The 126,124-nt window shown below is 43.5% G+C and overlaps 1 protein-coding gene across 7 annotated transcripts; it reads left to right on the top strand.

Annotated features, from left to right (window-relative positions):
- The first annotated feature begins 18,536 nt into the window (after positions 1 to 18,536).
- LOC311150826 (uncharacterized protein) lies at positions 18,537 to 51,106 on the top strand. 7 transcript variants are annotated; one of them, XR_014615142.1, is made up of 12 exons: positions 18,556 to 18,729; positions 30,761 to 30,916; positions 31,686 to 31,730; positions 34,734 to 34,802; positions 42,109 to 42,186; positions 44,059 to 44,127; positions 44,315 to 45,421; positions 45,980 to 46,081; positions 46,219 to 46,257; positions 46,442 to 46,483; positions 47,363 to 47,899; positions 49,875 to 51,106. XR_014615142.1 is itself a non-coding variant. In XM_084188370.1 (11 exons), the coding sequence occupies exons 1-11, from the start codon at positions 18,690 to 18,692 to the stop codon at positions 47,368 to 47,370; spliced, it is 1,746 nt and encodes a 581-aa protein (XP_084044496.1). In that variant the 5' UTR covers positions 18,556 to 18,689; the 3' UTR covers positions 47,371 to 51,106. The 7 variants fall into 7 exon arrangements, 5 of the variants coding, with proteins under 5 accessions (XP_084044497.1, XP_084044496.1, XP_084044495.1 ...); XR_014615143.1 differs by having other exon boundaries at positions 49,870 to 51,106; XM_084188370.1 differs by having other exon boundaries at positions 44,068 to 44,127; positions 47,363 to 51,106.
- The last annotated feature ends 75,018 nt before the right edge of the window (positions 51,107 to 126,124 follow it).

Below are 126,124 nucleotides of genomic sequence, written 5' to 3'. Positions count from 1 at the left end.
GCCTGTTGGTGGAATTTGCATTTCTCCCCCTTCACCAACAGGCTGTGTTCCCGGAAGCGGAGTAGGACAGCTCTGACGTCCCTGATGTGCTCCTCGAACGTAGCCGAGTAGATCAGGATATCGTCGATGTACACCCCCACCTGTCTACTCAGCATGTCTCGGAACACGTAATTGAAGAAGGACTGGAACACAGAAGGTGCGTTGGCGAGGCCGTAGGGCATGACGCAGTATTCATAGTGGCCTGAGGTAGTGCTGAATGCCGTCTTCCACTCGTCTCCTTCCCGGATTCGGATCAGGTTGTAGGAACTCCTCAGGTCCAACTTGATAAAGTACCGGGCCCCTCGTAGCTGCTCGATGGCCGACGGAACCAGAGGGAGGTGGTGCTGGTACTTGGTGGTGACTGCGTTCAGCCCCCTGTAGTCAATGCACGGCCTCAGTCCTCCGTCTTTATTGGCCACGAAGAAGAAGCTGGCGGAGGCAGGAGAGGTATAGCATCTGATGAACCCCTGTGTCAGGGTCTGCGCCACATACTTCTCCATGGCCTCAGTCTCCGCCATGGAAAGGGGGTAAATGCGACTCTTCGGGGGGTGTTGCCCCTCCAGCAGGTCAATGGCGTAGTCCCAGGGCCTTTGATGAAGAGAAGACATTGGAGAGATCTGCGTACTCACGTGGAATGTTGGGCTGGAGGGCCGACTCCGGACTCTCCACTGACGTGGAACAACAAACCACCGGCAGGCAGGTCTTCCGGCATGAGGTGGACCAGGCTGTGATCCTCTTGGTGATCCAATTGATGGTGGGGTTGTGTAGTCTGAGCCAGGGCAATCCCAAGACGATCCGGTGAAGGGGTGATGTGACGATGTGGAATGACAGCTCCTCGTGGTGCTCCGGTAGTGTGGGAATGGTGATGGTGATGGGGAGAGTGATGTGCGTAATGGTAGCGGAGAAGGCAGTGGCACGGTGGGCAACCCCCCATCCAGAATCTATCATTGCAGTGGAAATGGAAGAGAAGGAATAACCAGTCACCGTTATGGGAACTAAAGACAATGATAGGAGATGACGTAACACTCACGGAGCGGCTACGGGAGTCATACCGCCTAGATTGGGAGCCGCCAGGAGATCAGTGGTCCGTGGTGGTGTAGGGGGTGCTGTCCACCTCCATGGGTGAGGACTCGGCGGCAGGGCGGCTTCCATAGCTCAGATGGGGTGAGCATCGAAGCTCCAGGAGGTGTTGGGAACGCCGTCTGTCTCTCAACATGTCGTCAAGACGGATAGACGTGGCGATAAGGGTATCAAGATCCATCTCGTCGTCCCGAAATGCGAGTTCCGTCTTGATGTCCTCCCGTAAGCCTCTCCTGAAGGCCGTGCGCAGAGCACGCTCATTCCAGCCGGAAGACGCCGCCACCATGCGAAAGCTCAGAGCGTATTCGGACGCAGGCCCCTCTCCTTGTTGTAGCTGGAGGAGACGCTCACCCCCGTCCTTTCCCTCCATGGGATGATCAAACACCGACCTGAACCGAGCGAGGAAGGTGGAGTTGGGTAGCGCCACGGCCTCACCTCCTTCCCAGACTGCCGTGGCCCAATCCAGCACCTTTCCTTTAAGTAGCAAAATCACCAGCGCTATCCTGGCTTGGTCAGATGGATATGCCCCAGGCTGACACGCCAGATAAAGTGAAACTGGTAGCAGGAAGCCTCTACATTTAGTAGTTTTACCGTCATAGTGCTCCGGTAGGGAGCCCACTTCCCTCAGAAGTGGGTGATAGCACGGAAACAGGTGGATTGGGTGCACTCACCGCTCCCTGAGGTGGAACCGGAGCGCTGGGCAGATTATGTTTGGAGCACTTCCTGCATGGCGGCGTTCAACTGGGCAAGATGCTGCAGAGAGTAGCAGCAGTGTAAAAACAAAACGGGGGGGGTCAATGTAAATAGTCTAGGTGGTCATTTGATTAATTGTTCAGCAGTCTTATGGCTTGGGGATAGAAGCTGTTAAGGAGCCTTTTGGACCTAGACTTGCCACTCCGGTACCACTTCCCGTGCGGTAACAGAGAGAACAGTCTATGACTTGGGTGACTGGAGTTTTTGACAATTTTTTGGACCTTCCTCTGACCCCGCCTAGTATATAGGTTATGGATGGCAGGAAGCTTGGCCCCAGTGATGTACTGGGCCGTACGCACTACCCTTTGTAGCGCCTTATGGTCGGATGCTGAGCAGTTGCCATACCAGGCGGTGATGCAACCGGTCAGGATGCTCTCGATGGTGCAACTGTATAACCTTTTGAGGATCTGGATGACCCATGCCAAATCTTTTCAGTCTCCTGAGGGGGAAAAGGTGTTGTCGTGCCCTCTTCACGACTGTCTTGGTGTGTTTGGACCATAATAGTTTGTTGGTGATGTGGACACCAAGGAACTTGAAACTCTCGACCCACTCCACTGCAGCCCCATCGATGTTAATGGGGGCCTGTTCGGCCCTCCTTTTCCTGTAGTCCACGATCAGCTCCTTTGTCTTGGTTGTTATCCTGGGACCACACTGCCAGATCTCTGACCTCCTCCCTATAGGCTGTCTCATCGTTGTCGGTGATCAGACCTACCACTGTTGTGTCGTCAGCAAACTTAATGATGGTGTTGGAGTCATGCTTGGCCACGCAGTCGTGGGTGAACAGGGAGTACAGGAGGGGACTAAGCACGCACCCCTGAGGGGCCCCAGTGTTGAGGATCAGCATGGCAGATGTGTTGTTGCCTACCCTTACCACCTGGGGGCGGCCCGTCAAGAAGTCCAGGATCCAGTTGCAGAGGGAGGTGTTTAGTCCCAGGGTCCTTAGCTTGGTGATGAGCTTTGAGGGCACTATGGTGTTGAACGCTGAGCTGTAGTCAATGAACAGCATTCTCACATAGGTGTTCCTTTTGTCCAGGTGGGAAAGGGCAGTGTGGAGTGCGATTGAGATTGCATCATCTGTGGATCTGTTGGGGCGGTATGTGAATTGGAGTGGGTCTAGAGTTTCCGGGATGATGGTGTTGATGTGAGCCATGAACAGCCTTTCAAAGCACTTCATGGCTACCGATGTGAGTGCTACGGGGCGGTAGTCATTTAGGCAGGTTATCTTCGTTTTCTTGGGCACAGGGACTATGGTGGTCTGCTTGAAACATGTAGGTATTACAGACTAGGTCAGGGAGAGGTTGAAAATGTCAGTGGAGACACTTGCCAGTTGGTCCACGCATGCTCTGAGTACATGTCCTGGTAATCCGTCTGGCCCCGCAGACTTGTGAATGTTAACCTGATTTAAAGGTCTTGCTCACATCGGCTACGGAGAGCATGATCACACAGTCGTCCGGAACAGCTGGTGCTCTCATGCATGCTTCAGTGTTGCTTGCCTCAAAGCGAGCATAAAAGGCATTTAGCTCGTCTGGTAGGCTTGCGTCACTGGGTATCTCGCGGCTGGGTTTCCCTTTGTAGTCCGTAAAAGTTTTCAAGCCCTGCCACATCCGACGAGTGTCAGAGCCGGTGTAGTTGGATTCAATCTTAGTCCTGTATTGACGCTTTGCCTGTTTGATGGTTCATCTGAGGCCATTGCGGGATTTATTATAAGCGTCCGGATTAGTGTCCAGCTCCTTGAAAGCAGCAGCTCTAGCCTTCAGCTCGGTGCGAATGTTGACTGTAGTCCATGGCTTCTGGTTGGGATATGTACGTACGGTAACTGTGGGGACAACGTCGATGCACTTATTGATGAAGCCAGTGACTGAGGTGGTATACTCCTCAATGCCATTGGATGAATCCCGGAACATATTCCAGTCTGTACTAGCAAAACAGTCCTGTAGTGTAGCATCCGTGTCATCTGACCACTTCCGTATTGAGCGAGTCACTGGTACTTCCGGCTTTAGTTTTTGCTTGTAAGCAGGAATAAGGAGAATAGAATTATGGTCAGATTTGCCAAATGGAGGGCGAGGGAGAGCTTTGTATGTGCCTCTGTGTGTGGAGTAAAGGTGGTCTAGAGGTTTTTTCCTCTGGTTGCACATGTGACATGCTGGTAGAAATTAGGTAAAACGGATTTAAGTTTGCCTGCATTAAAGTCCCCTGTCACTAGGAGCGCCGCTTCTGGATGGGCATTTTTCTTGTTTACTTATGGCCTTATACAGCTCGTTGAGTGCGGTCTTAGTGCCAGCATCGGTTTGTGATGGTAAATAGACAGCTGTGAATGATATAGATGAAAACTCTCTTGGTAGATAGTGTGGTCTACAGCTTATCATGAGGTACTCTACCTCAGGCGAGCAATACCTCAAGCCTTCTTTAATATTAGACATCGCGCACCAGCTGTTATTGACAAATAGACACACACCCCCACCCCTCGTCTTACCAGACGTAGCTGCTCTGTCCTGCCGATGCACGGAAAACCCAGCCAGCTCAATATTCTCTGTGTCGCCGTTCAGTCACGACTCGGTGAAACATAAGATATTTCAGTTTTTAATGTCCCGTTGGTAGGATAGTCTCGATCGTAGATCATTAGTTTATTTTCCAGTGATTGCACGTTGGCCAATAGAACGGATGGTAAAGGCGGTTTACCCACTCGCCGACAAATTCTCACAAGGTACCCCGACCTCCGCCCCCTGTATTTCCATCTTTTCTTCACGTGAATGACATGGATTTGGGCCTGGTCTCGGGGAAGTGGTATATCCTTCACGTCGGACTCATTAAAGAAAAAAATCTTTGTCCAGTTCGAGGTGAGTAATCACTGTTCTGATGTCCAGATGCTCTTTTCAGTCATAACAAATGGTAGCAGCAACATTATGTACAAAACAAGTTACAAACTGCGAAAAAACTAACTAAATAGCACAGTTGGTTAGGAGCCCGTAAAACAGCAGCCATCCCCTCCGGCAGCCATCCCCTCCAGCGGCATTATAAAGATATGATGACGTAGTGCACATAAAAAACACTTTTGACCTAAAGTTCTCATGTGTCAAATAAAAAACATAAATTCAATGTATTTGCATTGCATTTTCCACTATATGCAAACTGTTGTGAAAAATGCCAAACTTGTCCAATCTGGTTTTCGCTCATGCTCTCTAGACAACAGTTTGCTGATAAGGTGGATGGGTGTCAGGGGAACTCAAATACTATTTGAGAAGGTCCGGTCACACAAATTTCCTAGGTCCGGATGGATAATGTAATTTATCGGCGTAGTAACAAACCCCCACCTCACAACCCATGCGACCCCAAACTGTTCATACCCCTCTTGTTGGCGGAGAGATAATGTTGCTGTTTTAAAGCTAATTTCTTGTAATTCTACACATTTCTTCCATGTCTTATGTGTGTTTATATGATACCAGTGGTCGAAGCCCGACCAAAAAAAAGAAAAAAATTATATACAGTGGGGGAAAAAAGTATTTAGTCAGCCACCAATTGTGCAAATTCTCCCACTTAAAAAGATGAGAGAGGCCTGTAATTTTCATCATAGGTACACGTCAACTATGACAGACAAATCGAGATTTTTTTTCCCAGAAAATCACATTGTAGGATTTTTTATGAATTTATTTGCAAATTATGGTGGAAAATAAGTAATTGGTCACCTACAAACAAGCAAGATTTCTGGCTCTCACAGACCTGTAACTTCTTATTTAAGAGGCTCCTCTGTCCTCCACTCGTTACCTGTATTAATGGCACCTGTTTGAACTTGTTATCAGTATAAAAGACACCTGTCCACAACCTCAAACAGTCACACTCCAAACTCCACTATGGCCAAGACCAAAGAGCTGTCAAAGGACACCAGAAACAAAATTGTAGACCTGCACCAGGCTGGGAAGACTGAATCTGCATTAGGTAAGCAGCTTGGTTTGAAGAAATCAACTGTGGGAGCAATTATTAGGAAATGAAAGACATACAAGACCACTGATAATCTCCCTCGATCTGGGGCTCCACCCAAGATCTCACCCCGTGGGGTCAAAATGATCACAAGAACGGTGAGCAAAAATCCCAGAACCACACGGGGGGACCTAGTGAATGACCTGCAGAGAGCTGGGACCAAAGTAACAAAGCCTACCATCAGTAACACACTACGCCGCCAGGGACTCAAATCCTGCAGTGCCAGACGTGTCCCGCTGCTTAAGCCAGTACAAGTCCAGGCCCGTCTGAAGTTTGCTAGAGTGCATTTGGATGATCCAGAAGAGGATTGGGAGAATGTCATATGGTCAGATGAAACCAAAATAGAACTTTTTGGTAAAAACTCAACTCGTCGTGTTTGGAGGACAAAGAATGCTGAGTTGCATCCAAAGAACACCATACCTACTGTGAAGCATGGGGGTGGAAACATCATGCTTTGGGGCTGTTTTTCTGCAAAGGGACCAGGACGACTGATCCGTGTGAAGGAAAGAATGAATGGGGCCATGTATCGTGAGATTTTGAGTGAAAACCTCCTTCCATCAGCAAGGGCATTGAAGATGAAACGTGGCTGGGTCTTTCAGCATGACAATGATCCCAAACACACCGCCCGGGCAACGAAGGAGTGGCTTCGTAAGAAGCATTTCAAGGTCCTGGAGTGGCCTAGCCAGTCTCCAGATCTCAACCCCATAGAAAATCTTTGGAGGGAGTTGAAAGTCTGTGTTGCCCAGCGACAGCCCCAAAACATCACTGCTCTAGAGGAGATCTGCATGGAGGAATGGGCCAAAATACCAGCAACAGTGTGTGAAAACCTTGTGAAGACTTACAGAAAACGTTTGACCTGTGTCATTGCCAACAAATGGTATATAACAAAGTATTGAGAAACTTTTGTTATTGACCAAATACTTATTTTCCACCATAATTTGCAAATAAATTCATAAAAAATCCTACAATGTGATTTTCTGGATATTTTGACGTGTACCTATGATGAAAATTACAGGCCTCTCTCATCTTTTTAAGTGGGAGAACTTGCACAATTGGTGGCTGACTAAATACTTTTTTTCCCCACTGTATATATATATATATTTATTTATTTCTGGACTCGCGGTCGGTATTGACCCCGTTCTGGGTCCGGATCCAGTACGCAGTCCGCCAGTTGAGCATGGGGTTATGTTACAGTGCCTTCGGAAAGTATTCAGACCCCTTGACTTTTTCCACATTTTGTTACTTTAATTGATTAAATGTTTTTTTCCCCCTCATCAATCTACACACAATACCCCATAATGACAAAGCAAAAACAGGTTTTTAGATATTTTTGCTAATTTATAATAAATACAAAACTGGAATATCACATTTACATAAGTATTCAGACCCTTTACTCAGTACTTTGTTGAAGCACCTTTGGCAGCGATTACAGCATCGAGTCTTCTTGGGTATGACGCTGTATTTGTGAAGTTTCTCCCATTCTTCTCTGCAGATCCTCTCAAGCTCTGTCAGGTTGGATGGGGAGCGATGCTGCACAGCTATTTTCAGGTCTCTCCAGAGATGTTGAATCGGGTTCAAGTCCGGGCTCTGGCTGGGCCACTCAAGGACATTCAGAGACTTGTCCCGAAGCCACTCCTGCGTTGTCTTGGCTGTGTGCTTAGGGTCGTTGTCCTGTTGGAAGGTTAACCTTTTTCCCAGCCTGAGGTCCTGACTGCTCTGGAGCAGGTTTTCATCAAGGATCTCTCTGTACTTTGCTCTGTTCATCTTTCCCTTGATCCTGACTAGTCTCCCAGTCCCTGCCGTTGAAAAACATCCCCACAGCATGATGCTGCATCCACCATGCTTCACCGTAGGGATGGTGCCAGGTTTCCTCCAGACGTGACGCTTGGCATTCAGGCCAAATAGTTACATCTTGGTTTCATCAGACCAGATAATGTTGTTTCTCATGGTCTGAGAGTCCTTTAGGTGCCTTTTGGCAAACTCCAAGCGGGCTGTCAAGTGCCTTTTACGTAGGAGTGGCTTTCGTCTGGCTACTCTACCATAAAGGCCTGATTGGTGGAGTGCTGCAGAGATGGTTGTCCTTCTGGAAGGTTCTCCCATCTCCACAGAGGAACTCTGGAGCTCTGTTAGAGTGACCATCGGGATCTTGGTCACCTCCCTGACCAAGGCCCTTCTCCCCCGATTGCTCAGTTTGGCCGGGCGGCCAGCTCTAGGAAGAGTCTTGGTGGTTCCAAACTTCTTCCATTTAAGAATGATGGAGGCCACTGTGTTCTTGGGGACCTTCAATGCTGCAGACATTTTTGGTACCCTTCCCCAGATCTGTGCCTCAACTCAATCCTGTCTCGGAGCTCTATGGACAATTCCTTCGACCTCATGGCTTGGTTTTTGCTCTGACATGCACTGTCAACTGTGGGACATTATATAGACAGGTGTGTGCCTTTCCAAATCATGTCCAATCAATTGAATTTACCACAGGTTGTAGAAACATCTCAAGGATGATCAATGGAAACAGGATGCACCTGAGTTCAATTTCGAGTCTCATACCAAAGGGTTTGAATACTTATGTAAATAAGGTATTTCTGTTTTTTATTTTTAATACATTTGCAAAATTAGCTAAAAACCTGTTTTCACTTTGTCATTATGGGGTATTGTGTGTAGATTGATGAGGAACATGTTTTACTTAATCCATTTTAGAATAAGGCTGTAACGTAACAAAATGTGGAAAAAGTCAAGGGGTCTGAATACTTTCCGAAATACATGATTACATTGACTGAACTGTGGGTCTACTGAAACCATTATCAATTGTGTTGATATCTATCAAATAAAAATAGCATTCACTATATTTATTGCATGTGGACATTGTCATTTATTACATTTCTCATCTGCCGAGTTGAAATGTCTGATATTGCACTATATTTCAAAAGTCTATTTTCTCTGTTGACATACTGTATCTCAAATCTTTGAGTTAACTTGGAATTGTCATATATACATAGGAATATCAAAATCCTGCAGGTCCTGCAGGATTCCTGCAGGAATGTACTTGGTCCTGCAGGTATTGCCATATCCTGTACGAATATCAAAATCCTAAAGTTTTCAGTCCTGCATGATTTGACCTGGAATTTACTTGGTCCTGCAGGAATTGTCATATCCTACAGGAATATCAAAATCCTGCAGGGTTCTGTCCTGCAGGATTCCTGCAGGAATTGATATGTTTGTGCAGGATTCCTGTAGGACTTTTTTGTAAGGGCAGAGAAGCATTTCGTAGGACCTTTTTTCTTATCTTTTTAACCACAGATCATGGAAACATGCTGTTTTCACATATAGTGCCTTCAGAAAGTATTCATACCCCTTGACTTATTCCACATTTTGTTGTGATATAGCCTGAATTCAAAATGAATTAATTATGTTTTTTCTCACTCATCTACACACAATACCCCATTATAACAAAGTGAAAACATGTTTTCATAAATTTTGGATAATTTATTGAAAATTAAATACAGAAATATCTAATTTACGTAAGTCTTCACACCCCTGAGTCAATCAATACTTTGTAGAATAACCTTTGGCAGTGATTACAGCTGTGAGTCTTTCTGGGTAAGTCTCTAAGAGATTTCCACACCTGGATTGTGCAACATTTCCCCATGATTCATAATTCTTCAAGTTCTGTCAAATTGGTTGTTGATAATTATTAGACAACCATTTTCAGGTCTTGCCATAGATTGTCAAGTAAATTTAAGTCAAAACTATAACTCGGCCACTTACGAACATTCACTGTCTTCTTGGTAAGCAAATCCAGTGTATATTTGGCCATGTGATTTAGGTTATTTTCCTGCTTAAAGGTGAATTCATCTCCCAGAGTCTGGTGGAAAGCAGACTGAACCAGGTTTTCCTCTAGCATTTTGCCTGTGCTTAGCTCCATTACGTTTATTTCTTATCCTGAAAAACTCCACAGCATACCCATAACATGATGCAGCCACCACTATGCTTGTAAATAGGGAGAGTGGTACTCAGTAATGTGTTGTATTGGATTTGCCCCAAACATAACACGTTGTATTCTGGACAAAAAGTTAATTGCTTTGCCACATTTCTTGCAGTATTACTTTAGTGCCTTGTTGCAAACAGGATGCATGTTTTTGACTATTTTTATTCTGTACAGGCTTCCTTCTTCTCACTCTGTCAATTAGGTTAGTATTGTGGAGTTACTACAATGTTGTTGATCCATCCTCAGTTTTCTCCTAGCACAGCCATTAAACTGTAACTGTTTTAAAGTCACCATTGGCCTCATGGTGAAGTCCCTGAGCGGTATCCTTCCTCTCCGGCAATTGAGTTAGGAAGGACGCCCGTATCTTTGTAGTGACTGGGTGTATTGATACACCATCCAAAGTGTAATGAATAACGTCACCATGCTCAAAGGCGTATTCGATGTCTACCAATAGGTGCCCTTCTTTGCAAGGCATTGGAAATCCTCCCTGGTCTTTGTGGTTGAATCTGTGTTTGAAATCCACTGCTTGACTGAGGGACCTTACAGATAATTGTATGTGAGGGGTACAGAAATGCAATTTATCATGTGACTTGTTAAGCACATTTTTACTCCTGAAATTATTTAGGCTTGCCATAACAAAGGGGTTGAGTACTTATTGACTCAAGACATTTCAGCTTTTCATTTTTAATTAATTTGTAAACATTTCCAAAAACCTAATTCTACTTTGACATTATGGGGTATTGTCTGTAGGCCAGTGACAAAAAACAAACATTTTAAATTTAGTCTGTAACACAGCAATGTGGAAAAGGTAAAGGGGTGTGAATACTTTCTAAAGGCACTGTACAGCATGTAGACACTGGCTTGGTGCTGGAGATAATGAATAAGAGGATGAAAAGTGGCGGAATTGCTTGAATATCCTTTGTCCAGTGTTAAGTAGCAAACTCAGAGGACATTGATTACATTATTTGCTGTTTCGTCTCTTTCTCATGCAGGGTTATGAAAGAGAGTCGAGACGTAAAGCATATGTCCCCAGAAACGTTCACATTGTAGCAAAATTAGAGAGATACATTTTTGGGGGAATGTTTTCATCTCTATCTCAAATGAGAAAATAAGTGCAAAATAGAACTGTGTACGTTGTTACAGAAGCTCTAGACAATTCCCTATCTTTATGTGAAATTGTCCAAAGGTCTAAAAGCCGTCTAGAGGGTCAATGTGCAGGGTGTTGAGCTTGGTTGGGTTCTCTCACAACAGTGTTTTGAGCCTGGCTGGACTCTTTCACAGTCTGTTGTGTTGAGTTTGGCTGGGTTCTCTCCCCTTCTTGACTTTCGGCCCTTTTCTAACTTGTCAGTAAACACTGGCAGGTCGACATGCACATTTTGGCCTTTGCCTGCATAGCATAAGCCCTCTGTCAATGTTTGAGGAGATAATTTGTTTTATTTTTGTCTGTTTGTTTGGAGTTTGGGAGCAAGATAAGAGCAAAATTATTTTTGATGAAGTGCCTCTTGTGTTTTTCTATTGATGTTCTACTTGAGGTTTGTTGGAACACACTGCTTGCTACACCTCTATGACTAATAACATTACATTGAGGAAATGTGAACATACCAGTAATTCAAAGGAACTTTTGTAAGCTTTGTGTCATTCAGTGGTTCCTGATAGAGTCATCTTGCCTCCTCGTATGGCAAAGGTTTATTGTACCTACTATTATTAGCTATTGGAATAGTACTGTAATTAAACAACTTATTCACTCATTTGAAAGTTTACTAAACCCCTGTAATTTGACTGTATAAAGTGAATATTTAAATTTTTTTAAATATCAAATTAATATTATTACCCTCATTGTCTTGACGTTTGTAATTTTTCTTGTTCTTACCAATTATATTTTAACTTCCAGGTTTTCTGAATTTCAGTCTATGCCTTATGCTCCAATAAATAGAAATGCATAGAAGTAGGGAAAAAAGCAACAGGAGTCTATCAACAATGTATTTAACTAGTTATTTTATGAAAATGGCCCTGTAGAGGGAAGTGTAACCCTTTTTACGCCTATGGAATTCCTTTTCCTTCCAAGGTAAAAGAATGTGGATATGGAATAACTTTTATAGTGGAAAAGACAATAGTGTCCACAGACAAGTGGGTCTGTGACTGTTCAATTATGTTTTCCATGACATTTCATAAAATGACTAGGCTGAAAAGCATAGAAGCGCCGAAGTTACAGATTTTGTTTTTACTGCATATTTAACGGGTCAAGTGTTGCCATCTAGTGGGGAAAATAGGAGTCCAAACCTGTATGAGTTAGTATTTTTTTTAAATCCCATTGTCCCTCATCCATATCCTGCATTTATTCTTTACTGTGCCATAAAATTATTATGACTATCAATTGTCATTGTCAAAGGATTCTTAGGTCTACTATTAGACATGACCCCATGAGCTGTACGGACCTCCATAAACCTACTATCAAGATAATATCATCTTTATTGAATGTAATATTTTACAGACAGAAATTATTATTTAAATTACTATTTCAAACCTCTGGGGGATAAAGATGAATATGTCTTGTTCTTGACATGGAGGCCCAGACCGACAGCCAGACTGACATGGAGAGACAGACAGGTTCACATATGTTTACATACGTATAAGAACACGTTACCTAGTAGTCAGTAGGGACCTGTCAATGGAAATACTATGTTTCACTTGATGTACACCTTCATATATGCACAATGTACACCGCCTCTATGTCAAGGCTAGATATAGGCTACTGCATATGGGAACACTCCATATGCTCTATGTATCAGCGAGTGACTCAGTGTGAGTTGAAGTCCTAACTTCCATTATGAAGTCATACAATATTGGCAGCACAGATGACATGATGTGATTTTAGACATTTACTTAGGTATCACAAAGTTGATCATCCCATTTCACAATACCTGGAGTTACCTGTTTGAAGGTTCTGGGATTTCTTTATTGATAAACCTGTTTAAATATGTTTCTTTGGTGGCAGCTGTCTCCAGTCAGTCTAGGTCAGTGTTTCAGATAAGAAATAAAGCATTAAGATTATCCCTTTGGTTCTGTAAAATCAAATTAAATAAACCATTGATGCAATGATGAGCATTGTGTGCCAGTAATTCTAGTAAAGACAGCATTGGACACCTATTCCAGTGCATACAGTCAATTGGACATTGAAGTTGAACGCTTCTAATGCTTAGAATGTAAATCTGCCATGTGCATTTTCAGTGTAGAGCAGCATCTGTAAACCATTGATAGATTTCCTCCACATTTTGATACTGTATACTCATTTACAGCTCAAAACCCCTAGTTCATATACAATAGACATAGACTTGGCCTATTTGTACAGTATTTAGCCAGGGGTGTTGGAGATAGGTCTACAAAAATCAGGTGGGGAGTGCCAAAGATACCCCCACTATAGTCCACTATCACCCCCATCCTCCAACATTCCATCCAGGTGATTAGATCATCCCTCTCTCACCTTCATCAACACCCTGTCCCCACCCTGACAAAAGACAAAAGTGGGTGAGGTGATCAGGTCATATCAAAGCCTTTTGTCCTTCCTGTTGTCGCTCAGTCATTCATACAGTATGTGAGAAACCCACAACCACTACCAAATCAAACCCCCATCCAGACCCCTCCCCCCACACCGTACCTCACCCCTGACCCCTCCCCTGTACTCCGCACCCGACCCCACTCCACCCAGACCGCTGCCTGGGGCAGCGTTATCTGTGAATCTGGGGGCTGTTTGGATAAGCAGACAAGCAAATGGAATCTCACTACTGGGTCTACTGTTGGGCTAGTTAGGGGTCTTTATGAAAACTGACATGGAGGTGCCAAAAGGCATTACATTCAACTAGCTTCATTCACACCAGGGCTTGGTTTACATTGAGAACAGAATCTAAATCATGACACAAACACAACTGACTGAATATTTACTCACTGATTACACTTGAGGATCCCATCTTCTGCAATAGTTATATAAATTATAATTTGAAGATTGAAAAGATGATAAGACTGCAACTCCTTCTTTTTCCTCCTTGCTTCTTTTGACCTCACCCTTCCCCAGTCCCCTCCCATTCACAAGGCAGGCAATATGCTTGACCCCATCTTTACTAGAGGCTGTTCGCCTACTAATCTCATTGCAACCCCCCTCCAGGTCTCTGATCACTACTCAGCCCGTACCCAGATGGTCATGCGTCGTCACACTCTTCGCTCTCTCTCTCCCACTACTCACTCCTCTTCTATCCTATCATCTCTCCCTTCTGCTAAATTCTTCTCCCTCCTGTCTCCTGATTCTGCCTCTTTGGCCCTACTCTCCTCCCTTTCTGCATCCTATGACTCGCAATGTCTCCCCCGCTCCGTGGCTGAGTGACTCATTGCGAGCTTACAGACAGGGCTGCGGGCAGCTGAGCAAAAAAGGAGGAAAACTAAACTTCCGGAGGACCTATCGTCTTTTCACTCCCTCCTCTCTACAGTCTCTTCCTCTGTATCCGCTTCTACAGCCACTTTCTATCACTCTAAATTTCAAGCTTCTGCCTCTAACCGTAGGAAACTATTTTCCACCTTCTCCTCCCTCCTTAATCCTCCACCCCCTCCCTCTCCTCTGACAACATTGTCAGCCACTTTGAAAAGAAGGTCAGCAACATCTGCTCCTCATTCACTCAGCCTATTGAGTCCAGCTGGTCCCACTCACACAGAACTACCCTATGCCTTGACCTCTTTCTCCCCTCTCTCCAGATGAAATCCTGCAACTAGTGAGGTCCGGCTGCCCAGCAACCTGCCCGCTCGACCCCCATCCCCTCCTCCCTTCTCCAGACCATCTCTGGAGACCTTCTCCGATTCCTCACTCCCCTTATCAACTCATCCCATCCACTCTGACTTCAAAATGGCCCGAGTCGCTCCCTTCCTCAAGAAACCAACGTCCTCTGACGTCAAAAACTACAGACCAGTATCTCTTCTTTCTTTTCTTTCCAAAACACTTGAGCGTGCTGTCTCTGATCAACTCTCTCACTATCGCTCTCAGAATATTCTTGACCCTAACCAGTCAGGCTTCAAGATGGGTCACTCAACCGAGATTGCTCTTCTCTGTGTCACGGAGGCTCTCTGCACTGGCCGCTCCAAGACCTCTCCATCACGGTTGCCAACTCCACGGTGTCCCCCTCCCAGAGTGCAAAGAACCTTGGCATGACCCTGGACAACATCATGTCGTTCTCTGCAAACATCAAAGCAGTAACTCGCTCCTGCAGATTCATGTGCTATAACATCTGTAGAGTATGACCCTACCTCCCCGCTTGTGCCATCAAACCCCTGCAGCTTATCCAGAACGCTGCAGCCCGCCTGGTGTTCAACCTTGCCAAGTTCTTCCATGTCACCCCGCTCTTCAGGACAATCCACTGGCTTACAGTCGAAGCTCACATCCACTACAAGACCATGGTACTTGCCTTCGGAGCAGCAAGAGGAACTGCCCCTCCTTACCTTGAGACTATGCTCAAACCCTACACCCCAACCATAGCACCCCCTTAGTAGCTCTGACTGCTGATAGCTACTTTATTGAGGCAAAATGTACTTACTATGACTGTGAAATGTGGTTGTCGCACCTAGCTATCTTAAGATGAATTAACTAACTGTAAGTCACTCTGGATAAGAGCGTCTTCTAAATGACTAAAATGTCAAATATAAAAGTTAAAGAAAACATTCACTGAAAATCATTCTAACATCGGTAATGCACCAAATAATTAGACATACACTACCAGTCAAAAGTTTGGACACACCTACTCATTCAAGGGTTTCTCTTTATTTTTACTATTTTTTACATTGTAGAATAATAGTGAAGACATCAAAACTATGAAATAACACATATGGAATCACATAGTAACCAAACAAGTGTTAAACAAATCAAAATATGTTTTATATTTGAGATTCTTCAAATAGCCACCCTTTGCCTTGATGACAGCTTTGCACACACTTGGCATTCTCTCAACCAGCTTCATGAGGTAGTCACCTGGAATGGATTTCAATTAACAGGTGTGCATTCTTAAAAGTTTATTTGTGGAATTTCTTTCCTTCTTAATGTGTTTGAGCCAATCAGTTGTGTTGTGACAAGGTAGGGGGGGGGGGTATACAGAAGAAAGCCCTGTTTGGTAAAAGACCAAGTCCATACTATGGCAAGAACAGTTCAAATAAGCAAAGAGAAACGACAGTCCATCATTACTTTAAGACATGAAGGTCAATCAATACGGAACATTTCAAGAACTTTGAAAGTTTCTTTAAGTGCAGTCGCAAAAACCATCAAGCGCTATGATGAAACCGGCTCTCATGAGGACCACCACAGGAATGAAAGACCCAGAGTTACCTCTGCTGCAGAGGATAAGTTAATTAGAGTTCCCAGCCTCAGAAATTGCAGCCCAAATAAATGCTTCACAGAGTTCAAGTCACAGACACATCTCAACATCAACTGTTCAGAGGAGACTGTGTGAATCAGGCTGCAAAGAAACCACTACTAAAGGACACCAATAAGAAGAAGAGACCTGCTTGGGCCAAGAAACACGAGCAATGGACATTAGACCGGTGGAAATATGTCCTTTGGTCTGGCGTCCAAATTTGAGATTTTTGGTTCCAACCGTTGTGTCTTTGTGAGATGCGTGTTGGTGAACGGATTATCTCCGCATGTGTATTTCCCACCGTAAAGCATGGAGGAGGAGGTGTTATGGTGTGGGGATGCTTTGCTGGTGACACTGTCAGTGATTTATTTAGAATTCAAGGCACACTTAACCAGCATGGCTACCACAACATTCTGCAGCGATACGCCATCCCATCTGGTTTGGGCTTAGTGGGACTATCATTTGTTTTTCAACAGGACAATGACTTATACCTCCAGGCTGTGTAAGGGCTATTTTACCAAGAAGGAGAGTGATGGAGTGCTGCATCAGATGACCTGGCCAACCCAATTGAGATGGTTTGGGATGAGTCGGACAGCAGAGTGAAGGAAAAGCAGCCAACAAGTGCTAAGCATATGTGGGAACTCCTTCAAGACTGTTGGAAAAGCATTCCAGGTGAAGCAGGTTGAGAGAATGCCAAGAGTGTGCAAAGCTGTCATTTACATTTAAGTCATTTAGCAGACACTCTTGTCCAGAGCGACTTACAGTTAGTGAGTGCATACACATTTTTTCCTTTTTTTTCCTTCTTTATACTGGCCCCTCGTGGGAATCGAACCCACAACCCTGGCGTTGCAAGCGCCATGCTCTACCAACTGAGCTACACAGGGTAATCAAGGCAAAGGGTGGCTATTTGAAGAATCTCAAATATAAAATATATTTTGATTTGTTTAACACTTTTTTGGTTGCTACATGATTCTATATGTGTTATTTCATAATGTTGATGTCTTCACTATTATTCAACAATGTAGAAAATAGTAGATAATAAAGAAAAACCCTTGAATGAGTAGGTGTGTCCAAACTTTTGACTAGTACTGTACATAAGATATTATTATAAATCTAAATATCCTCAGTTCAATCAACAATTGTGTATACTTATGTGTAGTTTTATACAGGCAAAGTGTGTCTAGGATTCTCACACTGCCTGGTATGGACCCATCTGTACTGTATTTGATGGCGTGAACAACTGAATGAATGGAGGAGGGGCACAATGTATGGAACATCAACCTATAGACACACAAGTGTAGTAGGCTAGCACGTGTAGGCTACATCAGAATGTAATATACAACTGGAAAGTACTGATTTTTATTTAGTAAACTGTCGATGGAATATTCGCAAATTATAAAGGTGGTACTCTACTTTGATAATAATATATGTTGGTTTCTGATTAATAAGAGTAGAATCACCACCGCTGTCACTGGATTTAAGTGCGCAAGCGCTCCTGAGCTCATGGAAGCTAGGCTACTGTATGTGATTAATTCTCTGCAAGGTCTCTCATCTTTGTGATGCTGACGGTGGTCATTCTCTGAACGGTCTCATCTTTGTGATACTGAAAGTGAGAGTTTTCTATCAAATGCACATATAACATGCATCAATCACATTCCACAACAAGGCTACGTGGTTTTAAGCGACCTATTTGTTAAAAACGGGTTACAACTGCACAAAGGCTCAGAGATTACATAGGTTATGTAATAACGAGCTAATACAGTACTGTGAAAAACAGTCCGTTCTCGCGATGGGTGTATCTTCCATCTTGCCACGTTCGAGCGCTAACGGAAAACGGTAATGTCTAGATGGGATACAGCTTTTGTCAAATTGATGTAAAAAAAAAAAAATGTTTTACATTTTAGCTAACCCTAACCCTTTTCCTAACCGTAACCTAATTATCCTAAACTGCTACGTTAATTATCCTAACCTGCTGTGTAAGTTCTCCTAAAAAAAACTTGAAAAAGAGAAGGAGAGCCGCACACTCTAGGAGCTCAGATGTAATAATTTAATAACATAATAACCAACGTTTCGACAGACAAGCTGTCTTCATCAGGGTAGTTCTCCTAACCTACGAAAAGTCCATTTTGACAAAAGCTGTATCTCTTCTAGACAGAACCACATAAAAGGGGGATAAACGAGGCGGTTCTAACCTGCGGGGGTATCCCAATGAATGTATCCACACGATTGAATAAGACAACCACCTCTGAAAGCGAATTGGACGAGATTTCCCTTTCTCCGCCCACCTTGTCTTCGTAAAGCTCGCACTGGCTGACGGCGCAGTCACTAGAAAGTGGACGAGGTTGCTATGGGCTTCGGGTTATGAGGGCAGATATTTGATTTCCACTGGGCCACCTTTAGTGCAAGAAATTGAGAGTGAAGCTCGTTAATTTTGAATTTCCACATTTCTACTTGAATTCAAGCAACTTCGAATAGCCATGGCCCTGAAGAAAAACGCACGAGGACACAAAATGAAAGGTTCGTAATTTTAGTAGTGGCAGTGGTGCGTGGAACCAACCTTGACTTAGCTGCAGAAGGCCTTTAAAAGTTAATCGGGGGGGCAGTATTGATATTTTCATTTAAGCAATGCAAGTTAGCCTACAACAATACGATAAGCCTATATAACTGGACAAGATGTAGTATAATGTCCACAATATACCAACAAAGTAACCCAGCAATTGTGCCCCTTTTTACGGAGCCATCAAATGTACATTACATTGTGTCGAGTTATAGTAAACAGCACAAGCAGTGTCTCTTTCTATCCAGATTTCAGACGCATTCCCTATTTACGATACATTGCGTAACGGCGGATTTGTTCGATGAAATATTTTTCGTGCAATTCGTCAGGTTGCAAAGAATAGCATAGATTGGCTATAGTATCCTAGACTAGTTAGGACCTGTGTCATATTGTGTTCACTTATGACAATCTGTGTCATTTTACGCAGCGAGACCAATTACATATCCACCTCGTAGACTTCAGCGGAAACGGCATCGGTAGCGTCTATTGTCCCCCCGCCTTTTACTTTTCGTTAATTTCTCCAAGTGCTCACGTGTCAATAATGGGAGAACGTGGGAGGGGTTACACGTGGCTTCTACCGTCACGGTTGCAAACCAGGACCCCTATGGAGACCTTTTAATTATATGGACCCCCTTTTTTCTCATCGCGGACCGCTCCCCAAGTTATCGAGATAATGAATTACATTGGCATGGGTTGAGCTCCCTACTTGAAACTTTAAAAACTAATGGTTGCAGGGAAGACTGCAAAAGGGGGGCGGGGTGCGCTTCACATGTACAAGTCATGCTAAATATTGGGCCCCTTTTCAAAACTCCAGTTGCATTGTGACACGTGGCCTTAGAGCAGTTTACCCGAAGTTCTTGGAGACTTATATCACCTTAGAATGTGTTGCACATAGGTAAGAAGATTGCCACAATCTTCTGTTAATATCAGTGTTTCAGTGCCCCTCATTTTTAGGCTACTTCTATAACTATTTTTGATTCATTAATCTTCTACATAACGTTGCATTTACACCATGTTTTGTTACACTTTCAATAAGATGATAATTATCAGGCATATCGATCATATCAGTGTGAATATTATGCTTCCATCTTTTGAGCTGCAATAAGGGAAAGTTGAGAAGTCATCAAGTAAGCAATTGCAAACTTTCTATCAACTTCAAGTGGTTGCAAATGAGTTGAAGGCACACACTTTGTATGTTACACATGATCAAACAGTGGTTGTAAGAATACAAAGTAATTTGGAACATTATGCACTGTTCTTATCGGAGTATTTCACAACTCAAGGCCCCTCCCCTTACATGTATGTTGAAGTTGTACAGGGGCATATTCATTAGGTGAACTGTTCAGGAAGTTGCAGATAGAAATGTAATGTGTAGAACTGACACTTCACTATTCTACAAGACAGACGCACATTTCTGGTAGTTAACATTGGTTATGTTGCACCCCCCGAACAGGCCTCATACTCACTGCCCAACTTCTAATGACTATGAACTGCCTGCCTATAGCTATAGGGACTCATTGATGCCTCAACGTGAAAGCTATTTTCCAGTTGCGCTTTCAAGATGCTGCATTTATGTAATAAGACGGAAAAAGTATGTGGAAGTCAATTACTGTACTATATGGGCAAAATATAAAAACAGCTGTTCTTTTTGAATCTGCATTCTTTCAACATATTGTTTGTTCATAGGTTTGATTGTCATTGATATTCTACAAAGTTTTTCTATGGACTTGCCATATTTTATTATGTCTTATCATATTATTATTCATAAACAATGCATTTGCTCCCTCCAGCCTCTTCTCACAGCGTCATGGTTTAATTTGACGAAGGCCACAGAACTGGTAAAGGCAACAACTGCTTGCCCTGATGTGTGACCACGTGTGTTTTCTTTGCAGTGTACCCCCCCCCCCCCCCCCCAAACTAAATACTGTTCTTAGTTGGGGAATAATCTTGCATGTGTGGTGTGAGCTTGTTTGTAGGGGATGCTGTTTAGCTTGCCTGTCCTTTGGATTTTGCACTGAGTTGTACAAGAGTTGTAGGACTGGAAATGTTGAATAACTAATGAATGAGGGTTGTGAACATTTCACACATTCTCGTCAGCTATGCTGAATTTGTTTTGTTTTTGCTCTCACTGATCCTTGAGTTCATTTTACTGAATTGATGGCACCGAAGTATATCAATATTTTAATAAGTCAATTGGCCCATTTTATTACTAGAGTCCTTTGTACAGTATAGTATGTGGGCCTGCTGCATCTCAGAGACAGGACCCTGTTTGTTCAGTTTGCACTATGGTTCCGAATGTCTTTGTTCTAAAGACATTAAAGGAGACGAGCATGTCTTTATGGAGAGTCAGTAATGTGGTTTAGAAATTATTTAGGCTAATTGCTTTTAAATTGTGTCTGGCGCTACATTTTACATTTGAGTCATTTAGCAGACGCTCTTATCCAGAGCGACTTACAGTTAGTGAATGCATACATTTTTCATACTGGCCCCCCGTGGGAAACAAACCTTCATTTTAGATTTCAACGGAGCATCATTGTTAATGTCCTGATGTTCCCACATAGTCCATACAATGCTGTTATGTTACTGGTAATGTGAGCAGTATCTCTAAAGGACACTTTGGTTATGAATGGAGGCTGGTGTGCTTGGAGGGAGTATTTAGCAGAATGTTAACCCTGTATCTGGTCTGGAGTCTCTTCAACTCTGCTATCTTTGGACTTGGTGACTTGAGACTGGCCCTTTTAACCAAACCATGACAGTGTATAAAGTAACCAAGTGGTATTAGCTGGGAAACAAAACAGATCATGATTAAATCAAACTGGCCTCGCACCTGCGAAAGGATGACATGCAAAATCCGTAAACACCTGCACAAATGGCTTAGGGGCTTTAAAATGTAGCTCTGTTAGATTAGGGCAGCAACCTTTTTCAGGACTGTCAGTACCCATGTTCCAACGAGGTATGCAAACAGTTTAGACAGTTTGTTGGCATTTATTTTTAGACCCACTTGGTACGCTATTTTCAGTCTCTTGTAATCTTGTGAAAGCTAAGTGTTTGAAAATGTAAGCCTACGGCGAGTAGCAAATACCTTATACAAGACAGAGGCAAATAGTTTTGTTATTGAAAACGAATAGTCAAAAATACAGTGTGTAAGATTCTGGTTTAAAGGGAAGATTGCAGAATTAGGTTGCTGTTAAACATTATGATTTGGTTTCATCCTCGCAACGACACTTTCTGAACAGTTTATTAGGTACACCCATCTAGTACTGGGTCGGACCCCCCTTTGCCTCCAGAACAACCTGAATTCTTCGAGGCATTCTACAAGGTGTCGGAAACATTCCCAAGGGATGTTGGTCCTTGCTGGCGTGATGGCATCATGCAGTTGCTGCAGATTTGACGGCAGTACATACATTCTGCGAACAGCCCATTCCATCTCATCCCAAAGATGCTCTATTAGTTGGAGGTCTGGGGACTGTGCAGGCCATTCAAGTAAACTGAACTCGCTGTCATGTTCCAGACAATGTTTTTCCACTCCTCAATTGTGCAGTGTAGGCGATTGAGTGCCCACTGGAGCCGCTTCTTGTTTTTAGCTGATAGGAGTGGAACCCGGTGTGGTGGTCTGCTGCAATAGCCCATCCGTGACAAGGTTTGATGAGTTGTGCATTCCGAGATGCCGTTCTGCATACCACTGTTGTACTGCGCTGTTATTTGCCTGTTTGAGGCCCGCCTGTTAGCTTGCACAATTCTTGCCATTATCCTTTGACCTCTCTCGTCAACAAGCTACAGTGGGGAGAACAAGTATTTGATACACTGCCGATTTTGCAGGTTTTCCTACTTACAAAGCATGTAGAGGTCTATACTTTTTATCATAGGTACACTTCAACTGTGAGAGACGGAATCTAAAACAAAAATCCAGAAAATTACATTGTATGATTTTTAAGTAATTAATTTGCATTTTATTGCATGACATAAGTATTTGATACATCAGAAAAGCAGAACTTAATATTTGGTACAGAAACCTTTGTTTGCAATTACAGAGATCATACGTTTCCTGTAGGTCTTGACCAGGTTTGCACACACTGCAGCAGGGATTTTGGCCCACTCCTCCATACAGACCTTCTCCAGATCCTTCAGGTTTCGGGGCTGTCGCTGGGCAATACGGACTTTCAGCTCCCTCCAAAGATTTTCTATTGGGTTCAGGTCTGGAGACTGGCTATTTTTGTCTCATCAGACCACATGACCTTCTCCCATTCCTCCTCTGGATCATCCAGATGGTCATTGGCAAACTTCAGACGGGACATGCGCTGGCTTGAGCAGGGGGACCTTGCGTGCGCTGCAGGATTTTAATCCATGACGGCGTAGTGTGTTACTAATGGTTTTCTTTGAGACTGTGGTCCCAGCTCTCTTCAGGTCATTGACCAGATCCTGCTGTGTAATTATGGGCTGATCCCTCACCTTCTTCATGATCATTGATGCCCCACGAGGTGAGATATTGCATGGAGCCCCAGACCGAGGGTGATTGACCGTCATCTTGAACTTCTTCAATTTTCTAATAATTGCGCCAACAGTTGTTGCCTTCTCACCAAGCTGCTTGCCTATTGTCCTGTAACCCATCCCAGCCTTGTGTAGGTCTACAATTTTATCCCTGATGTCCTTACACAGCTCTCTGGTCTTGGCCATTGTGGAGAGGTTGGAGTCTGTTTGATTGAGTGTGTGGACAGGTGTCTTTTATACAGGTAATGAGTTCAAACAGGTGCAGTTAATACAGGTAATGAGTGGAGAACAGGAGGGCTTCGTAAAGAAAAACGAACAGGTCTGTGAGAGCCGGAATTCTTACTGGTTGGTAGTTGATCAAATACTTGTCATGCAATAAAATGCAAATTAATTACTTAAAAATCATACAATGTGATTTTCTGGATTTTTGTGTTAGATTCCGTCTCTCACAGTTGAAGTGTGCCTATGATAAAAATTACAGACCTCTACATGCTTTGTAAGTAGGAAAACCTGCAAAATTGGCAGTGTATCAAATACTTGTTCTCCCCACTGTATTTTCGCCCACAGGACTGCCGCTGACTGGATGTTTTTAGTATGTCGCAACAGTCTCGGTAAACCCTATACACTGTTGTGCATGAAAAGCCCAGACGGCAGCTGTTTCTGAGATACTGGATCTGGCGTGCCTGGCACTGACGATCATACCACGCTCAAAGTCGCTTAGGTCACTTGTTTTGCCCATTCTAACGTTCAATATAACAGTAACTGAATGCCTCGACGTCTGTCTGCCTGCTTTATATAGCAAGCAACAGCCACGTGACTCACTGTCTGTAGGAGCGATCCATTTTCGTGAACGGGGTGGTGTACCTAAGAAACAGGCCGGTGAGTGTAAAAGTCACAATACGACATATCACTGTACATTTGTATTTTGGGCGACATTTAGATTGTATCAGAATTTGACCGAAGTCATGTCAGAAAATTGTTTGGGAAAGTGACATCAAGAGAGGAACCCACAAGTGAATACACAGCAGAAGTGAAGCCACTGTCCATATTTGTTTTAGAAAAAATATTTTGGCACTGAATAAAGCCAACTTATCATCTGCCAATATCCTGTTATTTCTTTATTCTGTATCAGAAAAAAATATTTATCACTTATACAGTACGCAGGCTTTTAGCATGGCCCCTTTTACACTAGGGCTGGGAGATTTATATAGAATCAGTTCGAATTTATGTTTTTGCACAATATTCCAAATGCCTTGTTTTGCAAGAATAAGGTTTTTCTTTCTCTGTTTTTTATGAGCATTTGTCTGCTTGTTCTCATGTTGTCTTTTTGCTGTTCACCTTCCCATTTACACCAGAGATCTGTATGTAATGAGGAGATGCTAGGGCTTGGCGGTATACTATTTTTTACGATATTCAGTGCCTTTGGAAAGTATTCAGACCCCACATTTTGTTACGTTACAGCCTTATTTTAAAATAGATTAAATTGTTTTTTTCGCTCATCAATCTACACACAATACCCCATAATGACAAAGCAAAAACAGGTTTTTAGAAATGTTTGCAAATGTATAAAATAAACGGAAATATGACATTTACATAAGTATTCAGACCCCTTACTCCGTACTTTGTTGAAGCACCTTTGGCAGCGATTAAAGCCTCAAGTCTTCTTGGGTATGACGGCATACCTGTATTTGGGGAGTTTCTCCCATTCTTCTCTGTAGATCCTCTCAAGCTCTGTCAGGATGGATAGGGAACGTCGCTGCACAGCTATTTTCAGGTCTCTCCAGAGATGTTCGATCCGGTTCAAGTCCGGGCTTTGGCTGGGCCACTCAAGGACATTCAGAGACTTGTCCCAAGGCCACTCCTTACACAGCCTGGAGGTGTGTTGGGTCATTGTCCCGTTGAAAAACAAATGATAGTCCCACTAAGCCCAAACCAGATGGGATGGTGTATCGCTGCAGAATGCTGTGGTAGCCATGCTGGTTAAGTGTGCCTTGAATTCTAAATGATTCACTGACAGTGTCACCAGCAAAGCACCCCCACACCATAACACCTCCTCCTCCATGCTTTACAGTGGGAAATACACATGCAGAGATCATCCGTTCACCAACATCGCTTCTCACAAAGACACGGCGGTTGGAACCAAAAATCTCAAATTTGGACTCAAGACCAAAGGACACATTTCCACCGGTCTAATGTCCATTGCTCGTGTTTCTTGGCCCAAGCAAGTCTCTTCTTCTTATTGGTGTCCTTTAGTAGTGGTTTCTTTGCAGAAATTCAACCATGAAGGCCTGATTCACGCAGTCTCTTCTGAACAGTTGATGTTAAGATGTGTCTGTGACTTGAACTCTGAAGCATTTATTTGGGCTGCAATTTCTGAGGCTGGTAACTCTAATGAATTTATCCTCTGCAGCAGAGGTAACTCTGGGTCTTCCATTTCAGTGGCGGTCCTCATGAGAGCCAGTTTAATAATAGCGCTTGATGGTTTTTGCGACTGCACTTTAAGAAACTTTCAAAGTTCTTGAAATGTTCCGTATTGATTGACCTTCATGTCTTAAAGTAATGATGGACTGTCGTTTCTCTTTGCTTATTTGAGCTGTTCTTGCCATAATATGGACTTGGTCTTTTACCAAATAGGGCTTTCTTCTGTATACCACCCTTACCTTGTCACCACACAACTGATTGGCTCAAACGCATTAAGGAAAGAAATTCCACAAATTCACTTTTAAGAAGGCACACCTGTTAATTGAAATGCATTCCAGGTGACTACCTCATGAAGCTGGTTGAGAGAATGCCAAGAGTGTGCAAAGCTGTCATCAAGGCAAAGGGTGGCTATTTGAAGAATCTCAAATATAAAATATATTTTGATTTGTTTAACACTTTTTTGGTTACTTTATGATTCCATATGTGTTATTTCATAGTTTTGATGTCTTCACTATTATTCTACAATGTAAAAAATAGTAGAAAAAAAAGAAGAAGAAAAAACATGAATTAGGTGTGTCAACTTATTGCTGAATGGGCCTCCCGAGTGGCGCAGAGGCGTCAACACAGACCAGGGTTCGTTCCCAGGCTGTGTCACAACCGGCCGTGATTGGGAGTCACATAGGGCGGCGCACAATTGGCACAGCGCATTCCGGGTTTGGCTCATCGCATTCTAGCGACTCCTTGTGGGGAGCCGGGCGCCTGCAGGCTGACCTCTGTCGTCAGTTGAACGGTGTTTCCTCCGACACATTGGTGCGGCTGGCTTCCGGGTTAAGCGGGCGGGTGTTAAGAAGCGCGGTTTGGCGGGTCATGTTTTGGAGGACGCATGACTCGACCTTCCCCTCCCAAGCCCGTTGGGTAGTTTCGATGAGACAAAATCGAAATTGGGGAGAGAAAGGGGGTAAAATACCAACAAAAAAAGATTATTGCTGACTGTTTAAAGTACCTTTTTAATTGTACAACAAAGCTTATTTAGAGAAAATGAAGATATACAGTGGGGAGAACAAGTATTTGATACACTGCCGATTTTTGCAGGTTTTCCTACTTACAAAGCATGTAGAGGTCTGTAATTTTTATCATAGGTACACTTAAACTGTGAGAGACGGAATCTAACACAAAAATCCAGAAAATCACATTGTATGATTTTTAAATAATTAATTTGCATTTTATTGCATGACATAAGTATTTGATCAACTACCAACCAGTAAAAATTCCGGCTCTCACAGACCTGTTAGTTTTTCTTTAAGAAGCCCTCCTGTTCTCCACTCATTACCTGTATTAACTGCACCTGTTTGAACTTGTTACCTGTATAAAAGACACCTGTCCACACACTCAATCAAACAGACTCCAACCTCTCCACAATGGCCAAGACCAGAGAGCTGTGTAAGGACATCAGGGATAAAATTGTAGACCTGCACAAGGCTGGGATGGGCTACAGGACAATAGGCAAGCAGCTTGGTGAGAAGGCAACAACTGTTGGCGCAATTATTAGAAAATTGAAGAAGTTCAAGATGACGGTCAATCACCCTCGGTCTGGGGCTCCATGCAATATCTCACCTCGTGGGGCATCAATGATCATGAGGAAGGTGAGGGATCAGCCCATAATTACACGGCAGGACCTGGTCAATGACCTGAAGAGAGCTGGGACCACAGTCTCAAAGAAAACCATTAGTAACACACTACGCCGTCATGGATTAAAATCCTGCAGCGCACGCAAGATCCCCCTGCTCAAGCCAGCGCATGTCCAGGCCCGTCTGAAGTTTGCCAATGACCATCTGGATGATCCAGAGGAGGAATGGGAGAAGGTCATGTGGTCTGATGAGACAAAAATATAGCTTTTTGGTCTAAACTCCACTCGCCGTGTTTGGAGGAAGAAGAAGGATGAGTACAATCCCAAGAACACCATCCCAACCGTGAAGCATGGAGGTGGAAACATCATTCTTTGGGGATGCTTTTCTGCAAAGGGGACAGGACGACTGCACCGTATTGAGGGGAGGATGGGATGGGGCCATGTATTGCGAGATCTTGGCCAACAACCTCCTTCCCTCAGTAAGAGCATTGAAGATGGGTCGTGGCTGGGTCTTCCAGCATGACAACGACCCGAAACACACAGCCAGGGCAACTAAGGAGTGAGTAAGAAGCATCTCAAGGTCCTGGAGTGGCCTAGCCAGTCTCCGGACCCGAACCCAATAGAAAATCTTTGGAGGGAGCTGAAAGTCCGTATTGCCCAGCGACAGCCCCGAAACCTGAAGGATCTGGAGAAGGTTTGTATGGAGGAGTGGGCCAAATCCCTGCTGCAGTGTGTGCAAACCTGGTCAAGACCTACAGGAAACGTATGATCTCTGTAATTGCAAACAAAGGTTTCTGTACCAAATATTACGTTCTGCTTTTCTGATGTATCAAATACTTATGTCATGCAATAAAATGCAAATTAATTACTTAAAAATCATACAATGTGATTTTCTGGATTTTTGTTTTAGATTCCATCTCTCACAGTTAAATTGTACCTATGATAAAAATTACAGACCTCTACATGCTTTGTAAGTAGGAAAACCTGCAAAATCGGCAGTGTATCAAATACTTGTTCTCCCCACTGTATATATATAACATTTATTTTACCCCCTTTTTCTCCCACATTATTGTGATATCCAATTGGTAGTTAAAATCTTGTCTCATCGCTGCAACTCCCCTACGGACTCGGTAGAGGCGAAGGTCGAGAGCCATGCGTCCTCCGAAACACGACCCTGCCAAGCTGCACTGCTTCTTGACACACTGCTCGCACCAGTGTGTCAGAGGAAACACCGTCCAACTGACGACTGATGTCAGCTTGCAGGGGCCCGGCCCGCCACAAGGAGTCGCTAGAGCACGATGAGACAAGGAAATCCTGGCCGGCAAAACCTTCCCCCTAATCCGGACGACGCTGGGCCAATTGTGCGCTGCCCCATTGGTCTCCCGGGCACGGCCGGCTGTGACACAGCCTGGGATCAAACCCGAGGCTGTAGTGGCGCCTTAGACCGCTGCGTCACTCGGGAGGCCTGAATGAGCAACATTTAACACATTGGCAATAACCCAACTCCTTCCCCAAAACTCACACTTCTTTGCAGCAGATTGTCCTTTACCTATGTCAGACAGGTGATGTACGTTTGTGAATGACGTCCCTCAATCCTGAGTGTGCAGAGTAGTTTTGAAATGCCTCTACTCTCTCTGAGAGCCTGCTTAAACCGCCCATGTAGGGCTAATGAGTATCCCCCTGGCAGCCAAGCAAAGTCACTGAAAGTCTGCCAGGATTTGCATGGGCTGTGGCCTGTAGCCTTTAAATCCCTCTCCCTCAGCCCGCTCCACCACACGGTAGTGTGTGAATGAGTGTCAGCCAGTTCACTTAGTAAAGATCTCAACTTCTCTGCCTGCTGCTGTTCTATTGTTACTGCGATGGAAGGTAATAACAACAGCCATTTTTTATGACCCTTTGAGTCCCTGGGGTTCTGTCCCGAGGGATGCTGGGTAATGTCACGTTGGTATGGCATTAACACCGCCTCTCCATATGAATGCCTGAATGTCTTTAGAGCGGACAGCTCTAAAAATAGCCCTATTTGCTGATTCAGGTCCCGTATCGGGTTCCGGCTGAGTTTGCCTGGAACTAAAAGAGGAGGGCAGCTGTTGCAAAGGGGTTTGGGGAAAGGATAAGGGAGATGAGACTCACTGAAGCTTTTCCCATTCGGACGGGTCAGGGACGGACTGTACAGATGGAAGTGCCGATAGTCGAGCCTATCCCGGTGTTGGAACCCGCGGTGGTAGTCGAACCGACAGAAGGTAGATGGAACGATGTCGCCAGATAACAACCTTCTCCGGAATGAGGGATTACTTCTATAGACGTTGATTCGACCCGTGAAATGTTCCTTTTTTGGTGATGGTGGAGAAACCATTGTTATTATGAGGGGGTGCACATCTGGGGTTGATACTTTGCCTTTTGTTGTACTCAACTGAGGGACGATGTAGAGAAGGACACAGCTCTGTGGATAAGGTCATAGGGTTGGGCCTAGTGTTTGGGTTGGTTTTGGTGCAGATGTGGAACCACTTTATTGAACTTTTTAGAAAGAAACCTCAAACTGTAGTGTGTAGATGGGTTTGCATGAAAGTGAAGTTGAATGTCCAATTGGTGCCATCAGTCAGTCAATCAATGCAATTGGAAATTTGTTCAGGGCTATACATATGCACTCACTAACTGTAAGTCGCTCTGGATAAGAGCGTCTGCTAAATGACGTAAATGTAAAAAAATATATATAACTGTCATTGACATAAGCAGGTGCTTTGTGTGTATATGGTGTCCAGTAAGCATTTCACTGTTAGCCTACACCTGTTTACGAAGCATGTGATGAATAACATTTGATTTGATCTGTATGTGTGAATGGTTTGACCAAGCTTGAGGGTAGCGGACTCTGCACCTGTTCATTCTTCCACTGCCATCTCTTCGAATATACTGTTATTTTTACCCATATAGTGCTCTGTGTTCAGTGTCAACAGCAACCAGAATAATTACTCCACTGCTTTTGTATTTTTACCTCTGAGGACAATACTGAATTATAATTCAGTTACTTGAAAGGCCTATTTTCAGGCCTCTTGAGGTTTGAAATGTGGCATTCTTAGGTTTTCATGCTATTTCTAGGCAACATTTTATCTACCTTTTTTTTGTTTTGTAAGTGGCAAAAATGTGGTCAGTGGCTTATGAGATTTCTCCATTCTTACCCATTTAACTTCCCATTTTATATCTCTGACTGCAAGAAAAAAAAAAATGCTTAAGTCATGAGTATTATGGCAAGATATATCTTTGCCGTCAGCTTCTTTTAACCACAAAAGCTTTCTGATTTCTGGAACATTTAGGCCTAGGCCTGTATTTTGACACTCTTACAACTCAAATGGAACACACTGCATTTGTGTGTAGCTTATGTATACACATGCCTTTATCCTGTACAATATTTGTTTTAGGTCTGACTCTCTGACTTCTCTCTCTCCCACCCACCATTACAGAAGCCAAAGCACAGCTGGCCAGTAAGAATGGCAAGAAGCCTGAGGGAGCAGGGGGAAGCTCCTTCTTCACCTGGTTCATGGTGCTGGCCCTCCTGGGTGTCTGGACCTCTGTGGCCGTCGTCTACTTCGACCTGGTCGACTACCAAGGCGTCATCGGTAAGTGACACCTTAAATACACACACACACACACACACACACACTGAGGTTGTAATAATATTGTGACAATGATAATGCGCTTTTAGTGTAAGAGCTGTTTGAAAAGACTGGCAGAATATTTTTGGGACATCACCAGGCGGTATGAGTTAATAGACCAATAACAAAGAGTTTGCCCACCTCTGCAAATAACAGCTAGTTTTCAGGTTACATATCCCTCCCAATTAGGCTCTCCCAATAAGGCCCCTCCCTCAGGCCACTCCCTCAGGCCACTCCCAGACAGTACTAGCAAAAGTCTTGCTTGAGAAATTGCTTTTTGACCATTTTAATTGAAAGCAATCACAGTAAGGTACTTAATTCTAACCCAGAAATGATTTGATATTGAGATAAAAACAGCTGCATTGGACCTTTTAACAGGAAACACAACTGCTACTGCAGCAAGGCTACATGTCTTGCTAGCTACAGCATTCTGTCACAGTCAGTTGATAAAACCTTCAGCCTTCGCCACAATCATGAATACCATTGAGGAATAACCCAAAGTGATACTGAGTGCTTTGATGCATTTTATCATTGAACTTTCAACTTCTCAACCTTGACGTAGTTTTATCTTTGGTGCATGTGTGCCATTGCTCAGTGAGGGGATCTGAATATGCCTGTTCACTAATTATGTTTTGGATCTCAAATTGATGCTTAATTAATAATTTATTAATCTTGTAAATATTGTAATTTCTCCAATGTTAATTTTTTTGTCTGGTCTTAATCTTGCATGCAGCCAAGGCAAAGGACTTGCACATTAACCTCTCTGAGACACTGCAAGGTATGATATTTGCGCCCATGATCATGCCCCCAAATAATAATGTGTCAACCATGAGACTCACCAACCCTCCTGTCCAAATTGAAATAATCAATTTATTTCCCATACACTTTCCTTATTTCCTAATCACTTGCTTTCGACTAAATTCTTATTGCATGTAGAGATAACATTTAAAAGTTGCATTAGTATTTTATGACCCCGTCATAGAAGAGATTTTTTTTAATAGTCACACTGTATTTTTGAATAATTAATACCAATCAAATAAGTTTGATATAATGCAATGTAAATGAACAAATGTTGGCAAAATAATATTTTGAATCATCCCTTCCTTGCTCATATTTATTAAAATAAGACATAGTTAATAACGTTATTTTACGTTCCGGGCATTTTTTTTACGTCCCACCAACGCGCCTGTGCCAAAGCCCTCACTCTGTCACTCTAACTTATTCCAGTGTCTGCCTGCCAGCTGAAAATCTTTGCATGTGCAACTTGCCCCTCCCCCTCTGAAGCTTAGGCTACTGTAACCTACTGACGTTACAAGCGTGATTCAGAAATTGGGGAGATTTTTAATTAGAGAAGAATGGATTAACTTTTTCAGTGCTAGTTATGGATACTATAGAATCACATTTCACGTTGGATTTATTAACTACTAAAAGTTAAGAATTGTTTTTAATTCTGCACTAACAAGCTTGTTAGCTAACTAGCTCTGGTCCAACTCTCAGAATTTCAAAGACATTAAAAGTTCCTCCATAGAAGCCGTTCCTCTGTAGGTATAATTCAGTGGGCCTAATTCCGATAATGCATGTCATAAGATGCCCAGCGCTTCAAGCAAAGCCTCCTCCTCCACCCACTCTCGCTCTCTCCCCGCAAAATTTCAGTCGCATCTCGCGCCCTACACTTGGTTGTCTATTGCGCATTGTAAACAACTATTGCCTAGGCAGCCTATAGCGTCCAGGCTACAACGACTAGGCCTATAGCTTGCACGCTCCATAGCAAACTCCTGTATCCACATTGATTAGTGAAGTAACTTATTAAAAATAAAAAATAAATGTAAAAATGTAATTTAATGTCAAGCTAATGTAAATTTTTGTTCAGGACTTTATTTTTTTATTTTGCCAGTCGGAACAGTTGAACGGAACAAACAAAATAATGGTTAGTTTCAGAATGAAACGATTGAAAAATAATTTTGGTTCCAACCCCTGGTTGTTATTTGTACCTCATCATTAAAACATTTTAAATATTGAAATGCTAACATGTTACTATAAGGCTAATCTCTCATGTGCAGATTCTGCGCGTAGACTCAAGGTATTCTCGGATCCCGAAATTGAGATCTGAACCGACTTGGATCCGTGAAATTCCTATCCAACACTGACAGGAACCAGTTATTTTCTTTTGAAAGTCCGTATCCGATTCGGAGCCGAGGTAGACCAGATCCTATCCAAAATATGTCAGATGAATCGGATCCAAATTGGGTCGGGTCTGTATCGTACCCCAATGGATCTGAAATATAAAAAATGCTGCTTTATTGCTGCGCAAGCCTTGTCTGGCGTTAAGGTTTCACATGCATTTCCTGTTGAAGGCCTATTTAAAATAATTGAGTAGTGGTCTACACTACAGCTTATAATTTTGATAAATGACATCCCTAATTTAGAATGTTGACACGAAGAAGGGAAGCGTGTGTTTGGTGAAGGCTCACTAGTAGGCACATCTCTCTTCAGAATGCGCTCTGTCTCCCGCTAATTCGTGCGCATTCATTGTTTAATTTTGTCAATTCTTGGCCCTATGTTAATGTTTGTAATTTTTTTGCTTGAGCACGCATAGAAACGCCTGGCCTGTATACCAATTACCCCACTGAAGACATTCTTTAAAAAAGTATACTCTGCCATAAGACTTTATATGGGCAAATAAAACTCAGAATAAAAAGGAACGTTTTAAATCTCCCTAAATCTGAGGGTGGTTTTAATTGTACCCAAGGCTTTTACTTTTGACATATTGTTAAATGCACTAAATAGGAATTATTGAAGATGCGCATGCTCACCCCCAGAATCCAGTGTCTATTTTCAAAGAACATTAACAACTTCATAGTTAAGAAACACTATAAAAATATGGAAGAAAATGAAACAGATTCTACAAGAACCAATATCACTCCCAAAAAACACAACCCTATGGAACAATCCTTGGAAACTGTAAATTACTTGGTAATGGGAAATAAGTTCATTTCCATGACACAATTAAAAAGTAATTTTGGACTGGCCAATGTAGATATTTTCAAATACATGCAACTTAAAAGTTTAATATCACAATTTCGATTTGTAATATTTTGGACATCAGAGCAATCTTGAGGGAATCCTATTAGTCAGAAAATGATATTCATATGATAGGGAAGATACAAAACCTTGCAGAGTCTATCCAACTGACAACCTCTTAGAATTTTTTTTAAACTATTGGAACCAAGACTTAAAAATAACTGATATTGGCACAAGATGCAAAGAATGTTGGGGGGGGGGGGGCAGCAGAGTTTCCTTTTGCGAGGGTGGAGACTTCGTTTTTGCCGGAGCTCTCAATTTCTAACACATATAGAGCCAGAAGTTAATCACGCAGCTGACCAAATTATGCAAGATTTTATGTCTGGTTAACCAAGATTTTATGTTTTATTAGTTTCAAAAACAAAAAAAGGGGGGGGGGGGGGGGGGTTACTATAATGCTAATGTGATTTACCAGAAACGCTAATATGATCATTAAAAAAAAATACTAAACGGTAATATTGCTTATCATAGAAATTAAGAGCAATACTTCTGGAAATGCAGAAATTAACAGTAATGATTATCCTAAATCATCATCCAAGAACGATAGCAATTAACATATTGTTTTGTTATTATAACCTAAATGCTAGTAACCCCCATCCTAAGCAATTCCATTGCGTAGGGTATACCCACCCACATTTCACCGTACATACCCAACCCCCATTGACCCGTGGCTAAAGACTAACTCCGGTTACTTTACTAGGTAAACTTTCGTCCTATGATGCCGATGGAGATGGTGACTTCGATGTGGAGGATGCTAAAGTACTGCTAGGCAAGTTCATCGATTTGAACTGGATTGTTATTTATTGACGTGTGTTTGTGTGATTACATAACTGATTTGGGTTTCTTTTGCATGACTGACTTTGGTTTAACTGATCTCTGCCACAAGAGACTATTTTAGTCAATTCTACCAAACTGGACAATTAATCAACAAGGTCTGCATGTGCATGGTGTGAAAAGGTGTTTAGGGTTCGATTCCATACTGACTATTGCGTTTCAGGCCCACACCACTGACATGGCATGCAGTTATCACAAGTCCTGGTAGACATGCACCACAATTGGCACAGGGCCAAACTGCTGCATACTTTAAGAATTACTCAGTCATAACAAGGACTTCTGTGTTCTCTCATCTCTAAGTCGCTTGTTAAATGATTTTAAAGTTGCTAATTTCTTTCTAATCAAAAGGGAAGAACCGACTTCAGGAGTGTTTGCTCCAATGAGTTGGTTCCATGTTCTGGTACTCGGTCTACTCTGCTGCTGTCTGCCATAAAGACTACTGCTCTGCTTTGTCACCCAGACCACTGCCTGTCTGGCACAGCTGTGGTCCCCCTGCTGCTAGTGATAGATTTTATAGAGGCCCTCTGCATGCCCACCCCCCTCTAGGCTATGCTATTGCTTTTCTCTCCTCTCTTTAGTCTCTAACTCTGCTTCATGCTACCTTAGACCTGCATAGTTTCCCTCGCTGCCTGACCTCGCTTAAAACTTTCCTCCCTTTTTCCCTGCTCCACCTTTTTCTCTTTCTTTTTCTTCCTCCCTCCCTATCTCTCTTTCCTTGTTTTCCCCTCTGTTTGCGTAGGCCTGACCAAAGATGGCAGTCAGGAAAGCTCGGACTCCCTCGAGGAGGTCCTGGATATGTTAGCAGAGGAGGGCTCCGATTGGTTTCAAGGCTTCTTCACCTTCCTCTATGGCCTCATAAACCCGTTTGAGGATGAGGAGGAAGCGGCGGAGGAGGAAAGTGCTGGCACTTCTCAGACTGACGGGGTTCAGGGAAAGAGTTGTGTGATCTTAGGCCTCCACAACCAGTAACCAGTAGCCATATCCCCCATGGCATGTGGTCCCAAGTCGACTTATTGCTCCTTTAGACTTGTTTCCCATTGCTTGAGGAGCGTTTGCTGAAAAACCCTCTGTAAAATCACCATTCTCTGGCAGAATACTTTGAAGGGTTAAGTCATGTAGAAGTTGACCCCTCAAGTCTTTTTTGAAGATCTCCTATGGTGGGATGAAGACTATGCCTTCAGGATTTTTGGAGCACTTTTAAATGCCAGGCTGAAAAATGCTTTTCTATGATATGTGCATTTCCACTTAACAGACTGCTTGCAATACCCAGCAGACTAGCAACTTATGCAATGAACAGCTGCACTTGGACAACAGATTGGTTCTCTTTTTTACAACCACAGTACTTCATACCCTAGGGTCCTAACCAGCACATATAGGGTGAATGCACCAATTTGTAAGTCGCTCTGGATAAGAGCGTCTGCTAAATGACGTAAATGTAAATATATTCATCCACTTAGCAGGAATTATATTTGTACTTTTTTACTTGAGTTTCTCCTTTCGTCTAAGTAGTTACTTTCTTGAAAGTATTGTTGAAGATTTTTTTTTTTACTTTATCAGTGAAGCATTCCCTCATTAACTTATTTATTTTTCTGTTGTCCATATTAGGATTACTATTAATGTTCTGTGTTTGTTGGTTTTTGAACGTATTCAGGTCAGCTATTTGTCCCCATCTTTCCATAATTTTTGTCTTCGTCATCCATTCGTTAAACACAATAAAAACGTGTTTTCCAGATTATTTATTGGTTAAGGCTTATGTGTTTTTTGTGAATATTCTTTTTTTCCTTGCATGGTAAAGCGTCGATTTTTCACCCCAAAAAAAAGACTGCACATAAGCTTAGAAATATTTAGAGACCGGCTTGCTGGAGGACTTATTGCACAGGTGTTAATCATTTCTCGTTAGCTGTCCACTTTTGTTAAAGCCAACCCCTTGAGAAACTAGCTTTCGACTGTTCCTTAAACCAACTTTCTAGATGTCCTAGGACAGGGTAATGAAATATGATGTTGCATACTTAGCCCGAGGTGGCTTTGGAAAAACGTGCTCCCTGATATGGAGGATTCCATGTATTTTGAGTCTGACTATATGAGTTCAAGTACTTTTACCGAATTCCACACTCCATGGTAAGCTAGAGGAAGGCCCTCAAAATTGTCAAAGACTCCAGCCACCCTAGTCATAGACTGTTCTCTCTGCTACCGCACGGCAAGCGGTACCGGAGTGCCAAGTCTAGGTCCAAAAGACTTCTCAACAGCTTCTACCCCCAAGCCATAAGACTCCTGAACAGCTAATCATGGCTACCCTAACTATTTGCACTGCCCCCCACCCCATCTTTTTACGCTGCTGCTACTCTGTTAATTATTTTTGCATAGTCACTTTAACTCTACCCACATGTACATATTACTTCAACTACCTCAACTAGCCGGTGCCCCCGCACATTGACTCTGCACCGGTACCCCACTGTATATATAGCCTCCCTACTGTTATTTTATTTTACTTCTGCTCTTTTTTTCCCAACACTTTTTTGTTGTTGTTTTATTTTACTTTTTTTATTAAAAATGTCTGCACCTGTTGTATTCGGCGCATGTGGCCAATACATTTTGATTTGATTTGAACACCAGATATCTGAAATGGGTCAGTGCTGACTCCCACTCGCCCTAAAGAGACTTACCCAGCTAGTTTAGATTTCAAACTCTAAACATTGTGGTCTATAGATGGAACTCAATAATTGGAAAGCAGTGTCAGTGAAGTTCCAGTAATTTCTAATAGTATGTATGGTCAAAAATGTGTCATCTATGACAACATTGAAAGCAAACGAAGACAGGTTTCTAGTAAGTACTAGCAAACACATGTCTGTCACAAAAGGTATAAGGAATGGCACTATCAAAGATACAATAAACCTGCTGTCCATTCAGATTTCGTAGTGTCTTTCACTCATTTAGAGGCTTGACTTAGTACTCATGTACAATGACCAAGCAATGACCGTATAGCTACAAACAGGTTGAACTGGTGAGACCCATGGGGCGGCGCACAATTGGCCCAGCGTCGTCCAGAGTAGGGGAGGGAATGGCCGGCAGGGGATGTAGCTCAGTTGGTAGAGCATGGTGTTTGCAACGCCAGGGTTGTGGGTTTGACTAAAATGACTAAAATGGAAAATGTGTGAAAAGAAGTCATAGTGGTTGTAGTAGTTTGAATATGTCACTTCATCTCAAGCGACTCATGTAATACTTATCTGCCCATTTAAAAATAGAACTAGCCAAATGACCCAATTAGGGTTTTGATGGTGGACTACTGTGAAATGTATTTCCAGGTGAACAGAAGAAGTGCAGTCGCAGATAAAGTCAATCATAAATCAATTCGGTTTAATACAAGTTGCAACAGGGAGATAACAACACTAGCCCAAGAGGCTTGTAGGAAGGAAAGAACAAAAGGCAGTGACTTTGTCAGCTGCTACAGATTCAGTGTTTCACAGAATACAATAATAATCAGTGTCCTAAGTCATTGTACCTCCAATCACTATCAACAGATATGAGTTTAATCCATAACACGTGACCAACCAGAGTGTTAAAAACAGAACACTGGAAATCATGTGTATTACAGAAAGGGAAAATATATATAAATATGCTAAACATTTTGTTAATCACTCTAAACTGAATATTAACTTTATTAATCTTAAATATTCCCATTACAACTACCATCTATTGTTTTAGTTGATTGGTCTTTGGCACCATTGACAAATATGAATCTAAATGTATTGATTAAGTGTAAAATTAGTTATACAGTCATGTCACACTCGCATGGTCATCATTTCCAAGTCATACTCTTACAAGTAATGTAATAAAACCATCAGAATAGGAGGTGTGGGTAAGCACTATGCAATCGTGAATGTGTGGCAGGGCTCCACAGTGCGGCCATTTTACTTGCATATGCACCTAAATATTTTGCTGTGTGACCTGGAATTTATATTTTGGTGCGCCTAGACAAATTTAAGGATTCTAACTTTTATTACCTCCAAATATTTTTTATTTGTGCTCCTACATTTTTCAACTTAGACGCACACGTGCTCCTTGTAAAACAAGGTCAGTGTAGAGCCCTGAATGGTAGCATCTGTCCGCCTTTGTGGTTTGGCATGTGCATGTTTAGAGTTGTCAAATTTTGTTCTGATAATTTTTGGATATGAGTTTTGCCTGTTGTTCATTAGTAATGGTCACTGGATTGTTAGATTCTAATGCCATGTTCCTTTTGAAAAATATCAGATGAACCTCGACGCGATCGGAAAAGAGCGAGACACAGAGGTACTTAACCTGCTCCCTTTTTTATTCTCTGCTGAGAGTAAAACTTGAAGAAGCTCTGAGTAGCCGACTACACCATATGTCTATTTTCAGATGCGTGAATGCATGGCATTCCATTCATGGAAAGCAGGTCTGCTAGTTAAAGAAACCTGTATATTCGGCTAAAGTTTTGAAGTCTTAACATTGCTAAATTGGTGTTGATTTTTCGTTGGTCATTTATTTAATTTTTTTCTTAGCCGACTTAATCGAACCAGAATCTCCAAAAACAAAGGTCAAGAAAAAAGAGGCGGCTACTGAGACAGAAGGTACTTTGTTGTGGATGAGTGTCCAGATTGCTTTGTAGTTTGTCTAGTCCATGCTCTCAAAATACGTTGTAGCATTTTGTCTGCTTTTCCATGTTATCAACATGCACATTTTAGTTTTTTGGGGGGACCTGTAACTTAGTCTGTTTTTAAGGTCTGGCTGGTTTTTAGTTGTATTAATTCGTACTGAATTTGCCCCTGACTTTGTGACTTCACCCACCGCTGCTATTTGGCAATGCCAGATGAGGGGTGGCCCAAGTAGATTCTGTGTGCATTTTTACTACCAATACTCCGAAAGCTGTATGTCAAAGGCTTTACTATTAGATTGTGAGAGAAAATCTTAGCCCTACTGGATAATAAATATTTGCCTATGGGTAAGCTTGCCAATGGTGTCAATGAAAGCTGAGTGAGGTACAAGACTTCTCTCCACCTGTTATTGGTTGAGCTTGGTTTTGTTCTGTTGTAATGGTTGCTCTCCCCTACCATAGGTAAGCTGTGATTCGGCTATTCCTATTGGTGGTTGAGCACCAAGCAGATACACCAGTCTTGCTGAGACTATATCCGTATTTTAACTTTTTGTTTTCTTAAACCTCAGATGAAAATCCAGGACGTGTTTCCAAGAGAGAAGCCAAAAAAGGTATTGCATGAGGAACAGTGTGGGTTCCAGTGTGCAGTAGAGTTTGAGCTATAAAGGTCTTGCTTACCCTAATAACTATATTGTGATCTTTTGAATTTAAGTGTACTAGTAGAATTAAATTTGAATTTCTGAAAAAATATTACTGCTTCTTGGCATACAATCATGAATTGGTTTCTAGCCACATGCTGTATTTGACTACCCCTTTTGTAGTTATAGGGTATTTTGTATGAAATAATTTAAATCCACCATGTCTGCGTGGTGTGCTGACTGTAATATTGGACAACATCATATAACTGTTGGACCAACTGAATCCCATCCGTGTAGTAAAACGTGTTTGACCACAGACGTTGTCTTTGTTGTCAGATCATGCCCCTATACACCTTTAAATATTGACAGGGTGAATTCTAGCGAAACCTTTCCAAAGTGCAGAAAGATGCTACTTATCCTAACATTCCCAGTCAGCAAATCCAATTACCCATGGTGCTTTGCAACCTACTAAACGCTTGAAGTGTGGTCAGCAATATGCTTGCGTTGTGACCCTAGCAGCCTGGCAGTGAAAAAACGGTGAAAGCCGCTAAACGGTATTCTCGTGTCCCAGAAAACCCTCTGACCAAAGACGTGGGCTGGAAGCTGAGGGAGGCCCTGAAACAGCAGCTGGCCATCATCCATGATCGAGTGGAGGCCAAAAAGATTGCCAAGATGGCTCTGGCCGAGGTGAGGAACATCCTGGCCAGGGAGAAGGAGAAGGTCCCAGGGGTGACGAGGGACGAGGCAGCAAAGAAGGCTAAGGTGGCGATGGCAGCTAGGATGGAGGACAAGATGGAGAAGGAGGAGTTTGAGAAGGGCAAGATTAGGAGAGACAAAGAGCAGAAAGAGAAGGAGGGAGAAAATAAGGACGAGAAGGGCAAGAAAGCTAAGAAGAATGTGACAAAGCCAGACAAGAAGTCAGGGAAAGAGGTGGAGGGTAAGAAGGTGGAGGCCCCCAAAAACGCCAAAAGTAAAAAGTCCCCCAAAGCTGCTGCTAAAAAGCTCAAGGTGTCTGATAAGGGGGTCCGGAAATGATGCTAAACTCTTCACACCTGCACTGATGTTGGTGATCATTCACTCCCTCTGGTGACACGGGATGTTAAAAGATTCAGGAGAATTGTGAGAGATCTCCAGTGACAGACCCCTGCGAATGGGAGTATGAAACCCCCTACTGTGCAGGACAGCCATTTCCGCAATGTATAGTGCATAGAGTTTTAGCCACTCCCTACTTGTGAAAAAATCATAATGTTGTCCTCTATAGAAGTATGAACTTGACAAGGAAAGGTGCCAAGTGGACAGCAAGGTGCTATAAGCTTAGAATCAGATGTGGTTTAGTTATGTGTTAATTTACATCAGAAAATATAGCTTTATAGAGTCGCTAGACAGGAAATGTGTAGAAATAGGACATAATGATTTATTTTGCAGTTGGTGAAGATGGAACTCCGAAGTGGATTTGAAAGGATCAGCTATGTGGGTGTTCTTTGTTAATAAAGTTGCTGGATTCTTGAAGGTTTCCTGTTATCAAGTGCACTTGTCTCACACTTTTCAATAAGATACTTTGGTGTTACATAAATGGCCAATGGTATGCATACACGTAGGCATTCCCTCCCAGTCGTTTCTATTGGAATACTCTTTCCTTTTTTTTTCTTCTTTGCTCCCCTGTCTTGCTCTCTCTTAGCACTGCAGACCTCACCTTTTCACAGCATATCGGAACACAATACCAATTCAGTGTTTAAGTGCAAAAGTAAACCCAAATCAGTCTTTAAAAGTTATATTTTTGTTTTTAATTATGTTAATTTCTAAACGTTTATGCATATGACCTAGACCTAAATCTCTATGTAAATTACTATATTGTTACTAGCCATATACATGAATATTACTATGCCAAATACAGTATACATTATATAGAGTTGTAGTAAAGGCACTTCTCCTGAACAAGAGTTGTTGCCATGTCGTCCTTAAACCACCTACGTCACTTGTAAAACCCTCAGGACTGAAAGAGAAGGCTACCGTCATCATTACCAGAGATGCAGCACCAGAGGAGGCCCCTGCAGCACCTGTGGAAGAAGGTACAACTCCTGCTGGTCTACACGTACACACACACACACACACACACACACACACAACCTGTATTAACTGTAGTGATGGTAAATCTCATGAGAGGAAGTGTGTGTGTAATGACACGCACTCTATACCCACACCCACAGGAGAAGGCCCCAGTAGCACCGGTGGTGTGCATGTCCCTTGAGTCGATACAGATGCAACAAACGCATCTACTACACTGTTCTCTTCTGTACATTAAGAATGTGACCAGTGGTCATTTTTTTCATACTCAAACATAGCCTACTACTTAATTTCATCATTACAATTTCATACAACCTCCCCTTGTCAGACGTTTATGCAGTATCCTAATTGCTTAAACATGCAAGTTATTAATCACTATTCTCATTTAATTTGAACTGTGGGCTTGACTAGACAAAATGGCATCCAACTAGAACGTCACAAGCTCTTAAGGCCTTCCTACACTGTATGTCTGATTCCGTCTTTAATGATTATTAGATGTCACACTGTGCGACGTTAGCAAATTTAAAAATCTTGATATCAACCTGGCCACATTGTACGATTTGCTTCAGTTCTGTCATCACATTCTGCGATAGGCTTGCGAGGCTGTCAGCCGATGTAGGCTACGTCAACTGCAGTAGTGTATTTGATCTGCGCATGTGCCAGCAGCGCAAGCCTCCCTCTATGCTTATGCGTGAGTGAAGTTAGAAATGGTTTTCACATACAAACTTGTCTGAACTCGGAATCAAATAGACTTCCCAAAAATAACATGGTCGCTGTGGTAGAACGTTTATTTTGATTGCCGATTTTGTGCCTTTATCAAAATCCCATCAGGTAGCCTGATTTCAGATGTCATTTAAAAAAGTTTATTACGGAAATTGTTCTTCTTGCAAAGCATGTCAATGTTTAAATCAAACTATTATATTAATATGACTATCCACAATCATATTATTGTGTGCATACTCTGTGTCGGCCGTGTTCCTACTGGCCAGTCACCAGAATCGGATCGTAACACCAGCCACACACACTACACGATAAAGGCAAAACAATTCGGACCTACAACCGCACATGGTGGTACTTAAATCAGCAGACCTAGACCCTGTCACCCTGAACGAGCCAAGACGTCCAACAATTTGCCCATAACGTGGACATTTTCTGGGACAGCAGAATCGTGGCGTAAGATGGCTAAAATCATAGTCTGTGTGGGCCTTAAAGGGTCTTTATGAAACCTTTACCCTCAGTAGAACTGGGTCCTCCACCAGACACCCACACGACGCTGCTACGGCTATCTAAGTCACGAGCTAACCATTAAACTCATTGTACATGTAAACTATTGATTCCATGTCTGCCACCTGTAGAGATTATACATTTTCTCCAGAGGAGCTGTCATTGGTTGGGGGAGCATGAGCCATTCTCTACCCTTTTAACCATTGGCTCTGATAAGCTGGTCTTGCCACATACCTGGCACTGTTGTGTAAACCCCACGACATGTACACGACATGCTTGCACCTACTGTTGACTAGACACCAATACCAGTTGTCACATTATACAAACTAATGTTCCATACATATATCTACCATGGTTTAAGCCAGCAGTTTCTATTCTGTAGGTCTACGGGTTAATTAATTTAAAATAATATATTGACGGAGCAGACACTTTTTTCATTATTGACACACCATGGAAAATCACCTCGTAAAATTAGAGCACTTTCTTAAATGTGCCTTTTTAAGGAATACTTTTTGGAACGTTCTGTGCAAGAGGAAAATGATGAAGTATGCCAGATAATGCCTTAGTTGAAGTAAAAGGATCAACTGCAATCAGGATGGTCTTAACTGTTCCCCTCTACCCCTTATCTCTTTCCCCACTTCCCCTTGCTTCAGCCGCACCAGAACCCATTGAAGAAGTGATCGAGGCCATAGAAGCAGAGGAAGCTGCTGCTCCCCCACCAGGTGTGTAAGCTTGAAGACAACATTGAAATTGTGGATTTTAAAAGGGAAAAAGTCAACCAATATTATAGACCTTTATCACCCAGTGTCATTTTCTAACGAAATATTACTTTTGGGAAATGCTTTTGTTGGTTTTGGCAGGAAATCCACGTTATCAGCTAAGTTGCTTAACGCTATCTCTTCCTTACAGAGCTTGAGCCCGAGGTTGTGGAAGAACCTGAGGTGGTTGAAGAGGAAGAAGAGCCTGAGGTGGATGAGCCTGAAATCATTGAGGAAGAGCCTGAGATTCTGGAGGAGGAAGAGGAGGCTGTCGAGGAGGAGCCTGCTCCGTTCGAGGAGGTTGTTGAGGCAGCATCAGTTGAGGAAGAGGCTGCCCCTGTGGAGGAGGAAGCTGCCCCTGTAGAAGAGGCCATTGAGGAGGAGCCTGCTCCTTTCGAGGAGGTTGTTGAGGCAGCACCAGTTGAGGAAGAGGCTGCCCCTGTGGAGGAGGAAGCTGCCCCTGTAGAAGAGGCCATTGAGGAGGAGCCTGCTCAGTTCGAGGAGGTTGTTGAGGCAGCATCAGTTGAGGAAGAGGCTGCCCCTGTGGAGGAGGAAGCTGCCCCTGTAGAAGAGGCCATTGAGGAGGAGGCTGCTCCTTTCGAGGAGGTTGTTGAGGCAGCACCAGTTGAGGAAGAGGCTGCCCCTGTGGAGGAGGAAGCTGCCCCTGTAGAAGAGACCATTGAGGAGGAGGCTGCCCCAGTCGAGGAGGAGGTTGCATCCGTAGAAGAGGAGGCTGCCCCCATTGAGGAAGAGGTAGAGGAAGCCGCCCAAGTCGAAGAGGAAGTCGCCGCCATTGAGGAGGAAGCTGCACCAGTCGAGGAGGAGGTTGCTGAAGAGGCTGCCCCAGTTGAAGAAGAGGCTGCTCCCACAGAAGAAGCTATTGAGGAGGAGGCCACATCCGTTGAGGAGGAAGTTGCTGCAGAGGAGGAGGAAGTGGATGCCGTAGAAGAGGCTGTTGAGGAAGAGGCTTCCCCCGCAGAAGAAGAGGCTTCCCCCGCAGAAGAAGAGGCTTCCCCCGCAGAAGAAGAGGCTTCCCCCGCAGAAGAAGAGGCTTCCCCCGCAGAAGAAGAGGCTTCCCCCGCAGAAGAAGAGGCTGCCCCCTCAGAAGAAGAGGCTGCCCCCGCAGAAGAAGAGGCTGCCCCCGCAGAAGAAGAGGCTGCACCAGTTGAGGAGGAGGCCGTGGAGGAGGCGGAGGAGGCAGAGGAGGAACCAGCAGCAGAGGAGGCAGTGGAAGAGGAGGCAGCACCAGCAGAGGAGGGTAAGGAAAAATTATCCAGAACAGAACAAAAGGTTTTTAGTCCAGGGGTAGGCTTAATCTGGGTCCAGAAAGTATTGAACCGAAAATCCTCTCAAGGCCTCGGTTTTTGCTGATGAGGCGTTTCTCTTCACACAGTTTAGAACGAGCACAGTTGAACAACAGGTGCTGCATTGCAGAAGTGTATGCACACATTATCTTATCTGATAAGAGTAGCTACATGTATGTAGAGAGGTGGGGCAGTGGCCCCTTTCACATCTAATCTCGGGGTAGTGGATATGGTACTCACTTTTCTGTCTCTCCTATACATTTTTTGCATTGCTTATGTCACCTCATTTTTTATTATTTCTTATTGTTGTTGCATTGTTGAGAAGGAACCTGCAAGTAAGCATGTCGTTGGATGATGTATACCATGCATATCCCGTACATACAACTAATAACACTTTAAACTTAAAATCTCTGCTCATTAGTGGATGAACTCGTCAATTCCCAATGTGAGGGTGTAATTCATTGTCTTTTGAAAAACAGTGTTCTAATATTCCTTGTTCCTTTGTTCCACAGAAGAGGTGGTAGAAGAAGCAGCAGCAGAAGATTCAGAACAAACAGAGGAAGCAGAATCAGAAGAAACTCAACAGGAGGAAGCTCTTCAGGAAGAGTTTGCAGGTACGTGTTGAGTGTGATTTTATGTACGTATTACCTCCACTCAGTTGAGGGCAAGAATATTCTGATGTTAAAACTGTACGTTTCATTCTTCAGTGCCTCCTCTCTCTCTCTCTCTCTCTCTCTCTCTTCTGTTGCAGAGGAAGAAGCTGAAGTAGATGAGCTAGAGGAGGTGATAGGTTGGTGATAAGATTATTTTAACTCAGTTCAATGTTATTACTATGAACAACTCTTCTGTATAAGCTTTCATAGTGGTCATTGACCCTGTTCTCTGAAAGCATGGCCAGTAGTACTGCTCTGTAGAGTGTTGAAGCATGTTTTTCAATTCTAACTTTGGTTTGTTTCGTTTTGTTTCAACAAAAGAGCTTTCCCAGGCAGAAGCACAGATGGAAGATGAGCCAACAGGTAAACTTTCATTTAAAAACTTGTCATAACGCAATTGTTCGCATCTTCTCATTAGTTTTTACTCTATTGTTTGATTGTACAGCAACAAGTTTAGAATCAGACATTCAACAAGTTCAGAATCATCATTTCATAGAATCAACATTTCACAGCTGAATGCAGGCCTACTGTACTTAGTCCATAATCATTGTTTAATAGATAGTTTGCCCTTTGGCTATTTAACTAGCAGTACAGTATCATACAGTATGGTTTTATGCTATCTAGGAAAGTGTGTCACTAGAAGCCCAGCTTTCCCAGTGAGGCTGACCTTTGGGAATGTTTCCACAGCAGACAAAAATAGCCAGTCTTTGTATGTTGTACAACAAGATATTCCCAACTTTGAAGGCCATGCCAGTGAGGACACGTGATCAGTAGGTAGCGTGTGCTCTAACATGTGTAGGCCACATGTAGTCAGTGGATTAATCCTATCAAGGTAGGTAGACTTAACTCTCCCTTGTGGTGCGTAATGAAGGCCAGTGCAGCTATTTGTAGTGTAGGCTATAGCTCCCCCTTGAGGCTGGTTTATGAAACATACCTTATAAAATGGCTCTCGCAGAAGTCTACTAACGAGTCTACTAGTCATTCCATGCATTTTACATATCTTGATATTGTTTTTGAGGATTTTTGTTAAATGACTTGTGATTGAATAGAGGGCCTCAACCCTGTTTTTGTCTGTTAGATTGTACTGTGATTTCTTTATTATATGATGTAGTAATTGTGTAAAGTGTTATGTTGTCAATATTTTCTCTACAAGATGAAATTGTATTATGAATGAAATTGAATGATAACTGCTTTTTTATTCCATCACTGTCAGTTAGTGAGGTCAGTATCTTCTTTCCATAGAAACGTAGAGCCTGCGGTCTGACTGATTGAGGACCAGCCCACATCGCATCCCACTGAGCGCGTGCAGCCACGCTTCCCCACCTCCAGAGAATGAAAAGCGTTGTCACGGCATTCTTCACTGTCTCCCATTTCTCACACACAATCAGAATCTTGTTTTTCTTTCTTTAGTGTAAAATCTTCCAGAACTTGTTAGTACTTTTTCTCTTACCCTATATATATTTTTTTTTCTATGATTTTTTTTTTTACATTTGTTATAATGGCAAGTATCAATGAATTTATCTTACAGATGTAGGTAGATAATGTGAGGGTAGCTTTTTGCTAATGGAATGTAGGTTGTTTTCCCTTTCCTGTGTATAACAAGCAGAGGTACAAGAACTTCACGTCTGAGCCGAGTTCATCAGCATGGATGTCCAGTTTTTTGTTCAATGTGAAGATTCAAAGCTGCAGTTTTGTATTACGAGAGTCTACACGTCAAGATGTTGCATATCTAAGGCGAAGTTATGCTGGCAGGTGAACAGACTAGTCCGGTGATGTTTGGTGAGTGTGTGTGAGCTTCCATACGTGTATGATTGAGAATGTGTATAGATGTACACAACATGACCAAAAGTATGTGGACACCTGCTCATCGAACGTATCATTCCAAAATCATGGGCATTGATATGGAGTTGGTCCCCCCTTTGCTGCTATAACAGCCTCTACTCCGATGGGAAGTCTTTCCACTAGATGTTGGAACATTGCTGTGTGGTCTTGCTTCCATTCAGCCACGAGCATTTGTGAGGTTGGGCACTGCTGTTTGGCGATTAGACCTGGCTCGCAGTCGGCTTTCCAATTCATCCCAAAAGTGTTCGATGGGGTTGAGGTCAGGGCTCTGTACAGGCCAGTCAAGTTCTTCCACACCGATCTCGACAAACCATTTCTATATGGACCTTGCTTTGTGCACGGGGGCATTGTCATGCTGAAACAGGAAAGGGCCTTCCCCAAACTGTTGCTACAAAGTTAAAGCACAGAATCTGATAGAATGTCATTCATTGTATGCTGTAGCATTAAGATTTCCCTTCACTGGAACTAAGGGGCCTAGTCCGAAACAACATGTCATTGTCATTTATCAGACGCTCTTATCTAGAGCGACTTACAGTTAGTGAGTGCATACATTTTTCATACTGGAGCACCAAACTTTACAGTTGGCACTATGCATTGGGGCAGGTAGCATTCTCCTGGCATCCACCAAACCCAGATTTGTCCGTCGGACTGCCAGATGGTGAAGCGTGATTATCACTCCAGAGAACGCGTTTCCACTGCTCTAAAGTCCAATGGCGGCGCGCTTTACACCACTCCAGCCAAAGCTTGGCATTGCGCATGGTGATCTTAGGCTTGTGTGAGGCTGCTCGGCTATGGAAACCCATTTCATGAAGCTCCAGACAAACAGTTATTGTGCTGACAGCACTTACAGTTGACTGGGGCAGCTCTAGCAGGGCAGAAATCTGAAGAATTGACTTGTTGGAAAGGTGGCATCCTATGACGGTGCCACGTTGAAAAAGTCACTGAGCTCTTCAGTAAGGCCATTCTACTGCCAATGTTTGAGATTGCATGGCTGTGCGCTCGATTTTATACACCTGTCAGCAACACGTGTGGCTGAAATAGCCGAATCCACTAATTTGAAGGGGTATCCACATACTTTTGTGTATATATAGTGTATGTTTCTGTGTGTGCATTTTATAGACTGTCTATAAAACAATCCTATGAGCCGTAGTTCTCATTTAAGATGCGTTTGAGACTCGTCCTCATTTCGTTTAAATTGTAGTTTTGTTTGTTCCAACTCCTAGTACCTCGCTCTCTCTGTTACTTCTTTAATACTGAAAGTGTTTTTGACTTACTCATACCTCTAGCCAGAACGGTGAACATATTTTGTATATCTTAGGATCTATCAGAACACAATGAGTTATACCCAAGCCAGGCTTGTGCCCATTTTTTAACAATTTTATTTTTTTACTGTATTTGGGTTTGAAGTAAACTCCAAATGGGAGAAACTGATAACTGCATTTTTACCTGGAGACGGGAAGGGCATGGTCTCAGAGAATGGTAGTAACCCTTAGGTGCAGCTCAGTGTGGGTGTAGCTGCTCTGGGGTAATGGTCTGACCCAACCAAGTCTCCTGGTAAAATGAGCGCTCCTGACTTCTGTGCAGTGTGTGTCCCAGGTCCTCCAATAGATCTGCTCCACACACACACACACACACACACACACACACACACACGTGGTCCAACAGGAACATGATTATTCAAAATTCATCATTCAAAAAAATTATTATAATAATTCTGCGTCAGTAATATTCATAAACTTTTGTTCCCTTTCTCTCTAAATGTATAGTTCCACTTTCGCTTGAATATTAACTGGCTCAAGCCCAGGCTAAGTGCTTATTTTGGAGCAAAGGTTTTTGAATGTCTATGATTGTTGCTGATTTAGCAGACACCCGGACCACCTCTTATTGTCCCTCTGCATGTGTTTCAGTGCAGCCCCCCATCCCTCAATTGAAGTGACGCTCCCCCCAAACCAACTGTTCAAAGAGAAATGCTGTAGTACATCTAGAAGGAACGTGACAGTGTAACCTGCTCACGCTGTCCTAGCGACAGCTAACTCGACTTTTGCTAGTATTTAATATTGATGTTATTGTCGTTAATGATGTTGTCATGGTTTGTTTTTACTACAAGGATGATGCTAGCTCGTGCTTTGGACTTTAGGCTGTATGGTGACGAAAAAGAAAAATGATTTAATTTTTTCAAGGAAACTCAGTCGTGTGTTTAGTCTGTGTTCCTCCAAAGCTGTAATGTTTCTGTGAATTCAGATGAGTGTGTTTGTTGAATTTGTTTCTCCATTGTAGCAGTTTTCTATACATTGTGGTAATAAGGGGCCTGTCAGATGATATAATGCTGATAATGTGATGGACTGTAGGAAATGCTGCAATACTAATCTTCTCTGAGGAAACCAAATAATGGTTTGTTTTGACAGACCAGAAAACAAGTGGTTGCAATCTAGTCTTTTTTCTATAACACTAGTGGGTATTTTTCTATTCCTTAACACTTTTGAAGTCAATGTGAATTTTTAACGTGGTGTTAATTTTACATTATACAAAACTTTGCAAGATTTATCTGTTCTAGATTTTTAAATAAAAATACACTTTTTAGGATCAAACCTTTTTAATTATGAAAATTTTAAAGAAAGTGTTAAACTTTTTTCAAAGCCATATGTGACAGTTGGGGTTCTGCTGCTCAGAACGGACTGTACTCCAAGGGAAAGACATTCCACAACCAGCAGTAACCGAAAACATCACTACAATCTCAGTGTTTATTTTTTATTGCAGTTCACATGTGAACGGGGTTTACACTCAAAAACATGTTTTACGTAGAGGTATACATAGTATCCTGCTGTAAAGGCTAACAACAGGTTTTTAAATTATTGTGAAAATGCATTCTGTGTGCAGGGTTGGACAGCTGTCACAGTTTCTGTAAATCAGGGGTGTCGAACTCATTCCATGGAGGGCCTAATGTCTGCGGGGTTTTGTTTTTTCCTTTCAATTAAGACCTAGACACCCAAGAGAGGGGAGTTCTTTACTAATTAGTGACCTTAATTCATCAATCAAGTACAAGGGAGGAGGGAAAACCCGCAAACACACAGCCCTCTGTGGAATGAGTTTGACACGTGCTGTAAGTGTTCTGTTCGAGGGCTGCAATAAAGGTTTGGGACAACACCATGGTGTCATCTATTATTGTGTGACTGGTTATTGGAATACCTTGACATGGGCACAGTAGTCCACCATACCATGCATGGTAACACTTCACCAAGGTACCCTTTAAAGGCACATTGTGTGATTTGCTTGTGATTTTATATATATTTTACATGTTTAGTCATTTAGCAGAAGCTCTTATCCAGAGTGACTTACAGTCAGTGAGTGCATACATATTTTTTATTTTTTCATACTGGCCCCCCATGGGAAACGAACCCACAACCCTGGCGTTGCAAGTGCCATGCTCTACCAACTGAGCTACACGGGGCTATATACACCTTATATACCAAACATTAGGAATACCTTCCTAATATTGAGTTGCACGCCCCTCTTTTGCCCTCAGAACAGCCTCGATTTGTTGGGGCATGGACTCTACAAGGTGTCAAAAGCGTCCCACAGTGATGCTGGCACATGTTGACGCCAATGCTTCCCACAGTTGTCAAATTGGCTGGATGTCCTTTGGGTGGTGACCATTCTTGATACACACGGAAAACTGTTGAGCGTGGGAAAACCTGTCTCCCCCCCTTCATCTACACTGATTTGAAGTGGATTAAGTGACATCAATAAGGGATCATAGCTTTCACCTGGTCAGTCTGTCATGGAAAGAGTGGGCGTTTAATGTTTTGTATACTCAGTGTATTTCCACACTATGGGGTTGGAATAATACTGTGAATTATGAAAATGATAATGCCCTTTTAGTGTAAGAGCTGTTTGAAAAGACCGCCTGAAATTTCAGCCTGTTTTGGAGGGATGGAGTTTTGCCCTGCCTGCGGACATCACTAAGAAAGAGTTCCAAACCTCTGCCAATAACAGCTAGTTTTTAGTTCTCTCTCCAGTCAGACCACTCCCAGACACAGCTACCAAAATTCTTGCTTGAGAAATTGCTCTTTGTTGAGAAGCAATTTTTGTTTATTTTTGACAATTTTAATTGAAAACAATCACAGTACTTGAGCAGTAGTTCTTATTAAGATGTGTTTGAGAAACACATTTTTTTTTATCTAGAGATAAAATGGCTACATTGGACCTTTAAAGGGCAACTACGCCACTTAACATTTGGGTTGTTATTATGACTTATTTAGAGATGTCCTACACAGTTTTAGTGTAGTTTTATGATTTCATGTTTATTGACTGTTTAGTCATGAGCCAACCGGAAATTGCTTCTCTCTGTGACGTTTTCAAGTATGATCCCTGAGATAACTAATAAAATTAATTATGGACAGCCATTTTCAGCTATTTATATAACCGGTCTATAGATTTCTGATCATATTGGAACTCCCTGCTATATGTTGCTCTGGTTGTCTTCAAATAACATCTTTAAATATTTTAAATAGATGCTCAAAAACCTACAGTATGATATTTATAGTTGGCTTGCTACAATATTTTTCTGTTGTTCAAGGCTCAAATTCCCATGATTCCATTCGGCAAAACCACTTCCACCATCACGGTCTAAATTGCAGCCATTGCATTCCGCCCTTTCCAATTAGAGAAAAATGGTAATGGTGTATTTATTGTAGGTACTAACTCTGCCATGGTTCGTTGGACAAAGCCTATGGATAAACGCTGAAAATAAGGTCTGTGGTGAACACAGGTTTAGGAGATCTTAAATGTTGTGTTTTATGTGATAATCTTCATCAGCTAATTTATGTAATAATAAAAAACAAATAATATAAAGGCTTCATAATTCATAAAGGTAATGTTAATTGACTGCTATCATCTCATAGAACAAAACCTATATTAAAAAAGCCTGTGTTAACCTCAGAATTTATTTTCGGCGTTTATTCCAAAATTCAATTCTTTCCCCATGAACGAACCAGAGGTAATTTATTTCCGGGTTTTAGGACTACAGGCTGGCGAACTCTATAGCATATATTTTCGTTGTGAATGACATGTAAAATTCATATTTTTTATTAGTTCCAATAGGCCTACAGTGTTGTTGGATGGTTGCTTGGACAGTAGCCAAGGCTGTATTTGGTTGATATTTTTTTTGAAAACACTTTATTTCGGATGCAACAGGGTTAGCTACTTAGCTAGCATTGCTAATGTTAGCACCAAAGATACAGCAGTCTTCAATCATGAGACTATGATTCCGTAGTGATTTGCCTGTACATTTAATAATAAATGTGTTCTAACAGGCCTACATGTTGTTTGGACTGTTGTTTAAGACAGTCACTAAGACTAAACTCGGGTGTTGTTGTAATCTATTATTTCGGAGGTAGCAGTCGGGCTAGCTAGCATGCTAGCTAACCAGCGTCAGACACAAATTTATGGTTAGCATCTAATTTCGAATTATTTTTTTGTGTGCCGTACCAAAGATGTTTATATTTTTGATAACTGTTCTGTGGCCGTACTACTATGGCTCACTGTAAAATAACAAATTTCACTGCAGCTATCCGGTGTATCCGACAGTAGAACATATTTGTATACTCCAGCATTATATTCATGCAAGCATTATAATATGATTACAACCCAAAAGTAATGTGAAATGCACTCATAATCTATGACATAAATGTAATCTTGGTTTGAGTGCCAGCTATACCGGTGGGGAGTCGACTCCAAAATAATCGATTCCATGCCCGTCGACTCCCATTTCTGGGTGTCATGCTTCGATTCCGAAAGGAATCGACTCCGTATTTTTCAAAGGAGGAAACTATTGTAAAGACCCTGGGTTTATAAACGCGGATATCACCTCTGCCACGGAAGCATGCTGACTGCGGGCTAGAAGGTTGAGGGTTCGAGATCTGCTCCCTACGTGTTTCATTACACTATTCTCCGTAGTCTAGTTCGAGAACAAACTCTCGCATCTTTCACAGCAAATAAAGAGCGAGGGAGGGAGAGAGAAATGGAGGGTCATAGGTAGGCATGTCGGCCACCAGGCAGCACGTCAGAACAGTGCATCGGTAATCAGAAGATGTAGGCTATGGGCTATCGCAATGCTGTATTTCGCAATTTCTTGGCTTGCAATGTCTCGCTCCAGTTCACTAAAGTAGGGTCTACCAATGAGTAGGCTGAGCTATTTTACACGCAACAGACTGAAGACAAAACACTAGCTTTATTCCTAGCGAATAGAAAGAGAGCAGGCAATGGAGAGAGAGGATGAAAACCGTGCACATAGGCTATATCTTGGTAATCTGTATCTAGCAATGCTTCGTAAATTCACCAACAGTGTATTCAAGTGTGTATATATATATATATATATATATCAGTGAGTATGGCTAAACTATTTTTCATAGTGCCAGTAAATTGAAGTTGAACGTCGCCAAATGCATCAGTTTAATTAAATGTGCAATAAAAAGTATGGCCTATAGTTTATTTAATGAAACCCTGGCTGGCTGTTGATGTCCTAGGTCAGGGCTCTCCAACCCTGTTCCTGGAGAGCTACAGTCCTGTAGGTTTTCGCTCCAACCCCAGTTGTAACTAACCTGATTCAGTTTATCAACCAGCAAATTATTGAATCAGATGCGCTCGATTAGGGTTGGAGTGAAAACCTACAGAATGGTAGCTCTCCACGAACAGGGTTGGAGAGCCCTGTCCTAGGCAATAGATCGCAAAGCAGCATCCCCGCTAAACTTTTTGGAAATGGGAAATGGCAAGTTCATTTTCTCATCCGGTTCAGCAGCTCACATCAGCGGGATGTAGTGCATTGTTATTAGGAAGGACGTATAATAATAATACATGGATGGATAGCTAAAATAATGATTATGATCACACTTAATCAATTTAAATATTATGGGGAGACCTATACATTTAGCAGCCAAGCACGAGTTGTCAGTGTGTAGCCTAATATCGTCTAGACATGACATTGAAATATCTTCACGCCTACAATATAGTCCGTCATAAGAGTCAATTCAATCAGATTTTTTTTTTACAGGGGGCAGTTTGAAAAAACGAATCCTGTGTGAATCGTCCTCTGGAATAACGCACATGCTTGTATAATAATTACAGAATCAACGTCTCTAGTAATACCCGTCCGAATAGGGCTATAGCCTAACATGGCAAATAATAGGTTTATCAGCGTAGAGTGCGCCACATCATCCCATGGTATCCGTCAAGGCTGCACACAGCAGAAATATAACTGAAATATTGTAGTTCCTACACATCACCTTCTATATTCAAACAAAATAGGCCTTTTATAAGCAAATGGGCAGCATCATGCTCATGTCAGTTATCTAGAACGCACATTTAGTCTTCCTAGTACGATTGCAATAATGAGGTGATGTGTCGGTTTGTGCGCATCCGTTTCAGCGTGTTTTGGGAGTCGAGCAAGAGTCGACTCAGACTCCTTTGATTGGAGTCGACTCTTGCTCCCAAAATCCTGGAATCGTGCACCACTATTTTTTTTCGGTTACTGGCACAACGCTCTTAACCACTATGCTACCAGCTAAACTAACTAGGCGGAGCATTGCAGATTAAATGCACCCTTGGAATTGTAGTATACTGTAGACCAGGGGTGTCAAACTCGTTTTAGCTCAGGGGCCACATGGAGGAAAATCTATTCCCAAGTGGGCCAGACCAGAAAAATCATGGTATATATAACTTAAAAACAACAACTTCAGATTGTTTTCTTTGTTTTAATACGATCAACATACAACATAAAGCTGGAGCCTGAGGACAGTGTGTCCAAAATAGTACAAGCACAACATCACTATTAATCATAAAACACGTCAAGTTTATTTGAAAATTCTAAAGAAAAAGAACACACAAACACACAATGCCTCAGTGATTAACAGAACTGTTTCACAGATCACAGAACTATATCCGGGTGTCATTTCTCAGGCAGAAATGTAGATAAAAATAATGAAATCCTGTTCCCAAAACAAGTGCAAGAACCACAGAGTCAAGAATAGGTTAAATATACAAATAAAATAAAATCAATTAAAAACAATAGCACATCAACATAAAAACATATAAACATAAAGCTGGAGCCTGAGGACAGTGTCCAAAAGCACAACATCACTATTAATCATAAAACACCTCAAGTTATTTGAAAGTTCTGAGGACAAAGAACACACAAACACACAATGCCTCAGTGATTCACAGAAGTATATCACAGATCACAGAACTATATCAGGGTGTCATTTCTCAGGCAGAAATGTAGATACAAATAATGAAATCCTGTTCCCCAAACAAGTGCAAGAACCACAGAGTCAAGAATAGGTTAAATATACAAATAAAATAAAAACAATTAAAAACAATAGCACATCAACATAAAAACATATACATAAATCTGAAAGCGTTGCTCAAACTCCCGTAACAGTCCCGTTATTTTATCTTTGAACCGCTTCATGTCTGCCACATGTTGGGTCGCACACACATTTTTCAGACAGGGGAAGTGAGCTGCATCACCACCGGCAAGTTGCGTCTCCCACAATGACAGCTTCAACTTGAAAGAACGTATGCTGTCAAAATACCGCGTGACAACTTTGTTGCGCCCTTGCAGCTGTTTGTTGAAGTTATTCAGGTGCTCTGTAACATCCACCATAAATGCAAGGTCCGGCATCCATTCTGCGGAATGAAATTCTAACACTGGTTTGCCCTTTTCTTCCATGAACTGTTCAATTTCTTCTCGTAAATCAAAGAAATGCCTCAGCACAGCACCTCGGCTTAACCATATTACCTCAGTGTGGTATGGCAGGCCATAGATGTGGTCTTTCTCTCTGAGAAGGCTGTCAAACTGACGGTGATTCAGGCTTCTGGATCGGATGAAATTAACAGTTTGGATGACCACCTTTATGACGTTATCCATCTTTAATGACTTGCAACACAAAGCCTCCTGGTGCAAAATACAGTGAAAAGTCAAAAAATCACGTCCTCCATTTGCAGATTGCACTTTCTCTCTGAACTTTGTCACAGCGCCTGCTTTTTTCCCGATCATTGAGGGCGCACCATCTGTAGCCAGGCTGACAGCGCGGACCAGTCCACTCCGACCCTGTCCAGCGCGCCGACGAGTGCGGTAAAAATATCAGCTGCTGTCGTTGTATCTGTCATCGGCACCAACTCCACGAACTCCTCGGTGACGGTCAATGTGTCATCAACTCCGCGGATGAAAAAATGGCCAGTTGTGCAACATCTGTAATGTCCGTGCTTTCATCAATTGCAACCGAAAACGCAATAAATGACTTTACTTTTTGCTTCAACTGGCTGTCCAAATCCACTGAAAGATCGGAAATCCTGTCTGCAACTGTGTTTCTTGTCAGGCTGATATTTGCAAAAGCCTGCCGCTTTTCAGGGCACACAATCTCCGCTGCCTTCATCATGCATGTTTTTACAAATTCACCCTCACTAAATGGTTTTGAAGCCACTGCGATTTCATTAGCAATGAGGTAGCTAGCTTTCACTGCAGCGTCACTGATGTCTCGGCTGTGAGTAAACACTGCTGTTTCTTCAGACCCGCCAACAGTTCATTCACCTTCTCTCATCTCCGCTGTCCTTGAAAGTTGTCATATTTGTCGGCATGAAGACTCACATAGTGGCGACGAAGGTTATATTCTTTCAGCACTGCAACATGCTCTGAACACACCAAACATACAGCTTTCCCATTCAATTCCGTGATTAAATAGGATGACCATTTTTCTTGGAACACTCTGCACTCTGTGTCCACTTTTCTCTTTTTTGACAGAGACATATTGGGGCAATGAGGGTGCCAAAGCACATAATGTTAAAAGTAGAAGCCGTAATAAATATCGCGGGCAAAACAAAGTAGCTCATTGGCTGCACGTGCTTGACCTACTTGCTCTGCCCCGGTATAAACAGTTTGCTTGCTTAACACAATTGCTATTGCGCCATCCAGTGGACGCAATTGGAACAGCAGTTTATTTTATTGAATAATTGAAAAACTTTTTTTTAATTTTTTTTTTTCAAAATCATCTCGATTAAACCCGTTTGCGGGCCTGATCCGGCCCGCGGGCCGTACGTTTGACACCCCTGTCTTAGAGGCTTACCTAGAAAGACTCACACCTGTAATTGCTGCCAAAGGTGATTATAACATGTATTGACTCAGGGGTGTGAATACTTATGCAAATTAGATATTTCTGTATGTTGTGTAGATGGGTGAGAAAAAATCTATTTAATCCATTTTGAATTCAGGCTGTAACACAACAAAATGTGGATTAAGTCAAGGGGTATGAATACATTCTGAAGGCACTGTATCTGCACATATGTGACGTAGTACGCAATTCTCAGGGAACACTTTTGGCTCGTGAGTGCTACTTTCAGAACTACTGGCAAAAAAGTATACAAAAGTACAGAAGAATCTCTTTAGTGTTTAACTTTTTTTTTTCTCTGAAAAATATATTATTTTATCAATTAAATAATGTTGCATATTGCATTTACAACACAACAGTACAACAACAAATCAAAATACCCCAAAAATAACTTGAAACATATGTTTTAAATGCAATATATTTTTATTACTATTCTAAAGACATTAAATTACAAACAGACAATGGAAGTCTTCAAAGGTGGCAATTACATTTTACATTTACATTTACATTTTAGTTATTTAGCAGACGCTCTTATCCAGAGCGACTTACAGGAGCAATTAGGGTTAAGTGCCTTGCTCAAGGGCACATCGACAGATTTTTCACCTAGTCGGCTCGGGGATTAGAACCAGCGACCTTTCGGTTACTGGCACTACGCTCTTAACCACTAAGCTACCTGCCGCCCCAATCTCCATGTGATCTCATTTGGAGATTTAATATCTGCAGCTTTTATTCAATATCACTTGGTTTAAGAAGTAGTCCTCAGTCTTAATTGACGCAAACCTCAGTGAGCCAAGACTGTGTGTAGCAGGGCTTTTCGGTTGCCTCGTAGTTGGATGCCTCAGCATTGTCAGATACAACTTTGGCTAGCTTGGTGTCGAATGGGTTCAATGCCACCTGGATGGCAGGCTCAGAGTCAGGCACAAGGAAGTTATCTGGGATGCTAGGCAGAGGCGGCTCACACTCTCTCAGGCTGACAGCACTCTTTCCAGGTCTCTTTTCCGACTCAGATTTGTCCTTAGTGGAGATGAACTCCTTTGACTTCTGCAACTCTTTTGCAGAATCGTCAGAAATGGGGGCACACTGTGGTGTGGATGATGCTTGTTTCAAACCAAACCGTGAAGAGATGCTCTCCCGAACTCTGGATGCCAGTGTCTGTGGTTCAGCGGTGGCTGGTTCCCTTTTCTTCAACCTGGCAGTGGCAATAGCATCAGATCGCCTTCTAGCCTCCTTGGAGATTCTCACAGCATCATAGAGAACCACTATTACGATGAAGCCATAGAAAACGAGCCCCAAAATCAGGTTCACCTTCATAAGTGGCTCGGAGTAAGAAGGGTCAGTCAATATGTTGACTCTGGGTTTGATCTTCAGGGTGCTCTTCTGAGCTTTTGGAGCTGGAGCCTGAAGATTTTCTTTGAAGACGTTGTTGTCACCTTGCAATGCTTTTTGCTTGTAAGCCTGTAGATAAGGAATACGTTTCTCCACAATCATCTGTGGGACTTTAGCTTTACCTGGGAAAGTATCATCTTTCATCCTCTGAAGTTGTTCCAGCATCTGGTCCACTTGCACCATTTTGGTCCATTTTGCAACATTGGGGATGTCCTGAACAGGGTGGTCCTTCACTGGCATCAAAGGCCTGTGCTCTGGAACAGAAATCAGGGGCTCTACAAGCTCCGAGGGCTCTTTAGAATTTTTTGAGGAATATCCTTTTGTCAACTGGCCCACGTTACCTGGAGAAGAATCGTCTTTCACCCGTAAACTCTCAAGTTGTTCCAGCAATGACTTAAAATTGGTCTCTTTTGTAGCATTATGGTTGTTCTGAACAGAGTGGTCCTTCACTGGCATCAACGGCTTGTGCTCTGGAACATAAATCAGGTGCAGGGACTCTACAAAGTCCGGGGGGTCTTTGACATTTTTTGAGGAATATCCTTTTGTCGACTGGCCCACGTTACCTGGAGAAGAATCGTCTTTCACTCGTAAACTCTCAAGTTGTTCCAGCAATGACTTAAAATTGGTCTCTTTTGTAGCATCAGGGTTGTTCTGAACAGAGTGGTCCTTCACTGGCATCAACGGCTTGTGCTCTGGAACAGAAATCAGGGGCTCTTCAAAGTCCGGGGGGTCTTTGACATTTTTTGAGGAATATCCTTTTGTCAACTGGCCCACATTACCTGGAGAAGAATAGTCTTTCACCCGTAAACTATCAACTTGTTCTTTTGTAGCATCAGGGTTGTTCAGAATAGGGTGGTCCTTCACTGGCATCAAAGTCTTGTGCTCTGAAGACACCAACACATTTGCAGCAACAGGCGAAAGGAGACAGAAAATAACAGCCAACAATAACATCTTCATGTTGCACAGCCCACCCTTCTGGGAGCTGTGCCATCCTGTTTGCAACAAGGCACTAAAGTAATACTGCAAAAAATGTGGCAAAGCAATTCACTTTTTGTCCTGAATACAAAGCGTTATATTTGGGGGAAATCCAATATAACAAATTACTGAGTACCACTCTTCATATTTTCAAGCATAGTGAAGCGTTATATTTGGGGGAAATCCAATACAACAAATTACTGAGTACCACTCTTCATATTTTCAAGCATAGTGGTGGCTGCATCATGTTATGTGTATGCTTGTAATCGTTAAGGACTGGGGAGTTTTGCAGGATAAAAAAGGAAAGGGAATGGAGCTAAGCACAGGCAAGATCCTAGACAAAAACCTGGTTCAGTGTCACGCCCTGGCTCTGGGGACACTGTTATGTTGAGCCAGGGTGTGTAGATCTATGGGTTTTGTTTCTATGGGTGTTTATTTCTATGTTGGCCAGAGTGACTCCCAATCAGAGGCAACGATTGTGAGCTGTCGTGGGTTGTCTCTGTTTGGGAGCCATATTTAAACAGTCTGTTTTTCATTCGTGTTTGTGGGATTTTGTTCTATGTTGGTTTGTGTAAAACCGTAGACATCACGTTATCGTCAGTTGTTTTGATCGTGTGATCATTCCAATTTAATAAATATGTTCGCTTTCAACGCTGCGCCTTGGTCCTCCTCATTGGTAGACGATCGTGACAGAAAATCCCACCAAGATGTGACCAAGCAGCGTGTCCAGGAGCCATCGCCAGGGAGATCCCTAACAGATCTCCTTCGCCTCCTCGACTGGGTCAAGCCGAGTGAGGAAGAGAAGGGCTTGACTTTGTGGCAGAAGGGCGAAAGGCTGGCGAGAGACATGGAGGCCTGGTACACACGGGGAGAGACGCCCAGAAAATTTTTAGGGGGGGGCTAACGCCGTGGACGACGGGGCAGCAGGAGGCCGCCAGGTTACGGGAGTCACTGGTCACCAGGGGGAAGGAGAATGTAGAGGCACGGCGAGAGGTACTGGCGTGTGTTGCCAGTCCGGTCCGGCCTGTTCCTGATCCCCACGTAGGGCCAGTGGTGTGTGTTCCCAGTACGGTCCGGCCTGTTCCTGCCACGCGTACCAAGTCTACGGTGCGCGTCGCCAGCCCAGTCCGGCCCATTCCTGCTCCCCGCACCAAGTCAGGGGTGCGCTTCGACAGCCCGGCTCGGCCCGTTCCTGCTCCCCGCACCAAGTCAGTGGTGCGCTTCGACAGCCCGGCTCGGCCCGTTCCTGCTCCCCGCACCAAGTCAGGGGTGCGCTTCGACAGCCCGGCTCGGCCCGTTCCTGCTCCCCGCACCAAGTCAGGGGTGCGCTTCGACAGCCCGGCTCGGCCCGCTCCTGCTCCCCACACCAAGCCAGTGGTGTGCGTCGTCAGTCCGGCACGGCCCGTGCCTGTTCCCCGCACCAAGTCAGGGGTGGGCTTCGACAGCCCGGCTCGGCCCACTCCTGCTCCCCACACCAAGCCAGTGGTGTGCGTCGTCAGTCCGGCGCGGCCCGTGCCTGTTCCACCGGTGGCTGGTCCGGCACCGGTCAGATGCTTCACGCCGGAGCTAGAGCAATCCGCTCCACCGGTGTGCAGTCCAGCTCCGGCCAGCGGGGCCAGACCGGACCAGGGGTACTTTGGGGGGTTGGAGAGGGAGCGGGGATCAGGCCCGGAGCCGGATCCGCCGCCTAGGCGGAGTGCCCACCCGGTCCCTCCCCTGTGGGTTTTGGTTGACGCGGTCGGAGTCCGCGCCTTTAGGGGGGGGTACTGTCACGCCCTGGCTCTAGGGACACTGTTATGTTGAGCCAGGGTGTGTAGATCTATGGGTTTTGTTTCTATGGGTGTTTATTTCTATGTTGGCCAGAGTGACTCCCAATCAGAGGCAACGAGTGTCAGCTGTCGTGGGTTGTCTCTGATTGGGAGCCATATTTAAACAGTCTGTTTTTCATTCGGGTTTGTGGGATTTTGTTCTATGTTGGTTTGTGTAAAACCGTAGACATCACGTTATCGTCAGTTGTTTTGATCGTGTGATCATTCCAATTTAATAAATATGTTCGCTTTCAACGCTGCGCCTTGGTCCTCCTCATTGGTAGACGATCGTGACATTGTCTGCTTTCCACCAGACACTGGGAGATTAATTCACCTTTCAGCAGGACAATAACCTACAACACAAAGCCAAATCTACACTGGAGTTTCTTACCAAGAAGACAGTGAATGTTCCTGAGTGGCCGAGTTACAGTTTTGACTTAAATCTGCTTGAAAACCTATGGCAAGGAACGGTGTTTCCTCCGACACATTGGTGCGGCTGGCTTCCGGGTTAGGTGGGCGGGTGTTAAGGAGCGCGGTTTGGTGGGTCACGTTTCGGAGGACACATTACTCGACCGTCGCCTCTCCCGAGCCCGTTGGTGAGTTGCAGCAATGAGACAAGATTGTAATTGGATCGCAATTGGATATCACGAAATTGGGGAGAAAAAGGGGGTAATTTTTTTAACAAATAAAATAAGAAATATGGCAAGACTTAAATGGTTGTCTAGCAATGATCAACAATCAATTTGACAGAGCTTGAAGATTTTTTTAAATAATAATGTGCAAATATCGTACAATCGAGGTGTGCAAAGCTCTTAGAGGCTTACCTAGAAAGACTCACACCTGTAATTGCTGCCAAAGGTGATTATAACATGTATTGACTCAGGGGTGTGAATACTTATGCAAATTAGATATTTCTGTATGTTGTGTAGATGGGTGAGAAAAAATCTATTTAATCCATTTTGAATTCAGGCTGTAACACAACAAAATGTGGATTAAGTCAAGGGGTATGAATACATTCTGAAGGCACTGTATCTGCACATATGTGACGTAGTACGCAATTCTCTGGGAACACTTTTGGCTCGTGAGTGCTACTTTCACAACTACTGGCAAAAAAGTATACAAAAGTACAGAAGAATCTCTTTAATGTTTAACTATTTTTTTTCTCTGAAAAATATATTATTTTATCAATTAAATAATGTTGCCTATTGCATTTACAACACAACAGTACAACAACAAATCAAAATACCCCCAAAATAACTTGAAACCTATGTTTTAAATGCAATATATTTTTATTACTATTCTAAAGAAATTAAATTACAAACAGAAAATGGAAGTCTTCAAAGGTGACAGTCTCCATGTGATCTCATTTGGAGATGTAATATCTGCAGCTTTTATTCAATATCACTTGGTTTAAGAAGTAGTCCTCAGTCTTAATTGACGCAAACCTCAGTGAGCCCAGACTGTGTGTAGCAGGGCTTCTCGGTTGCCTCGTAGTTGGATGCCTCAGCATTGTCAGATACAACTTTGGCTAGCTTGGTGTCGAATGGGTTCAATGCCACCTGGATGGCAGGCTCAGAGTCAGGCACAAGGAAGTTATCTGGGATGCTAGGCAGAGGCGGCTCACACTCTCTCAGGCTGACAGCACTCTTTCCAGGTCTCTTTTCCGACTCAGATTTGTCCTTAGTGGAGATTAACTCCTTTGACTTCTGCAACTCTTTTGCAGAATCGTCAGAAATGGGGGCACACTGTGGTGTGGATGATGCTTGTTTTAAACCAAACCGTGAAGAGATGCTCTCCCGAACTCTGGATGCCAGTGTCTGTGGTTCAGCGGTGGCTGGTTCCCTTTTCTTCAACCTGGCAGTGGCAATAGCATCAGATCGCCTTCTAGCCTCCTTGGAGATTCTCACAGCATCATAGAGAACCACTATTACGATGAAGCCATAGAAAACGAGCCCCAAAATCAGGTTCACCTTCACAAGTGGCTCGGAGTAAGAAGGGTCAGTCAATATGTTGACTCTGGGTTTGATCTTCAGGGTGCTCTTCTGAGCTTTTGGAGCTGGAGCCTGAAGATTTTCTTTGAAGATGTTGTTGTCACCTTGCAATGCTTTTTGCTTGTAAGCCTGTAGATAAGGAATACGTTTCTCCACAATCATCTGTGGGACTTTAGCTTTACCTGGGAAAGTATCATCTTTCATCCTCTGAAGTTGTTCCAGCATCTGGTCCACTTGCACCATTTTGGTCCATTTTGCAACATTGGGGATGTCCTGAACAGGGTGGTCCTTCACTGGCATCAAAGGCCTGTGCTCTGGAACAGAAATCAGGGGCTCTACAAGCTCCGAGGGCTCTTTAGAATTTTTTGAGGAATATCCTTTTGTCAACTGGCCCACGTTACCTGGAGAAGAATCGTCTTTCACCCGTAAACTCTCAAGTTGTTCCAGCAATGACTTAAAATTGGTCTCTTTTGTAGCATCAGGGTTGTTCTGAACAGAGTGGTCCTTCACTGGCATCAACGGCTTGTGCTCTGGAACAGAAATCAGGGGCTCTACAAAGTCCGGGGGGTCTTTGACATTTTTTTAGGAATATCCTTTTGTCAACTGGCCCACATTACCTGGAGAAGAATATTCTTTCACCCGTAAACTATCAACTTGTTATTTTGTAGCATCAGGGTTGTTCAGAATAGGGTGGTCCTTCACTGGCATCAAAGTCTTGTGCTCTGAAGACACCAACACATTTGCAGCAACAGGCGAAAGGAGACAGAAAATATCAGCCAACAATAACATCTTCATGTTGCACAGCCCACCCTTCTGGGAGAGCTGTGCCATTTTGATTAAAGAAATCGTCTTTCAAAAGTAGGCAGTACAAATTACAAGTCAAACTACTAGTTGGCTAGCTGTGCTTTGTAAAAGTGAATTGGGTTTACTGTTCACTGTCAAACATACACAAGATATGGACCCAACATGATGTAATAGAAGAATCTGATTATAACATCACGTGTTCCAGAATGTTGTAACCTGCTCCTCATTGTATTCATTAATTCAGATAATTCATTAATTCATCTCTTTGGATACATTTGGCAATTAGTTTGACGTGCAGTCCCTGTCCCTAAACTGCTTTCTCCTACGACTTTGGCAAATGCCCCCGTGACCTACAGCTCCTCATATACTACCAGGTCATGGTAGTATCTACACTGGTGCTGGTGCTTGCGATGACCCAGCTAATTATGAGCTTTCTGACCCAGGGAGTGAGACACTTTTTGGCCTTCCTCATGGCCCGCACTGCCCCCCTGGAAACCAAATGTTTAAAGACATGGTACTTTGGTGACTAAGAAAGTATTTTTTAAACCTCTCACTTTGGGCTGGATGCTTCAATGTCTAGTTCATACATGCATAATCTGAGGGAAGAATTACTGTTCAGAGAGAGAGAGAGAGAGAGAGAGAGAGAGATGACTTGTTGCACATACAGTGCCTTCAGAAAGTATTCACACCCCTGACTTTTGCCACATTTTGTTGTGTTACAGCCTGAATTTAAAATGTATTAAATTGAGATTTTGTGTCACTGGCCTACACACAATACCTCATAATGTCAAAGTGGAATTATGTTTTTCAAATGTTTTACAAATTAATAACAAATGAAAAGTTGAAATGTCTTGAGTCACTAAGTATTCAACCCCTTTGTTATGGCAAGCCTAAATAAGTTCAGGAGTAAACGTTTGCTTAACAAGCCACATAATAAGTTGCATGGACTCTGTGTGCAATAATAGTGTTTAACATGATTTTTGAATTACTACCTCATCTCTGTACCCAACACATACAATTATCAGTAAGGTACCTCAGTCGAGCAGTGAATTTCAAACACAGATTCAACCACAAAGACCAGGGAGGTTTTCCAATGCCTCGCAAAGAAGGGCACCTATTGGTAGATGGGTAAAAATTGAAAAAGCAGACATTGAATATCCTTTTGAGCATGGTGAAGTTATCAATTACACTTTGGATGGTGTATCAATACACCCAGTCACTACAAAGATACAGGCGTCCTTCCTAACTCAGTTGCTGGAGAGGAAGGAAACCGCTCAGGGATTTCACCATGAGGCCAATGGTGACTTAAAAACAGTTACAGAGTTTAATGGCTGTGATGGAGGATGGATCAACAACATTGTAGTTACTCCACAATACTTACCTAATTGACAGATTGAAAAGAAGGAAGCCTGTACAGCAGGGGTGTCAAACTCGTTTTAGCTCAGGGGCCACATGGAGGAAAATCTATTCCCAAGTGGGCCGGACCGGAAAAATCATGGTATATATAACTTAAAAACAACAACTTCAGATTGTTTTCTTTGTTTTAATACGATCAACATACAACATAAAGCTGGAGCCTGAGGAAATAGTACAAGCACAACATCACTATTAATCATAAAACACGTCAAGTTTATTTGAAAATTCTAAAGAAAAAGAACACACAAACACACAATGCCTGTGTTTCACAGATCACAGAACTATATCCGGGTGTCATTTCTCAGGCAGAAATGTAGATAAAAATAATGAAATCCTGTTCCCAAAACAAGTGCAAGAACCACAGAGTCAAGAATAGGTTAAATATACAAATAAAATAAAATCAATTAAAAACAATAGCACATCAACATAAAAACATATAAACATAAAGCTGGAGCCTGAGGACAGTGTCCAAAAGCACAACATCACTATTAATCATAAAACACCTCAAGTTATTTGAAAGTTCTGAGGACAAAGAACACACAAACACACAATGCCTCAGTGATTCACAGAAGTATATCACAGATCACAGAACTATATCAGGGTGTCATTTCTCAGGCAGAAATGTAGATAAAAATAATGAAATCCTGTTCCCCAAACAAGTGCAAGAACCACAGAGTCAAGAATAGGTTAAATATACAAATAAAATAAAAACAATTAAAAACAATAGCACATCAACATAAAAACATATACATAAATCTGAAAGCGTTGCTCAAACTCCCGTAACAGTCCCGTTATTTTATCTTTGAACCGCTTCATGTCTGCCACATGTTGGGTCGCACACACATTTTTCAGACAGGGGAAGTGAGCTGCATCACCACCGGCAAGTTGCGTCTCCCACAATGACAGCTTCAACTTGAAAGAACGTATGCTGTCATAATACCGCGTGACAACTTTGTTGCGCCCTTGCAGCTGTTTGTTGAAGTTATTCAGGTGCTCTGTAACATCCACCATAAATGCAAGGTCCGGCATCCATTCTGCGGAATGAAATTCTAACACTGGTTTGCCCTTTTCTTCCATGAACTGTTCAATTTCTTCTCGTAAATCAAAGAAATGCCTCAGCACAGCACCTCGGCTTAACCATCTTACCTCAGTGTGGTATGGCAGGCCATAGATGTGGTCTTTCTCTCTGAGAAGGCTGTCAAACTGACGGTGATTCAGGCTTCTGGATCGGATGAAATTAACAGTTTGGATGACCACCTTCATGACGTTATCCATCTTTAATGACTTGCAACACAAAGCCTCCTGGTGCAAAATACAGTGAAAAGTCAAAAAATCACGTCCTCCATTTGCAGATTGCACTTTCTCTCTGAACTTTGTCACAACGCCTGCTTTTTTCTCGATCATTGAGGGCGCACCATCTGTAGCCAGGCTGACAGCGCGGGACAAGTCCACTCCGACCCTGTCCAGCGCGCCGACGAGTGCGGTAAAAATATCAGCTGCTGTCGTTGTATCTGTCATCGGCACCAACTCCACGAACTCCTCGGTGACGGTCAATGTGTCATCAACTCCGCGGATGAAAAAATGGCCAGTTGTGCAACATCTGTAATGTCCGTGCTTTCATCAATTGCAACCGAAAACGCAATAAATGACTTTACTTTTTGCTTCAACTGGCTGTCCAAATCCACTGAAAGATCGGAAATCCTGTCTGCAACTGTGTTTCTTGTCAGGCTGATATTTGCAAAAGCCTGCCGCTTTTCAGGGCACACAATCTCCGCTGCCTTCATCATGCATGTTTTTACAAATTCACCCTCACTAAATGGTTTTGAAGCCACTGCGATTTCATTAGCAATGAGGTAGCTAGCTTTCACTGCAGCGTCACTGATGTCTCGGCTGTGAGTAAACACAGACTGCTGTTTCTTCAGACCCGCCAACAGTTCATTCACCTTCTCTCATCTCCGCTGTCCTTGAAAGTTGTCATATTTGTCGGCATGAAGACTCACATAGTGGCGACGAAGGTTATATTCTTTCAGCACTGCAACATGCTCTGAACACACCAAACATACAGCTTTCCCATTCAATTCCGTGATTAAATAGGATGACCATTTTTCTTGGAACACTCTGCACTCTGTGTCCACTTTTCTCTTTTTTGACAGAGACATATTGGGGCAATGAGGGTGCCAAAGCACATAATGTTAAAAGTAGAAGCCGTAATAAATATCGCGGGCAAAACAAAGTAGCTCATTGGCTGCACGTGCTTGACCTACTTGCTCTGCCCCGGTATAAACAGTTTGCTTGCTTAACACAATTGCTATTGCGCCATCCAGTGGACGCAATTGGAACAGCAGTTTATTTTATTGAATAAAAAAAAATAAAAAAATAATAATAATAATTTTCTTTTCTTTCAAAATCATCTCGCGGGCCGGATTAAACCCGTTTGCGGGCCTGATCCGGCCCGCGGGCCGTACGTTTGACACCCCTGCTGTAGACTGAAGGCAATGCAGAAGCTTTAAAAAAAGTTTAAAAAAACAAACAAGGAATATACTATATACTAACAGCAGGTAGCTTAGTGGTTAAGAGCGTTGTGCCAGTAACCGAAAGGTCGCTGGTTCTAATCCCCGAGCCGACTAGGTGAAAAATCTGTCGATGTGCCCTTGAGCAAGGCACTTAACCCTAATTGCCCCTGTAAGTCGCTCTGGATAAGAGTGTCTGCTAAATGACTAAAATGTCAATAATAACTGGTTATAAACTGTTTCGTCATCTAGCTCTTCTTGGAAAGAGGAATCATCAGAAGCAGCCATTGTAATTGTTTAGCTAGACAGTGCACGGTAACATAGCTCCCATGAACCTGTAGAAACTAGTACCGCCCCTGTTTTGAAAAGCCTGCCTTAGTTGGTGGGAACACTATTGGACAAGGACATAGAGCTCCTGTCAGGCTGCAGTCTTCACAAAGCCAGGGAAAAAATGTCAACCTAGATATCCTGCAATGTCGTGGCAGATAGGAACATGATTGAGACAAGTCCAATCGCTCTACTGAACACTGACAACCATATCCACTTGTTGCTTGCAATCGGCAAAACACAAAGGCCACAATAATTGCTACAAAACATGACTCCATTCATTTTCAGATCAGACAGCAGGCTCAATCAACCAATAATATGCCATTTCGCAGACGCTTTTATCCAAAACGACTTAGTCATGTGTGCATACATTTTTACGTATGGGTGGTCCCGGGGATCGAACCCACTACCCTGGCGTTACAAGCGCCATGCTCTACCAATTGAGCTACAGAGGAGGCTCAATTATGTCACTCCCCAGGCCAATTACATAATTGGTTGAACTCGCCCAGCACGAAAATTCAAAAATACTTCTATGGTGCATAATAATGCACGTTGAAGACTTAAGACAGGATCCTGATGCTATCTCCATCCTTGCTGGTAATGACCTAGACGAAGAGACCTCTTGATGCCAGTTCTGGGTCAGCTTACCATTGGCTCATAGAGGTCTCCGAGTGAAGCGCCCTGTTCATCAGCTGATATGCAGGAGCTCCTCTCTAGGGTTCTGAAAGCTCTGGATCTTAATCCAGACCCTAACAGCAGTCTGGGCAGAGTGTACATTCCTCAGTGCCCTACGTTCTCCAATGAACTGCATCAAACTGGGCTAAGGTGAACTCAAAGTTCCATGTCTCAAGCCAGTGTAAGCCTTGGACCTTCATGGCTTCCCCCGAGGAGTTGGGACTGGACCAGTACCCCGTCATGGATGCCATTGTTGCGGCCATGGTCCTCCCAGACGAGATCATTGCTACGTCTCCCCGCTGTCCTCCGGGACCTCATTGGGCTGCTGACATCCACACCTTCCTGACCTTGGCCATGGTGGCTCACCTCATGAATGAGACCACTCTGCTGCAGGCATACCTACACGGTCTGATAGCTCGCCTGTCCACCGATGGTGGCCCTGAGCTGACGGCTGAAATGACTCAGGTGTCCACACTCCTCTCCCTCTTAAACGCTGAGATGTCACGTCGGCCTCCGTGAAGAAACCGTTTATGGAGCTCCCCATCTCCCCAGGCCAAGTTTTTGGTCCTGGTGTGGACGCCATTTTGGACCAAACGGCAAAGCTGCGGAAGCACAGAGAGACGCTGCAGTCTTTCATGGTCCCCCTGCCCGTGTTACCCTACCCAGAGACCATTGCAGTCTAGACCTCAGCTCTCCTGTGCCTTGAAAGGCCACTTGGGCCCACCCCCAAACCAGCCACGCCCTGATCAGCCACGTCAACAGGCTCTGGGTCAGCAGTGGCGCCACCACCAGCACAGGCAGCGGCATAACAAGCACCGTCCCTCTGCTCCGAAGAAGGACGGGCCCCCTCAGTCATCCTGATGAGTGTGGCCCCATCATCTGCCGCTTCTCCCATGCCCAATCGGGAAAAGTGGGAGGAGCTTGTGGAGTCCCCCTGGGTGCTGGATCTACAGGAGCACAAACTCCAGTTTCAATGCCGGCCACCGCCTTTCAGATGGGTTTGGTCGACTACAACAGCCGACCCCCTGAAAAGAGAAGCTCTCCAACTAGAGATTGCCTCCCTTCTGGAGAAGAATGCAATCAGACAACTCGAACCATCAGAACAGCACAGTGGAGTATATTTCCTAGTCCCCAAGAGGGATGGCGGCTTTCACCCCATCCTGGACTTGAGGCCTCTCAACCGGTGCTTGAAAACCCTCCCCATCAAGATGCTATCTCCGTCCCGCATCCTACAGGCTATCAGCCCAGGCCAATGGTTCACCACTGTCGACATAAAATATGCCTACTTCCACGTACTGATCCACCCAGCTCACAGGAAGTTCCTGCGCTTTGCATTCAACGGCATAGCGTACGAGTACCAAGTGTTACCTTTTGGCCTCTTCCTGACACCAAGAACATTCACAAAATGCATGGATGCCGCTCTAGCATCCCTAACATCACAAGGGATGATAGTACTAAATTAACTAAACTATTGGCTAATCTGCGCTCAGTCATGCGAACAGGCAGCAGCGGACACGACATCTCTCCTGAAGCACATCTCAGAGCTAGGCCTTAGGTTGTACATGCAAAAAAGCCACCTGGTCCCAATACAAACTTTGATGTTTGTGGGCATGTGGATCGACTCGTTTCTATTGAGGGCTCGCCTCAGCGAAGAGCGAGTCCAGAAAATTGTAGATTACCTCAATCCTTTTGTCCAAGACCAGAAGATGACTGTTCTTCAGTGTCAGAGACTGATAGGTCTCCTCTCCGCAGCCTCTCTTTGACCCCATTAGGCCTTCTACACTTGAGACCCCTGTGAAAGTGGTTCAATGCTCAAGGTTTACATCCCAATGAACACAGGTATTGTTGCCTGACTGTGTCCAAGGAATGCTCTCGAGCACTGGCAAAATGGCGATCCCTGAAATTCCTTTCAGGCGGGATACACCTGGGCCGAGTCCATCAGAGGGAACTGGTTCAAACAGACACCCCCTTGAGAGGCTGGGGAGCAGTATTGAGGGGGAGGGCGGCCAGCAGGACATGGTGCCCCAGCTGGGCCATACTCCACATCAACATGCTGGAGTTGAGAGCAGTCCAACTAGCTCTGCTCAACTTTCGCATACAACTGTGGGACAGACATGTGCTGGTACAGACAGACAGCACTACAGTGGTAGCGTAGTAAACCACCAAGGGGGTCTGGGTTCCATCCGCCTCCCCCAGATGGCACATACCCTTCTGCTGTGGTCACAGAAGAATCTGGCCTCACTACAAGCTGTATACCTCCCAGGGATCCTGAACACTGCAGCGGACATACTGTCCAGGGAAGGCCCTCCGGAAGAGGAGTGGTGACTACACCCCTGAATAATGTGGGGATTCTTTGAGGAAGCGGAGGTGGATCTGTTTGCCTCAGAGAGGAACACACAGTGCCCCCTCTGGTTCTCGATATCCAACCCCCCTGGGCCATTTGGCGTAGATGCGCTGGCCCACGAGTGGCCGAGGAAGAGGCTATACAGTGGGGGAAAAAAGTATTTAGTCAGCCACCAATTGTGCAAGTTCTCCCACTTAAAAAGATGAGAGAGGCCTGTAATTTTCATCATAGGTACACGTCAACTATGACAGACAAATTGAGATTTTTTTTCTCCAGAAAATCACATTGTAGGATTTTTAATGAATTTATTTGCAAATTATGGTGGAAAATAAGTATTTGGTCACCTACAAACAAGCAAGATTTCTGGCTCTCACAGACCTGTAACTTCTTCTTTAAGAGGCTCCTCTGTCCCCCACTCGTTACCTGTATTAATGGCACCTGTTTGAACTTGTTATCAGTATAACCTCAAACAGTCACACTCCAAACTCCACTATGGCCAAGACCAAAGAGCTGTCAAAGGACACCAGAAACAAAATTGTAGACCTGCACCAGGCTGGGAAGACTGAATCTGCAATAGGTAAGCAGCTTGGTTTGAAGAAATCAACTGTGGGAGCAATTATTAGGAAATGGAAGACATACAAGACCACTGATAATCTCCCTCGATCTGGGGCTCCACGCAAGATCTCACCCCGTGGGGTCAAAATGATCACAAGAACGGTGAGCAAAAATCCCAGAACCACACGGGGGGACCTAGTGAATGACCTGCAGAGAGCTGGGACCAAAGTAACAAAGCCTACCATCAGTAACACACTACGCGGCCAGGGACTCAAATCCTGCAGTGCCAGACGTGTCCCCCTGCTTAAGCCAGTACATGTCCAGGCCCGTCTGAAGTTTGCTAGAGTGCATTTGGATGATCCAGAAGAGGATTGGGAGAATGTCATATGGTCAGATGAAACCAAAATATAACTTTTTGGTAAAAACTCAACTCGTCGTGTTTGGAGGACAAAGAATGCTGAGTTGCATCCAAAGAACACCATACCTACTGTGAAGCATGGGGGTGGAAACATCATGCTTTGGGGCTGTTTTTCTGCAAAGGGACCAGGACGACTGATCCGGGTAAAGGAAAGAATGAATGGGGCCATGTATCGTGAGATTTTGAGTGAAAACCTCCTTCCATCAGCAAGGGCATTGAAGATGAAACGTGGCTGGGTCTTTCAGCATGACAATGATCCCAAACACACCGCCCGGGCAACGAAGGAGTGGGTTCGTAAGAAGCATTTCAAGGTCCTGGAGTGGCTAGCCAGTCTCTAGATCTCAACCCCATAGAAAATCTTTGGAGGGAGTTGAAAGTCCGTGTTGCCCAGCGACAGCCCCAAAACATCACTGCTCTAGAGGAGATCTGCATGGAGGAATGGGCCAAAATACGGGCAACAGTGTGTGAAAACCTTGTGAAGACTTACAGAAAACGTTTGACCTGTGTCATTGCCAACAAAGGGTATATAACAAAGTATTGAGAAACTTTTGTTATTGACCAAATACTTATTTTCCACCATAATTTGCAAATAAATTCATTAAAAATCCTACAATGTGATTATCTGGATTTTTTTTCTCATTTTGTCTGTCATAGTTGACGTGTACCTATGATGAAAATTACAGGCCTCTCTCATCTTTTTAAGTGGGAGAACTTGCACAATTGGTGGCTGACTAAATAAATTTTTCCCCACTGTACATCTTCCTCCCGATCACGCTGATTCAAGCGACTCTGGACTGCATCACGGAAGCGGGCCACAAGGTCCTTCTGTTTGCCCCGAGATGGCAGAAACACCACTGGTTCAGCAAAATACTGTCACTCCTAGCGGGGACAGAATGGGAACTACCTCAGAGCCCAGACCTATTGTCACAGGCTGAGGGCACATTGTGGCATCTGAATCCCTCCCGTCTGCAGCTGTGGGCTTGGCCGCTGAACAGCGAAAACAGTCTGGTTTAGATCTTGAGCCCTCTGTTGTTAACATCTTACAGAGTGCCAGGGCCCCATCCACCACGTCAATGTATGACACGAGGTGGCACGTGTTCTGCCAGTGGTGTGGGGAGCAGGGGGTTGCTCCAGAATCTTGCGGCATAAAAACTGTGCTCCAGTTCTTGAGGTCTTTGTTCGATGCTGACAGAGTTGCATCCATACTTAAGGTATATGCAGCAGTCATTTCAGCATTCCATGATGAAGAGCAAGATGGCCCGATTGGCAGCCATCCAGGTTTCTTAAGCCCCCTCAGTTCCCAAATGGGACTGGGATTTGGTTCTTGGAGTACTGTCTAGACCTCCCTTCGAACCGTTAGACGATATAGACTTGAGAGATCTCTCACTTAAGACGGCTTTTCTGGGTTGGCGAGCTCCATGCTTTATCTGTTAGTAATGAGTGTTACCATCTAGGCTCGGGTAAGGCGAGCGTTACTCTGCGGCCTAATCCTGCCTTCCTACCAAAGGTCCTGCTGCCAGGTCACGTGAACAGCGAAATGGTGCTAACAGCCTTGTCCACCTCCATGCCCCCTGGGGCTCATGATGTTGGTGTACGCACTCTGTGTCCTGTGAGATCCGTAAATGCGTACCTGGAGTGGACTCAGGTGATCCGTTGCTCTGATCAGGTGTTTGTGTGCTTTGGGGATAGAGTACAGGGTAAGCCTCTCTCAAAACAACGGTTGTCACATTGGATTGTAGACACTATCCTGCAAGCATATAGCCTAGCTGGCCATGCAGCCCCATCCTCTGTGGTAGTGCACTCCACCAGGGGAGTTGCCACCTCCTGGGCACTGCTTAAGGGAGTCCCCCTCTCTGACATATGTGCGTCTGCCAGCTGGGCGTCGCCCAGTACCTTTGCAAGGTTTTACCGGGTGAATGTGGCTGAACCTCACGGTGTGAGCTCAGCTGTGCTTGGTGCTACCCTTCCCTCCCAACAGTAACCTGTGGTTGGGCCGGGTACTGCCTTGAGCAACTATGGTGATGTGTTGCTCTAGGCCAGTGGTCGGCAACCTGGAGGATTGCTCAACAGGTCGATCTTTAAGGCATTCCTAGTCGATCGCCATACATTTCTGTAGAAAAGCCAACAATAAAGGCTTGCGCTGTTGGAGGGGCCTTTGATTTCCATAGGGGGGCACGTTTGTTAACGGGACCTCTTATGTGTGCACGCGCTTGCAGGTTCACATTTTGATAAATATCTGTAATAGTAAAGACCATAGGCAGCTCGTGAGTTTCAAGTTTGTGGAAGCTTACAATTTATTCTACCATTTCTACCAATCTGCGTTCCAGTTATGATTATTTTTATGTGTGCATTTTCTTGGAACAGTTTCATTTCAATAATAATGTTTTTGTTTCTCAAAATCATTGTCACGTGGTGAATCATTAAAAGTCTGAAGTAAAATGATAAAAGTTAAAATTCAACTATGGTATATACAGCAGTCATTTCAGCATTCCATGATGAAGAGCAAGATGGTCCGATTGGCAGCCATCCAGGTCGTCAAGAGCACTAGCCTCTGCCATATGGACACATTGATACACTGTGATCCATTGGCAGCTAAAAAAATGAGAGCATAGAACTCAGAGATGCAGCAGTAGGCCTATAACATCGATCGTCAACAAAGTAAAATACATAGGCCTAAAACCAACAAATAAAAAGAGTCGAAAATATCCTGATGAAAATTCTGGTTATTTCAATCACATTCATCAATCTACTCCACATTTCTGCCCCCCTGTCTGTCTTGACTTGAGCTATTGCTAGTGAAGTGCAACATTGTATCAAATCATCACTTGGTCTTGCCAGACTATGTTGCTAGCGAACTTGCAACATTGAATCAACTAGCCTATTCCGGCCCCTCAGAGTTTCCTGCGCCAGTGAGCTCGGGACAGAAAGCTGTTTTTGATTACGTTTCAACTGGATATATGGGATCATCAGATCATGATATTTTGCTCTTTCACACGGCTTGGTGATTATCGAGGTCAGGAGTGTTAGAACGATTTTTCAAATACTAAGGAACTATCATTCGCAATGGATGTTAAAAAAAACAGAATTTGTTGACTTGTGTGAGGCAAATAAAAAATGAGTGGTGTAACATTATGTGGTGAGTTAAGACAATCAGAAATCAGACTGCCAAATGGGCACTTTCCTATAAATGCATGGGTTCTTGAGAGAGACGCGCCATATCTTCACCACATCCCCCTCCCGTTCTTCTTGATGCAATATTTACATTATCTTCACGCATATTTTAGACGCTTTTCACTGACAGCCGCAACTCAATCAGCTGAGCCAGGGTTGCCCAACCCTGTTCCTGGAGAGCTACCCTCCTTTAGGTTTTCGCTCCAACCCCAGGTGTTACTAACCTGATTAATATTATCAACCTGCTAATTATTAGAATCAGGTGTGCTAGATTAGGGTTGGAGCAAAAACCTACAGGACGGTAGCTCTCCAGGAACAGGGTTGGGCAGTCCTGAATTGCTAGACCTTTTGCCACGCGCACAACCCAAATCGCGGGTTTCCCAAACACACGAGTGATTTGAAACAATCCACAGCAACAACAAAAAAAGAAGAACTAATGATATTATGTGGCTAAGTCATGCTCCCTGGTGAAGTATTTTGAATTATTTTATTTAGACAGGAGTAATTATATAATTTTGGCGAAACCAGCATCCTAACAGTGCACCCGCCAACTTTCCTTTCCAATTCGCACTAGGTTGAAACCAGAGATCTGTATATAATGACGAGATGTTCATACCTCCGCCCTAACAATGGGAGTTTTTGTCCCAAAGGCGGGAAGGCAGGCGACAAGCATAGGTCTGCATTTTATTCCCAGAGAAACTCATTGGGATTAAGCTGGACAGAATTTGGCGGGAGTGAGCCCTCTCGCTTCGCCTCTTCCTCTCTGCTGAAACTGTATCACCGGCAGAAAGCACCCGAGCAAGCGAAACAGCACCACTCTATATGTAGCCTATGTACAGTATCTGATGCTGTCTGGACAGAAATAGTATGAATTCAGGCTCTGTCGTAGCCGGCCGCGACCGGGAGACCCATGGGCGGCGCACAATTGGCCCAGCGTCATCCAGGGTAGGGGAGGGAATAGCCGGCAGGGATGTAGCTCAGTTGGTAGAGCATGGCGTTTGCAACGCCAGGGTTGAGGGTTTGATGCCCACGGGGGGCCAGTGTGAAAAAATAAAATAATAATGTATGCACTCACTAACTGTAAGTCGCTCTGGATAAGAGCGTCTGCTAAATGATGTAAATGTACTGAGATAGAGGGTCGCTGTTTCGCTCGATCGAATGCTTTAACTGAGATTGATGCGTCTTTCTCTTGGCGCGCGTCTCGGTCAAATAAATGATAAATATTTCAATATTTTATTTGGAAGGTGTCACGTGAATTTCTATCTCTAATCCACCCTAAGCTTGAATCATTACCAGAGGTTGTAAGGCTCTGGTTTTAATCATCAATGATTCAAGGTCCACAACTCACAAGTCTTATCTGTATTTTTATTCATGGGGAGAGCTCTCAAAAACACAAATCTCCTTTCTTTATACCTCTTGACAAACAAAGACACTATGCTCCTCCCACCTTTCTTAAACAGTTCCCGCCTCCCCCCTTGAATGGTTAGTAACGCCCCTTCTGTTAGTGGGTTGACACTACATGATAATTCTAACATTTATACTGTGTTTGGGGTGAAATTCTTTAGTCATTATTCTTAAAATCCAAATTAATCTAACAATCCACCCCTTTGACTAAATATTCCCACATTCAGGATAAATGTATTTTACAAGCATGATTAATCTCAGAGATCACATCAGAACTAATAAACATTTCATCCAATTGCGGTCTTTCAGGGTCCAAATCTTCGTCATCCACCAAGCCTGGAGGATTGTTTTTCACATTCCCCTGGTCAGAGTCCGGAGTCAGTCCATCTCTCATCATTGTTTAGATACTGCATTTCACCAACGCCTGACTCACCAATCCTCGGACACAGGGAACAAGACAACAACCACATAATACAAGAATACCCATACAAACACTGATCGCTCCTAAGATGGTGGCTGCTAGGGTTTTCCATTTACCAAATATTTCATCAAACCACCCTATCCACAATGTACTAACTTCTGAGTTCAGTTCATCCTTCACTCAGTGCAGTTAATTCTGTAAGAGCTCTGGTGACTGTCCCATCCAGTGTGGTGTTGTTAGGGATAAATATGCAACAATGGCTTATCTTTCTATAGACACCGGCCCTTTCTGCCTGATCTAGAACCAACCTCTACTAAGTTATGAGCGGGATGGCGGATAATCGCTCAGAGATCCCCTTACTGCATCTCTAGTCTTGTCAATAAATCGCTGTTGGTTGTAATAGATATAATTTATCCAATCCATATTTTTGTTTGTCCCCCACCAGAAAAATGTTGTAGTAAAACTCTCCCATATTTGATTTATAGCTTTGTATTCGTCTAGAACACCCCTGGGGATGCCTATACCATCTATCCAAATTGGGCTATTTCCTTCCTGACTTATTTATTTTTCTCCTAATTATTCTTCCTGTCACTGGTCTTTGATGACCAATTCTTACAGGTTGGACCAACAATACTGGTACACAAGTACCCACACATCCCTCTGGTAATGTCTGCCGAATGCTCCCTGTTTAGTGCATGCCCACCACACATCAGTCAAAGGGATGGTTAGGTTCCTAATTTTTTTTCCCCTTCCTTCCTTATCCAAATCAGTCACATTCATTATCTCCTTACAGCCATCAAAATCACCCAAGTTACGGGTGCCATTTCTATGTCTGTAACACTGGTATTCGCCAGGAGTTAAAGTGAATCTAGGTGGGCTGGCCGAGTATGTCAATTTTGCCAGCCCAATCCCTGTGCAATTTGGCTCTTTTTGATTGGACCCCAGGTCTAATACACAGGGAAACATTGCCTTTGGCATTGGGGCGGTCAACATTGCTGGTCACCCAATGGAGCATGCATAACAATTTGTCTCCCCCAAGGCCCTAGCGGTGTATTTCATCCACTTTAACCAGAGATTCTCATCAGGGACCCCCTCCACTTCCCCATTGTTCCATTCCTGGAGGAGAAAATCTTTCATAGTGGACGGGTTAGTCAAATTGACTCCGTCATCCCTTGACTGATTTACTCGGTCTATTGTCATTAATGGATTAATGCCAGTACCTGCTCCCTCTATATCTTTTGACTCCATCAAATATAATCTTAGACAAGTATCCCGTCCGTATACGTCCGCGCAAGCCCAGTAAGTTATTTTCATGTCCTCTTTAGTGACCTTTACTATCGTTACTACCATCTCCGTGGGGATGTCGTTATACCTTCTTATCCTCCATCTGGACGTCCAGCCCCCCCCGTCTCATATCTCCTTCCCCCAGTATGTCTAAATACCTGAGCCCAGGAACAATCCGCTGAGGGGGCTGAACATAAATACAACGGGATTTTATAATCCCATGTTGCTTGCTTATCCGCTCTGATAAGATCCCTAATCATAATTTTGAATCTTACTCCCCACCCTTCTCTGACTCCTATTTTGTAGATCACTCGCCCTTGATGGTCAGTATGTCGGGTCGCTTTCCCTTTATTTCTTAATAATGGTAAGGCCATAGCGTAATTGGTGTGAGGTGGTGGTGGATTTTGACCTACCACGACTATTGCCGAGACTATGATGCAGTTCAGGGTCACCCATATTCCACAAAAAAAAAAACAACCCTCTCCTGTCTTGAGTCCTTCTGCTCGGTACCACCCCATACTCACACCCTAGGAACACACTACAGTGATGATAGGTCTGGGTAGGAGATCTTCGTTGACAGAGGTGACCCCCGCACCCTGTGGCGCAGTTCCGCTCATCAACTCTGCGTGTGCTAAGCGGTGCTTGTATGTGGTCCTACCTTCTTGCAGTGGGTAACATGGACCCAGGTTCCTCTCTCTGCTATTCTAATGGCAAAGGCGGTTACCAACATAACCTGATAGGGGCCCTTCCCAACAGGCCTGCTTCCAGTTTTCCTTCTAGTGACTGGATGCTCACCAGTCACCTGGTTAGATAGTGGGTCACCTTCTCCTTTAGTTCACCTGTGGGGCACAAAACCTCTGACATACGGGTGTGGTTAATAAACTATCTTCACACATGTTCAGATTAATGTAACAATTTCTGACTGCATTCTCTTTTTAGATTATCTAAAAAATGTTTTTTTTTTAAAGTATTTTGTCCTCTCCTTCGTATATTATCTAATACAATTAGCCTCTTCCCCCCTCTTGACACATAGTTCTGCTTATGTGTCAATTTTTTCCACCTTCCTAAACATTCCCTTAGGTTATTTATCAACCAATTGCCATGCCTTTCATTTTTGAGATTCTTTTTTGCTTCTTTATTGCTCCTCCCACTTCCTTTCTCTTTATGGCGGCTAAATTCGACTTTCATTCAGTTCAGAATCAATTAGTAATCCAATCAAACAATCTCTTATCTTGTAAAAACACTTATGTTTAGTTCAACCTCTGTTCTACCCCGGCTCTCCCGGGCTTGACCTGAAGACTGATTGTTGGACATGACAAGTCTATTTTTTAAGTCACTTAAGTCTTCTGTCTAGCAACAAAGAATAAAAATCTCTATGTTCATGATTAACCCAGTTATATCTAATAGCCCACCAAAAAACGTCATCATCTTTAAATCACTACCAATGTCATATCCCTCGTTACTCTCTACCATTTGGGTAACATCCCTGATATATTTATTAAAAGCTAAGACTGTTTGGGAAGAGAGCAACAACATAACCTGTTCTTCCTCCTCAGAGTTGCAGTATGCAGTACATAATGACGACCTTAGCTTTACAGAAGTCTATCCTTACCAAAAAGCTCATCATTCTTCATCTAATTGTTTTCTTATTTTCCTTATCTACCTGACCCTATTGCTAAATCAATGATCTAGGCAATAGTTGTCTCGCCTTAGATTGTACATTCTTCTGATTACTGCAGCTCATTCCATGAATTTAGTTTCAAATATCACCCAATAAACCGTTCCATCCCACAGCATAGTAAACACCACCTATGAACTGTTGAAAATTCCCTAAATTCAACATAACAACCCTTTATAAACATCATGCTGGGTGTGTTTTTATTTTATTTGAAAAACCCAATTGAAAAATAACAATCAAAGATAGTTAGGCTCAACTTAATTTGGTAGCTCCCTCTTATGACCTAAATATCCCTAACTTCATAAAATCCCTCAAAATTCCTCGAGTATACAATGATTATTTAATTGATTACTCTAAATCTGCTACATGTGATCTCATTCAAATGATCCATTATCAATTATTTGATCCACCCCCTAGTAAATCTCTCTCCTCTTCTATCCTGGAGTTTTACCGATCCCAGCTATTTCCCCTAGTGGCCATTAAATACTCTGCTCTCGTCTGTTCCTTTTCTTACTCTGTTAGTCTCTGCTTTTCAAGCTCCAGAAACTGTTATCTCTGTCTCTCAGCCTTTTATTCTCTCCCTCTCTAACTTCCTCTGTCTCTCTAAGTCTGTCTCTGCCTCTCCTTTTTCCCGCCAACCAGAGCCACAAATCATTCTCCTTGTCCTCAACTCTCAACCCTCTCAGCTCTATCGCTACTTCCCTCCTATCATTACTGAATCAATGATAATACATTTACATTCTAGTCACCCAGCAGACGCTCCTATCCAGAGCAACCTAGTGAATACATTTGTATTATTTTTATCTTAATTTTTTTTACTGGCCTCCCCCCGTGGGAATCGAACCCATAACCCTGGCGTTGCAAACACCATGCTCTATCAACCGAGCTCCATCCCTGCCGGCCATTTTCCCCCCTACCCTGGACGACACTGGGCCAATTGTGCGCCGCCCATGAGTCTCCCGGTCGCTGTCGGCTGCGACAGAGCCTGGATCCGAACCAGGATCTCTAGTGGCACAGTTAGCCCTGCGATGCAGTGCCTTAGACCACTGCGCCACTCAGGATAATAATAACTGCAATAACTATCAATAATAATTATAATAACTATTACGAATTATATTGTCCTTTTTCTGATGTTCAAATTGTAGTCTATTTATTTTAGTTTAAAATATAAAGTTATTTATAACAAATCCAGAACCCACCACAGGCTGGTGCTATTCCCCCAGCACAACAGCCAATGCCACTTGCTTCCTAACCAAAATAAATTATCGTTTTAAAATCGTCCAATTATTCTGTATTTTATGCCTTTCATTTTCAGTTCGCTATTCAATATCTTTAACAGTTTTCTCTGATTCGGCCCCAATCAATAAAACAAACGCTTGATATTATTTATCAGCATACACTTAATTACATCCCTACCATTTGAACGATGTCCTGTCTCTCACTCACCCCCTCCCCTGCTCCTTCCTACATTATGGGGAGGCGCGGGAAACTTCCCTACAATTTTCCTTCTTAGGAAATAATGTCATTAGTACTTATAACATATTTTCATAGCTTTAGTAATATTCTAGATATGTCTATCTAATGCAACTTTTAATACACGTAAAAAACTCTCTCTCCACCCATTCCTTTTTGAATAAGTGCGTCTTCCTAGTTCCCCCATAACCACGCCTCAAATCTTTTATTTAGCATTTAACCAACCAAATACTAAGTAGTATCCGGTTATCATTCATACCCGCCGTTGAATTTCCTCATACACACATATTTCACCTTCTGCCATTCAAATGCCCAACACGACAGAATAGTTCCATGCAAACCACTATTGGCTCTTCAAATCGCTCCGGATTAGAGCGTCTGCCAACTGACCAAAAACGCAAATATTCTCTACTTTCCCACTCATAACGTACGTCTACGTTTAAATGCGAAAGCTCATACACACACATAATAATATGTCATTTAGCAGACGCTTCCATCCAAAGCGACTTACAGTCATGCGTGCATAAATTTTTTATTATGGGTGGTCCCGGGGATCGAACCCACTACCTTGGCGTTACAAGCGCCGTGCTCTACCAGCTGAGCTACAGAGGACCACATCGTTGGATTTTATAGGTACCTCTCAAATAATCGCTTTGTGGTGTTTTTAGCCAATTCTATTCTTAACCTGACTACCTCCTGTTGTAAAACTTCCCCCTCTTTGTTCTCTTCACTGGCCTCTTTACTCTGCCCCCCGTCTTCCCGCCCTTCCAACATTCCGGCTTGGCCGTCATATGGTGGGGGAAGGACGGGGATCACCCCTAATCATCTTTTACACATGACAACGGTGTCATCTGGGCTTTCTTTCCAAGCTTGCTCTACCAACTCTGGATATAACCTCTCTCCTCTTTGCTGTGGGGGAGGTCCTGAAACTTCATTTTTCTGTATATCCCTTTCTCTCTCCTTCGCGCTGTAAAAAGCCATACCCTCGCTGTCTCTAGCCCTCCGCTTGCTGTTTTTTCATCTAATTTTATATGCATCTGCCCACTAACTTTTTTACTTCGAGATGCCCAATAAATTCATACCTCTTCTCCCAAATGGATCCCTAAAACATATTTCTTTCATCTCCCGTTAATTCTCGGACTTGTTTAGAAGATGTCTTTCCCATCGTGGAACAATAAGAAATCCCTCCCCCCCTTTTTGTTTTTTAAATAATTCCCTCCCGAATTATTTTCGTAGGAGCTAATCTCTTAGTGCCCCTCCTGCTTTTGTAATTAACCCTTTAAAATTATTTAACCCCTAACCCAGAGTTTCTATTTAAAACTCCGGTTTCAGGAAAAGAGTAAGTTACCCAATTTTTTCTCACACAACTTATTTTTTTCCCTCCACCCCTGAAATAATGATCACGTCTCCGAGGGATTAAGTCTCACACACATACGACCTTATCATCCGTCAAACTTGTTTGCACAGTTCTAGCAAATGCCCAGTCGCATATATGAACTCCCGACACATCCCTATCATACGATGATAATTATTTCCCTGTTTATACTGAACATTGCAATTCGTACAATGACAATATTAACTTAGTTTACATTTGTGATTGCAATTCACTACCATGTCATTTCGGACTAGTTTTTTTTTTGTAATAGCTATTTACCTCTAGGATCAATTGCGGACCCTCCCTGTCATAATAATTATTACCTTCTTTGGTAACTAAGTTCAACTCATTTTACCAAAATCCATGAATAAAAATTACTGACCTTTTCCTTGCAGTCTGGATTAAAATGCTTTTTCAAACTTGTTAACTTCTTTATCGTTCATAAAGAGTAATCACCGGCCTGTTTATTAACCTTAACGTGGAAGGCCAGGACTGTAACGGATGCTATCACCCGCCCGTGCACGGATTTCGGTGTCTCTAGAACGATAAAGATGTATTAAGCTCCGCTCAGAAGGACCAATCTGTCACGTGAATTTCTATCTCTAATCCACCCTAAGCTTGAATCATTACCAGAGGTTGTAAGGCTCTGGTTTTAATCATCAATGATTCAAGGTCCACAACTCACAAGTCTTATCTGTATTTTTATTCATGGGGAGAGCTCTCAAAAACACAAATCTCCTTTCTTTATACCTCTTGACAAACAAAGACACTATGCTCCTCCCACCTTTCTTAAACAGTTCCCGCCTCCCCCCTTGAATGGTTAGTAACGCCCCTTCTGTTAGTGGGTTGACACTACATGATAATTCTAACATTTATACTGTGTTTGGGGTGAAATTCTTTAGTCATTATTCTTAAAATCCAAATTAATCTAACAGAAGGGCAAGGATTTGGAAGGGCAAGGATGTACGGTAGGGCGAGCCAGGCCCCCTAAAGCCCGCCCATAACGTCGGCGGTAGGTGCACTTGATTCAGAAGCCCTGCGCACCAGGTAAGCAAAGTGTTGTCTGAAAAGACTAACTCCGCCTACCCGGTGGACCGGGAGATCTGTGGCTAAATCGAGTGCGCCTACTGCTATCACCGTGCCTACGCTTCCATGACCGGCCACAACAAAGCTTGATACTAGCCTACATAAGATTTAATAACCTTTAAAACCATGACCACAGAAAGACTGTGAAAGAATACATCAAAGAGCTGCTGTTTTTATGAGCAAGTTCATGTTTCAGTTTTTATTCAGCACTGTCAACAATGGTTTTATTCAACACTACATTACAAAACGCCCTTCTCTTTACTTCAGAATGAGTAGCCCTGCCTTTTTATTAGGCTATTTATTTTAATTTGATTGTTGACTGTTTTTCATGTTGTTTTGGCATTAATACGTGTCACATATCAGTTTGCAAACAATGTTAAAAAAATATTTAAAACATCTTTGAGTTAATAAAGGTCTCTTTTTTGCTTTCTTGAGTAAGGCAGCTCCCAAATGCAGGTGTTTCAGCCTAGCTCAGTGCTTTCTGTGGTGGTGGGGCAGCCAGCGGAAAATACAGAGCGTAGGGGTTGGTAATGTTCTTCAGTTGCGCCGTGATTGGCTCAGTGTTCTGTCACTCATGAGGACACTACGTCACCGCAAAATCTACAGGTAGAGGTCGAAAATTCAAGCCGCTTGGGTGCTGCCATAGAGTTACATTAGAAGTGCCCATCCAAGAAGGCTCAAGGTCATTGGCCACAGATAAAATGACGTCAAATCACGTTATATCTACAGTAGCTTTGATTGGACTGATCATGTCAACATCATACTTTCAAAATCTTAGCTAGCAAGCTAGCAGTCATCATCATGTATCAAGTCCTGTGTAGCTCAGTTGGTAGAGCATGGCGTTTGCAATGCCAGGGTTGTGGGTTTGATTCCCTCGGGGTGCCAGTATGAAACATTTTTTATAATATATGCAGTCACTAACTGTAGTCGCTCTGGATAAGAGCGTCTGCTAAATGACTAAAATGTAAGTCGACAACCTACTGGCAAATCCTTTTCATATGAAGAGAAATTATAGCTAAAACGTATCGGTGCTCATCGGCCATCGGACATAAACATTACACAACAAGTTGGAAATCGCTAATTCAACAATGAGTGGTTTGGAAGGAATCAGTGGCTAACTGCAAGCACTGCAAAGCAATCACTATCCTGCTATTCAGTGGAGTGGGTGTGTGGTCCAAGCCTGGGTTTAAGGGTCTCTTTTCCAAGCTTAAAAGGATAAGCATTCAACGTTGGCCATGCTGTCAATCCAGCATGACTTCTGCCGCGCTCAAAACAAATGGAAACTCGGAACTGGGAAATCTCAGACTTCAGTGAGTTCAAGACAACTGGGAACTCTGAAAAAATTAGCTCCGACTGGGAAAATACATTTTGAACAGTCGCTGTTTCGAGAACTCAGGCCTCTTTCTAGAGCTCCGACCTGAAGATCACTGACGTCATCATGATTCTACCTTGTTTTTTCTGAGTTCCCAGTTGTCTTGAAAGCACCATAAATCCAGAGAATGCCAGACTTTGATGCCAAAGTTTGATGATAAAAAAATTTGCCCACGAAGGACCGCCACTCCACCTTCCTGTTCAAGTGAGCACAGCACAACAAGGTGAGTCCAAAAATGTATTGTATGCTGCTGCATAAATGATGTAATATGCCAGGGAGATATGTATACTGTAGCTAAGAAAGTAATACTCATTTGGTCCCTTTTCCCCTCATAATTTAGCCTACTGTTCTGACTTGGTGGTGCACATGTAGCCTATAGCCTGTTTAGAGAAATGTAATCATTGAATATTGTCTGCTTTTATGCCCCCTTTCTTTATCCTACGGTTCTGACTTGGTGTACAGGGAGAATACTGTAAGAACGGCCCATGTTCTGAATTCTGTCGCTGTACATTTCAAAAGTGCTAAACAAATAGTTATATTGACTACTTCCGTCTTAGCTCGCTCATTAATGTCTTAATTGAAATTACGGATTGCCTCTTATCTGCTCGTCGTCCCCTTATGCCATAGTTTGTACATGCAATTGTCAGTAGAAACCACATTTGTTTAAGCAAGTCAGCCATATCAGCTATGTTTTTTTTAAAGGCAGTAAATGAGGCTGAATGAACTGTTTCGTTGCCAGACAAGGCTCAGCTGATAGCCAGGTGTAGCAGTGGTAAAGTGTTGGGACTGCTGTTAGGACTCTGTGTCATGTGAATTTCTATCTCTAATTCAACCTAAGCTTGAATCATTACCAGAGGTTGTAAGGCTCTGGTTTTAATCATCAATGATTCAAGGTCCACAACCCACAAGTCTTATCTGTATTTTTATTCATGGAGAGAGCTCTGGCGCCAAAGACACAAACATACGATTTTATACCTCCTGGACTTGACTCCTCCCACCTTTAGGTGACTTTTCTAAACAGTTTCCGCCTTCCCTCTTGAATGTTTAGTACCGCCCCCTCTGTTAGTGGGTTGACACTACATGATAATTCTAACATTTATACTGTATTTGGGGTGAAATCCTTTAGTCATTATTCTTAAAATCCAAATTAATCTAACAATCCACCCCTTTGACTAAATATTCCCACATTCAGGATAAATGTATTTTACAAGCATGATTAATCTCAGAGATCACATCAGAACTAATAAACATTTCATCCAATTGCGGTCTTTCAGGGTCCAAATCCTCGTCATCCACCAAGCCTGGAGGATCGTTTTTCACATTCCCCTGGTCAGAGTCCGGAGGCAGTCCATCTCTCATCATTGTTTAGATACTGCATTTCACCAACGCCTGACTCACCAATCCTCGGACACAGGGAACAAGACAACAACCACATAATACAAGAATACCCATACAAACACTGATCGCTCCTAAGATGGTGGCTGCTAGGGTTTTCCATTTACCAAATATTTCATCAAACCACCCTATCCACAATGTACTAACTTCTGAGTTCAGTTCATCCTTCACTTAGTGCAGTTAATTCTGTAAGAGCTCTGGTGACTGTCCCATCCAGTGTGGTGTTGTTAGGGATAAATGTGCAACAATGGCTTATCTTTCTATAGACACCGGCCCTTTCTGCCTGATCTAGAACCAACCTCTACTAAGTTATGAGCGGGATGGCGGATAATCGCTCAGAGATCCCCTTTACTGCATCTCTAGTCTGGTCAATAAATCGTTGTTGGTTGTAATAGATATAATTTATCCAATCCATATTTTTGTTTATTGTCACCCACCAGAAAAATGTTGTAGTAAAACTCTCCCATATTTGATTCATAGCTTTGTATTCGTCTGGAACACCCCTGGGGATGCCTATACCATCTATCCAAATTGGGCTATTTCCTTCCTGACTTATTTCTTTTTCTCCTAATTATTCTTCCTGTCACTGGTCTTTGATGACCAATTCTTACAGGTTGGACCAACAATACTGGTGCACAAGTACCCACCCATCCCTCTGGTAATGTCTGCCGAATGCTCCCTTTGTTAGTGCATGCCCACCACACATCAGTCAGAGGGATGGTTAGGCTCCTAATTTTTTTCTCCCTTCCTTATCTAAATCAGTCACATTAATTATCTCCTTACAGCCATCAAAATCACCCAAGTTACGGGTGCCATTTCTATGTCTGTAACACTGTTATTCGCCAGGAGTTAAAGTGAATCTAGGTGGGCTGGCCCAGTATGTCAATTTTGCCAGCCCAATCCCTGTGCAATTTGGCTCTTTTTGATTGGACCCCAGGTCTAATACACAGGGAAACATTGCCTTTGGCATTGGGGCGGTCAACATTGTCGGTCGCCCAATGGAGCATGCATAACAATTGGTCTCCCCCAAGGCCCTAGCGGTGTATTTCATCCACTTTAACCAGAGATTCTCATCAGGGACCCCCTCCACTTCCCCATTGTTCCATTCTTGGAGGAGAAAATCTTTCATAGTGGACGGGTTAGTCGAATTGACTCCGTCATCCCTTGACTGATCTACTCGGTCTATTGCTGTTAGTGGATTAATGACAGTACCTGTGCTTTCCATATCTTTTGACTCCATCAAATGTAATCTTAGACAAGTATCCCATCCGTATTTGTCCGCGCAAGCCCAGTAAGTTGAATCTTACTCCCCACCCTTCTCTGACTCCTATTTTGTAGATCACTCGCCCTTGACGGTCAGTATGTCGGGTCGCTTCCCTTTTATTTCTTAATAATGGTAAGGCCATAGCGTAATTGGTGCGAGGTGGTGGTGGATCTTGACCTACCACGACTATTGCCGAGACTATGATGCAGCTCAGGGTCACTCATATTCCCAAAAACCGCCAACCCTCTCCTGTCTTGAGTCCTTCTGCTCGGTACCACCCCATACTCACACCCTAGGAACACACTACAGTGATGATAGGTCTGGGTAGGAGATCTTCGTTGACAGAGGTGACCCCCGGACCCTGTGGCCCAGTTCTGCTCGTCAACTCTGCGTGTGCTAAGCGGTGCTTGTATGTGGTCTTACCTTCTTGCAGTGGGTAACATGGACCCAGGTTCCTCTCTCTGCTATTCTAATGGCCAAAGTGGTGACCAACATAACCTGATAGGGCCCTTCCCAACAGGCCTGCTTCCAGTTTTCCTTCTAGTGACTGGATGCTCACCAGTCACCTGGTTAGATAGTGTGTCACCTTCTCCTTTAGTTCACCTGTGGGGCACAAAACCTCTGACATACGGGTGTGGTTAATAAACTATCTTCACACATGTTCAGATTAATGTAACAATTTCTGACTGCATTCTCTTTTTAGACTGTATCTAAAAAAAATATATTTTTTTAAAAAGTATTTTGTCCTCTCCTTCGTATATTATGTAATCCTACAATTAGCCTCTTCCCCCCTCTTGACACATAGTTCTGCTTATGTGTCAATTTTTTACCACCTTCCTAAACATTCCCTTAGGTAATTTATCAACCAATTGCCATGCCTTTCATTTTTGAGATTGTCTTTTGCTTCTTTATTGCTACTCCCACTTCCTTTGTCTTTATGGCGGCTAAATTCGACTTTCATTCAGTTCAGAATCAATTAGTAATCCAATCAAACAATCTCTTATCTTGTAAAAACACTTATGTTTAGTTCAACCTCTGTTCTATCCCGGCTCTCCCGGGCTTGACCTGAAGACTGATTGTTGGACATGACAAGTCCATATTTAGGTCACCTAAGTGTTCTGCCTAGCAACAAAGAATAAAAACCTCTATGTTCGTGATTAACCCAGTTATCTCTAATAGCCCACCAAAAAAAACCCATCATCTTTAAATCACGACCAATGTCATATCCCTCTTTACTCTCTACCATTTGGGTAACATCCCTGATATACTGTATGTATGAAAAGCTAAGACTGTTTGGGAAGAGAGCAACAACATAAACTGTTCTTCCTCCTCAGAGTTCCAAATGATTTTACCATGGGCTGCCATTGCCTTCCCATAGATAAGATCACTTAATTTACCCGTATGCAGTACATAATGGAATACCCAAGCTTTACAGCAGTCTATCCTTACCAAAAAGCTCATCATTCTTCATCTATTTTTTTTCTTTCTAGTCCTTATCTACCTAAATCTATTGCTAAATCAATGATCTAGGTGTAATGAATACTCGGACAGAGTGATAAGATCCAATCGCAGAATAGCAATGCTTTATTAGAGTACAGACAAGGGAATAGCTTAATCGTGGTCGGGCGGGCTGTGGTCAAAACCGGGCCAGGCATAGACAGGCAGAGGTACCAATGGAGCGGGCTTAGTCGTAGTCGAGGGCACAGGCACAGGATCAGAGGACGGTAATCACTGGGGTAGACAAGCAGAGGATTAAGCAATTCGGGGAGTCAAACAACAAGGCACGGGTCGGATACACGGGTAATCAAAAACAACAAACTCTCTCTCTCTCTCTCGGAACAAAACGCTTTGCAAGTCACAATGGAACAATACCTCGCGCCGACTGAGCTTCTGAGCACACCTTAAATCCTACACTAATTACTGACAGGTGTGCTCAGAACTCAGGTGAACCAGATCGAGTCTGATGACTCCCCCTCTCTGTAGATCGGGGAAGTGTCAGACTCTGTCTAGACCCTGCCAACCCCCGATCCCTTACAGCAGGGGTGTCAAATGTACGGCCCGCGGGCCGGATCAGGCCCGCAAACGGGTTTAATCCGGCCCGCGAGATGATTTTGAAAGAAAAGAGAATTTTATTTTTTATTTTTTATTTTTTATTCAATAAAATAAACTGCTGTTCCAATTGCGTCCACTGGATGGCGCAATAGCAATTGTGTTAAGCAAGCAAACTGTTTATACCGGGGCAGAGCAAGTAGGTCAAGCACGTGCAGCCAATGAGCTACTTTGTTTTGCCCGCAATATTTATTACGGCTTCTACTTTTAACATTATGTGCTTTGGCACCCTCATTGCCCCAATATGTCTCTGTCAAAAAAGAGAAAAGTGGACACAGAGTGCAGAGTTTTCCAAGAAAAATGGTCATCCTATTTAATCACGGAATTGAATGGGAAAGCTGTATGTTTGGTGTGTTCAGAGCGTGTTGCAGTGCTGAAAGAATATAACCTTCGTCGCCACTATGTGAGTCTTCATGCCGACAAATATGACAACTTTCAAGGACAGCGGAGATGAGAGAAGGTGAATGAACTGTTGGCGGGTCTGAAGAAACAGCAGTCTGTGTTTACTCACAGCCGAGACATCAGTGACGCTGCAGTGAAAGCTAGCTACCTCATTGCTAATGAAATCGCAGTGGCTTCAAAACCATTTAGTGAGGGTGAATTTGTAAAAACATGCATGATGAAGGCAGCGGAGATTGTGTGCCCTGAAAAGCGGCAGGCTTTTGCAAATATCAGCCTGACAAGAAACACAGTTGCAGACAGGATTTCCGATCTTTCAGTGGATTTGGACAGCCAGTTGAAGCAAAAAGTCATTTATTGCGTTTTCGGTTGCAATTGATGAAAGCACGGACATTACAGATGTTGCACAACTGGCCATTTTTTCATCCGCGGAGTTGATGACACATTGACCGTCACCGAGGAATTCGTGGAGTTGGTGCCGATGACAGATACAACAACAGCAGCTGATATTTTTACCGCACTCGTCGGCGCGCTGGACAGGGTCGGAGTGGACTGGTCCCGCGCTGTCAGCCTGGCTACAGATGGTGCGCCCTCAATGATCGGGAAAAAAGCAGGCGTTGTGACAAAGTTCAGAGAGAAAGTGCAATCTGCAAATGGAGGACGTGATTTTTTGACTTTTCACTGTATTTTGCACCAGGAGGCTTTGTGTTGCAAGTCATTAAAGATGGATAACGTCATGAAGGTGGTCATCCAAACTGTTAATTTCATCCGATCCAGAAGCCTGAATCACCGTCAGTTTGACAGCCTTCTCAGAGAGAAAGACCACATCTATGGCCTGCCATACCACACTGAGGTAAGATGGTTAAGCCGAGGTGCTGTGCTGAGGCATTTCTTTGATTTACGAGAAGAAATTGAACAGTTCATGGAAGAAAAGGGCAAACCAGTGTTAGAATTTCATTCCGCAGAATGGATGCCGGAGCTTGCATTTATGGTGGATGTTACAGAGCACCTGAATAACTTGAACAAACAGCTGCAAGGGCGCAACAAAGTTGTCACGCGGTATTATGACAGCATACGTTCTTTCAAGTTGAAGCTGTCATTGTGGGAGACGCAACTTGCCGGTGGTGATGCAGCTCACTTCCCCGTCTGAAAAATGTGTGTGCGACCCAACATGTGGCAGACATGAAGCGGTTCAAAGATAAAATAACGGGACTGTTACGGGAGTTTGAGCAACGCTTTCAGATTTATGTATATGTTTTTATGTTGATGTGCTATTGTTTTTAATTGTTTTTATTTTATTTGTATATTTAACCTATTCTTGACTCTGTGGTTCTTGCACTTGTTTGGGGAACAGGATTTCATTATTTTTATCTACATTTCTGCCTGAGAAATGACACCCTGATATAGTTCTGTGATCTGTGATATACTTCTGTGAATCACTGAGGCATTGTGTGTTTGTGTGTTCTTTGTCCTCAGAACTTTCAAATAACTTGAGGTGTTTTATGATTAATAGTGATGTTGTGCTTTTGGACACTGTCCTCAGGCTCCAGCTTTATGTTTATATGTTTTTATGTTGATGTGCTATTGTTTTTAATTGTTTTTATTTTATTTGTATATTTAACCTATTCTTGACTCTGTGGTTCTTGCACTTGTTTTGGGAACAGGATTTCATTCTTTTTATCTACATTTCTGCCTGAGAAATGACACCCTGATATAGTTCTGTGATCTGTGAAACAGTTCTGTTAATCACTGAGGCATTGTGTGTTTGTGTGTTCTTTTTCTTTAGAATTTTCAAATAAACTTGACGTGTTTTATGATTAATAGTGATGTTGTGCTTGTACTATTTTGGACACACTGTCCTCAGGCTCCAGCTTTATGTTGTATGTTGATCGTATTAAAACAAAGAAAACAATCTGAAGTTGTTGTTTTTAAGTTATATATACCATGATTTTTCCGGTCCGGCCCACTTGGGAATAGATTTTCCTCCATGTGGCCCCTGAGCTAAAACGAGTTTGACACCCCTGCTCTAAGAGCTTTGCACACCTCGATTGTACGATATTTGCACATTATTATTTTAAAAAATCTACAAGCTCTGTCAAATTGATTGTTGATCATTGCTAGACAACCATTTAAGTCTTGCCATATTTCTTATTTTATTTGTTAAAAAAATTACCCCCTTTTTCTCCCCAATTTCGTGATATCCAATTGCGATCCAATTACAATCTTGTCTCATTGCTGCAACTCCCCAACGGGCTGGGGAGAGGCGACGGTCAAGTAATGTGTCCTCCGAAACGTGACCCACCAAACCGCGCTCCTTAACACCCGCCCACTTAACCCGGAAGCCAGCCGCACCAATGTGTCGGAGGAAACACCGTTCCTTGCCATAGGTTTTCAAGCAGATTTAAGTCAAAACTGTAACTCGGCCACTCAGGAACATTCACTGTCTTCTTGGTAAGAAACTCCAGTGTAGATTTGGCTTTGTGTTGTAGGTTATTGTCCTGCTGAAAGGTGAATTAATCTCCCAGTGTCTGGTGGAAAGCAGACTGAACCAGGTTTTTGTCTAGGATCTTGCCTGTGCTTAGCTCCATTCCCTTTCTTTTTTATCCTGCAAAACTCCCCAGTCCTTAACGATTACAAGCATACACATAACATGATGCAGCCACCACTATGCTTGAAAATATGAAGAGTGGTACTCAGTAATTTGTTGTATTGGATTTCCCCCAAATATAACGCTTCACTATGCTTGAAAATATGAAGAGTGGTACTCAGTAATTTGTTGTATTGGATTTCCCCCAAATATAACGCTTTGTATTCAGGACAAAAAGTGAATTGCTTTGCCACATTTTTTGCAGTATTACTTTAGTGCCTTGTTGCAAACAGGATGTATGTTTTGGAATATTTTTTATTCTGTACAGGCTTCCTTCTTTTCAATCTGTCAATTAGGTAAGTATTGTGGAGTAACTACAATGTTGTTGATCCATCCTCCATCACAGCCATTAAACTCTGTAACTGTTTTTAAGTCACCATTGGCCTCATGGTGAAATCCCTGAGCGGTTTCCTTCCTCTCCAGCAACTGAGTTAGGAAGGACGCCTGTATCTTTGTAGTGACTGGGTGTATTGATACACCATCCAAAGTGTAATTGATAACTTCACCATGCTCAAAAGGATATTCAATGTCTGCTTTTTCAATTTTTACCCATCTACCAATAGGTGCCCTTCTTTGCGAGGCATTGGAAAACCTCCCTGGTCTTTGTGGTTGAATCTGTGTTTGAAATTCACTGCTCGACTGAGGTACCTTACTGATAATTGTATGTGTTGGGTACAGAGATGAGGTAGTAATTCAAAAATCATGTTAAACACTATTATTGCACACAGAGTCCATGCAACTTATTATGTGGCTTGTTAAGCAAACGTTTACTCCTGAACTTATTTAGGCTTGCCATAACAAAGGGGTTGAATACTTAGTGACTCAAGACATTTCAACTTTTCATTTGTTATTAATTTGTAAAAAATGTGAAAAACATAATTCCACTTTGACATTATGAGGTATTGTGTGTAGGCCAGTGACACAAAATCTCAATTTAATAAATTTTAAATTCAGGCTGTAACACAACAAAATGTGGCAAAAGTCAGGGGTGTGAATACTTTCTGAAGGCACTGTATGTGCAACAAGTCATCTCTCTCTCTCTCTCTCTGAACAGTAATTCTTCCCTCAGATTATGCATGTATGAACTAGACATTGAAGCATCCAGCCCAAAGTGAGAGGTTTAAAAAATACTTTCTTAGTCACCAAAGTACCATGTTTTTAAACATTTGGTTTCCAGGGGGGCAGTGCATGCCAAGAGTAAGGTCAAAAAGTGTCTCACTCCCTGGGTCAGAAAGCTCATAATTAGCTGGGTCATCGCAAGCACCAGCACCAGTGTAGATACTACCATGACCTGGTAGTATATGAGGAGCTGTAGGTCACGGGGGCATTTGCCAAAGTCGTAGGAGAAAACAGTTTAGGGACAGGGACTGCACGTCAAACTAATTGCCAAATGTATCCAAAGAGATGAATTAATGAATTATCTGAATTAATGAATACAATGAGGAGCAGGTTACAACATTCTGGAACACGTGATGTTATAATCAGATTCTTCTATTACATCATGTTGGGTCCATATCTTGTGTATGTTTGACAGTGAACAGTAAACCCAATTCACTTTTACAAAGCACAGCTAGCCAACTAGTAGTTTGACTTGTAATTTGTACTGCCTACTTTTGAAAGACGATTTCTTTAATCAAAATGGCACAGCTCTCCCAGAAGGGTGGGCTGTGCAACATGAAGATGTTATTGTTGGCTGTTATTTTCTGTCTCCTTTCGCCTGTTGCTGCAAATGTGTTGGTGTCTTCAGAGCACAAGACTTTGATGCCAGTGAAGGACCACCCTATTCTGAACAACCCTGATGCTACAAAAGAACAAGTTGATAGTTTACGGGTGAAAGAATATTCTTCTCCAGGTAATGTGGGCCAGTTGACAAAAGGATATTCCTCAAAAAATGTCAAAGACCCCCCGGACTTTGTAGAGCCCCTGATTTCTGTTCCAGAGCACAAGCCGTTGATGCCAGTGAAGGACCACTCTGTTCAGAACAACCCTGATGCTACAAAAGAGACCAATTTTAAGTCATTGCTGGAACAACTTGAGAGTTTACGGGTGAAAGACGATTCTTCTCCAGGTAACGTGGGCCAGTTGACAAAAGGATATTCCTCAAAAAATTCTAAAGAGCCCTCGGAGCTTGTAGAGCCCCTGATTTCTGTTCCAGAGCACAGGCCTTTGATGCCAGTGAAGGACCACCCTGTTCAGGACATCCCCAATGTTGCAAAATGGACCAAAATGGTGCAAGTGGACCAGATGCTGGAACAACTTCAGAGGATGAAAGATGATACTTTCCCAGGTAAAGCTAAAGTCCCACAGATGATTGTGGAGAAACGTATTCCTTATCTACAGGCTTACAAGCAAAAAGCATTGCAAGGTGACAACAACGTCTTCAAAGAAAATCTTCAGGCTCCAGCTCCAAAAGCTCAGAAGAGCACCCTGAAAATCAAACCCAGAGTCAACATATTGACTGACCCTTCTTACTCCGAGCCACTTGTGAAGGTGAACCTGATTTTGGGGCTCGTTTTCTATGGCTTCATCGTAATAGTGGTTCTCTATGATGCTGTGAGAATCTCCAAGGAGGCTAGAAGGCGATCTGATGCTATTGCCACTGCCAGGTTGAAGAAAAGGGAACCAGCCACCGCTGAACCACAGACACTGGCATCCAGAGTTCGGGAGAGCATCTCTTCACGGTTTGGTTTGAAACAAGCATCATCCACACCACAGTGTGCCCCCATTTCTGACGATTCTGCAAAAGAGTTGCAGAAGTCAAAGGAGTTCATCTCCACTAAGGACAAATCTGAGTCGGAAAAGAGACCTGGAAAGAGTGCTGTCAGCCTGAGAGAGTGTGAGCCGCCTCTGCCTAGCATCCCAGATAACTTCCTTGTGCCTGACTCTGAGCCTGCCATCCAGGTGGCATTGAACCCATTCGACACCAAGCTAGCCAAAGTTGTATCTGACAATGCTGAGGCATCCAACTACGAGGCAACCGAGAAGCCCTGCTACACACAGTCTGGGCTCACTGAGGTTTGCGTCAATTAAGACTGAGGACTACTTCTTAAACCAAGTGATATTGAATAAAAGCTGCAGATATTACATCTCCAAATGAGATCACATGGAGACTGCCACCTTTGAAGACTTCCATTTTCTGTTTGTAATTTAATTTCTTTAGAATAGTAATAAAAATATATTGCATTTAAAACATATGTTTCAAGTTATTTTTGGGGTATTTTGATTTGTTGTTGTACTGTTGTGTTGTAAATGCAATAGGCAACATTATTTAATTGATAAAATAATATATTTTTCAGAGAAAAAAAATAGTTAAACATTAAAGAGATTCTTCTGTACTTTTGTATACTTTTTTGCCAGTAGTTGTGAAAGTAGCACTCACGAGCCAAAAGTGTTCCCAGAGAATTGCGTACTACGTCACATATGTGCAGATACAGTGCCTTCAGAATGTATTCATACCCCTTGACTTAATCCACATTTTGTTGTGTTACAGCCTGAATTCAAAATGGATTAAATAGATTTTTTCTCACCCATCTACACAACATACAGAAATATCTAATTTGCATAAGTATTCACACCCCTGAGTCAATACATGTTATAATCACCTTTGGCAGCAATTACAGGTGTGAGTCTTTCTAGGTAAGCCTCTAAGAGCTTTGCACACCTCGATTGTACGATATTTGCACATTATTATTTAAAAAAATCTTCAAGCTCTGTCAAATTGATTGTTGATCATTGCTAGACAACCATTTAAGTCTTGCCATATTTCTTATTTTATTTGTTAAAAAAATTACCCCCTTTTTCTCCCCAATTTCGTGATATCCAATTGCGATCCAATTACAATCTTGTCTCATTGCTGCAACTCCCCAACGGGCTGGGGAGAGGCGACGGTCGAGTAATGTGTCCTCCGAAACGTGACCCACCAAACCGCGCTCCTTAACACCCGCCCACTTAACCCGGAAGCCAGCCGCACCAATGTGTCGGAGGAAACACCGTTCCTTGCCATAGGTTTTCAAGCAGATTTAAGTCAAAACTGTAACTCGGCCACTCAGGAACATTCACTGTCTTCTTGGTAAGAAACTCCAGTGTAGATTTGGCTTTGTGTTGTAGGTTATTGTCCTGCTGAAAGGTGAATTAATCTCCCAGTGTCTGGTGGAAAGCAGACTGAACCAGGTTTTTGTCTAGGATCTTGCCTGTGCTTAGCTCCATTCCCTTTCTTTTTTATCCTGCAAAACTCCCCAGTCCTTAACGATTACAAGCATACACATAACATGATGCAGCCACCACTATGCTTGAAAATATGAAGAGTGGTACTCAGTAATTTGTTGTATTGGATTTCCCCCAAATATAACGCTTCACTATGCTTGAAAATATGAAGAGTGGTACTCAGTAATTTGTTGTATTGGATTTCCCCCAAATATAACGCTTTGTATTCAGGACAAAAAGTGAATTGCTTTGCCACATTTTTTGCAGTATTACTTTAGTGCCTTGTTGCAAGCAGGATGTATGTTTTGGAATATTTTTTATTCTGTACAGGCTTCCTTCTTTTCAATCTGTCAATTAGGTAAGTATTGTGGAGTAACTACAATGTTGTTGATCCATCCTCCATCACAGCCATTAAACTCTGTAACTGTTTTTAAGTCACCATTGGCCTCATGGTGAAATCCCTGAGCGGTTTCCTTCCTCTCCAGCAACTGAGTTAGGAAGGACGCCTGTATCTTTGTAGTGACTGGGTGTATTGATACACCATCCAAAGTGTAATTGATAACTTCACCATGCTCAAAAGGATATTCAATGTCTGCTTTTTCATTTTTACCCATCTACCAATAGGTGCCCTTCTTTGCGAGGCATTGGAAAACCTCCCTGGTCTTTGTGGTTGAATCTGTGTTTGAAATTCACTGCTCGACTGAGGTACCTTACTGATAATTGTATGTGTTGGGTACAGAGATGAGGTAGTAATTCAAAAATCATGTTAAACACTATTATTGCACACAGAGTCCATGCAACTTATTATGTGGCTTGTTAAGCAAACGTTTACTCCTGAACTTATTTAGGCTTGCCATAACAAAGGGGTTGAATACTTAGTGACTCAAGACATTTCAACTTTTCATTTGTTATTAATTTGTAAAAAATGTGAAAAACATAATTCCACTTTGACATTATGAGGTATTGTGTGTAGGCCAGTGACACAAAATCTCAATTTAATAAATTTTAAATTCAGGCTGTAACACAACAAAATGTGGCAAAAGTCAGGGGTGTGAATACTTTCTGAAGGCACTGTATGTGCAACAAGTCATCTCTCTCTCTCTCTCTCTGAACAGTAATTCTTCCCTCAGATTATGCATGTATGAACTAGACATTGAAGCATCCAGCCCAAAGTGAGAGGTTTAAAAAATACTTTCTTAGTCACCAAAGTACCATGTTTTTAAACATTTGGTTTCCAGGGGGGCAGTGCGGGCCAAGAGGAAGGTCAAAAAGTGTCTCACTCCCTGGGTCAGAAAGCTCATAATTAGCTGGGTCATCGCAAGCACCAGCACCAGTGTAGATACTACCATGACCTGGTAGTATATGAGGAGCTGTAGGTCACGGGGGCATTTGCCAAAGTCGTAGGAGAAAGCAGTTTAGGGACAGGGACTGCACGTCAAACTAATTGCCAAATGTATCCAAAGAGATGAATTAATGAATTATCTGAATTAATGAATACAATGAGGAGCAGGTTACAACATTCTGGAACACGTGATGTTATAATCAGATTATTCTATTACATCATGTTGGGTCCATATCTTGTGTATGTTTGACAGTGAACAGTAAACCCAATTCACTTTTACAAAGCACAGCTAGCCAACTAGTAGTTTGACTTGTAATTTGTACTGCCTACTTTTGAAAGACGATTTCTTTAATCAAAATGGCACAGCTCTCCCAGAAGGGTGGGCTGTGCAACATGAAGATGTTATTGTTGGCTGTTATTTTCTGTCTCCTTTCGCCTGTTGCTGCAAATGTGTTGGTGTCTTCAGAGCACAAGACTTTGATGCCAGTGAAGGACCACCCTATTCTGAACAACCCTGATGCTACAAAAGAACAAGTTGATAGTTTACGGGTGAAAGAATATTCTTCTCCAGGTAATGTGGGCCAGTTGACAAAAGGATATTCCTCAAAAAATGTCAAAGACCCCCCGGACTTTGTAGAGCCCCTGATTTCTGTTCCAGAGCACAAGCCGTTGATGCCAGTGAAGGACCACTCTGTTAAGAACAACCATGATGCTACAAAAGAGACCAATTTTAAGTCATTGCTGGAACAACTTGAGAGTTTACGGGTGAAAGACGATTCTTCTCCAGGTAACGTGGGCCAGTTGACAAAAGGATATTCCTCAAAAAATTCTAAAGAGCCCTCGGAGCTTGTAGAGCCCCTGATTTCTGTTCCAGAGCACAAGCCTTTGATGCCAGTGAAGGACCACCCTGTTCAGGACATCCCCAATGTTGCAAAATGGACCAAAATGGTGCAAGTGGACCAGATGCTGGAACAACTTCAGAGGATGAAAGATGATACTTTCCCAGGTAAAGCTAAAGTCCCACAGATGATTGTGGAGAAACGTATTCCTTATCTACAGGCTTACAAGCAAAAAGCATTGCAAGGTGACAACAACGTCTTCAAAGAAAATCTTCAGGCTCCAGCTCCAAAAGCTCAGAAGAGCACCCTGAAGATCAAACCCAGAGTCAACATATTGACTGACCCTTCTTACTCCGAGCCACTTATGAAGGTGAACGTGATTTTGGGGCTCGTTTTCTATGGCTTCATTGTAATAGTGGTTCTCTATGATGCTGTGAGAATCTCCAAGGAGGCTAGAAGGCGATCTGATGCTATTGCCACTGCCAGGTTGAAGAAAAGGGAACCAGCCACCGCTGAACCACAGACACTGGCATCCAGAGTTCGGGAGAGCATCTCTTCACGGTTTGGTTTGAAACAAGCATCATCCACACCACAGTGTGCCCCCATTTCTGACGATTCTGCAAAAGAGTTGCAGAAGTCAAAGGAGTTCATCTCCACTAAGGACAAATCTGAGTCGGAAAAGAGACCTGGAAAGAGTGCTGTCAGCCTGAGAGAGTGTGAGCCGCCTCTGCCTAGCATCCCAGATAACTTCCTTGTGCCTGACTCTGAGCCTGCCATCCAGGTGGCATTGAACCCATTCGACACCAAGCTAGCCAAAGTTGTATCTGACAATGCTGAGGCATCCAACTACGAGGCAACCGAAAAGCCCTGCTACACACAGTCTTGGCTCACTGAGGTTTGCGTCAATTAAGACTGAGGACTACTTCTTAAACCAAGTGATATTGAATAAAAGCTGCAGATATTAAATCTCCAAATGAGATCACATGGAGATTGCCACCTTTGAAGACTTCCATTGTCTGTTTGTAATTTAATGTCTTTAGAATAGTAATAAAAATATATTGCATTTAAAACATATGTTTCAAGTTATTTTTGGGGTATTTTGATTTGTTGTTGTACTGTTGTGTTGTAAATGCAATATGCAACATTATGTAATTGATAAAATAATATATTTTTCAGAGAAAATAAATAGTTAAACATTAAAGAAATTCTTCTGTACTTTTGTATACTTTTTTGCCAGTAGTTCTGAAAGTAGCACTCACGAGCCAAAAGTGTTCCCTGAGAATTGCGTACTAATAATAATAATATGCCATTTAGCAGACGCTTTTATCCAAAGCGACTTACAGTCATGCGTGCATACATTTTTGTGTATGGGTGGTCCCGGGGATCGAACCCACTACCTTTGCGTTTCAAGCGCCGTGCTCTACCAGCTGAGCTACAGAGGACCACCGTCATATATGTGCAGATACAGTGCCTTCAGAATGTATTCATACCCCTTGACTTAATCCACATTTTGTTGTGTTACAGCCTGAATTCAAAATGGATTAAATAGATTTTTTCTCACCCATCTACACAACATACAGAAATATCTAATTTGCATAAGTATTCACACCCCTGAGTCAATACATGTTATAATCACCTTTGGCAGCAATTACAGGTGTGAGTCTTTCTAGGTAAGCCTCTAAGACAGGGGTGTCAAACGTACGGCCCGCGGGCCGGATCAGGCTCGCAAACGGGTTTAATCCGGCCCGCGAGATGATTTAAAAAAATTAAAAAAATTAAAAAACGTTTATTTTATTTTATTTTATTCAATAAAATAAACTGCTGTTCCAATTGCGTCCACTGGATGGAGCAATAGCAATTGTGTTAAGCAAGCAAACTGTTTATACCGGGGCAGAGCAAGTAGGTAAGCACGTGCAGCCAATGAGCTACTTTGTTTTGCCCGCGATATTTATTACGGCTTCTACTTTTAACATTATGTGCTTTGGCACCCTCATTGCCCCAATATGTCTCTGTCAAAAAAGAGAAAAGTGGACACAGAGTGCAGAGTGTTCCAAGAAAAATGGTCATCCTATTTAATCACGGAATTGAATGGGAAAGCTGTATGTTTGGTGTGTTCAGAGCATGTTGCAGTGCTGAAAGAATATAACCTTCGTCGCCACTATGTGAGTCTTCATGCCGACAAATATGACAACTTTCAAGGACAGCGGAGATGAGAGAAGGTGAATGAACTGTTGGCGGGTCTGAAGAAACAGCAGTCTGTGTTTACTCACAGCCGAGACATCAGTGACGCTGCAGTGAAAGCTAGCTACCTCATTGCTAATGAAATCGCAGTGGCTTCAAAACCATTTAGTGAGGGTGAATTTGTAAAAACATGCATGATGAAGGCAGCGGAGATTGTGTGCCCTGAAAAGCGGCAGGCTTTTGCAAATATCAGCCTGACAAGAAACACAGTTGCAGACAGGATTTCCGATCTTTCAGTGGATTTGGACAGCCAGTTGAAGCAAAAAGTCATTTATTGCGTTTTCGGTTGCAATTGATGAAAGCACGGACATTACAGATGTTGCACAACTGGCCATTTTTTCATCCGCGGAGTTGATGACACATTGACCGTCACCGAGGAGTTCGTGGAGTTGGTGCCGATAACAGATACAACGACAGCAGCTGATATTTTTACCGCACTCGTCGGCGCGCTGGACAGGGTCGGAGTGGACTGGTCCCGCGCTGTCAGCCTGGCTACAGATGGTGCGCCCTCAATGATCGGGAAAAAAGCAGGCGTTGTGACAAAGTTCAGAGAGAAAGTGCAATCTGCAAATGGAGGACGTGATTTTTTGACTTTTCACTGTATTTTGCACCAGGAGGCTTTGTGTTGCAAGTCATTAAAGATGGATAACGTCATGAAGGTGGTCATCCAAACTGTTAATTTCATCCGATCCAGAAGCCTGAATCACCGTCAGTTTGACAGCCTTCTCAGAGAGAAAGACCACATCTATGGCCTGCCATACCACACTGAGGTAAGATGGTTAAGCCGAGGTGCTGTGCTGAGGCATTTCTTTGATTTACGAGAAGAAATTGAACAGTTCATGGAAGAAAAGGGCAAACCAGTGTTAGAATTTCATTCCGCAGAATGGATGCCGGACCTTGCATTTATGGTGGATGTTACAGAGCACCTGAATAACTTGAACAAACAGCTGCAAGGGCGCAACAAAGTTGTCACGCGGTATTATGACAGCATACGTTCTTTCAAGTTGAAGCTGTCATTGTGGGAGACGCAACTTGCCGGTGGTGATGCAGCTCACTTCCCCTGTCTGAAAAATGTGTGTGCGACCCAACATGTGGCAGACATGAAGCGGTTCAAAGATAAAATAATGGGACTGTTACGGGAGTTTGAGCAACGCTTTCAGATTTATGTATATGTTTTTATGTTGATGTGCTATTGTTTTTAATTGTTTTTATTTTATTTGTATATTTAACCTATTCTTGACTCTGTGGTTCTTGCACTTGTTTGGGGAACAGGATTTCATTATTTTTATCTACATTTCTGCCTGAGAAATGACACCCTGATATAGTTCTGTGATCTGTGATATACTTCTGTGAATCACTGAGGCATTGTGTGTTTGTGTGTTCTTTGTCCTCAGAACTTTCAAATAACTTGAGGTGTTTTATGATTAATAGTGATGTTGTGCTTTTGGACACTGTCCTCAGGCTCCAGCTTTATGTTTATATGTTTTTATGTTGATGTGCTATTGTTTTTAATTGATTTTATTTTATTTGTATATTTAACCTATTCTTGACTCTGTGGTTCTTGCACTTGTTTGGGAACAGGATTTCATTATTTTTATCTACATTTCTGCCTGAGAAATGACACCCTGATATAGTTCTGTGATCTGTGAAACAGTTCTGTTAATCACTGAGGCATTGTGTGTTTGTGTGTTCTTTTTCTTTAGAATTTTCAAATAAACTTGACGTGTTTTATGATTAATAGTGATGTTGTGCTTGTACTATTTTGGACACACTGTCCTCAGGCTCCAGCTTTATGTTGTATGTTGATCGTATTAAAACAAAGAAAACAATCTGAAGTTGTTGTTTTTAAGTTATATATACCATGATTTTTCCGGTCCGGCCCACTTGGGAATAGATTTTCCTCCATGTGGCCCCTGAGCTAAAACGAGTTTGACACCCCTGCCTTACAGTATCCCCCTCCCCAGGGCCGGCTCCTGACGGCCTTCTACCTCTACCGGGTGGTCTTCCTCTGGGTCGGGGTCTTGGATGATCTGGGTGCTCAGCGTGGAAAGTGGCCTTGAGAGCGGGATCCAGTATGTCCTTAGCCGGAACCCAGGACCGTTCCTCAAGTCCATATCCCTCCCAGTCCACGAGATATTCGATGCCCCCTCGTCTCCGTCTTGACTCCAGTATCTCGTGGACTGTATAGGTGGTGTCCTGTTCATCCTCCAAAGGTGGTGTAGTAGGTTGTTGAGCGATTGGTGGATACATCGGGCTATAATGGACAGGTTTCAACAGGGAGACGTGGAACGTAGGGTTTATTCTGTAGTGTCGAGGGAGTAACAGACGGTAGGTGACAGGGTTAATACGTCTCTGAACTTTGAAAGGACCAATGTACCTGGGTTGGAGCTTCTTGCAGCTCCGTCGGAACCGCAGGTCTTGGGTAGACAGCCACACTCGTTGCCCGGGTTGATAAGTGGGAGTAGGTCTCCGGCGTCGGTCGGCGTAGGTCTTTTGCTGTTGTGAGGCTTGACTGAGATGTTGATGGGCCGTCTCCCAGACTTGCGCACTCCGACGGAACCACTCGTCCACCGCCGGTACCATCCCTGATGCGGTATCCCACGGGAACAGGGGGGGTTGATACCCTAGAACACACTGGAAGGGCGTTAAGCGTAGGGAGGTGTGAATGAGTGAGTTCTGAGCATACTCTACCCAAGGAAGGAATCGACTCCACTCTTGCGGCTGCCGCGAACATTGTAGCCGTAGATATTTCCCAATTTCCTGGTTGAGCTGTTCTGTCTGCCCATTGGCCTGGGGATGATATCCGGAGGTTAGGCTAACCGAGATGCCCAAGCGTTCGCAGAAGGCCTTCCATTCCCGGGATACAAACTGGGGTCCCCGGTCGGAAACAATATCCTCCGGGACACCAAACTGCCGGAACACCTGGGTAAACATAGTCTCAGCCATCTGAGTGGCGTTAGGCAAACGAGTCATGGGTACTAACCGGCACATCTTGGAGAAACGATCGATGACCACGAGAATTACAGTATGGCCCTCTGATTCTGGTAGGTCGGTAACAAAGTCCATAGCAATGTGCGACCATGGTCGTTGAGGAGTTGGCAATGGCATCAGCTTACCCTCCGGTAGTGCACGAGGTACCTTGGACTGAGCACATACTGGACAGGATAAGACATAGTCTCTGACGTCATCTGTGAGGGAATCCCACCAGTATTTTCGGCTGATGAGTCGAGTAGTTCGAGTGATTCCGGGATGACCAGATCCCAGCGACGTGTGGCACCATTCCATCAGTTGAGGTCGAAGAGGAGCTGGCACAAACACCTTAGACCCCGGGGTGCTGGGTGGTCGAACACCTCTTGAAACAGTCTCTTGAACTGAACTTCCGCATTAAACTCGGGGCCCTCAGCTGCCCAAAGCGCAGTAGCCCAATCCAGTGCTCTTCCCGTTAGCAGAGAAATCATAAAATCCACCCTGCTACGGTCATCGGAAAACATAGTACGATTATACGACATATACAGGGACGTCTGGAGTAGAAACCCCTGACATTTGCCAGGTTCCCCGTTGTACCTTGTAGGTAGAGAAATCGGAGGTGCATGACGAGGACTGACCGTGCTCGGGGTGGTGCCTTCAGCCGCACCAGCGTTGAGTAGCTGTAGGAGTTCATCCATCCGTTTCTCCTGTATCTCCCATCGCCTCTGTAATTCCGCTGGATCCATGGTATTGGCGAGGTATTCTGTAATGAATACTCGGACAGAGTGATAAGATCCAATCGCAGAATAGCGATGTTTTATTAGAGTACAGACAAGGGAATAGCTTAATCGTGGTCGGGCGGGCTGTGGTCAAAACCGGGCCAGGCATAGACAGGCAGAGGTACCAATGGAGCGGGCTTAGTCGTAGTCGAGGGCACAGGCACAGGATCAGAGGACGGTAATCACTGGGGTAGACAAGCAGAGGATTAAGCAATTCGGGGAGTCAAACAACAAGGCACGGGTCGGATACACGGGTAATCAAAAACAACAAACTCTCTCTCTCTCTCGGAACAAAACGCTTAGCAAGTCACAATGGAACAATACCTCGCGCCGACTGAGCTTCTGAGCACACCTTAAATCCTACACTAATTACTGACAGGTGTGCTCAGAACTCAGGTGAACCAGATCGAGTCTGATGACTCCCCCTCTCTGTAGATCGGGGAAGTGTCAGACTCTGTCTAGACCCTGCCAACCCCCAATCCCTTACACTAGGCAATAGTTGTCTCGCCTTAGATTGTACATTCCTCTGATTACTGCAGCTTATTCCATTAATTTAGTTTCAAATATCACCCAATAAACCGTTCCATCCCACAGCATAGTAAACACCACCTATGAACTGTTGAAAATCCCCTAAATTCAACATAACAACCCTTTATAAACATCATGCTGGGTGTGTTTTTTATTTATTTGAAAAACCCAATTGAAAAATAACAATCAAAGATAGTTAGGCTCAACTTAATTTGGTAGCTCCCTCTTATGACCTAAATATTGCCTAACTTCACTACTGCTCCCCCTTGCCCTGAGCAATATTCCAATGAGATAAGCTAATCTCTTTCTCCTGGTTATACATTTTGTTAACCTTCAATTACCATCCGTAATCTAAAGATGGTAGTACACACAAAACATGATACAGATATCCCCAGTCCTAACCCATGAATAATGTTTGTATCACCTAATTCCTTATAACTAATCCATAAAATCCCTTAAAATTCCTCGAGTATACAATGATTATTTAATTGATTACTCTAAATCTGCTACATCTGATCTCATTTCAAATGATCCATTATCAATTATTTTATCCACCCCCTAAGAAAATCTCTCTCCCATTCTATTCTGGAGTTCTACCTCTACCAGCTATTTCCCCTAGTGGCCATTAAATACTCTGCTCTCGTCTGTTCCTTTTCTTACTCTGTTAGTTTCTGCTTTTCAAGCTCCAGAAACTGTTGTCTCTGTCTCTCAGCCTGCTTGTTTTTCAAACCTAAACAGTTTCCTTCTCTCTATTTCTTTTATTCTCTCCCTCTCTAACTTCCTCTGTCTCTCTAAGTCTGTCTCTGCCTCTCCTTTTTCCCGCCAACCAGAGCCACAAATCATTCTCCTTGTCCTCAACTCAACCCTCACAGCTCTATCGCTACTTCAGTTCGCCATCCAATTTCTTCAACTGTTCTCTCTGATTCGGCCCTAATCAATAAAACAAACACTTGATATCGTTGATAAGCATACATTTAAGGATGATATTCCATAATGTCATTCGTACTTGTAACATATTTTCATAGACCTATCTTATGCAACTTTTAATACACGTAAAAACTCTCTCTCTCTCCACCCATTCCCTATTGAATAAGTGCGTCTTCCTAGTTACCCCATAACCACGCCTCAAATCTTTTATTCAGCATTTAACCAACCAAATACTAAGTAGTATCCGGTTATCATTTATACCCGCCGTTGAATTCCCTCATACACACACACTTCACCCCATGCCATTCAAATGCCCAACACAACAGAACAGTCAATGCAACTCTCTATTGGCTCTTCAAGTCGCTCCGGACCAGAGCGTCTGCCAAATGACCAAAAATGCAAATGTAAATATTCTCTACTTTCTCACTCATTACGTACGTCTACGTTTGAGTGCGAAAGTTCATACATATGCATCGTTGGACTTTATAGGTACCTCTCAAATAATCGCTTTGTGGTGTTTTTAGCCAATTCTTAATTGACACGAATCATTTTTTCAAATATTTTCCTTTGTTACCGTTAAAACACTTTTGCGCTTTAAAAAAACACTCGCTGTCTCTAGCCCCTCCTTTCGCTGTTTTTTTCAAATTAGTTCCACAGTGTACATGCATCTGTTTGATCATAAATTCTAATTTTTCTACTTCGAGATGCCCAATAAATTCATACCTCTTCTCCCAAATGGATCCATAAAACATATTTCTTCGATCTCTTTCTAACATATATCTTTCATCCCCCGTTAATTCTCGGACTTCTTTAGAAGATGTCTTTCCCATGGTGGAACAATAAGAAATCCCCCCCCTTTTTGGTTTTAAATAATTCACTCCCAAATTATTTTCATAGGAGCTAATATCTTAGTGCGCCTCTTGCTTTTGTAATTAACCATTTAAAATTATTTAACCCCTAACCCAGAGTTTTTATTTAAAACTCCGGTTTCATGAAAAGAGTAAGTTACCCAATTTTTCTCACGCAACTTATTTTTTGCAACATTATTTTCCTTGAAATAATGATCACGTCTCCCGATGGATTAAGTCTCACACATATACGACCTTATCATTTGCCAAACTTGTTTGCAAAGTTCTAGCAAATGCCCAGTCGTATACGCTACTCCCGACTCATCCATCTCACACGATGATAATTATTTCCCTGTTTATACTGTTACACTGCAATTCGTACAATGACAATATTAACTAGTTTACATTTGTGATTGCAATTCACTCCATGTCATTTCGGACTAGTTTATTTTTGTAATAGCTATTTACTTAGGGTCATTTTCGGACCCTCCCCAGTCGTAATAATTATTACCTTCTTTGAGATTTTGGTAACCTGTCTGCCCCCTACAAGAATTCCTATTCTTATACAAGTTCAAATCATTTCACCAAAATCCATGAATAAAATTACTGACCTTTTCCTTGCAGTTTGGATTTAAATAATTTTTCAAACTCGTTAACGTCTTTATCGTTCATAAAGAGTAATCACCGGCCTGTTTATAACCTTAACGTCGAAGGCCAGGACTCATTCACGGATGCTATCACCCGCCCGTGCACGGGTTTCGGTGTCTTCAGAACGATAAAGATGTATTTAAGATCCGGCTCGAAGGACCAATCTGTCATGTGAATTTCTATCTCTAATTCAACCTAAGCTTGAATCATTACCAGAGGTTGTAAGGCTCTGGTTGTAATCATCAATGATTCAAGGTCCACAACCCACAAGTCTTATCTGTATTTTTATTCATGGAGAGAGCTCTGGCGCCAAAGACACAAACATACGATTTTATACCTCCTGGACTTGACTCCTCCCACCTTTAGGTGACTTTTCTAAACAGTTTCCGCCTTCCCTCTTGAATGTTTAGTACCGCCCCCTCTGTTAGTGGGTTGACACTACATGATAATTCTAACATTTATACTGTATTTGGGGTGAAATCCTTTAGTCATTATTCTTAAAATCCAAATTAATCTAACTCTCTGCTGTTGGGACAGCTTTATGTAGGCCCTAACAGTTTGTGGGAACCGTTTGTCACCATTATAGTGCAATTAATGTATTGTGTAGTGTTGTGTTATGGCTTTGCTGGCATGCCCAACATGAATTTGTGCATGACTGAGGCAGATGCGGTGCGACTCGAGTTTCGCCATCAGGTGGAAGACGGTGTTCCCTCTTTGGTCAGTCTCACCGGAGGAAAGGAAGGAGAGAGCAGGGATCATGAAAGGCGGACCTCTGCTGCTCTCTCCCTCCGCTGAGACTAATGCTGCGTTCAAAACAACTGGGAACTGGGAACTCGGAAATCTCCGACCTCCGACTTCAGTGCGTTCAAAACAACTGGGAACTCAGGAATAAAACGAGCTCCGACTGGGAAAAATCGATTTGAACAGTCATCCAACTCGGAATTCCAACTCAGGCCTCTTTCTAGAGTTCCGACTTTCCAAACTGAAGATCACTGACGTCATGATTTGACATCGTATTTTTCAGTTCCCAGTTGTTTTGAACGCAGCACATTGACATGTTCAAAACAACTGGGAACTCGGAAAAGATCCGACTGGGATAAAACGTTTTGAATGGCCATCCAACTCGGAATTCCAAGTCGGAAACTCAGGCATCTTTCTAGAGCTCCAACCTGAAGATCACTAACGTCATGATTTGACCTCGTTTTTTTACCATCAGATGCAGATACCATCAGTCCAGTAAAATAAAAAAGCAAATGATTTCAATGTGTGGTCTGCAGTGCCTCGCAAGTGCTACACCAACTGATCTATTTTGTTATCAAAGCTCAAGTTTAGAAATATAATATGGTCTGAGAATAACAATCTTGGCAGGCCAGGCATATTGCCAATATGCTGTGATAATGTATTAGGCCTACTGCCCAAAAGTCATTTTTACAGAACTGTTTTTATTAGGTTAATGTAACATTTAAGTATTGTTTAAAATCAAAACTGAGCGGTAGATCTCGGCTTCTTTTTGACTGCAAAAGTGATCTTGACTCAGGGTATTAACATCCAATTTAGTGACTAGTATAGTCCCTCAAGCGAAATAGAATGAAGGTTACTCATGTAACCACGGTTCTATGAGCTAGGGACTATGCTAGTCCAGATGTCGGTTCCCTTGTAGCCTTGGGAAGAGTCTTGATGAATTGATGCTACGTGCCCAGGTATTTATAGGGGGTGGGCGCACGCGCATCACACCCGTGGCACGGAATTACTCTGATATTAATATTTAGACTCATCCTGCCGCCAGGCGAAAGGATATCCCATTGAGTGACTATTAGCCCATAGAACCGTGGTTACGTACCTTAATGTAAAGTGTTACTCAATGCGCTACATTGTCATCTGAGAATATCACCACGATACAAAGCAGCTTTCATACATATGGTGGTATAGCAGCAAGAAGAGTTGAAAATCTACTGACCTACAATAGGGTAGCCTAGTAGTTGCACCATCATCAGAGCGGCGAAAATCACCAAGTAGAATAATGACACCTCTGACCATTTTTATCCAAAGTTAAATCATCATGATCTACTTTTGCATTTTATAGGCCATACTACAAGCGCCTTTGTCTTCTACATTGGGTGTTTATTTGACCATGATTCTTTTGAACTATCATGACTATACATTTTTTTAACTGTCAATTATAATTCAAATTTTATTTTTTCGTGATAAAATCAATTACTGGTAGTTTACTAATTAATCTGAATATTAACCCCAGATCATATACTTCCAAGTTATTCCATAAAATAAAGCTAGGCTACTTACTAACCTACTTTCAAAAATATAGCCTATTATAGTCTGATCAGTGCGACGTGTTAATTCCCTCCTCATGGATACTAGGCCAGTAATGAATGTCTAATTATGCCACTACCTCTCCTCGTCACAGAGATAGTGGTTAATCAGACTTTAATTGATTATTTGCTCTTAATTACTGCAACCCCTTAGTTACGCGGGAAATATGTTTTGCATCTGATTCACAGTGAAATAAGTAAAAAGCAAAGGCCGGATCTTTAATTTTGCATTTATAGGCCTAGTAATTTGAAGTGGTAAAATAGCTTGACCATGATTCCACACGTTGTTCCTCGTTCTACCACCAGATGACAGTGCTAGCCAAGACCCAGGCGCGTTCATCAGGACGCAACGTTTTGGAACGTTCAGAACTTCAGATAGAAATATGCCTCTCTGATGTATACTATAAGGATTCACGTCGTCTCTATTGGTGGAATTTCTGTCTGCAACGTTCGACAACGTGGCGGTGAAATCCTCAACCAGATCCATTTTTGTCATTGTAGTCCATTCTTTCGTGCACGTGCTTTTCAGGCAGGCCTACAGTTTATGTAATCACCTAACATTGATTATAGGTAAGTATAAATGGTTATTGTGTAATTTTATTGCTCTTTTTAGGGTTAACTTTGGGCACGTTAATTTCGAATAATTTCATTGTTGCATAACCCTTAGATCTACAACACTTGTAATGGACAAATATCAACTGGTCAATTTAGTATGTTATGGGCTCTAGATATAAATCATAATTATGTCTAGACCCCATCAGATACAACACATGATAACAGAATTGGAATATTAAATATTCTAGTCGGCCTCAACTGAGTTGTTTTCTATGGCCTGTCAGCACGATCCATAATGGTGCTTAGTATCATATGACCTGGGGACAAAACCTGTTGTCAGAGCCAGGAGAGTATCCAGTGATGAGAACCCTGACTGTGGCCAGGGATAATTGTGTGAACCATTGGGAAGTGTGCAGGTGCTTTTTATAAAATGGCAGTCTAGTCTGGAGCAGGAGGATGAGATGACATGTAACCATACCTTACAGTAGGCCTCCTGTAAATGTATCATCTCATGATAAACTAAACATACTATCTGATGTAGATAAACAGCTTTGCTCAAGTCCCCATAATTTCACATATAGCCCTGTGCAACATACATGAAATATGCAACACTTGAGGGAAAGCCAGGAAGTCTGTAGCTCAATTGGTAGAGCATGGCGCTTGTAACGCCAGGGTAGAGGGTTCGATTCCCGGGACCACCCATACGTAAAAATGTATGCACACATGACTGTAAGTCGCTTTGGATAAAAGCGTCTGCTAAATGGCATATTATATTATAGTCTGCTCTTTCCTCACCATCAGAGATCCCACCCCATTGTCCTTTGTGCATGATCACTGACCACGACACATCTGAATGAAGGAGAAGATCAGGTCAACATAAAACCCTCCCCCTAGACACCATATCTGAAAGAATGTGTGGAAACAATATGGTGGAAAAACTGTTCACTGAGCTTACAAGGCTATGTGGAGCTATAACCACGTTTCGTACACCCATGGGATCCTTTCAGATCCAGGGGAAGGGGTAAGAGGTTGATTTGGGACTGATAAGGTATCCCCCTCACAATCACAAATAAAAGAGTAGAGTCCTTTGGAGTAGAGAAAATAGATCCACATGTCTTTCAAATGAAAAGAGAGACGGAAAGGAACTGCCCTAAAAGATTAGTGGAAAATACTCTCTGGAGAATTAAGAGAGAGAACTTATGAGGAAAGGAGAGGACGGCAACAAGTATTTGATGCAACGACAGAGGGAAAGACAGACCATTTTTTATGGAGATGAAAAGAGTGGAGTAGGCCTATAGCGCGAGAAAAATAATACACTTTTCCAGCAGAGAGGAGCGCAACGTCTTCAAAGCGGGCCGCGTAGATGGCATCGTAACAGTCTGTCCAGTTGCATTCTGTCCCCGTGATATCACGTCTCCACCCCTTCATTACTCACAGGCTCACTAGCGGGGTGGGGGGTTGAGAGGGGGGGGGGGGGGGTTGTTGTGTGGGAGGGAGGCTCGGGCAGGGGGACTCTTTTGTGTTATTCAACGATGCAGTTAATCTAAAGACCTGTGATGGACGTCTTTCCTCCCTCCCTCCTCCCTTGGAGTCCTGGGTGGTTGGGGGAGGGGATGGATGGATGGCGGGGGGAGGGTAGGAGATGGAGAGAGAGAGAGTAAGAGGGGGCGGGGGATAGGTTATTAGTCAGCATGGCAAAAAGGAGAGCAGCAGGAGATGTGATACTTGTTTTCCTACTTCTCTCTCTCAATTCAATTCAAATAACTTTATTGTCATGCGAAACATGTTTACATTGCCAAAGCAAGTGGAATAGGTAATAAACAAAAGTGAAATAAACAATCAGAAATTAACAGTAAACATTACACTCACAAAAGTTTCAAAAGAATAGAGACATTTCAAATGTTATATTAGGCTATGAACAGTGTTGTAACAATGTGCAAATAGTTTGAATTTCCAATGGTATTTGTGCTTCACTGGTTGCAGGTTTCTTGTGGCAACAGGTCACATATCTTGCTGCTGTGATGACACACTGGTATTTCATCTTAATAGATATGGGAGTTTATCAAAATTGGATTTGTTTTTGAATTCTCTCTCTTGCTCTCTCTCTCTCACACACACGTTACATTCTTCTATCCTTGTGGGACCTAAAATTCATTTCCATTCAAAATCCTATTTTCCCTAACTCTTACCATAAACATAACCCTAACCTTAAACCGTAACCCTAACCTAACTCCTAATCCCAACCCTAATTGTAACCCTAATCCCTAAATTTAAAACAGTCTATGTCCTCATGGGGATGTGGGAATAGACCCCACAAGTAATAATTGTCCTTGTTTTACTATCCTTGTGGGGACTTTTGGGGATTTTAGGTCCCCACAAGGATAGAAGAACCAACCCACACACGCACACGCATGCACACATACTTATGTGTGCTCTCCAGCCCACTCAACTTCGCTGGCACTCACACATTCACCCACTCCCCTTTCTTCCTCCTAATGACAGTGTGAGTGTGAGAGGAGTCTCAGTGTGAGGGCCCTAGCTGCTCTCTCCCTCAGGCCCTGGTTCTTTGTAGTGTAATGTAGTGGCAGTTCTAAGCAGGGAGCTGGGTTGTAAATATGTCTGCTAAACAATCAGCAGCCCCATCTCCTCAGCCCCTTAGCAACAATCTAAGATGGGGACTGGAGGAGTGGGGGTTGGAGTGATAAACACACATCAATGCCCCGGTGTGTGTGTGTGTTGCGTGTGTGTGTGCGTGTGTGTGTGAATACTGTGCAACAGCACTAGTGGAAAGTTTGTCAGTGCACTTGACGGTGACTGGATAAATATGTAAGCCAGTCATGTGGATTAATTCCTAGAAATTATAAAATTAGTTGCATTATCAGTAAGGTACATACTGTATCCATTAGGTCAAACACAGTTCAATTTAACAAAATTAAATGCACTAACACACATTTATCCCATATTACAAGCAAAAACTCAAACAGGAAGTATCAGTGACACGCTCAATATGGAAGTGGTCCGATGAAGCGGATTCTAAACTACAGCACTGTTTAGCTAGCACAGACTGGAATATGTTCCGGGATTCATCCGATGGCATTGAAGAGTTTACCAAATCAGTCACCGGCTTCAATTATAAACGCATCGACGACGTCATCAAACAGTGATCATACGTACATATCCCAACCAGAAGCTATGTATTACAGTCAACATCCGCACTGAGCTAAATGCTAGAGCTGCCGCTTTCAAAGAGCGGGACACTAATCCGGACGTTTATAAGAAATCCTGCTGCGCCCTCCGACGAACCATCAAACAGGCAAAGCGTCAATACAGGACCAAGATCGAATCCTACTACACCGGCTCTGATGCTCGTCGGATGTGGCAGGGCTTGCAAACTATCACGGATTACAAAGGGAAACCCAGCTGCGAGCTGTCCAGTGACACGAGCCTACCAGATGAGCTAAATACCTGCTATGCTCGCTTCGAGGCTAGCAACACTGAACCATGCATGAGAGCACCAGCTGTTCCGGACAACTGTGTGATCACGCTCCGTAGCCAATATGAGAAAGACCTTTAAACAGGTTGACATTCACAAGGCAACAGGGCGCGCGCTGATCAACTCTAATCAAGTTGTAGAAACATCTCAAGGAGAATCAATGGAAACAGGATGCACCAGAGCTTAATTTCGATTAGTATACAGTGAGGGAAAAAAGTATTTGATCCCCTGCTGATTTTGTACGTTTGCCCACTGACAAAGAAATGATCAGTCTATAATTTTAATGGTAGGTTTATTTGAACAGTGAGAGACAGAATAACAACAAAAAAATCCAGAAAAACGCATGTCAAAAATGTTATAAATTGATTTGCATTTTAATGAGGGAAATAAGTATTTGACCCCTCTGCAAAACATGACTTAGTACTTGGTGGCAAAATCCTTGTTGGCAATCACAGAGGTCAGACGTTTCTTGTAGTTGGCCACCAGGTTTGCACACATCTCAGGAGGGATTTTGTCCCACTCCTCTTTGCAGATCTTCTCCAGGTCATTAAGGTTTCGAGGCTGACGTTTGGCAACTCAAACCTTCAGCTCCCTCCACAGATTTTGTATGGGATTAAGGTCTGGAGACTGGCTAGGCCACTCCAGGACCTTAATGTGCTTCTTCTTGAGCCACTCCTTTGTTGCCTTGGCCTTGTGTTTTGGGTCATTGTCATGCTGGAATACCCATCCACGACCCATTTTCAATGCCCTGGCTGAGGGAAGGAGGTTCTCACCCAAGATTTGACGGTACATGGCCCCGTCCATCGTCCCTTTGATGCGGTGACGTTGACCACAACATCTGACCACAACACTTTCACCCAGTTCTCTTCTGAATCATTCAGATGTTCATTGGCAAACTTCAGACGGGCCTGTATATGTGCTTTCTTGAGCAGGGGGACCTTGCGGGCGCTGCAGGATTTCAGTCCTTAACGGCGTAGTGTGTTACCAATTGTTTTCTTGGTGACTATGGTCCCAGCTGCCTTGAGATTATTGACCAGATCCTCCCGTGTAGTTCTGGGCTGATTCCTCACCGTTCTCATGATCATTGCAACTCCACGAGGTGAGACCTTGCATGGAGCCCCAGGCCAAGGGAGATTGACAGTTATTTTGTGTTTCTTCCATTTGCGAATAATCGCACCAACTGTTGTCATCTTCTCACCAAGCTGCTTGGCGATGGTCTTGTAGTCCATTCCAGCCTTGTGTAGGTCTACAATCTTGTCCCTGACATCCTTGGAGAGCTCTTTGGTCTTGGCCATGGTGGAGAGTTTGGAATCTGATTGATTGATTGCTTCTGTGGACAGGTGTCATTTATACAATTTGTAAGTCGCTCTGGATAAGAGCGTCTGCTAAATGACGTAAATGTAAATGTAAATATACAGATAACAAACTGAGATTAGGAGCACTCCTGTCACGGTTTCGGCCGAGGCTGCTCCTCTTCCTTGTTCGGGCAGGCTTCGGCGGTCGTCGTCTCCGGAGTACTAGCTGCCACCGTTCTATGTTTCATGTTCTGTTGGTTTTGTCTGTTTCATAACACCTGTCCCTTATTTGTGTCTTAATTGTTTCCCTTATTTAGTTCGTGTGTTTGGGTCAGGTGTTATGCGTGATTGTTTTGTGTCAGACTGCCTCGTTAGGGTATTTTCTCTCGTTGTTGGCTTGTCCCGAGAGTTCGCACTGCGTGCGCTTTTCTGGTGTTTTACGCATTGTGTTTTGTGCGTAATTGTTTTGCGCCACCCGGTTGGGTTGGCGACTATTTTGTTCACGTGTTGAACGTACTATAAAGTCTATTGAAGTCATCCTGGATCCTGCGCTTGATTCCTTCCACTCATCTACACACACCACTCTGACAGAATCACGCATCACCCATGGAATCAGCAGGAGCGACCGCGCCAACGGCCGAGATGGCTGAACGTCTTCGTGGTCAGGAGGACCGCATCAACCAGGTCTGTCATGCCCTGGAGGGGGTGATGAATACTCTGCACCGATGGGAGACCAGCGGGGTTCCCACACCTCCAGGAACCGAACCAGCCCCATCGGCCAGCCCCCCCGTCTCATCTCCGGAACCTAGTAGGATTCGGCTCTCGCTCCCGAGGGCGTACGACGGCTCCACTGCCGGGTGTCAAGGATTCCTGCTGCAGGTGGAGCTCTACCTCGCCACCGTCCACCCGGCGCCCTCGGGACACGAGAGCGTCTCAGCCCTCATCTCCTGTCTCACCGGCAAGGCGTTGGAGTGGGCCAACGCCGAGTGGAGGAGAATGGACGCCGCTACTACGAACTATGCGGAGTTCTCCCGCCGCTTCCGTGCTGTGTTCGACCATCCACCGGAAGGGAAGGCGGCGGGGGAACGTCTGTTCTACCTCCGACAGGGGATGAGGAGCGCCCAGGACTTTGCCTTAGAGTTCCGGACCCTAGCGGCTGATGCAGGGTGGAATGAGCGGGCCCTTATCGACCATTTCCGCTGCAGCCTCCGGGAGGACGTCCAGCGAGAGTTGGCGTGCAGGGACACGTCGTTGACGTTCGACCAGCTGGTTGACATGGCCATCCGGCTGGATACCCTGCTCGCCACCCGTGGGCGTCCCGGAGGGGGGGGTTCGCCCATTCCACTCTCCAGCACCTCCGAGCCGAGCCCTATGGAGCTCGGAGGTGCTGGCGCTAGGGAACGGAGGAGGAGGAGCCCGAGGGGACCTGGCCCTTGCACCAACTGTGGTCGTGGAGGACACACCGCGGCTAGGTGTTGGGGCGGGTCCTCCAGTGGGGGAGATGGCAGGTCACGCATTGGGGGGTCCACCCAGGTGAGTAGGCGCCCTGCTTACCCAGAGCTTTCTGTCGTGCACCTAACCTTGCCTGTTTGTTTCCCACAGGTTGCACCTCGTTCCCAGCATAAGGCGCTGGTAGATTCAGGCGCAGCTGGGAATTTTGTAGATCGCCAGTTCTGTATAGAGTTAGGGATTCCCCTCCTTCCAGTGGATAAACCTTTCCCCGTCCATGCCCTAGATAGTCGTCCGTTAGGGTCTGGGTTGATTAGGGAAGTCACAGCACCCATTCAGATGACGGCGCAGGAGGGTCATGAGGAGAGAATTCAGCTCTATCTGATTGACTCTCCTGCGTATCCGGTAGTGCTGGGTCTTCCCTGGTTGATGACTCATGACCCTATTATTAGGTGGCGAGAGAAAGCTCTTAAAGGGTGGTCTGCTCAATGTGAGGGGCGGTGTCTGGGTGTTTCCATAGGGGCGACCTCGGTGGAGAGTCCGAATCTAATGCCAGCACTGCAGATTCCCCCCGAGTATGAGGATTTGGCACTGGCGTTCAGTAAGACTCGGGCGGCGCAGCTGCCGCCTCATAGACGGGGGGATTGTGCGATAGATCTCCAGTCAGGAGCAGCTCTCCCGCGGAGCCATGTGTATCCCTTGTCTCAAGAGGAGAGAAAGGCTATGGAGACATACATCTCTGAGTCTCTGAGACAGGGATACATACGGCCCTCCGTTTCACCCGCTTCCTCAAGTTTCTTTTTTGTAAAGAAAAAGGATGGAGGTCTGCGCCCGTGTATTGATTACCGCGGTCTCAATCAGATCACAGTGAAGTACAGCTATCCACTTCCTCTGATTGCGACTATGACGGAGTCACTGCACGGTGCGCAGTTCTTTACAAAATTGGATCTTAGGAGCGCATATAACTTGGTACGCATTCGAGCGGGCGATGAATGGAAGACAGCGTTTAGCACGACTTCCGGACACTACGAGTATCTAGTCATGCCATATGGGTTGATGAATGCTCCCTCAGTCTTCCAATCCTTCGTCGATGAGATTTTCCGGGACATGCAGGGACAGGGAGTAGTTGTGTACATCGACGACATTCTGGTGTATAGTCCTACCCGTGCTGAGCATGTAGCCCTGGTGCGCCGAGTATTGAGGAGGCTGTTGGAGCATGACCTATATGTCAAGGCAGAGAAATGTCTGTTTTTCCAGAAGTCGGTCTCCTTTCTGGGTTACCAGTTGTCTGCGTCAGGGGTGAAGATGGAGGTAGACCGGGCGTCAGCTGTGCGTAATTGGCAGACCCCAACCACTGTGAAGGAGGTGCAACGGTTCTTGGGTTTTGCGAATTATTACCGGAGGTTTATCCGGGGTTTTGGACAGGTGGCAGCTCCCATAACGTCTCTGTTAAAGGGGGGTCCGGTGCGCTTGCGGTGGTCAGCTGAGGCGGACAGGGCATTTGGGAGACTAAAGGACCTGTTTACCTCGGCGCCGGTGTTGGCGCATCCGGATCCTTCTTTACCATTCCAAGTAGAGGTGGACGCGTCAGAGGCCGGGATAGGGGCCGTTCTTTCCCAGCGTTCTGGCACTCCACCTAAACTCCGTCCCTGTGCGTTCTACTCTAAGAAGCTCAGTCCGGCGGAGCGGAATTATGACGTAGGAGACAGGGAGCTGTTAGCCGTGGTACAGGCCCTAAAGGTGTGGCGGCATTGGCTCGAGGGGGCTCAACACCCTTTCCTCATTCTAACTGACCATCGTAACCTGGAGTACATCCGGGCAGCTAGGAGACTGAATCCTCGCCAGGCTCGTTGGACTATGTTCCTAGCCCGGTTTGTGTTTAAGATCACATACATCCCTGGGTCCCAGAACGGGAAGGCAGATGCGCTGTCTCGGCGGTATGACGCAGAGGAGAGGTCAGTTGAGTCCACGCCAATACTACCGGAGTCTTGTCTGGTTGCTCCGGTGGTGTGGGAGGTTGATGGTGAGATCGAGCGGGCGTTACGCACCGACCCGAGTCCTCCACAGTGTCCTGTGGGTCGGACGTACGTTCCGCTCGAGGTACGCGATCGCCTCATTTGTTGGGCTCATACGTCCCCCTCCTCTGGCCATCCGGGTATCGGCCGGACAGTGCACTGCCTTAGCATGAAGTACTGGTGGCCAACGTTAGCTAGGGATGTGAGGATTTATGTCTCCTCCTGTTCGGTGTGTGCCCAGTGTAAGGCGCCCAGACATTTGCCCAGGGGTAAGTTACAACCCCTGCCTATTCCACAACGACCCTGGTCCCACCTCTCGGTGGATTTTGTTACCGACCTCCCCCCCTCACAGGGGAATACTACCATCCTGGTCGTTGTGGATCGGTTCTCTAAGGCCTGTCGTCTCCTTCCCATGCCGGGTCTACCCACTGCCCTACAGACCGCTGAGGCTCTGTTCACCCATGTCTTCCGGCATTACGGGGTACCCGAGGATATAGTGTCTGACCGAGGCCCCCAGTTCACCTCTAGGGTGTGGAGAGCATTTATGGAACGGTTGGGGGTTTCGGTAAGCCTTACCTCGGGGTACCACCCGGAGAGTAATGGGCAGGTTGAACGTGTCAACCAGGATGTGGGTAGGTTTCTGAGGTCATACTGTCAGGGCCGGCCGGAGGAGTGGGCGAGATATGTGCCCTGGGCCGAGATGGCGCAGAACTCTCTTCGCCACTCCTCCACCCAACTAACCCCTTTTCAGTGTGTATTAGGGTACCAGCCGGTTCTGGCACCATGGCATGAGAGCCAGATCGAGGCCCCCGCTGTGGATGAGTGGGTGCGGCGCTCGGAGGAGACGTGGGACGCTGCACACGTCCATCTGCAGCGTGCCATACGTCGACAGAAGACGAGCGCCGACCTACACCGCAGTGAGGGGCCAGTGTACGCACCTGGAGATCGAGTCTGGCTCTCAACCAGAAACCTGCCCCTCCGCCTGCCCTGCCGGAAGCTGGGTCGGCGGTTTGTGGGGCCATTTAAAGTCCTGAGGAGATTGAACGAGGTGAGTTATAGGTTAGAACTACCTGTTGATTACAAAAATATTAACCCCTCGTTCCATGTGTCTCTCCTCAGGCCGGTGGTAGCTGGTCCACTCCAGGACTTTGAGATTGAGGAGACTCCTCCGCCCCCGTTGGACATCGAGGGGGCTCCGGCGTACACCGTGAGGTCCATCCTGGATTCTAGACGCCGGATGGGGGGTCTTCAATATCTCGTGGAGTGGGAGGGGTACGGCCCGGAGGAGCGGTGCTGGGTGCCAAGGAGGGACGTCTTAGACCAGTCCCTACTGACCGATTTCCATCGGGGTCATCCTGCGCGCCCTGCTCCGCGTCGTCCGGGTCGTCCCCGAGCTCCGGGTCGGCGCACGGCTGGAGCCGCGCGTCAAGGGGGGGGTACTGTCACGGTTTCGGCCGAGGCTGCTCCTCTTCCTTGTTCGGGCAGGCTTCGGCGGTCGTCGTCTCCGGAGTACTAGCTGCCACCGTTCTATGTTTCATGTTCTGTTGGTTTTGTCTGTTTCATAACACCTGTCCCTTATTTGTGTCTTAATTGTTTCCCTTATTTAGTTCGTGTGTTTGGGTCAGGTGTTATGCGTGATTGTTTTGTGTCAGACTGCCTCGTTAGGGTATTTTCTCTCGTTGTTGGCTTGTCCCGAGAGTTCGCACTGCGTGCGCTTTTCTGGTGTTTTACGCATTGTGTTTTGTGCGTAATTGTTTTGCGCCACCCGGTTGGGTTGGCGACTATTTTGTTCACGTGTTGAACGTACTATAAAGTCTATTGAAGTCATCCTGGATCCTGCGCTTGATTCCTTCCACTCATCTACACACACCACTCTGACAACTCCCTTTAAGAGTGTGCTCCTAATCTCAGTTCGTTACCTGTATAAAAGACACCTGGGAGCCAGAAATGTTTCTGATTGAGAGGGGGTCAAATACTTATTTCCCTCATTAAAATGCAAATCAATTTATAACATTTTTGACATGTGTTTTTCTGGATCTTTTTGTTCTTATTCTGTCTCTCACTGTTCAAATAAACCTACCATTAAAATTATAGACTGATCATTTCTTTGTCAGTGGGCAAACGTACAAAATCAGCAGGGGATCAAATACTTTTTTCCCTCACTGTAGCAAAGGGTCTGAATACTTTAACATAACAAAATGTGGAAAAATCAAGGTGTCTGAATACTTTCCGAATGCAAGTTATAGTTATTCATTGTGTATTTATTCTTCTTGTTATTATTTTTCAATTTGCTATAATTTTTCTTGTTTTTTCTCTGCATTGCTGGGAAGGGCCCGTAAGTAAGCATTTCACTGTTAGTCTACACCTGTTGTTTACGAAGCATGTGACAAATACATTTTATTTTATTTTATTCTATTCCTATTTAACAACACATTCTTTAGACATGCACATACGCAATCACACATGCATAAACACACACAGAGAGAGAGAGAGAGAGGGAGGAATGAAGGAAGGAAGATGACTCAATTAAGCTCCAAAACAGGCAGGGGAGTGGGGACATCGGTCAGCTCACAGTGGAGATCCATCTATTCCCATCTCTTCCCAATCGATACTCAGTGTCATGATGAGATAATTTATGGGGCCACAATCATTATGAAATATTATGGGTCAGAGAGGGACGTGATAAAACACTGTAGCAGCTGCCTGAAGACGGATACCTCTAAAAACCTCAGCTCGTATTTCACCGCTGTCGCTCCTTTCATTTAACACCCTGGTCCCTAAATCCGAACGATAGATATCGCCAAGGTAAAGTATGTGTAATGAGTGCTTGATTTTACTGTGAAATACAGTATGTCGTCCAGATAAGGTCTTCACTGTGAATTACACAGTGAATTACTTAATCCCAATGGGCTCTCACATATGTGGGATGTTGGAATGTTTGAATTTATTGTGCATTTAAAACTTTAGAGAGATTCTTGATTTTGTGGGGTGTTTACATTGACTTGAGCCAATTGTGAAATACAAAGGTTATCTTCCAATCAAATTCTGTTTCCAGGTTTCATGGGTGAATGAAAAACATCTGAATGTTGTTATGCTGAGAGAATCATTCTTAAGAATGTGTGCAATTAAACTAACTCAGTACATTTATTCAAACACTTTCTCACCTCATGGGAAGAATGTAATTTATTGACTTTCTCTATAAATACAGTTTACAGTTTTGATTGATTTGGGCCCCGAGTCTCTATTGGGCCTTCAAGCTATAGGAAAGCCCTACTTTTAAATACAGTTTCTTTCTCCGATTTCACAGTCGTATATCACCCCAGGGCCCCAAGGCTAATAGGGGTTAATTTCTATGAAAAATACTGTTTCTCACTCTGGCCCTCATGTTACAGAGATGCTTTAACTGACAAATACAGTACAGCCTCTCTTGGGCCTTGGAGCTACAGGGAAGCTTTGCTGTGAAATACGGTTTCTTTCTGATTTCACAGCTACAGGAGGGAGGGACACTTTCTCTAAAACATCAAATCTCTCTAGGGAACCAAGGCCAAAGAGGGGTTAATTTCCCTGAGATAGGCTGTTTTCTCACTCTGGCCCTAAAACTACAGGCAAGCTGAATTTCACTGCTATAAATTCCCTCAGGGACTGTGTAGTGAAAGGCCCCTGGTTGGTTTTTCTCTGGGTTTTCTCAGTTACAGGGGCTGCTAAACTTCACAGTAAAATCTGGTGTCACTGTGAAGGCTTGAAGCGACAGTACTGGAGGACTATGTCTCTCTCGCTATCGCTCTCTTTCAATTAAATTAAATTCAAAGGGCTTTATTGGCATGGGAAACATATGTTTACATTGCCAAAGCAAGTGAAATAGATAATAAACAAAAGTGAAATTAACAATAAAACATGAACAGTAAACATTACACTCACAAAAGTTCCAAAGGAATAGAGACATTTCAATTGTCATATTATGGCTATATACAGTGTTGTAACGATGTGCAAATAGTTAAAGTACAAAAGGGAAAATAAATAAACATGGGTTGTATTTACAATGGTGTTTATTCTTCACTGGTCACAAATGTTGCTGCTGTGATGGCACGCTGGTATTTCACCCAATAGATATGGGAGTCTCTCTCTCTCTCTCTCTCTCTCTCTCTCTCTCTCTCTCTCTCTCTCTCTCTCTCTCTCTCTCTCTCTCTCTCTCTCTCTCTCTCTCTCTCTCTCTCTCTCTCTCTCTCTCTCTCTCTCTCTCTCTCTCTCTCTCTCTCTCTCTCTCTCTCTCTCTCTCTCTCTCTCTCTCTCTCTCTCTCTCTCTCTCTCTGAAAAATACAAAAGAACAGATGAGCAAACACCCATCAACGTCTCAGGCCTGATTCTAATGACAGTGTTGTGTCGTGGCATATCTTAAACCATAGCTTCGATTGGCTAACAATATGGAATTACAGGACAGCAGTAGTATGTTGTGTTGTTGTCAGGGATTGTATCAAATCCCGAGGGGTGGGTTTGTACCCCTTGTGTATGATACTTGACCTAAACCCTCCCGAGTGGCGCAGTGGTCTAAGGCACTGCATCTCAATGCTTGAGGCGTCACTACAGACCCCCTGGATCGATTCCAGGCTGTATCACAACCGGCCGTCATTGGGAGTCCCATAGGGCGGCGCACAATTGGCCCAGCGTCGTCCGGGTTTGGCCGGTGTAGGCCGTCATTGTAAATAAGAATTTGTTCTTAACTGACTTGCCTAGTAAAATAAAAAAATAATGCTAGCTGCATAAATGACACAGGAGAAGTCGGAGGGGTTTTCTATTGCAGTGTGAATACTATATAGGAAAATAAACTCAGCAAAAAAAGAAACGTCCCTTTTTCAGGACCCTGTCTTTCAAAGATAATTTGTAAAAATCCAAATAACTTCACAGATCTTAATTGTAAAGGGTTTAAACACTGTTTCCCATGCTTGTTCAATGAACCATAAACAATTAATGAACATGCACCTGTGGAACGGTCGTTAAGACCCTAGCAGCTTACAGACGGTAGGCAATTAAGGTCACAGTTATGAAAACTTAGGACACTAAAGAGGCCTTTTTACTGACTCTGAAAAACATCAAAAGAAAGATGCCCAGGGTCCCTGCTCATCTGAGTGAACGTACCTTAGGCATGCTCCAAGGAGGAATGAGGACTGCAGATGTGGCCAGGGCAATCAATTGCAATGTCCGTACTGTGAGACGCCTAAGACAGCGCTACAGGGAGAGAAATAGCGCTACAGGGAGACAGGA

This window comes from Coregonus lavaretus (genome assembly GCF_964263955.1).
Source record: "Coregonus lavaretus genome assembly, chromosome: 23".
NCBI classification, from domain to species: Eukaryota; Metazoa; Chordata; class Actinopteri; order Salmoniformes; family Salmonidae; genus Coregonus; species Coregonus lavaretus.
The sequence above is the reverse complement of the archived record's forward strand: the minus strand, read 5'-3'. Positions and strand labels throughout refer to the sequence as shown.

Coding starts and splice junctions, on each gene's coding strand:
- LOC311150826 (XM_084188368.1), top strand. CDS start 18,690: ATGGCCCTGAAGAAAAACGCACGAGGACACAAAATGAAAG. Junction 34,803..42,108: donor GGATGCTAAAGTACTGCTAG/GCAAGTTCATCG, acceptor TAAAACCCTCAG/GACTGAAAGAGAAGGCTACC. Junction 42,187..44,058: donor TGCAGCACCTGTGGAAGAAG/GTACAACTCCTG, acceptor CCCTTGCTTCAG/CCGCACCAGAACCCATTGAA.